Raw genomic sequence first — 144179 nt, forward strand, 5'->3', positions numbered from 1 at the left:
GCTAGATGAACGAACGTCTCTCCACATGCTCAGTTTTGAGAGATAAGTGTGTGTGAAAGCCGTCCTTCAACTAGCTTGTTGGGAACACAAATTTTCTTTTCAGTTGCAATCTCCACTCCATACATATATATATGGGTAGGTACTAGCTCCAACACGGTTTTACAGTGAAAACTGCAGGAACTTCAAACCGGCACTAGGGAACAGACTGAGAAACCAGAGTAAAAGTTTCTCCTGCAATCCGTTCCCTTTGTGCTAGATGAACGAACGTCTTTCCACATGCTCAGTTCTGAGAGATAAGTGTGTGTGAAAGCCGTCCTTCAACTAGCTTGTTGGGAACACAAAGTTTCTTTTCAATTGCAAACACCACTCCATACATATATAAGGGAAGGTACTAGCTCCAACTCGGTTTTACAGTGAAAACTGCAGGAACTTCAAACTGGTACTAGGAAACAGACTGAGGAACCAGAGTAAAAGTTTCTCCTGCAACCCGTTCCCTTTGTGCTAGATGAACGAACGTCTCTCCTCATGCTCAGTTTTGAGAGATAAGTGAGTGAGAAAGCCGTCCTTCAACTAGCATGTTGGGAACACAAAGTTTCTTTTCAGTTGCAAACTCCACTCCGTACATATATATGGGAAGGTACAAGTTCCAACTCGATCTTACAGTGAAAACTGCAGGAACTTCAACCCGGCACTAGGAAACAGACTGAGAAACCGGAGTAAAAGTATCTCCTGCAACCCGTTCCCTTTGTGCTAGATGAACCAACGTCTCTCCACATGCTCAGTTTTGAGAGAAAATTGTGTGTGAAAACCGTCCATCAACTAGCTTGTTGGGTACACAAAGTTTCTTTAAGTTTCCATCTCCACTCCATACATATATATGGGAAGGTACTAGCTCCAACTCGGATTACAGTGAAAACTGCAAGAACTTGAAACAGGCACTAGGAAACAGACTGAGAAATAAGAGTAAGAGTTTCTCCTGCAATCCGTTCCCTTTGTGCTATATGAACGAAAGTCTTTCCACATGCTCAGTTCTGAGAGATAAGTGTGTGTGAAAGCCGTCCTACAACAAGCTTGTTCTGAACACAAAGTTTCTTTTCATTTGCAAACAACACTCCATACATATATAAGGGAAGGTACTAGCTCAAACTCGGTTTTACAGTGAAAACTGCAGGAACTTGAAACAGGCACTAGGAAACAGACTGAGAAACCAGAGAAAAAGTTTCTCCTGCAATCCGTTTAATTTGTGCTAGATGAACGAACGTCTTTCCACATGCTCATTTCTGAGAGATAAGTGTGTGTGAAAGCCATACTTCAACTAGCTTGTTGGGAACACAAAGTTTCTTTCCAGTTGCAAACACCACTCCATACATATATAAGGGAAGGTACTAGCTCCAACTCGGTTTTACAGTGAAAACTGCAGGAACTTCAAACTGGTACTAGGAAACAGACTGAGGAACCAGAGTAAAAGTTTATCCTGCAAACAGTTCCCTTTGTGCTAGATGAACGAACGTCTCTCCTCATGCTCAGTTTTGAGAGATAAGTGAGTGTGAAAGCCGTCCTTCAACTAGCATGTTGGGAAACAAAGATTCTTTTCAGTTGCAAACTCCACTCCATACATATATATGGGAAGGTACAAGCTCCAACACGGTCTTACAGTGAAAACTGCAGGAACTTCAAACCGGCACTAGGAAACAGACTGAGAAACCGGAGTAATAGTTTCTCCTGCAACCCGTTCCCTTTGTGCTAGATGAATGAACGTCTCTCCACATGCTCAGTTTTGAGAGATAAGTGTGTGTGAAAGCCGTCCTTCAACTAGCTTGTTGGGAACACAAATTTTCTTTTCAGTTGCAATCTCCACTCCATACATATATATATGGGTAGGTACTAGCTCCAAAACGGTTTTACAGTGAAAACTGCAGGAACTTCAAACCGGCACTAGGGAACAGACTGAGAAACCAGAGTAAAAGTTTCTCCTGCAATCCGTTCCCTTTTTGCTAGATGAACGAACGTCTTTCCACATGCTCAGTTCTGAGAGATAAGTGTGTGTGAAAGCCGTCCTTCAACTAGCTTGTTGGGAACACAAAGTTTCTTTTCAGTTGCAAACACCACTCCTTACATATATAAGGGAAGGTACTAGCTCCAACTCGGTTTTACAGTGAAAACTGCAGGAACTTCAAACTGGTACTAGGAAACAGACCGAGGAACCAGAGTAAAAGTTTATCCTGCAAACCGTTCCCTTTGTGCTAGATGAACGAACGTCTCTCCTCATGCTCAGTTTTGAGAGATAAGTGAGTGTGAAAGCCGTCCTTCAACTAGCATGTTGGGAACACAAAGATTCTTTTCAGTTGCAAACACCATTCCTTACATATATATGGGAAGGTACAAGCTCCAACTCGGTTTTACAGTGAAAACTGCAGGAACTTCAACCCGGCACTAGGAAACAGACTGAGAAACCGGAGTAAAAGTATCTCCTGGAACCCGTTCCATTTGTGTTAGATGAACGAACGTCTCTCCACATGCTCAGTTCTGAGAGATAAGTGTGTGTGAAATCCGTCCTTCAACTAGCTTGTTGGGAACACAAATTTTCTTTTCAGTTGCAAACTCCACTCCATACATATATATGGGTAGGTACTAGCTCCAACTCGGTTTTACAGTGAAAACTGCAGGAACTTCAAACCGGCACTAGGGAACAGACTGAGAAACCAGAGTAAAAGTTTCTCCTGCAATCCGTTCCCTTTGTGCTAGATGAACGAACGTCTTTCCACATGCTCAGTTCTGAGAGATAAGTGTGTGTGAAAGCCGTCCTTCAACTAGCTTGTTGGGAACACAAAGTTTCTTTTCAGTTGCAAACACCACTCCTTACATATATAAGGGAAGGTACTAGCTCCAACTCGGTTTTACAGTGAAAACTGCAGGAACTTCAAACTGGTACTAGGAAACAGACGGAGGAACCAGAGTAAAAGTTTATCCTGCAAACCGTTCCCTTTGTGCTAGATGAACGAAAGACTCTCCTCATGCTCAATTTTGAGAGATAACTGAGTGTGAAAGCCGTCCTTCAACTAGCATGTTTGGAACACAAAGTTTCTTTTCAGTTGCAAACTCCACTCCGTACATATATATGGGAAGGTACAAGCTCCAACTCGGTCTTACAGTGAAAACTGCAGAAACTTCAACCCGGCACTACGAAACAGACTGAGAAACCGGAGTAAAAGTATCTCCTGCAACCCGTTCCATTTGTACTAGATGAACGAACGTCTCTCCACATGCTCAGTTTTGAGAGATAATGTGTGTGAAAGCCGTTCTTCAACTAGCTTGTTGGGAACACAAAGTTTCTTTTCAGTTGCAAACTCCACTCCATACATATATAAGGGAAGGTACTAGATCCAACTCGGTTTTACAGTGAAAACTGCAGGAACTTCAAACTGGTACTAGGAAACAGACTGAGGAACCAGAGTAAAAGTTTCTCCTGCAAACAGTTCCCTTTGTGCTAGATGAACGAACGTCTCTCCTCATGCTCGGTTTTGAGAGATAAGTGAGTGTGAAAGCCATCCTTCAACTAGCATGTTGGGAAAACAAAGATTCTTTTCAGGTGCAAAATCCACTCCATACATATATATGGGAAGGTACAAGCTCCAACTCGGTCTTACAGTGAAAACTGCAGGAACTTCAAACCGGCACTAGGAAACAGACTGAGAAGCCGGAGTAAAAGTTTCTCCTGCAACCCGTTCCCTTTGTGCTAGATGAACGAACGTCTCTCCACATGCTCAGTTTTGAGAGATAATGTGTGTGAAAGCCGTCCTTCAACTAGCTTGTTGGGAACACAAAGTTTCTTTTCAGTTGCAAACTCCACTCCATACATATATATGGTAAGGTACTTGCTCCAACTCGGTTTTACAGTGAAAACTGCAGGAACTTCAAACCGGCACTAGGAAACACACTGAGAAACCAGAGTAAAATTTCTTCTGCAACCCGTTCCCTTTGTGCTAGATGAACCAACGTCTCTCCACATGCTCAGTTTTGAGAGATAAGTGTGTGTGAAAACCGTCCATCAACTAGCTTGTTGGGTACACAAAGTTTCTTTAAGTTTCCATCTCCACTCCATACATATATATGGGAAGGTACTAGCTCCAACTCGGATTACAGTGAAAACTGCAGGAACTTGAAACAGGCACTAGGAAACAGACTGAGAAATAAGAGTAAGAGTTTCTCCTGCAATCCGTTCCCTTTGTGCTATATGAACGAAAGTCTTTCCACATGCTCAGTTCTGAGAGATAAGTGTGTGTGAAAGCCGTCCTTCAACTAGCTTGTTCTGAACACAGTGTTTCTTTACATTTGCAAACAACACTCCATACATATATAAGGGAAGGTACTAGCTCAAACTCGGTTTTACAGTGAAAACTGCAGGAACTTGAAACAGGCACTAGGAAACAGACTGAGAAACCAGAGAAAAAGTTTCTCCTGCAATCCGTTTAATTTGTGCTAGATGAACGAACGTCTTTCCACATGCTCAGTTCTGAGAGATAAGTGTGTGTGAAAGCCATACTTCAACTAGCTTGTTGGGAACACAAAGTTTCTTTTCAGTTGCAAACACCACTCCATACATATATAAGGGAAGGTACTAGCTCCAACTCGGTTTTACAGTGAAAACTGCAGGAACTTCAAACTGGTACTAGGAAACAGACTGAGGAACCAGAGTAAAAGTTTATCCTGCAAACAGTTCCCTTTGTGCTAGATGAACGAACGTCTCTCCTCATGCTCAGTTTTGAGAGATAAGTGAGTGTGAAAGCCGTCCTTCAAATAGCATGTTGGGAAACAAAGATTCTTTTCAGTTGCAAACTCCACTCCATACATATATATGGGAAGGTACAAGCTCCAACACGGTCTTACAGTGAAAACTGCAGGAACTTCAAACCGGCACTAGGAAACAGACTGAGAAACCGGAGTAAAAGTTTCTCCTGCAACCCGTTCCCTTTGTGCTAGATGAACGAACGTCTCTCCACATGCTCAGTTTTGAGAGATAAGTGTGTGTGAAAGCCGTCCTTCAACTAGCTTGTTGGGAACACAAATTTTCTTTTCAGTTGCAATCTCCACTCCATACATATATATATGGGTAGGTACTAGCTCCAAAACGGTTTTACAGTGAAAACTGCATTAACTTCAAACCGGCACTAGGGAACAGACTGAGAAACCAGAGTAAAAGTTTCTCCTGCAATCCGTTCCCTTTTTGCTAGATGAACGAACGTATTTCCACATGCTCAGTTCTGAGAGATAAGTGTGTGTGAAAGCCGTCCTTCAACTAGCTTGTTGGGAACACAAAGTTTCTTTTCAGTTGCAAACACCACTCCTTACATATATAAGGGAAGGTACTAGCTCCAACTCGGTTTTACAGTGAAAACTGCAGGAACTTCAAACTGGTACTAGGAAACAGACGGAGGAACCAGAGTAAAAGTTTATCCTGCAAACCGTTCCCTTTGTGCTAGATGAACGAACGTCTCTCCTCATGCTCAGTTTTGAGAGATAAGTGAGTGTGAAAGCCGTCCTTCAACTAGCATGTTGGGAACACAAAGTTTCTTTTCAGTTGCAAACTCCACTCCGTACATATATATGGGAAGGTACAAGTCCCAACTCGGTCTTACAGTGAAAACTGCAGGAACTTCAACCCGGCACTAGGAAACAGACTGAGAAACCGGAGTAAATGTATCTCCTGCAACCCGTTCCATTTGTGCTAGATGAACGAACGTCTCTCCACATGCTCAGTTTTGAGAGATAATGTGTGTGAAAGCCGTCCTTCAACTAGCTTGTTGGGAACACAAAGTTTCTTTTCAGTTGCAAACTCCACTCCATATATATATACTGGAAGGTACTAGCTCCAACTCGGTTTTACAGTGAAAACTGCAGGAACTTGAAACAGGCACTAGGAAACAGACTGAGAAACCAGAGTAAAAGTTTCTCCTGCAATCCGTTCCATTTGTGCTAGATGAACGAACGTCTATCAACATGCTCAGTTCTGAGAGATAAGTGTGTGTGAAAGCCGTAATTCAACTAGCTTGTTGGGAACACAAAGTTTCTTTTCAGTTGCAAACACCACTCCATACATATATAAGGGAAGGTACTAGCTCCAACTCGGTTTGACAGTGAAAAATGCAGGAACTTCAAACTGGTACTAGGAAACAGACTGAGGAACCAGAGTAAAAGTTTATCCTGCAAACCGTTCCCTTTGTGCTAGATGAACGAACGTCTCTCCTCATGCTCAGTTTTGAGAGATAAGTGAGTGTGAAAGCCGTCCTTCAACTAGCATGTTGGGAACACAAATATTCTTTTCAGTTGCAAACACCTCTCCATAAATATATATGGGAATGTACTAGCTCCAACTCGGTTTTACAGTGAAAACTGCAGGAACTTCAAACTGGTACTAGGAAACAGACTGAGAAACCAGAGTAAAAGTTTCTCCTGCAACCCGTTCCTTTGTGCTAGATGAACGAACGTCTCTCCACATGCTCAGTTCTGAGAGATAAGTGTGTGTGAAAGCCTTCCTTCAACTAACTTGTTGGGAACACAAAGTTTCTTTTCAGTTGCAAACTCCACTCCATACATATATATCGGAAGGTACAAGCTTCAACTCGGTTTTACAGTGAAAACAGCAGAAACTTGAAACAGGCACTAGGAAACAGACTGAGAAACAAGAGTAAAAGTTCCCCTTCAATCCGTTCCCTTTGTGCTAGAAGAACGAACGTCTTTCCACATGCTCAGTTCTGAGAGATAAGTGTGTGTGAAAGCCGTCCTTCAACTAGCTTGTTGGGAACACAAAGATTCTTTTCAGATGCAAACACCACTCCTTACATATATAAGGGAAGGTAGTAGCTCCAACTCGGTTTTACAGTGAAAACTGCAGGAACTTCAAACTGGTACTAGGAAACAGACTGAGGAACCAGAGTAAAAGTTTCTCCTGCAACCCGTTCCCATTGTGCTAGATGAACGAAAGTCTCTCCTCATGCTCAGTTTTAAGAGATAAGTGAGTGTAAAGCCGTCCTTCAACTAGCATGTAGGGAACACAAAGTTTCTTTTCAGTTGCAAACTACACTCCGTACATATTTATGGGAAGGTACAAGCTCCAACTCGGTCTTACAGTGAAAACTGCAGGAAATTCAACCTGGCACTAGGAAACAGACTGAGAAACAAGAGTAAAAGTTTCCCTTCAATCCGTTCCCTTTGTGCTAGAAGAACGAACGTCTTTCCACATGCTCAGTTCTGAGAGATAAGTGTGTGTGAAAGCCGTCCTTCAACTAGCTTGTTGGGAACACAAAGATTCTTTTCAGATGCAAACACCACTCCATACATATATAAGGGAAGGTACTAGCTCCAACTCGGTTTTACAGTGAAAACTGCAGGAACTTCAAACTGGTACTAGGAAACAGACTGAGGAACCAGAGTAAAAGTTTATCCTGCAAACAGTTTCTTTTGTGTTAGATGAACGAACGTCTCTCCTCATGCTAAGTTTTGAGAGATAAGTGAGAGTGAATGCCGTCCTTCAACTAGCATGTTGGGAAAACAAAGATTCTTTTCAGTTGCAAACTCCACTCCAAACATATATATGGGAAGGTACAAGCTCCAACTCGGTCTTACAGTGAATACTACAGTAACATCAAACCGGCACTAGGAAACAGACTGAGAATCCAGAGTAAAAGTTTCTCTTGCAACCCGTTCCCTTTGTGCTAGATGAACGAAAGTCTCTCCACATGCTCAGTTTTGAGAGATAAGTGTGTGTGAAAGCCGTCCTTCAACTAGCTTGTTGGGAACACATAGTTTCTTTTCAGTTGCAAACTCCACTCCATACATATATATGGGTAGCTACTAGCTCCAACTCGGTTTTACAGTGAAAACTGCAGGAAATTCAAACCGGCACTAGGGAACACACTGAGAAACCAGAGTAAAAGTTTCTCCTGCAACCCGTACCCTTTGTGCTAGATGAACGAACGTCTCTCCACATGCTCAGTTCTGAGAGATAAGTGTGTGTGAAAGCCGTCCTTCAACTAGCTTGTTGGGAACACAAAGTTTCTTTTCAGTTGCAAACACCACTCCATACATATATAAGGGAAGATACTAGCTCCAACTCTGTAATACAGTGAAAACTGCAGGAACTTCAAACTGGTACTAGGAAACAGACAGAGGAACCAGAGTAAAAGTTTATCGTGCAAACCGTTCCCTTTGTGCTAGACGAACGAACGTCTCTCCTCATGCTCAGGTTTGAGAGATAAGTGAGTGTGAAAGCCGTCCTTCAAATAGCATGTTGGGAACACAAAGATTATTTTCAGTTGAAAACACCTCTCCTTACATATATATGGGAAGGTACTAACTCCAACTCGATTTTACAGTGAAAACTGCAGGAAATTCACACTGGTACTAGGAAACAGACTGAGGAACCAGAGTAAAAGTTTCTCCTGCAACCCGTTCCCTTTGTGCTAGATGAACGAACGTCTCTCCTCATGCTCAGTTTTGAGAGATAAGTTAGTGTGAAAGCCGTCCTTCAACTAGCATGTTGGGAACACAAAGATTCTTTTCAGTTGCAAACTCCACTCCATACATATATATGGGAAGGTACAAGCTCCAACTCGGTCTAACAGTGAAAACTGCAGGAACTTCAAACCGGCATTAGGAAACAGACTGATAAACCGGAGTAATAGTTTCTCCTGCAACCCGTTCCCTTTGTGCTAGATGAACGAACGTCTCTCCTCATGCTCAGTTTTGAGAGATAAGTGAGTGTGAAAGCCGTCCTTCAACTAGCATGTTGGGAAGACAAAGATTCTTTTCAGTTGCAAACACCACACCATACATATATATGGGAAGGTACTAGCTCCAACCCGGTTTTACAGTGAAAACTGCAGGAACTTCAAACTGGTACTAGGAAACAGACTGAGGAACCAGAGTAAAAGTTTCTCCTGCAACCCGTTCCCTTTGTGCTAGATGAACGAAAGTATCTCCTCATGCTCAGTTTTGAGAGATATGTGAGTGTGAAAACCGTCCTTCAACTAGCATGTTGGGAACACAAAGTTTCTTTTCAGTTGCAAACTCCACTCCGTACATATATATGGGAAGGTACAAGTTCCAACTCGGTCTTACAGTGAAAACTGCAGGAACTTCAACCCGGCACTAGGAAACAGACTGAGAAACCGGAGTAAAAGTATCTCCTGCAACCCGTTCCATTTGTGCTAGATGAACGAACGTCTCTCCACATGCTCAGTTTTGAGAGATAATGTGTGTGAAAGCCGTCCTTCAACTAGCTTGTTGGGAACACAAAGTTTCTTTTCAGTTGCAAACTCCACTCCATATATATATACGGGAAGGTAGTAGCTCCAACACGGTTTTAAAGTAAAAACTGCAGGAACTTGAAACAGGCACTAGGAAAGAGACTGAGAAACCAGAGTAAAAGTTTCTCCTGCAATCCGTTCCCTTTGTGCTAGATGAACGAACGTCTTTCCACATGCTCAGTTCTGAGAGATAAGTGTGTGTGAAAGCCGTCCTTCAACTATCTTGTTGTGAATACAAAGTTTCTTTTCAGTTGCAAACACCACTCCATACATATATAAGGGAAGGTCCTAGCTCCAACTCGGTTTTACAGTGAAAAGTGCAGGAACTTCAAACTGGTACTAGGAAACAGACTGAGGAACCAGAGTAAAAGTTTATCCTGCAAACCATTCCCTTTGTGCTAGATGAACGAACGTCTCTCCTCATGCTCAGTTTTGAGAGATAAGTGAGTGTGAAAGCCGTCCTTCAACTAGCATGTTGGGAACACAAAGATTCTTTTCAGTTGCAAACACCACTCCATACATATATATGGGAAGGTACTAGCTCCAAATCGGTTTTACAGTGAAAACTGCAGGAACTTCAAACTGGTACTAGGAAACAGACTGAGGAACCAGAGTAAAAGTTTCTCCTGCAACCCGTTCCCATTGTGCTAGATGAACGAAAGTCTCTCCTCATGCTCAGTTTTAAGAGATAAGTGAGTGTAAAGCCGTCCTTCAACTAGCATGTTGGGAACACAAAGTTTCTTTTCAGTTGAAAACTACACTCCGTACATATTTATGGGAAGGTACAAGCTCCAACTCGGTCTTACAGTGAAAACTGCAGGAACTTCAACATGGCACTAGGAAACAGACTGAGAAACAAGAGTAAAAGTTTCCCTACAATCCGTTCCCTTTGTGCTAGATGAACGAACGTCTTTCCACATGCTCAGTTCTGAGAGATAAGTGTGTGTGAAAGCCGTCCTTCAACTAGCTTGTTGGGAACACAAAGTTTCTTTTCAGTTGCAAACACCACTCCATACATATATAAGGGAAGGTACTAGCTCCAACTCGGTTTTACAGTGAAAACTGCAGGAACTTCAAACTGGTACTAGGAAACAGACTGAGGAACCAGAGTAAAAGTTTATCCTGCAAACAGTTCCCTTTGTGCTAGATGAACGAACGTCTCTCCTCATGCTAAATTTTGAGAGATAAGTGAGTGTGAATGCCGTCCTTCAACTAGCATGTTGGGAAAACAAAGATTCTTTTCAGTTGCAAACTCCACTCCATACATATATATGGGAAGGTACTAGCTCCAACTCGGTTTTACAGTGAAAACTGCAGGAACTTCAAACCGGCACTAGGAAACAGACTGAGAAACCACAGTAAAAGTTTCTCCTGCAAACCATTCCCTTTGTGCTAGATGAAAGAAAGTCTCTCCTCATGCTCAGTTTTGAGAGATAAGTGAGTGTGAAAGCCGTCCTTCAACTAGCATGTTGGGAACACAAAGATTCTTTTCAGTTGCAAACTCCACTCCATACATATATATGGGAAGGTACAAGCTCCAACTCGGTCTTACAGTGAAACCTGCAGGAACTTCAAACCGGCACTAGGAAACAGACTGAGAAACCAGAGTAAAAGTTTCTCCTGCAACCCGTTCCCTTTGTGCTAGATGAACGAACGTCTCTCCACATGCTCAGTTTTGAGAGATAAGTGTGTGTGAAAGCCGTACTTCAAATAACTTGTTGGGAACGCAAAGTTTCTTTTCAGTTGCAAACACCAATCCTTACATATATAAGGGAAGGTACTAGCTCCAACTCAGTTTTACAGTGAAAACTGCAGGAACTTCAAACTGGTACTAGGAAACAGACTGAGGAACCAGAGTAAAAGTTTCTCCTGCAACCCGTTCCCATTGTGCTAGATGAACGAAAGTCTCTCCTCATGCTCAGTTTTAAGAGATAAGTGAGTGTAAAGCCGTCCTTCAACTAGCATGTTGGGAACACAAAGTTTCTTTTCAGTTGAAAACTACACTCCGTACATATTTATGGGAAGGTACAAGCTCCAACTCGGTCTTACAGTGAAAACTGCAGGAACTTCAACATGGCACTAGGAAACAGACTGAGAAACAAGAGTAAAAGTTTCCCTACAATCCGTTCCCTTTGTGCTAGATGAACGAACGTCTTTCCACATGCTCAGTTCTGAGAGATAAGTGTGTGTGAAAGCCGTCCTTCAACTAGCTTGTTGGGAACACAAAGTTTATTTTCAGTTGCAAACACCACTCCATACATATATAAGGGAAGGTACTAGCTCCAACTCGGTTTTACAGTGAAAACTGCAGGAACTTCAAACTGGTACTAGGAAACAGACTGAGGAACCAGAGTAAAAGTTTATCCTGCAAACAGTTCCCTTTGTGCTAGATGAACGAACGTCTCTCCTCATGCTAAATTTTGAGAGATAAGTGAGTGTGAATGCCGTCCTTCAACTAGCATGTTGGGAAAACAAAGATTCTTTTCAGTTGCAAACTCCACTCCATACATATATATGGGAAGGTACTAGCTCCAACTCGGTTTTACAGTGAAAACTGCAGGAACTTCAAACCGGCACTAGGAAACAGACTGAGAAACCACAGTAAAAGTTTCTCCTGCAAACCATTCCCTTTGTGCTAGATGAAAGAAAGTCTCTCCTCATGCTCAGTTTTGAGAGATAAGTGAGTGTGAAAGCCGTCCTTCAACTAGCATGTTGGGAACACAAAGATTCTTTTCAGTTGCAAACTCCACTCCATACATATATATGGGAAGGTACAAGCTCCAACTCGGTCTTACAGTGAAACCTGCAGGAACTTCAAACAGGCACTAGGAAACAGACTGAGAAACCAGAGTAAAAGTTTCTCCTGCAACCCGTTCCCTTTGTGCTAGATGAACGAACGTCTCTCCACATGCTCAGTTTTGAGAGATAAGTGTGTGTGAAAGCCGTACTTCAAATAGCTTGTTGGGAACGCAAAGTTTCTTTTCAGTTGCAAACACCAATCCTTACATATATATGGGAAGGTACTAGCTCCAACTCAGTTTTACAGTGAAAACTGCAGGAACTTCAAACTGGTACTAGGAAACAGACTGAGGAACCAGAGTAAAAGTTTCTCCTGCAACCCGTTCCCTTTGTGCTAGATGAACGAACGTCTCTCCTCATGCTCAGTTTTGAGAGATAAGTGAGTGTGAAAGCCGTCCTTCAACTAGAATGTTGGGAACACAAAGATTCTTTTCAGTTGCAAACTCCACTCCATACATATATATGGGTAGGTACAAGCTCCAAATCGGTCTAACAGTGAAAACTGCAGGAACTTCAAACCGGCACTAGGAAACAGACTGAGAAACCAGAGTAAAAGTTTCTCCTGCAACCCGTTCCTTTTGTGCTATATGAACGAACGTCTCTCCACATGCTCAGTTTTGAGAGATATGTGTGTGTGAAAGCCGTCCTTCAACTAGCTTGTTGGGAACACAAAGTTTCTTTTCAGTTGCAAACTCCACTCCATACATATATATGGGAAGGTACAAGCTTCATCTCGGTTTACAGTGAAAACAGCAGGAATTTGAAACAGGCACTAGGAAACAGACTGAGAAACCAGAGTAAAAGTTTCTCCTGTAACCCGTTCCCTTTGTTCTAGATGAACGAACGTCTCTCCACATGCTCAGTTTTGAGAGATAATTGTGTGTGAAAGCCGTCCGTAAAATAGCTTGTTGGGAACGCAAAGTTTCTTTTCATTTGCAAACACCACTCCTTACATATATATCGGAAGGTACTAGCTCCAACTCGGTTTTACAGTGAAAACTGCAGGAACTTCAAACCGGCACTAGGAAACAGACTGAGAAACCAGAGTAAAAGTTTCTCCTGCAACCCGTTCCCTTTGTTCTAGATGAACGAACGTCTCTCCACATGCTCAGTTTTGAGAGATAAGTGTGTGTGAAAGCTGTCCGTCAAATAGCTTGTTGGGAACGCAAAGTTTCTTTTCATTTGCAAACACCACTCCTTACATATATATCGGAAGGTACTAGCTCCAACTCGGTTTTACAGTGAAAACTGCAGGAACTTCAAACTGGTACTAGGAAACAGACTGAGGAACCAGAGTAAAACTTTCTCCTGCAACCCGTTTCCTTTGTGCTAGATGAACGAACGTCTCTCCTCATGCTCAGTTTTGAGAGATAAGTGAGTGTGAAAGCCGTCCTTCAACTAGCATGTTGGGAACACAAAGATTCTTTTCAGTTGCAAACTCCACTCCATACATATATATGGGAAGGTACAAGCTCCAACTCGGTCTAACAGTGAAAACTGCAGGAACTTCAAACCGGCACTAGGAAACAGACTGAAAAACCGGAGTAATAGTTTCTCCTGCAACCCGTTCCCTTTGTGCTAGATGAACGAACGTCTCTCCACATGCTCAGTTTTGAGAGATAATGTGTGTGAAAACCGTCCTTTAACCAGCATGTTGGGAACACAAAGTTTCTTTTCAGTTGCAAACCCCACTCCATACATATATATGGGAAGGTACTAGCTCCAACTCCGTTTCACAGTGAAAACTGCAGGAAATTCAAACCGGCACTAGGAAACAGTCTGAGAAACCAGAGTAAAAGTTTCTCCTGCAATCCATTCCCTTTGTGCTAGATGAACGAACGTCTTTCCTCATGCTCAGTTTTGAGAGATAAGTGAGTGTGAAAGCCGTCCTTCAACTAGCATGTTGAGAACACAAAGATTCTTTTCAGTTGCAAACTCCACTCCATACATATATATGGGAAGGTACAAGCTCCAACTCGGTCTTAGAGTGAAAACTGCAGGAACTCCAAACCGGCACTAAGAAACAGACTGAGAAACCAGAGTAAAAGTTTCCCTTGCAACCCGTTTCCTTTGTGCTAGATGAACGAACGTCTCTCCACATGCTCACTTCTGAGAGATATGTGTGTGTGAAAGCCGTCCTTCAACTAGCTTGTTGGGAACACAAAGTTTCTTTTCAGTTGCAAACTCCAATCCATACATATATATGGGAAGGTACAAGCTTCATCTCGGTTTACAGTGAAAACAGTAGGAATTTGAAACAGGCACTAGGAAACAGACTGAGAAACCAGAGTAAAAGTTTCTCCTGCAATCCGTTCCCTTTGTGCTAGATGAACGAACGTCTCCCCACATGCTCAGTTCTGAGAGATAAGTGTGGGTGAAAGCCGTCCTTCAACCAGCTTGTTGGGAACACAAAGTTTCTTATCAGTTGTAAACTCCACTCCATACATATATACGGGAAGGTACTAGCTCCAACTCGGTTTTACAGTGAAAACTGCAGGAACTTCAAACCGGCACTAGGAAAAGACTGAGAAACCAGAGTAAAAGTTTCTCCTGTAACCCGTTCCCTTTGTGCTAGATGAACGAACGTCTCTCCACATGCTCCGTTTTGAGAGATAAGTGTGTGTGAAAGCCGTCCGTCAAATAGCTTGTTGGGAACGCAAAGTTTCTTTTCAGTTGCAAACACCACTCCTTACATATATATGGGAAGGTACTAGCTCCAACTCGGTTTTACAGTGAAAACTGCAGGAACTTCAAACCGGCACTAGGAAACAGACTGAGAATCCAGAGTAAAAGTTTCTCCTGCAAACCGTTCCCTTTGGACTAGATGAACGAAAGTCTCTCCTCATGCTCAGTTTTGAGAGATAAGTGAGTGTGAAAGCCGTCCTTCAACTAGCATGTTGGGAACACAAAGATTCTTTTCAGTTGAAAATTCCACTCCATACATATATATGGGAATGTACAAGCTCCAACTCGGTCTTACAGTGAAACATGCAGGAACTTAAAACCGGCACTAGGAAGCAGACTGAGAAACCAGAGTAAAATTTTCCCCTGCAACCCGTTCCCTTTGTGATAGATGAACGAACGTCTCTCCACATGCTCACTTCTGAGAGAAAAGTGTGTGTGAAAGCCGTCCTTCAACTAGCTTGTTGGGAACACATATTTTCTTTTCAGTTGCAAACTCCACTCCATACATATATATTGGTAGATAATATCTCCAACTCGGTTTTACAGTGAAAACTGCAGGAACTTCAAACCGGCACTAGGAAACAGACTGAGAAACCAGAGTAAAAGTTTCTCCTGCAACACGTTCCCTTTGGGCTAGATGAACGAAAGTCTCTCCTCATGCTCAGTTTTGAGAGATAAGTGAGTGTGAAAGCCGTCCTTCAACTAGCATGTTGGGAACACAAAGATTTTTTTCAGTTGCAAACTCCACTCCATACATATATATGGGAAGGTACAAGCTCCAAATCGGTCTTACAGTGAAACATGCAGGAACTTCAAACCGACACTAGGAAACAGACTGAGAAACCAGATTAAAAGTTTCCCCTGCAACCCGTTCCCTTTGTGCTAGATGAACGAACGTCTCTCCACATGCTCACTTCTGAGAGATAAGTGTGTGTGAAAGCCGTCCTTCAACTAGCTTGTTGGGAACACAAAGTTCCTTTTCAGTTGCAAACTCCACTCCATACATATATATGGAAATGTACAAGCTTCAACTCGGTTTACAGTGAAAACAGCAGGAATTTGAAACAGGCACTAGGAAACAGACTGAGAATCCAGAGTAAAAGTTTCCCCTGCAATCCGTTCCCTTTGTGCTGGATGAACGAACGTCTCCCACATGCTCAGTTCTGAGAGATAAGTGTATGTGAAAGCCGTCCTTCAAACAGCTTGTTGGGAACTCAAAGTTTCTTATCAGTTGTAAACTCCACTCCATACATATATACGGGAAGGTACAAGCTCCAACTAGATTTTACAGTGAAAACTGCAGGAACTTCAAACCGGCACTAGGAAACAGACTGAGAAACCAGAGTAAAAGTTTTTCCTGTAACCCGTTCCCTTTGTGCTAGATGAACGAACGTTTCTCCACATGCTCAGTTTTGAGAGATAAGTGTGTGTGAAAGCCGTCCTTCAACTAGCTTCTTGGGAAAACAAAGTTTCTTTTCAGTTTCCAACTCTACTCCATACATATATATGGGAAGGTACTAGCTCAAACTCGGTTTTACAGTGAAAACTGCAGGAACCTCAAACCGGCACTAGGAAACAGACTGAGAAACCAGAGTAAAAGTTTCTCCTGCAACCCGTTCCCTTTGGGCTAGATGAACGAAAGTTTCTCCTCATGCTCAGTTTTGAGAGATAAATGAGTGTGAAAGCCGTCCTTCAACTAGCATGTTGGGAACACAAAGATTCTTTTCAGTTGCAAATTCCACTCCATACATATATATGGGAAGGTACAAGCTCCAACTCGGTTTTACAGTGAAAACTGCAGGAACTTCAAACCGGCACTAGGAAACAGACTGAGAAACCAGAGTAAAAGTTTCTCCTGCAACCCGTTCCCTTTGGACTAGATGAACGAAAGTCTCTCCTCATGCTCAGTTTTGAGAGATAAGTGAGTGTGAAAGCCGTCCTTCAACTAGCATGTTGGGAACACAAAGATTCTTTTCAGTTGCAAATTCCACTCCATACATATATATGGGAATGTACAAGCTCCAACTCGGTCTTACAGTGAAACATGCAGGAACTTTAAACCGGCACTAGGAAGCAGACTGAGAAACCAGAGTAAAATTTTCCCCTGCAACCCGTTCCCTTTGTGATAGATGAACGAACGTCTCTCCACATGCTCACTTCTGAGAGAAAAGTGTGTGTGAAAGCCGTCCTTCAACTAGCTTGTTGGGAACACATATTTTCTTTTCAGTTGCAAACTCCACTCCATACATATATATTGGTAGATAATATCTCCAACTCGGTTTTACAGTGAAAACTGCAGGAACTTCAAACCGGCACTAGGAAACAGACTGAGAAACCAGAGTAAAAGTTTCTCCTGCAACACGTTCCCTTTGGGCTAGATGAACGAAAGTCTCTCCTCATGCTCAGTTTTGAGAGATAAGTGAGTGTGAAAGCCGTCCTTCAACTAGCATGTTGGGAACACAAAGATTCTTTTCAGTTGCAAACTCCACTCCATACATATATATGGGAAGGTACAAGCTCCAAATCGGTCTTACAGTGAAACATGCAGGAACTTCAAACCGACACTAGGAAACAGACTGAGAAACCAGATTAAAAGTTTCCCCTGCAACCCGTTCCCTTTGTGCTAGATGAACGAACGTCTCTCCACATGCTCACTTCTGAGAGAAAAGTGTGTGTGAAAGCCGTCCTTCAACTAGCTTGTTGGGAACACAAAGTTCCTTTTCAGTTGCAAACTCCACTCCATACATATATATGGAAAGGTACAAGCTTCAACTCGGTTTACAGTGAAAACAGCAGGAATTTGAAACAGGCACTAGGAAACAGACTGAGAAACCAGAGTAAAAGTTTCCCCTGCAATCCGTTCCCTTTGTGCTGGATGAACGAACGTCTCCCACATGCTCAGTTCTGAGAGATAAGTGTATGTGAAAGCCGTCCTTCAAACAGCTTGTTGGGAACACAAAGTTTCTTATCAGTTGTAAACTCCACTCCATACATATATACGGGAAGGTACAAGCTCCAACTAGATTTTACAGTGAAAACTGCAGGAACTTCAAACCGGCACTAGGAAACAGACTGAGAAACCAGAGTAAAAGTTTTTCCTGTAACCCGTTCCCTTTGTGCTAGATGAACGAACGTTTCTCCACATGCTCAGTTTTGAGAGATAAGTGTGTGTGAAAGCCGTCCTTCAACTAGCTTCTTGGGAAAACAAAGTTTCTTTTCAGTTTCCAACTCTACTCCATACATATATATGGGAAGGTACTAGCTCAAACTCGGTTTTACAGTGAAAACTGCAGGAACCTCAAACCGGCACTAGGAAACAGACTGAGAAACCAGAGTAAAAGTTTCTCCTGCAACCCGTTCCCTTTGGGCTAGATGAACGAATGTTTCTCCTCATGCTCAGTTTTGAGAGATAAGTGAGTGTGAAAGCCGTCCTTCAACTAGCATGTTGGGAACACAAAGATTCTTTTCAGTTGCAAATTCCACTCCATACATATATATGGGAAGGTACAAGCTCCAACTCGGTTTTACAGTGAAAACTGCAGGAACTTCAAACCGGCACTAGGAAACAGACTGAGAAACCAGAGTAAAAGTTTCTCCTGCAACCCGTTCCCTTTGGACTAGATGAACGAAAGTCTCTCCTCATGCTCAGTTTTGAGAGATAAGTGAGTGTGAAAGCCGTCCTTCAACTAGCATGTTGGGATCACAAAGATTATTTTCAGTTGCAAATTCCACTCCATACATATATATGGGAATGTACAAGCTCCAACTCGGTCTTACAGTGAAACATGCAGGAACTTTAAACCGGCACTAGGAAACAGACTGAGAAACCAGAGTAAAAGTTTCCCCTGCAACCCGTTCCCTTTGTGATAGATGAACGAACGTCTCTCCACATGCTCACTTCTGAGAGAAAAGTGTGTGTGAAAGCCGTCCTTCAACTAGCTTGTTGGGAACACAAAGTTTCTTTTCAGTTGCAAATTACACTCCATACATATATATGGAAAGGTACAAGCTTCAACTCGGTTTACAGTGAAAACAGCAGGAATTTGAAACAGGCACTATGAAACAGACTGAGAAACCAGAGTAAAAGTTTCTCCTGCAATCCGTTCCCTTTGTGCTAGATGAACGAACGTCTCACACATGCTCAGTTCTGAGAGACAAGTGTGTGTGAAAGCCGTCCTTCAACCAGCTTGTTGGGAACACAAAGTTTCTTATCAGTTGTAAACTCCACTCCATACATATATACGGGAAGGTACAAGCTCCAACTCGGTTTTACAGTGAAAACTGCAGGAACTTCAAACCGGCACTAGGAAACAGACTGAGAAACCAGAGTAAAAGTTTTTCCTGTAACCCGTTCCCTTTGTGCTAGATGAACGAACGTCTCTCCACATGCTCGCTTTTGAGAGATAAGTGTGTGTGAAAGCCGTCCTTCAACTAGCTTGTTGGGAAAACAAAGTTTCTTTTCAGTTTCCAACTCTACTCCATACATATATATGGGAAGGTACTAGCTCCAACTCGGTTTTACAGTGAAAACTGCAGGAACATCAAACCGGCACTAGGAAACAGACTGAGAATCCAGAGTAAAAGTTTCTCCTGCAACCCGTTCCCTTTGGGCTAGATGAACGAAAGTCTCTCCTCATGCTCAGTTTTGAGAGATAAGTGAGTGTGAAAGCCGTCCTTCAACTAGCATGTTGGGAACACAAAGATTCTTTTCAGTTGCAAACTCCACTCCATACATATATATGGGAAGGTACAAGCTCCAACTCGGTCTTACAGTGAAACATGCAGGAACATCAAACTGACACTAGGAAACAGACTGAGAAACCAGATTAAAAGTTTCCCCTGCAACCCGTTCCCTTTGTGCTAGATGAACGAACGTCTATCCACATGCTCACTTCTGAGAGATAAGTGTGTGTGAAAGCCGTCCGTCAAATAGCTTGCTGGGAACGCAAAGTTTCTTTTCAGTTGCAAACACCACTCCTTACATATATATGGGAAGGTACAAGCTCCAACTCGGTTTTACAGTGAAAACTGCAGGAACTTCAAACCGGCACTAGGAAACAGACTGAGAAACCAGAGTAAAAGTTTCTCCTGCAACCCGTTCCCTTTGGACTAGATGAACGAAAGTCTCTCCTCATGCTCTGTTTTGAGAGATAAGTGAGTGTGAAAGCCGTCCTTCAACTAGCATGTTGGGAACACAAAGATTATTTTCAGTTGCAAATTCCACTCCATACATATATATGGGAATGTACAAGCTCCAACTCGGTCTTACAGTGAAACATGCAGGAACTTCAAACCGGCACTAGGAAACAGACTGAGAAACCAGAGTAAAAGTTTCCCCTGCAACCCGTTCCCTTTGTGATAGATGAACGAACGTTTCTCCACATGCTCACTTCTGAGAGAAAAGTGTGTGTGAAAGCCGTCCTTCAACTAGCTTGTTGGGAACAGAAAGTTTCTTTTCAGTTGCAAATTACACTCCATACATATATATGGAAAGGTACAAGCTTCAACTCGGTTTACAGTGAAAACAGCAGGAATTTGAAACAGGCACTATGAAACAGACTGAGAAACCAGAGTAAAAGTTTCTACTGCAATCCGTTCCCTTTGTGCTAGATGAACGAACGTCTCACACATGCTCAGTTCTGAGAGACAAGTGTGTGTGAAAGCCGTCCTTCAACCAGCTTGTTGGGAACACAAAGTTTCTTATCAGTTGTAAACTCCACTCCATACATATATACGGGAAGGTATAAGCTCCAACTCGGTTTTACAGTGAAAACTGCAGGAACTTCAAACCGGCACTAGGAAACAGACTGAGAAACCAGAGTAAAAGTTTTTCCTGTAACCCGTTCCCTTTGTGCTAGATGAACGAACGTCTCTCCACATGCTCGCTTTTGAGAGATAAGTGTGTGTGAAAGCCGTCCTTCAACTAGCTTGTTGGGAAAACAAAGTTTCTTTTCAGTTTCCAACTCTACTCCATACATATATATGGGAAGGTACTAGCTCCAACTCGGTTTTACAGTGAAAACTGCAGGAACATCAAACCGGCACTAGGAAACAGACTGAGAATCCAGAGTAAAAGTTTCTCCTGCAACCCGTTCCCTTTGGGCTAGATGAACGAAAGTCTCTCCTCATGCTCAGTTTTGAGAGATAAGTGAGTGTGAAAGCCGTCCTTCAACTAGCATGTTGGGAACACAAAGATTCTTTTCAGTTGCAAACTCCACTCCATACATATATATGGGAAGGTACAAGCTCCAACTCGGTCTTACAGTGAAACATGCAGGAACATCAAACCGACACTAGGAAACAGACTGAGAAACCAGATTAAAAGTTTCCCCTGCAACCCGTTCCCTTTGTGCTAGATGAACGAACGTCTATCCACATGCTCACTTCTGAGAGATAAGTGTGTGTGAAAGCCGTCCGTCAAATAGCTTGTTGGGAACGCAAAGTTTCTTTTCAGTTGCAAACACCACTCCTTACATATATATGGGAAGGTACAAGCTCCAACTCGGTTTTACAGTGAAAACTGCAGGAACTTCAAACCGGCACTAGGAAACAGACTGAGAAACCAGAGTAAAAGTTTCTCCTGCAACCCGTTCCCTTTGGACTAGATGAACGAAAGTCTCTCCTCATGCTCTGTTTTGAGAGATAAGTGAGTGTGAAAGCCGTCCTTCAACTAGCATGTTGGGAACACAAAGATTCTTTTCAGTTGCAAATTCCACTCCATACATATATATGGGAATGTACAAGCTCCAACTCGGTCTTACAGTGAAACATGCAGGAACTTCAAACCGGCACTAGGAAACAGACTGAGAAACCAGAGTAAAAGTTTCCCCTGCAACCCGTTCCTTTTGTGATAGATGAACGAACGTCTCTCCACATGCTCACTTCTGAGAGAAAAGTGTGTGTGAAAGCCGTCCTTCAACTAGCTTGTTGGGAACACAAAGTTTCTTTTCAGTTGCAAACTCCACTCCATACATATATATTGGTAGGTAATATCTCCAACTCGGTTTTACAGTGAAAACTGCAGGAACTTCAAACCGGCACTAGGAAACAGACTGAGAAACCAGAGTAAAAGTTTCTCCTGCAACCCGTTCCCTTTGGGCTAGATGAACGAACGTCTCTCCACATGCTCACTTCTGAGAGATAAGTGTGTGTGAAAGCCGTCCTTCAACTAGCTTGTTGGGAACACAAAGTTTCTTTTCAGTTGCAATCTACACTCCATACATATATATGGAAAAGTACAAGCTTCAACTCGGTTTACAGTGAAAACAGCAGGAATTTGAAACAGGCACTATGAAACAGACTGAGAAACCAGAGTAAAAGTTTCTCCTGCAATCCGTTCCCTTTGTGCTAGATGAACGAACGTCTCCCACATGCTCAGTTCTGAGAGACAATTGTGTGTGAAAGCCGTCCTTCAAACAGCTTGTTGGGAACACAAAGTTTCTTATCAGTTGTAAACTCCACTCCATACATATATACGGGAAGGTACAAGCTCCAACTCGGTTTTACAGTGAAAACTGCAGGAACTTCAAACCGGCACTAGGAAACAGACTGAGAAACCAGAGTAAAAGTTTTTCCTGTAACCCGTTCCCTTTGTGCTAGATGAACGAACGTCTCTCCACATGCTCACTTTTGAGAGATAAGTGTGTGTGAAAGCCGTCCTTCAAATAGCTTGTTAGGAAAACAAAGTTTCTTTTCAGTTTCCAACTCTACTCCATACATATATATGGGAAGGTACTAGCTCCAACTCGGTTTTACAGTGAAAACTGCAGGAACCTCAAACCGGCACTAGGAAACAGACTGAGAAACCAGAGTAAAAGTTTCTCCTGCAACCCGTTCCCTTTGGGCTAGATGAACGAAAGTCTCTCCTCATACTCAGTTTTGAGAGATAAGTGAGTGTGAAAGCCGTCCTTCAACTAGCATGTTGGGAACTCAAAGATTCTTTTCAGTTGCAAACTCCACTCCATACATATATATGGGAAGGTACAAGCTCCAACTCGGTCTTACAGTGAAACATGCAGGAACTTCAAACCGACACTAGGAAACAGACTGAGAAACCAGATTAAAAGTTTCCCCTGCAACCCGTTCCCTTTGTACTAGATGAACGAACCTCTATCCACATGCTCACTTCTGAGAGATAAGTGTGTGTGAAAGCCGTCCTTCAACTAGCTTGTTGGGAACACAAAGTTTCTTTTCAGTTGCAAACTCCACTCCATACATATATATGGAAAGGTACAAGCTTCAACCCTGTTTACAGTGAAAACAGCTGGAATTTGAAACAGGCACTAGGAAACAGACTGAGAAACCAGAGTAAAAGTTTCTCCTGCAATCCGTTCCATTTGGGCTTGATGAACGAACGTCTCTCCACATGCTAAGTTCTGAGACATAAGTGTGTGTGAAAGCCGTCCTTCAACTAGCTTGTTGGGAACACAAAGTTTCTTTTCAGTTGCAAACTCCACTCCATACATATATATGGGAAGGTACATGCTCCAACTCGGTTTTACAGTGAAAACAGCAGGAACTTGTAACAGGCAATAGGAAACAGACTGAGAAACCGGAGTAAAAGTTTCTCCTGCAATCCGTTCCCTTAGTGCTAGATGAACGAACGTCTCTCCACATGCTCAGTTCTGAGAGATAAGTGTGTGTGAAAGCCGTCCTTCAACCAGCTTGTTGGGAAAACAAAGTTTCTTTTCATTTGCAAACTCCACTCCATACATATATATGGGAAGGTACTAGCTCCAACTCGGTTTTACAGTGAAAACTGCAGGAACTTCAAACCGGCACTAGGAAACAGACTGAGAAAACAGAGTAAAAGTTTCTCCTGCAACCCGTTCCCTTTGTGCTAGATGAACGAACGTCTCTCCACATGCTCAGTTCTGAGAGATAAGTGTGTGTGAAAGCCGTCCTTCAACAAGCTTGTTGGGAACACAAAGTTTCTTTTCAGTTGCAAACTCCACTGCATACATATATATGGGAAGGTACCAGCTCCAACTCTGTTTTATAGTGAAAATTGCAGGAACTTGAAACAGGCACTAGGAAACAGACTGAGAAACCAGAGTAAATGTTTCTCCTGCAATCCGTTCCCTTTGTGCTAGATGAACGAACGTCTGTCCACATGCTCAGTTCTGAGAGATAAGTGTGTGTGAAAGCCGTCCTTCAACCAGCTTGTTGGGAACACAAAGTTTCTTTTCAGTTGTAAACTCCACTCTTTACATATGTATGGGAAGGTACTAGCTCCAAATCCGTTTTACAGTGAAAACTGCAGGAACTTCAAACCGGCACTAGGAAACAAACTGAGAAACCAGAGTAAAAATTTCTCCTGCAACCCGTTCCCTTTGTGCTAGATGAACGAAAGTGTCTCCACATGCTCAGTTCTGAGAGATAAGTGAGTGTGAAAGCCGTCCTTCAACTAGCTTGTTGGGAACACAAAGTTTCTTTTCAGTTGCAAACTCGACTGCATACATATATATCGGAAGGTACTAGCTCCAACTCGGTTTTACAGTGAAAATTGCAGGAACTTCAAACCGGCACTAGGAAACAGACTGAGAAACCCGAGTAAAAGTTTCTCCTGCAACCCGTTCCCTTTGTGCTAGATGAACGAACGTCTCTCCACATGCTCAGTTCTGAGAGATAAGTGTGTGTGAAAGCCGTCCTTCAACCAGCTTGTTGGGAACACAAAGTTTCTTATCAGTTGTAAACTCCACTCCATACATATATACGGGAAGGTACAAGCTCCAACTCGGTTTTACAGTGAAAACTGCAGGAACTTCAAACCGGCACTAGGAAACAGACTGAGAAACCAGAGTAAAAGTTTTTCCTGTAACCCGTTCCCTTTGTGCTAGATGAACGAACGTCTCTCCACATGCTCGCTTTTGAGAGATAAGTGTGTGTGAAAGCCGTCCTTCAACTAGCTTGTTGGGAAAACAAAGTTTCTTTTCAGTTTCCAACTCTACTCCATACATATATATGGGAAGGTACAAGCTCCAACTCGGTTTTACAGTGAAAACTGCAGGAACATCAAACCGGCACTAGGAAACAGACTGAGAATCCAGAGTAAAAGTTTCTCCTGCAACCCGTTCCCTTTGGGCTAGATGAACGAAAGTCTCTCCTCATGCTCAGTTTTGAGAGATAAGTGAGTGTGAAAGCCGTCCTTCAACTAGCATGTTGGGAACACAAAGATTCTTTTCAGTTGCAAACTCCACTCCATACATATATATGGGAAGGTACAAGCTCCAACTCGGTCTTACAGTGAAACATGCAGGAACATCAAACCGACACTAGGAAACAGACTGAGAAACCAGATTAAAAGTTTCCCCTGCAACCCGTTCCCTTTGTGCTAGATGAACGAACGTCTCACACATGCTCAGTTCTGAGAGACAAGTGTGTGTGAAAGCCGTCCTTCAACCAGCTTGTTGGGAACACAAAGTTTCTTATCAGTTGTAAACTCCACTCCATACATATATACGGGAAGGTACAAGCTCCAACTCGGTTTTACAGTGAAAACTGCAGGAACTTCAAACCGGCACTAGGAAACAGACTGAGAAACCAGAGTAAAAGTTTTTCCTGTAACCCGTTCCCTTTGTGCTAGATGAACGAACGTCTCTCCACATGCTCGCTTTTGAGAGATAAGTGTGTGTGAAAGCCGTCCTTCAACTAGCTTGTTGGGAAAACAAAGTTTCTTTTCAGTTTCCAACTCTACTCCATACATATATATGGGAAGGTACAAGCTCCAACACGGTTTTACAGTGAAAACTGCAGGAACATCAAACCGGCACTAGGAAACAGACTGAGAATCCAGAGTAAAAGTTTCTCCTGCAACCCGTTCCCTTTGGGCTAGATGAACGAAAGTCTCTCCTCATGCTCAGTTTTGAGAGATAAGTGAGTGTGAAAGCCGTCCTTCAACTAGCATGTTGGGAACACAAAGATTCTTTTCAGTTGCAAACTCCACTCCATACATATATATGGGAAGGTACAAGCTCCAACTCGGTCTTACAGTGAAACATGCAGGAACATCAAACCGACACTAGGAAACAGACTGAGAAACCAGATTAAAAGTTTCCCCTGCAACCCGTTCCCTTTGTGCTAGATGAACGAACGTCTCACACATGCTCAGTTCTGAGAGACAAGTGTGTGTGAAAGCCGTCCTTCAACCAGCTTGTTGGGAACACAAAGTTTCTTATCAGTTGTAAACTCCACTCCATACATATATACGGGAAGGTACAAGCTCCAACTCGGTTTTACAGTGAAAACTGCAGGAACTTCAAACCGGCACTAGGAAACAGACTGAGAAACCAGAGTAAAAGTTTTTCCTGTAACCCGTTCCCTTTGTGCTAAATGAACGAACGTCTCTCCACATGCTCGCTTTTGAGAGATAAGTGTGTGTGAAAGCCGTCCTTCAACTAGCTTGTTGGGAAAACAAAGTTTCTTTTCAGTTTCCAACTCTACTCCATACATATATATGGGAAGGTACTAGCTCCAACTCGGTTTTACAGTGAAAACTGCAGGAACATCAAACCGGCACTAGGAAACAGACTGAGAATCCAGAGTAAAAGTTTCTCCTGCAACCCGTTCCCTTTGGGCTAGATGAACGAAAGTCTCTCCTCATGCTCAGTTTTGAGAGATAAGTGAGTGTGAAAGCCGTCCTTCAACTAGCATGTTGGGAACACAAAGATTCTTTTCAGTTGCAAACTCCACTCCATACATATATATGGGAAGGTACAAGCTCCAACTCGGTCTTACAGTGAAACATGCAGGAACATCAAACCGACACTAGGAAACAGACTGAGAAACCAGATTAAAAGTTTCCCCTGCAACCCGTTCCCTTTGTGCTAGATGAACGAACGTCTATCCACATGCTCACTTCTGAGAGATAAGTGTGTGTGAAAGCCGTCCGTCAAATAGCTTGTTGGGAACGCAAAGTTTCTTTTCAGTTGCAAACACCACTCCTTACATATATATGGGAAGGTACAAGCTCCAACTCGGTTTTACAGTGAAAACTGCAGGAACTTCAAACCGGCACTAGGAAACAGACTGAGAAACCAGAGTAAAAGTTTCCCCTGCAACCCGTTCCCTTTGGACTAGATGAACGAAAGTCTCTCCTCATGCTCTGTTTTGAGAGATAAGTGAGTGTGAAAGCCGTCCTTCAACTAGCATGTTGGGAACACAAAGATTCTTTTCAGTTGCAAATTCCACTCCATACATATATATGGGAATGTACAAGCTCCAACTCGGTCTTACAGTGAAACATGCAGGAACTTCAAACCGGCACTAGGAAACAGACTGAGAAACCAGAGTAAAAGTTTCCCCTGCAACCCGTTCCTTTTGTGATAGATGAACGAACGTCTCTCCACATGCTCACTTCTGAGAGAAAAGTGTGTGTGAAAGCCGTCCTTCAACTAGCTTGTTGGGAACACAAAGTTTCTTTTCAGTTGCAAACTCCACTCCATACATATATATTGGTAGGTAATATCTCCAACTCGGTTTTACAGTGAAAACTGCAGGAACTTCAAACCGGCACTAGGAAACAGACTGAGAAACCAGAGTAAAAGTTTCTCCTGCAACCCGTTCCCTTTGGGCTAGATGAACGAACGTCTCTCCACATGCTCACTTCTGAGAGATAAGTGTGTGTGAAAGCCGTCCTTCAACTAGCTTGTTGGGAACACAAAGTTTCTTTTCAGTTGCAATCTACACTCCATACATATATATGGAAAGGTACAAGCTTCAACTCGGTTTACAGTGAAAACAGCAGGAATTTGAAACAGGCACTATGAAACAGACTGAGAAACCAGAGTAAAAGTTTCTCCTGCAATCCGTTCCCTTTGTGCTAGATGAACGAACGTCTCCCACATGCTCAGTTCTGAGAGACAATTGTGTGTGAAAGCCGTCCTTCAAACAGCTTGTTGGGAACACAAAGTTTCTTATCAGTTGTAAACTCCACTCCATACATATATACGGGAAGGTACAAGCTCCAACTCGGTTTTACAGTGAAAACTGCAGGAACTTCAAACCGGCACTAGGAAACAGACTGAGAAACCAGAGTAAAAGTTTTTCCTGTAACCCGTTCCCTTTGTGCTAGATGAACGAACGTCTCTCCACATGCTCACTTTTGAGAGATAAGTGTGTGTGAAAGCCGTCCTTCAAATAGCTTGTTAGGAAAACAAAGTTTCTTTTCAGTTTCCAACTCTACTCCATACATATATATGGGAAGGTACTAGCTCCAACTCGGTTTTACAGTGAAAACTGCAGGAACCTCAAACCGGCACTAGGAAACAGACTGAGAAACCAGAGTAAAAGTTTCTCCTGCAACCCGTTCCCTTTGGGCTAGATGAACGAAAGTCTCTCCTCATGCTCAGTTTTGAGAGATAAGTGAGTGTGAAAGCCGTCCTTCAACTAGCATGTTGGGAACACAAAGATTCTTTTCAGTTGCAAACTCCACTCCATACATATATATGGGAAGGTACAAGCTCCAACTCGGTCTTACAGTGAAACATGCAGGAACTTCAAACCGACACTAGGAAACAGACTGAGAAACCAGATTAAAAGTTTCCCCTGCAACCCGTTCCCTTTGTACTAGATGAACGAACGTCTATCCACATGCTCACTTCTGAGAGATAAGTGTGTGTGAAAGCCGTCCTTCAACTAGCTTGTTGGGAACACAAAGTTTCTTTTCAGTTGCAAACTCCACTCCATACATATATATGGAAAGGTACAAGCTTCAACCCTGTTTACAGTGAAAACAGCTGGAATTTAAAACAGGCACTAGGAAACAGACTGAGAAACCAGAGTAAAAGTTTCTCCTGCAATCCGTTCCATTTGGGCTTGATGAACGAACGTCTCTCCACATGCTAAGTTCTGAGACATAAGTGTGTGTGAAAGCCGTCCTTCAACTAGCTTGTTGGGAACACAAAGTTTCTTTTCAGTTGCAAACTCCACTCCATACATATATATGGGAAGGTACATGCTCCAACTCGGTTTTACAGTGAAAACAGCAGGAACTTGTAACAGGCAATAGGAAACAGACTGAGAAACCGGAGTAAAAGTTTCTCCTGCAATCCGTTCCCTTAGTGCTAGATGAACGAACGTCTCTCCACATGCTCAGTTCTGAGAGATAAGTGTGTGTGAAAGCCGTCCTTCAACCAGCTTGTTGGGAACACAAAGTTTCTTTTCATTTGCAAACTCCACTCCATACATATATATGGGAAGGTACTAGCTCCAACTCGGTTTTACAGTGAAAACTGCAGGAACTTCAAACCGGCACTAGGAAACAGACTGAGAAAACAGAGTAAAAGTTTCTCCTGCAACCCGTTCCCTTTGTGCTAGATGAACGAACGTCTGTCCACATGCTCAGTTCTGAGAGATAAGTGAGTGTGAAAGCCGTCCTTCAACCAGCTTGTTGGGAACACAAAGTTTCTTTTCAGTTGTAAACTCCACTCTTTACATATGTATGGGAAGGTACTAGCTCCAAATCCGTTTTACAGTGAAAACTGCAGGAACTTCAAACCGGCACTAGGAAACAAACTGAGAAACCAGAGTAAAAGTTTCTCCTGCAACCCGTTCCGTTTGTGCTAGATGAACGAAAGTGTCTCCACATGCTCAGTTCTGAGAGATAAGTGAGTGTGAAAGCCGTCCTTCAACTAGCTTGTTGGGAACACAAAGTTTCTTTTCAGTTGCAAACTCCACTGCATACATATATATCGGAAGGTACTAGCTCCAACTCGGTTTTACAGTGAAAATTGCAGGAACTTGAAACAGGCACTAGGAAACAGACTGAGAAACCCGAGTAAAAGTTTCTCTTGCAATCCGTTCCCTTTGTGCTAGATGAACGAACGTCTCACACATGCTCAGTTCTGAGAGACAAGTGTGTGTGAAAGCCGTCCTTCAACCAGCTTGTTGGGAACACAAAGTTTCTTATCAGTTGTAAACTCCACTCCATACATATATACGGGAAGGTACAAGCTCCAACTCGGTTTTACAGTGAAAACTGCAGGAACTTCAAACCGGCACTAGGAAACAGACTGAGAAACCAGAGTAAAAGTTTTTCCTGTAACCCGTTCCCTTTGTGCTAGATGAACGAACGTCTCTCCACATGCTCGCTTTTGAGAGATAAGTGTGTGTGAAAGCCGTCCTTCAACTAGCTTGTTGGGAAAACAAAGTTTCTTTTCAGTTTCCAACTCTACTCCATACATATATATGGGAAGGTACTAGCTCCAACTCGGTTTTACAGTGAAAACTGCAGGAACATCAAACCGGCACTAGGAAACAGACTGAGAATCCAGAGTAAAAGTTTCTCCTGCAACCCGTTCCCTTTGGGCTAGATGAACGAAAGTCTCTCCTCATGCTCAGTTTTGAGAGATAAGTGAGTGTGAAAGCCGTCCTTCAACTAGCATGTTGGGAACACAAAGATTCTTTTCAGTTGCAAACTCCACTCCATACATATATATGGGAAGGTACAAGCTCCAACTCGGTCTTACAGTGAAACATGCAGGAACATCAAACCGACACTAGGAAACAGACTGAGAAACCAGATTAAAAGTTTCCCCTGCACCCGTTCCCTTTGTGCTAGATGAACGAACGTCTATCCACATGCTCACTTCTGAGAGATAAGTGTGTGTGAAAGCCGTCCGTCAAATAGCTTGTTGGGAACGCAAAGTTTCTTTTCAGTTGCAAACACCACTCCTTAAATATATATATGGGAAGGTACAAGCTCCAACTCGGTTTTACAGTGAAAACTGCAGGAACTTCAAACCGGCACTAGGAAACAGACTGAGAAACCAGAGTAAAAGTTTCTCCTGCAACCCGTTCCCTTTGGACTAGATGAACGAAAGTCTCTCCTCATGCTCTGTTTTGAGAGATAAGTGAGTGTGAAAGCCGTCCTTCAACTAGCATGTTGGGAACACAAAGATTCTTTTCAGTTGCAAATTCCACTCCATACATATATATGGGAATGTACAAGCTCCAACTCGGTCTTACAGTGAAACATGCAGGAACTTCAAACCGGCACTAGGAAACAGACTGAGAAACCAGAGTAAAAGTTTCCCCTGCAACCCGTTCCTTTTGTGATAGATGAACGAACGTCTCTCCACATGCTCACTTCTGAGAGAAAAGTGTGTGTGAAAGCCGTCCTTCAACTAGCTTGTTGGGAACACAAAGTTTCTTTTCAGTTGCAAACTCCACTCCATACATATATATTGGTAGGTAATATCTCCAACTCGGTTTTACAGTGAAAACTGCAGGAACTTCAAACCGGCACTAGGAAACAGACTGAGAAACCAGAGTAAAAGTTTCTCCTGCAACCCGTTCCCTTTGGGCTAGATGAACGAACGTCTCTCCACATGCTCACTTCTGAGAGATAAGTGTGTGTGAAAGCCGTCCTTCAACTAGCTTGTTGGGAACACAAAGTTTCTTTTCAGTTGCAATCTACACTCCATACATATATATGGAAAGGTACAAGCTTCAACTCGGTTTACAGTGAAAACAGCAGGAATTTGAAACAGGCACTATGAAACAGACTGAGAAACCAGAGTAAAAGTTTCTCCTGCAATCCGTTCCCTTTGTGCTAGATGAACGAACGTCTCCCACATGCTCAGTTCTGAGAGACAATTGTGTGTGAAAGCCGTCCTTCAACCAGCTTGTTGGGAACACAAAGTTTCTTATCAGTTGTAAACTCCACTCCATACATATCTACGGGAAGGTACAAGCTCCAACTCGGTTTTACAGTGAAAACTGCAGGAACTTCAAACCGGCACTAGGAAACAGACTGAGAAACCAGAGTAAAAGTTTTTCCTGTAACCCGTTCCCTTTGTGCTAGATGAACGAACGTCTCTCCACATGCTCACTTTTGAGAGATAAGTGTGTGTGAAAGCCGTCCTTCAAATAGCTTGTTAGGAAAACAAAGTTTCTTTTCAGTTTCCAACTCTACTCCATACATATATATGGGAAGGTACTAGCTCAAACTCGGTTTTACAGTGAAAACTGCAGGAACCTCAAACCGGCACTAGGAAACAGACTGAGAAACCAGAGTAAAAGTTTCTCCTGCAACCCGTTCCCTTTGGGCTAGATGAACGAAAGTCTCTCCTCATACTCAGTTTTGAGAGATAAGTGAGTGTGAAAACCGTCCTTCAACTAGCATGTTGGGAACACAAAGATTCTTTTCAGTTGCAAACTCCACTCCATACATATATATGGGAAGGTACAAGCTCCAACTCGGTCTTACAGTGAAACATGCAGGAACTTCAAACCGACACTAGGAAACAGACTGAGAAACCAGATTAAAAGTTTCCCCTGCAACCCGTTCCCTTTGTACTAGATGAACGAACGTCTATCCACATGCTCACTTCTGAGAGATAAGTGTGTGTGAAAGCCGTCCTTCAACTAGCTTGTTGGGAACACAAAGTTTCTTTTCAGTTGCAAACTCCACTCCATACATATATATGGAAAGGTACAAGCTTCAACCCTGTTTACAGTGAAAACAGCTGGAATTTGAAACAGGCACTAGGAAACAGACTGAGAAACCAGAGTAAAAGTTTCTCCTGCAATCCGTTCCATTTGGGCTTGATGAACGAACGTCTCTCCACATGCTAAGTTCTGAGACATAAGTGTGTGTGAAAGCCGTCCTTCAACTAGCTTGTTGGGAACACAAAGTTTCTTTTCAGTTGCAAACTCCACTCCATACATATATATGGGAAGGTACATGCTCCAACTCGGTTTTACAGTGAAAACAGCAGGAACTTGTAACAGGCAATAGGAAACAGACTGAGAAACCGGAGTAAAAGTTTCTCCTGCAATCCGTTCCCTTTGTGCTAGATGAACGAACGTCTCTCCACATGCTCAGTTCTGAGAGATAAGTGTGTGTGAAAGCCGTCCTTCAACCAGCTTGTTGGGAACACAAAGTTTCTTTTCATTTGCAAACTCCACTCCATAAATATATATGGGAAGGTACTAGCTCCAACTCGGTTTTACAGTGAATACAGCAGGAACTTCAAACCGGCACTAGGAAACAGACTGAGAAAACAGAGTAAAAGTTTCTCCTGCAACCCGTTCCCTTTGTGCTAGATGAACGAACGTCTCTCCACATGCTCAGTTCTGAGAGATAAGTGTGTGTGAAAGCCGTCCTTCAACAAGCTTGTTGGGAACACAAAGTTTCTTTTCAGTTGCAAACTCCACTGCATACATATATATGGGAAGATACCAGCTCCAACTCGGTTTTATAGTGAAAATTGCAGGAACTTGAAACAGGCACTAGGAAACAGACTGAGAAACCAGAGTAAAAGTTTCTCCTGCAATCCGTTCCCTTTGTGCTAGATGAACGAACGTCTGTCCACATGCTCAGTTCTGAGAGATAAGTGTGTGTGAAAGCCGTCCTTCAACCAGCTTGTTGGGAACACAAAGTTTCTTTTCAGTTGTAAACTCCACTCTTTACATATGTATGGGAAGGTACTAGCTCCAAATCCGTTTTACAGTGAAAACTGCAGGAACTTCAAACCGGCACTAGGAAACAAACTGAGAAACCAGAGTAAAAGTTTCCCCTGCAACCCTTTCCCTTTGTGCTAGATGAACGAAAGTGTCTCCACATGCTCAGTTCTGAGAGATAAGTGAGTGTGAAAGCCGTACTTCAACTAGCTTGTTGGGAACACAAAGTTTCTTTTCAGTTGCAAACTCCACTGCATACATATATATAGGAAGGTACTAGCTCCAACTCGGTTTTACAGTGAAAATTGCAGGAACTTGAAACAGGCACTAGGAAACAGACTGAGAAACCCGAGTAAAAGTTTCTCCTGCAATCCGTTCCCTTAGTGCTAGATGAACGAACGTCTCTCCACATGCTCAGTTCTGAGAGATAAGTGTGTGTGAAAGCCGTCCTTCATCCAGCTTGTTGGGAACACAAAGTTTCTTTTCAGTTGTAAACTCCACTCCTTACATATATATGGGAAGGTACTAGCTCCAACTCGGTTTTACAGTGAAAACTGCAGGAACTTCTAACCGGCACTAGGAAACAGACTGAGAAACTAGAGTAAAAGTTTCCCTGCAACCCGTTCCCTTTGTGCTAGATGAACGAAAGTCTCTCAACATGCTCAGTTTTGATAGATAAGTGTGTGAGAAAGCCGTCCTTCAACTAGCTTGTTGGCAACACAAAGTTTCTTTTCAGTTTCCAACTCCACTCCATACATATATATGGGAAGGTACTATCTCCAACTCGGTTTTAGAGTGAAAACTGCAGGAACTTGAAACAGGCACTAGGAAACAGACTGAGAAACCAGAGTAAAAGTTTCTCCTGCAATCCGTTCCCTTTGTGCTAGATGAACGAACGTCTCTCCACATGCTCAGGTTTGAGAGATAAGTGTGTGTGAAAGCCGTCCTTCAACCAGCTTGTTGGGAACACAAAGTTTCTTTTCAGTTGTAAACTCCACTCCATACATATATATGGGAAGGTACTAGCTCCAACTCGGTTTTACAGTGAAAACTGCAGGAACTTCAAACCGGCACTAAGAAACAGACTGAGAAACCAGTGTAAAAGTTTCTCCTGCAACCCTTTCCCTTTGTGCTACATGAACGAACGTCTCTCAACATGCTCAGTTTAGAGAGATAACTGTGTGAGAAAGCCGTCCTTCAACTAGCTTGTTGGCAACACAAAGTTTCTTTTCAGTATACAACTCCACTCCATACATATATATGGGAAGGTACTAGCTCCAACTCGGTTTTACAGTGTAAACTGCAGGAACTTGAAACAGACACTAGGAAACAGACTGAGAAACCAGAGTAAAAGTTTCTCCTGCAATCCGTTCCCTTTGTGCTAGATGAACGAACGTCTCTCCACATGCTCAGTTTTGAGAGATAAGTGTGTGTGAAAGCCGTCCTTCAACCAGCTTGTTGGGAACACAAAGTTTCTTTTCAGTTGTAAACTCCACTCCATACATATATATGGGAAGGTACTAGCTCCAACTCTGTTTTACAGTGAAAACTGCAGGAACTTCAAACCGGCACTCAGAAACAGACTGAGAAACCAGAGTAAAAGTTTCTCCTGCAACCCGTTCCATTTGTGCTAGATGAACGAACGTCTCTCCACATGCTCAGTTCTGACAGATAAGTGTGTGTGAAAGCCGTCCTTCAACTAGCTTGTTGGGAACACAAAGTTTCTTTTCACTTTCCAACTCCACTCCATACATATATATGGGAAGGTACTAGCTCCAACTCTGTTTTACAGTGAAAACTTCAGGAACTTGAAAAAGGCACTAGGAAACAGACTGAGAAACCAGAGTAAAAGTTTCTCCTGCAATCCGTTCCCTTAGTGCTAGATGAAAGAACGTCTCCCACATGCTCAGTTCTGAGAGATAAGTGTGTGTGATAGCCGTCCTTCAACCAGCTTGTTGGGAACACAAAGTTTCTTGTCAGTTGTAAACTCCACTCCATACATATATACGGGATGGTACAAGCTCCAACTAGGTTTTACAGTGAAAACTGCAGGAACTTCAAACCGGCACTAGGAAACAGACTGAGAAACCAGAGTAAAAGTTTCTCCTGTAACCCGTTACCTTTGTGCTAGATGAACGAACATCTCTCCACATGCTCAGTTTTGAGAGATAAGTGTGTGTGAAAGCCGTCCTTCAACCAGCTTGTTGGGAAAACAAAGTTTCTTTTCAGTTTCCAACTCTATTCCATACATATATATGGGAAGGTACTAGCTCCAACTCAGTTTTACAGTGAAAACTGCAGGAACCTCAAACCGGCACTAGGAAACAGACTGAGAAACCAGAGTAAAAGTTTCTCCTGCAACCCGTTCCCTTTGGACTAGATGAGCGAAAGTCTCTCCTCATGCTCAGTTTTGAGAGATAAGTGAGTGTGAAAGCCGTCCTTCAACTAGCATGTTGGGAACACAAAGATTCTTTTCAGTTGCAAATTCCACTCCATACATATATATGGGAATGTACAAGCTCCAACTCGGTCTTACAGTGAAACATGCAGGAACTTCAAACCGACACTAGGAAACAGACTGAGAAACCAGAGTAAAAGTTTCCCCTTCAACCTGTTCCCTTGGTGATAGATGAACGAACGTCTCTCCACATGCTCACTTCTGAGAGAAAAGTGTGTGTGAAAGCCGTCCTTCAACTAGCTTGTTGGGAACACAAAGTTTCTTTTCAGTTGCAAACTTCACTCCATACATATATATTGGTAGGTAATATCTCCAACTCGGTTTTACAGTGAAAACTGCAGGAACTTCAAACCGGCACTAGGAAACAGACTGAGAAACCAGAGTAAAAGTTTCTCCTGCAACCCGTTCCCTTTGGGCTAGATGAACGAAAGTCTCTCCTCATGCTCAGTTTTGAGAGATAAGTGAGTGTGAAAGCCGTCCTTCAACTAGCATGTTGGGAACACAAAGATTCTTTTCAGTTGCAAACTCCACTCCATACATATATATGGGAAGGTACTAGCTCCAACTCGGTTTTACATTGAAAACTGAAGGAACCTCAAACCGGCACTAGGAAACAGACTGAGAAACCAGAGTAAAAGTTTCTCCTGCAACCCGTTCCCTTTGGACTAGATGAACGAAAGTCTCTCCTCATGCTCAGTTTTGAGAGATAAGTGAGTGTGAAAGCCGTCCTTCAACTAGCATGTTGGGAAAACAAAGATTCTTTTCAGTTGCAAACACCACTCCATACATATATATGGGAAGGTACTAGCTCCAACTCTGTTTTACAGTGAAAACTGCAGGAACTTCAAACCGGCACTAGGAAACAGACTGAGAAACCAGAGTAAAATTTTCTCCTGCAACCCGTTCCATTTGTGGTAGATGAACGAACGTCTCTCCACATGCTCAGTTCTGACAGATAAGTGTGTGTGAAAGCCGTCCTTCAACTAGCTTCTTGGGAACACAAAGTTTCTTTTCACTTTCCAACTCCACTCCATACATATATATGGGAATGTACTAGCTCCAACTCTGTTTTACAGTGAAAACTTCAGGAACTTGAAAAAGGCACTAGGAAACAGACTGAGAAACCAGAGTAAAAGTTTCTCCTGCAACCCGTTCCCTTTGGGCTAGATGAACGAAAGTCTCTCCTCATGCTCAGTTTTGAGAGATAAGTGAGTGTGAAAGCCGTCCTTCAACTAGCATGTTGGGAACACAAAGATTCTTTTCATTTGCAAACTGCTCTCCATATATATATATGGGAAGGTACAAGCTCCAACTCGGTTTTACAGTGAAAACTGCAGGAACTTCAAACCGGCACTAGGAAACAGACTGAGAAACCAGAGTAAAAGTTTCTCCTGCAACCCGTTCCCTTTGGGCTAGATGAACGAAAGTCTCCCCTCATGCTCAGTTTTGAGAGATAAGTGAGTGTGAAAGCCGTCCTTCAACTAGCATGTTGGGAACACAAAGATTCTTTTCAGTTGCAAACTCCACTCCATACATATATATGGGAAGGTACAAGCTCCAACTCGGTCTTACAGTGAAACATGCTGGAACTTCAAACCGACACTAGGAAACAGACTGAGATACCAGAGTAAAAGTTTCCCCTGCAACCCGTTCCCTTTGTGCTAGATGAACGAACGTCTCTCCACATGCTCACTTCTGAGAGATAAGTGTGTGTGAAAACCGTCCTTCAACTAGCTTGTTGGGAACACAAAGTTTCTTTTCAGTTGCAAACTCCACTCCATATATATATATGGGAAGGCACAAGCTTCAACTCGATTTACAGTGAAAATAGCAGGAATTTGAAACAGGCACTAGGAAACAGACTGAGAAACCAGAGTATAAGTTTCTCCTGCAATCCGTTCCCTTTGTGCTAGATGAATGAACGTCTCCCACATGCTCAGTTCTGAGAGATAAGTGTGTGTGAAAGCCGTCCTTCAACCAGCTTGTTGGGAACACAAAGTTTCTTATCAGTTGTAAACTCCACTCCATACATATATACGGGAAGGTACAAGCTCCAACTAGGTTTACAGTGAAAACTGCAGGAATTTCAAACCGGCACTAGGAAACAGACTGAGAAACCAGAGTAAAAGTTTCTCCTGTAACACGTTCCCTTTGTGCTAGATGAACGAACATCTCTCCACATGCTCAGTTTTGAGAGATAAGTGTGTGTGAAAGCCGTCCTTCAACTAGCTTGTTGGGAAAACAAAGTTTCTTTTCAGTTTCCAAATCTACTCCATACATATATATGGAAAGGTACTAGCTCCAACTCAGTTTTACAGTGAAAACTGCAGGAACCTCAAACCGGCACTAGGAAACATACTGAGAAACCAGAGTAAAAGTTTCTCCTGCAACCCGTTCCCTTTGGACTACATGAACGAAAGTCTCTCCTCATGCTCAGTTTTGAGAGATAAGTGAGTGTGAAAGCCGTCCTTCAACTAGCATGTTGGGAACACAAAGATTCTTTTCAGTTGCAAATTCCACTCCATACATATATATGGGAATGTACAAGCTCCAACACGGTCTTACAGTGAAACATGCAGGAACTTCAAACCGGCACTAGGAAACAGACTGAGAAACCAGAGTAAAAGTTTCCCCTGCAACCCGTTCCCTTTGTGATAGATGAACGAACGTCTCTCCACATGCTCACTTCTGAGAGAAAAGTGTGTGTGAAAGTCGTCCTTCAACTAGCTTGTTGGGAACACAAAGTTTCTTTTCAGGTGCAAACTCCACTCCATACATGTATATTGGTAGGTAATATCTCCAACTCGGTTTTACAGTGAAAACTGCAGGAACTTCAAACCGGCACTAGGAAACATACTGAGAAACCAGAGTAAAAGTTCCTCCTGCAACCCGTTCCCTTTGGGCTAGATGAACGAAAGTCTCTCCTCATGCTCAGTTTTGAGAGATAAATGAGTGTGAAAGCCGTCCTTCAACTAGCATGTTGGGAACACAAAGATTCTTTTCAGTTGCAAAATCCACTCCATACATATATATGGGAAGGTACAAGCTCCAACTCGGTGTTACAGTGAAAACTGCAGGAACTTCAAACCGGCACTAGGAAACAGACTGAGAAACTAGAGTAAAAGTTTTTCCTGTAACCCGTTCCCTTTGTGCTAGATGAAAGAACGTCTCTCCACATGCTCAGTTTTGAGAGATAAGTGTGTGTGAAAGCCGTCCATCAACTAGCTTGTTGGGAAAACAAAGTTTCTTTTCAGTTTCCAACTCTAATCCATATATATATATGGGAAGGTACTAGCTCCAAGTCGGTTTTACAGTGAAAACTGCAGGAACCTCAAACCGGCACTAGGAAACAGACTGAGAAACCAGAGTAAAAGTTTCTCCTGCAACCCGTTCCCTTTGTGTTAGATGAACGAAAGTCTCTCCTCATGCTCAGTTTTTAGAGATAAGTGAGTGTGAAAGCCGTCCTTCAACTAGCATGTTGGGAACACAAAGATTCTTTTCAGTTGCAAACTCCACTCCATACATATATATGGGAAGGTACAAGCTCCAACTCGGACTTACAGTGAAACATGCAGGAACTTCAAACCGACACTAGGAAACAGACTGAAAAACCAGATTAAAAGTTTCCCCTGCAACCCGTTCCCTTTGTGCTAGATGAACGAACGTCTCTCCACATGCTCACTTCTGAGAGATAAGTGTGTGTGAAAGCCGTCCTTCAACTAGCTTGTTGGGAACACAAAGTTTCTTTTCATTTGCAAACTCCACTCCATACATATATATGGAAAGGTACAAGCTTCAACTCGGTTTACAGTGAAAACAGCAGGAATTTGAAACAGGCACTAGGAAGCAGACTGAGAAACCAGAGTAAAAGTTTCTCCTGCAATCCGTTCCCTTTGGGCTAGATGAACGAACGTCTCTCCACATGCTAAGTTCTGAGACATAAGTGTGTGTGAAAGCCGTCCTTCAACTAGCTTGTTGGGTACACAAAGTTTCTTTTCATTTGCAAACTCCCCTCCATACATATATATGGGAAGGTACAAGCTCCAACTCGGTTTTACAGTGAAAATAGCAGGAACTTGTAACAGGCACTAGGAAACAGACTGAGAACCCGGAGTAAAAGTTTCTCCTGCAATCCGTTCCCTTAGTGCCAGATGAACGAACGTCTCTCCACATGCTCAGTTCTGAGAGATAAGTGTGTGTGAAAGCCGTCCTTCAACCAGCTTGTTGGGAACACAAAGTTTCTTTTCAGTAGCAAACTCCACTCCATACATATATATGGGAAGGTACTAGCTCCAACTCGGTTTTACAGTGAAAACTGCAGGAACTTCAAACCGGCACTAGGAAACAGACTGAGAAACCAGAGTAAATGTTTCTCCTGCAACCCGTTCCCTTTGTGCTAGATGAACGAACGTCTCTCCACATGCTTAGTTCTGAGAGATAAGTGTGTGTGAAAGCCGTCCTTCAACAAGCTTGTTGGGAACACAAAGTTTCTTTTCAGTTGCAAACTCCACTGCATACATATATATGGGAAGGTACTAGCTCCAACTCGGTTTTATAGTGAAAATTGCAGGAACTTGAAACAGGCACTAGGAAACAGACTGAGAAACCAGAGTAAAAGTTTCTCCTGCAATCCGTTCCCTTTGTGCTAGATGAACGAACGTCTCTCCACATGCTCAGTTCTGACAGATAAATGTGTGTGAAAGCCGTCCTTCAACCAGCTTGTTGGGAACACAAAGTTTCTTTTCAGTTGTAAACTCCACTCCTTACATATATATGGGAAGGTACTAGCTCCAAATCGGTTTTACAGTGAAAACTGCAGGAACTTCAAACCGGCACTAGGAAACAGACTGAGAAACCAGAGTAAAAGTTGCTCCTGCAACCCGTTCCCTTTGTGCTAGATGAACGAACGTGTCTCCACATGCTCAGTTCTGAGAGATAAGTGAGTGTGAAAGCCGTCCTTCAACTAGCTTGTTGGGAACACAAAGTTTCTTTTCAGTTGCAAACTCCACTGCATTCATGTATATCGGAAGGTACTAGCTCCAACTCGGTTTTACAGTGAAAATTGCAGGAACTTGAAACAGGCACTAGGAAACAGACTGAGAAACCAGAGTAAAAGTTTCTCCTGCAATCCGTTCCCTTAGTGCTAGATGAACGAACGTCTCTCCACATGCTCAGTTCTGAGAGATAAGTGTGTGTGAAAGCCGTCCTTCAACCAGCTTGTTGGGAACACAAAGTTTCTTTTCAGTTGTAAACTCCACTCCATACATATATATGGGAAGGTACTAGCTCCAACACGGTTTTACAGTGAAAACTGCAGGAACTTCAAACCGGCACTAGGAAACAGACTGAGAAACCAGAGTAAAAGTTTCTCCTGCAAACCTTTCCCTTTGTGCTAGATGAACAAACGTCTCTCAACATGCTCAGTTTTGAGAGATAATTGTGTGAGAAAGCCGTCATTCAACTAGATTGTTGGCAACACAAAGTTTCTTTTCAGTATCCAACTCCACTCCATACATATATATGGGAAGGTACTAGCTCCAACTCGGTTTTACAGTGTAAACTGCAGAAACTTGAAACAGACACTAGGAAACAGACTGAGAAACCAGAGTAAAAGTTTCTCCTGCAATCCGTTCCCTTAGTGCTAGATGAACGAACGTCTCTCCACATGCTCAGTTCTGAGAGATAAGTGTGTGTGAAAGCCGTCCTTCAACCAGCTTGTTGGGAACACAAAGTTTCTTTTCAGTTGCAAACTCCACTCCATACATATATATGGGAAGGTACAAGCTCCAACTCGGTTTTACAGTGAAAATAGCAGGAACTTGTAACAGGCACTAGGAAACAGACTGAGAACCCGGAGTAAAAGTTTCTCCTGCAATCCGTTCCCTTAGTGCCAGATGAACGAACGTCTCTCCACATGCTCAGTTCTGAGAGATAAGTGTGTGTGAAAGCCGTCCTTCAACCAGCTTGTTGGGAACACAAAGTTTCTTTTCAGTAGCAAACTCCACTCCATACATATATATGGGAAGGTACTAGCTCCAACTCGGTTTTACAGTGAAAACTGCAGGAACTTCAAACCGGCACTAGGAAACAGACTGAGAAACCAGAGTAAAAGTTTCTCCTGCAACCCGTTCCCTTTGTGCTAGATGAACGAACGTCTCTCCACATGCTTAGTTCTGAGAGATAAGTGTGTGTGAAAGCCGTCCTTCAACAAGCTTGTTGGGAACACAAAGTTTCTTTTCAGTTGCAAACTCCACTGCATACATATATATGGGAAGGTACTAGCTCCAACTCGGTTTTATAGTGAAAATTGCAGGAACTTGAAACAGGCACTAGGAAACAGACTGAGAAACCAGAGTAAAAGTTTCTCCTGCAATCCGTTCCCTTTGTGCTAGATGAACGAACGTCTCTCCACATGCTCAGTTCTGACAGATAAATGTGTGTGAAAGCCGTCCTTCAACCAGCTTGTTGGGAACACAAAGTTTCTTTTCAGTTGTAAACTCCACTCCTTACATATATATGGGAAGGTACTAGCTCCAAATCGGTTTTACAGTGAAAACTGCAGGAACTTCAAACCGGCACTAGGAAACAGACTGAGAAACCAGAGTAAAAGTTGCTCCTGCAACCCGTTCCCTTTGTGCTAGATGAACGAACGTGTCTCCACATGCTCAGTTCTGAGAGATAAGTGAGTGTGAAAGCCGTCCTTCAACTAGCTTGTTGGGAACACAAAGTTTCTTTTCAGTTGCAAACTCCACTGCATTCATGTATATCGGAAGGTACTAGCTCCAACTCGGTTTTACAGTGAAAATTGCAGGAACTTGAAACAGGCACTAGGAAACAGACTGAGAAACCAGAGTAAAAGTTTCTCCTGCAATCCGTTCCCTTAGTGCTAGATGAACGAACGTCTCTCCACATGCTCAGTTCTGAGAGATAAGTGTGTGTGAAAGCCGTCCTTCAACCAGCTTGTTGGGAACACAAAGTTTCTTTTCAGTTGTAAACTCCACTCCATACATATATATGGGAAGGTACTAGCTCCAACACGGTTTTACAGTGAAAACTGCAGGAACTTCAAACCGGCACTAGGAAACAGACTGAGAAACCAGAGTAAAAGTTTCTCCTGCAAACCTTTCCCTTTGTGCTAGATGAACAAACGTCTCTCAACATGCTCAGTTTTGAGAGATAATTGTGTGAGAAAGCCGTCATTCAACTAGATTGTTGGCAACACAAAGTTTCTTTTCAGTATCCAACTCCACTCCATACATATATATGGGAAGGTACTAGCTCCAACTCGGTTTTACAGTGTAAACTGCAGAAACTTGAAACAGACACTAGGAAACAGACTGAGAAACCAGAGTAAAAGTTTCTCCTGCAATCCGTTCCCTTTGTGCTAGATGAACGAACGTCTCTCCACATGCTCAGTTTTGAGAGATAAGTGTGTGTGAAAGCCGTCTTTCAACCAGCTTGTTGGGAACACAAAGTTTCTTTTCTGTTGTAAACTCCACTCCATACATATATATGGGAAGGTACTAGCTCCAACTCTGTTTTAAAGTGAAAACTGCAGGAACTTCAAACCGGCACTAAGAAGCAGACTGAGAAACCAGAGTAAAAGTTTCTCCTGCAACCCGTTCCATTTGTGCTAGATGAAAGAACGTTTCTCCACATGCTCAGTTCTGACAGATAAGTGTGTGTGAAAGCCGTCCTTCAACTAGCTTGTTGGGAACACAAAGTTTCTTTTCACTTTCCAACTCCACTCCATACATATATATGGGAAGGTACTAGCTCCAACTCTGTTTTACAGTGAAAACTTCAGGAACTTGAAACAGGCACTAGGAAACAGACTGAGAAACCAGAGTAAAAGTTTCTCCTGCAATCCGTTCCCTTAGTGCTAGATGAACGAACGTCTCTCCACATGCTCAGTTCTGAGAGATAAGTGTGTGTGAAAGCCGTCCTTCAACCAGCTTGTTGGGAACACAAAGTTTCTTTTCAGTTGCAAACTCCACTCCATACATATATATGGGAAGGTACAAGCTCCAACTCGGTTTTAGAGTGAAATCTGCAGGAACTTCAAACCGGCACTAGGAAACAGACTGAGAAACCAGAGTAAAAGTTTCTCCTGCAACCCGTTCCCTTTGGACTAGATGAACGAAAGTCTCTCCTCATGCTCAGTTTTGAGATATAAGTGAGTGTGAAAGCCGTCCTTCAACTAGCATGTTGGGAAAACAAAGATTCTTTTCAGTTGCAAATTCCACTCCATACATATATATGGGAAGGTACAAGCTCCAACTCGGTCTTACAGTGAAACATGCAGGAACTTCAAACCGGCACTAGGAATCAGACTGAGAAACCAGAGTAAAAGTTTCCCCTGCAACCCGTTCCCTTTGTGCTAGATGAACGAACTTCTCTCCACATGCTCACTTCTGAGAGATAAGTGTGTGTGAAAGCCGTCCTTCAACTAGCTTGTTGGGAACACAAAGTTTCTTTTCAGTTGTAAACACCACTCCATACATATATATGGGAAGGTACTAGCTCCAACTCTGTTTTACAGTGAAAACTGCAGGAACTTCAAACCGGCACTAGGAAACAGACTGAGAAACCAGAGTAAAAGTTTCTCCTGCAACCCGCTCCATTTGTGGTAGATGAACGAACGTCTCTCCACATGCTCAGTTCTGACAGATAAGTGTGTGTTAAAGCCGTCCTTCAACTAGCTTGTTGGGAACACAAAGTTTCTTTTCACTTTCCAACTCCATTCCATACATATATATGGGAAGGTACTAGCTCCAACTCTGTTTTACAGTGAAAACTTCAGGAACTTGAAAAAGGCACTAGGAAACAGACTGAGAAACCAGAGTAAAAGTTTCTCCTGCAATCCGTTCCCTTAGTGCTAGATGAACGAACGTCTCTCCACATGCTCAGTTCTGACAGATAAGTGTGTGTGAAAGCCGTCCTTCAACCAGCTTGTTGGGAACACAAAGTTTCTTTTCAGTTGCAAACTCCACTCCATACATATATATGGGAAGGTACTAGCTCCAACTCGGTTTTAGAGTGAAATCTGCAGGAACTTCAAACCGGCACTAGGAAACAGACTGAGAAACCAGAGTAAAAGTTTCTCCTGCAACCCGTTCCCTTTGGGCTAGATGAACGAAAGTCTCTCCTCATGCTCAGTTTTGAGAGATAAGTGAGTGTGAAAGCCGTCCTTCAAATAGCATGTTGGGAACACAAAGATTCTTTTCATTTGCAAACTCCTCTCCATACATATATATGGGCAGGTACAAGCTCCAACTCGGTTTTACAGTGAAAACTGCAGGTATTTCAAACCGGCACTAGGAAACAGACTGAGAAACCAGAGTAAAAGTTTCTCCTGCAACCCGTTCCCTTTGGGCTAGATGAACGAAAGTCTCTCCTCATGCTCAGTTTTGAGAGATAAGTGAGTGTGAAAGCCGTCCTTCATCTAGCATGTTGGGAACACAAGGATTCTTTTCAGTTGCAAACTCCACTCCATACATATATATGGGAAGGTACAAGCTCCAACTCGGTCTTACAGTGAAACATGCAGGAACTTCAAACCGACACTAGGAAACAGACTGAGAAACCAGAGTAAAAGTTTCCCTGCAACCCGTTCCCTTTGTGCTAGATGAACGAACGTCTCACCACATGCTCACTTCTGAGAGATAAGTGTGTGTGAAAGCCGTACTTCACCTAGATTGTTGGGAAAACAAAGTTTCTTTTCAGTTGCAAACTCCACTCCATACATATATATGGGAAGGTACAAGCTTCAACTCGGTTTACAGTGAAAATAGCAGGAATTTGAAACAGGCACTAGGAAACAGACTGAGAAACCAGAGTAAAGGTTTCTCCTGCAATCCGTTCCCTTTGTGCTAGATGAACGAACGTCTCCCAAATGCTCAGTTCTGAGAGATAAGTGTGTGTGAAAGCCGTCCTTCAACCAGCTTGTTGGGAACACAAAGTTTCTTATCAGTTGTAAAGTCCACTACATACATATATACGGGAAGGTACAAGCTCCAACTCGGTTTTACAGTGAAAACTGCAGGAACTTCAAACCGCCACTAGGAAACAGACTGGGAAACCAGAGAAAAAGTTTCTCCTGTAACCCGTTCCCTTTGTGCTAGATGAACGAACATCTCTCCACATGCTCAGTTTTGAGAGATAAGTGTGTGTGAAAGCCGTCCTTCAACTAGCTTGTTGGGAAAACAAAGTTTCTTTTCAGTTTCCAACACTACTCCATACATATATATGGGAAGGTACTAGCTCCAACTCGGTTTTACAGTGAAAACTGCAGGAACCTCAAACCGGCACTAGGAAACAGACTGAGAAACCAGAGTAAAAGTTTCCCCTGCAAACCAGTTCCCTTTGTGCTAGATGAACGAACGTCTCTCCACATGCTAAGTTCTGAGACATAAGTGTGTGTGAAAGCCGTACTTCAACTAGCTTGTTGGGAACACAAAGTTTCTTTTCAGTTGCAAACTCCACTCCATACATATATATGGGAAGGTACAAGCTCCAACTCGGTTTTACAGTGAATACAGCAGGAACTTGTAACAGGCACTAGGAAACAGACTGAGAAACCAGAGTAAAAGTTTCTCCTGCAATCCGTTCCCTTAGTGCTTGATGAACGAACGTCTCTCCACATGCTCAGTTCTGAGAGATAAGTGTGTGTGAAAGCCGTCCTTCAACCAGCTTGTTGGGAACACAAAGTTTCTTTTCAGTTGCAAACTCCACTCCATACATATATATGGGAAGGTACTAGCTCCAACTCGGTTTTAGAGTGAAAACTGCAGGAACTTCAAACCGGCACTAGGAAACAGACTGAGAAACCAGAGTAAAAGTTTCTCCTGCAACCCGTTCCCTTTGTGCTAGATGAACGAACGTGTCTCCACATGCTCAGTTCTGAGAGATAAGTGAGTGTGAAAGCCGTCCATCAACTAGCTTGTTGGGAACACAAATTTTCTTTTCAGTTGCAAACTCCACTGCATACATATATATCGGAAGGTACTAGCTCCAACTCGGTTTTACAGTGAAAATTGCAGGAAGTTGAAACAGGCACTAGGAAACAGACTGAGAAACCAGAGTAAAAGTTTCTCCTGCAATCCGTTCCCTTTGTGCTAGATGAACGAACGTCTCTCCACATGCTCAGTTCTGAGAGATAAGTGTGTGTGAAAGCCATCCTTCATCCAGCTTGTTGGGAACACAAAGTTTCTTTTCAGTTGTAAACTCCACTCCTTACATATATTTGGGAAGGTAATAGCTCCAACACGGTTTTACAGTGAAAACTGCAGGAACTTCATACCGGCATTAGGAAACAGACTGAGAAACCAGAGTAAAAGTTTCCCCTGCAACCCGTTCAATTTGTGCTAAATGAACGAACGTCTCTCAACATGCTCAGTTTTGATAGATATGTGTGTGAAAAAGCCGTCCTTCAACTAGCTTGTTGGGAACACAAAGTTTCTTTTCAGTTGCAAACTCCACTCCATACATATATATGGGAAGGTAGTAGCTCCAACACGGTTTTACAGTGTAAACTGCAGGAACTTGAAACAGGCACTAGGAAACAGACTGAGAAACCAGAGTAAAAGTTACTCCTGCAATCCGTTCCCTTTGTGCTAGATAAACGAACGTCTCTCCACATGCTCAGTTTTGAGAGATAAGTGTGTGAGAAAGCCGTCCTTCAACTAGCTTGTTGGCAACACAAAGTTTCTTTTCAGTTTCCAACTCCACTCCATACATATATATGGGAAGGTACTAGCTCCAACTCGGTTTTACAGTGTAAACTGCAGGAACTTGAAACAGGCACTAGGAAACAGACTGAGATCCAGAGTAAAAGTTTCTCCTGCAATCCGTTCCCTTTGTGCTAGATGAACGAACGTCTCTCCACATGCTCAGTTTTGAGAGATTAGTGTGTGTGAAAGCCGTCCTTCAACCAGCTTGTTGGGAACACAAAGTTTCTTTTCAGTTGTAAACTCCACTCCATACATATATATGGGAAGGTACTAGCTCCAAATCTGTTTTACAGTGAAAACTGCAGGAACTTCCAACCGGCACTAGGAAACAGACTGAGAAACCAGAGTAAAAGTTTCTCCTGCAACCCGTTCCATTTGTGCTAGATGAACGATCGTCTCTCCACATGCTCAGTTCTGACAGATAAGTGTGTGTGAAAGCCGTCCTTCAACTAGCTTGTTGGGAACACACAGTTTCTTTTCACTTTCCAACTCCACTCCATACATATATATGGGAAGGTACTAGCTCCAACTCTGTTTTACAGTGAAAACTTCAGGAACTTGAAACAGGCACTAGGAAACAGACTGAGAAACCAGAGTAAAAGTTTCTCCTGCAATCCGTTCCCTTAGTGCTAGATGAACGAACGTCTCTCCACATGCTCAGTTCTGAGAGATAATTGTGTGTGAAAGCCGTCCTTCAACCAGCTTGTTGGGAACACAAAGTTTCTTTTCGGTTGCAAACTCCACTCCATACATATATACGGGAAGGTACTAGCTCCAACTCGGTTTTACAGTGAAAACTGCAGGAACATCAAACCGGCACTAGGAAACAGACTGAGAAACCAGAGTAAAAGTTTCTCCTGCAACCCGTTCAATTTGTGCTAGATGAACGAACGTCTCTCAACATGCTCAGTTTTGATAGATATGTGTGTGAGAAAGCCGTCCTTCAACTAGCTTGTTGGGAACACAAAGTTTCTTTTCAGTTGCAAACTCCACTCCATACATATATATGGGAAGGTAGAAGCTCCAACTCGGTTTACAGTGTAAACTGCAGGAACTTGAAACAGGCACTAGGAAACAGACTGAGAAACCAGAGTAAAAGTTTCTCCTGCAATCCGTTCCCTTTGTGCTAGATAAACGAACGTCTCTCCACATGCTCAGTTTTGAGAGATAAGTGTGTGAGAAAGCCGTCCTTCAACTAGCTTGTTGGCAACACAAAGTTTCTTTTCAGTTTCCAACTCCACTCCATACATATATATGGGAAGGTACTAGCTCCAACTCGGTTTTACAGTGTAAACTGCAGGAACTTGAAACAGGCACTAGGAAACAGACTGAGAAACCAGAGTAAAAGTTTCCCCTGCAAACCAGTTCCATTTGTGCTAGATGAATGAACGTCTCTCCTCATGCTCAGTTTTGAGAGATAAGTGAGTGTGAAAGCCGTCCTTCAACTAGCATGTTGGGAACACAAAGATTCTTTTCAGTTGCAAACTCCACTCCATACATATATATGGGAAGGTACAAGCTCCAACTCGGTTTTACAGTGAAAACTGCAGGAACTTCAAACCGGCACTAGGAAACAGACTGAGAATCCACAGTAAAAATTTCTCCTGCAACCCGTTCCCTTTTTGCTAGATGAACGAATATCTCACCACATGATCAGTTTTGAGAGATAAGTGTGTGTGAAAACCGTCCTTCAACTAGCTTGTTGGGAAAACAAAGTTTCTTTTCAGTTTCCAACTCTACTCCATACATATATATGGGAAGGTACTAGCTCCAACTCGGTTTTACAGTGAAAACTGCAGGAACTTCAAACCGGCACTAGGAAACAGACTGAGAAACCAGAGTAAAAGTTTCTCCTGCAATCCGTTCCCTTAGTGCTAGATGAACGAACGTCTCTCCACATGCTCAGTTCTGACAGATAAGTGTGTGTGAAAGCCGTACTTCAACTAGCTTGTTGGGAACACAAAGTTTCTTTTCACTTTCCAACTCCACTCCATACATATATATGGGAAGGTACTAGCTCCAACTCTGTTTTACAGTGAAAACTTCAGGAACTTGAAACAGGTACTAGGAAACAGACTGAGAAACCAGAGTAAAAGTTTCTCCTGCAATCCGTTCCCTTAGTGCTAGATGAACGAACGTCTCTCCACATGCTCAGTTCTGAGAGATAAGTGTGTGTGAAAGCCGTCCTTCAACCAGCTTGTTGGGAACACAAAGTTTCTTTTCAGTTGCAAACTCCACTGCATACATATATATGGGAAGGTACAAGCTCCAACTCGGTTTTATAGTGAAAACTGCAGGAACTTCAAACCGGCACTAGGAAACAGACTGAGAAACCAGAGTAAAAGTTTCTCCTGCAACCCGTTCCCTTTGTGCTAGATGAACGAACGTGTCTCCACATGCTCAGTTCTGAGAGATAAGTGTGTGTGAAAGCCGTCCTTCATCCAGCTTGTTGGGAACACAAAGTTTCTTTTCAGTTGTAAAATCCACTCCTTACATATATATGGGAAGGTACAAGCTCCAACACGGTTTTACAGTGAAAACTGCAGGAACTTCAAACCGGCACTAGGAAACAGACTGAGAAACCAGAGTAAAAGTTTCTCCTGCAACCCGTTCACTTTGTGCTAGATGAACGAACGTCTCTCAACATGCTCAGTTTTGATAGATATGTGTGTGAGAAAGCCGTCCTTCAACAAGCTTGTTGGCAACACAAAGTTTCTTTTCAGTTTCCAACTCCACTCCATACATATATATGGGAAGGTACTAGCTCCAACTCGGTTTTACAGTGAAAACTGCAGGAACTTGAAACAGGCACTAGGAAACAGACTGAGAAACCAGAGTAAAAGTTTCTCCTGCAATCCGTTCCCTTTGTGCTAGATGAACGAACGTCTCTCCACATGCTCAGTTCTGAGAGATAAGAGTGTGTGAAAGCCGTCCTTCAACCAGCTTGTTGGGAACACAAAGTTTCCTTTCAGTTGTAAACTCCACTCCTTACATTTATATGGGAAGGTACTAGCTCCAACTCGGTTTTACAGTGAAAACTGCAGGAACTTCAAACCGGCACTAGGAAACAGACTGAGAAACCAGTGTAAAAGTTTCTCCTGCAACACTTTCCCTTTGTGCTAGATGAACGAACGTCTCTCAACATGCTCAGTTTTGAGAGATAAGTGTGTGAGAAAGCCGTCCTTCAACTAGCTTGTTGGCAACACAAAGTTTCTTTTCAGTTTCCAACTCCACTCCATACATATATATGGGAAGGTACTAGCTCCAACTCTGTTCTACAGTGTAAACTGCAGGAACTTGAAACAGGCACTAGGAAACAGACTGAGAAACCAGAGTAAAAGTTTCTCCTGCAACCCGTTCCCTTTGTGCTAGATGAACGAACGTCTCTCAACATGCTAAGTTTTGAGAGGTAAGTGTGTGAGAAAGCCGTCCTTCAACTAGGTTGTTGGCAACACAAAGTTACTTTTCAGTTTCAAACTCTACTCCATACATATATATGGGAAGGTACTAGCTCCAACTCGGTTTTACAGTGAAAACTGCAGGAAATTCAAACCGGCACTAGGAAACAGACTGAGAAACCAGAGTAAAAGTTTCTCCTGCAATCCGTTCCCTTTGTGCTAGATGAACGAACGTCTCTCCACATGCTCAGTTCTGAGAGATAAGAGTGTGTGAAAGCCGTCCTTCAACCAGCTTGTTGGGAACACAAAGTTTCCTTTCAGTTGTAAACTCCACTCCTTACATATATATGGGAAGGTACTAGCTCCAACTCGGTTTTACAGTGAAAACTGCAGGAACTTCAAACCGGCACTAGGAAACAGACTGAGAAACCAGTGTAAAAGTTTCTCCTGCAACACTTTCCCTTTGTGCTAGATGAACGAACGTCTCTCAACATGCTCAGTTTTGAGAGATAAGTGTGTGAGAAAGCCGTCCTTCAACTAGCTTGTTGGCAACACAAAGTTTCTTTTCAGTTTCCAACTCCACTCCATACATATATATGGGAAGGTACTAGCTCCAACTCTGTTCTACAGTGTAAACTGCAGGAACTTGAAACAGGCACTAGGAAACAGACTGAGAAACCAGAGTAAAAGTTTCTCCTGCAACCCGTTCCCTTTGTGCTAGATGAACGAACGTCTCTCCACATGCTCAGTTTTGAGAGATAATTGTGTGTGAAAGCCGCCCTTCAACTAGCTTGTTGGGAACACAAAGTTTCTTTTCAGTTGTAAACTCCACTCCATACATATATATGGGAAGGTAGTAGCTCCAACTCGATTTTACAGTGAAAACTCCAGGAACTTGAAACAGGCACTAGGAAACAGACTTAGAAACCAGAGTAAAAGTTTCTCCTGCAATCCGTTCCATTTGTGCTAGATGAACGAACGTCTCTCCACATGCTCAGTTCTGAGAGATAAGTGTGTGTGAAAGCCGTCCTTCAACTAGCTTGTTGGGAACACAAAGTTTCTTTTCAGTTCCAAACTCCACTGCATACATATATATGGGAAGGTACTAGCTCCAACGCGGTTTTACAGTGAAAATTGCAGGAAGTTGAAACAGGCACTAGGAAACAGACTGAGAAACCAGAGTAAAAGTTTCTCCTGCAATCCGTTCAATTTGTGCTAGATGAACGAACGTCTCTCCACATGCTCAGTTCTGAGAGATAAGTGTGTGTTAAAGCCGTCCTTCAACCAGCTTGTTGGGAACACAAAGTTTCTTTTCAGTTGTAGACTCCACTCCATACATATATATGGGAAGGTACTAGCTCCAACTCGGTTTTACAGTGAAAACTGCAGGAACTTCAAACCGGCACTAGGAAACAGACTGAGAAACCAGAGTAAAAGTTTCTCCTGCAATCCGTTCACTTTGTGCTAGATGAACGAACGTCTCTCCACATGCTCAGTTCTGAGACATAAGTGTGTGTGAAAGCCGTCCTTCAACCAGCTTGTTGGGAACACAAAGTTTCTTTTCAGTTTCAAACTCCACTCCATACATATATATGGGAAGGTACTAGCTCCAACTCGGTTTTACAGTGAAAACTGCAGGAACTTCAAACCGGCACTAGGAAACAGACTGAGAAACCAGAGTAAAAGTTTCTCCTGCAACCCGTTCACTTTGTGCTAGATGAACGAACGTCTCTCAACATGCTCAGTTTTGAGAGATAAGTGTGTGAGAAAGCCGTCCTTCAACAAGCTTGTTGGCAACACAAAGTTTCTTTTCAGTTTCCAACTCCACTCCATACATATATATGGGAAGGTACTAGCTCCAACTCTGGTTTAAAGGGAAAACTGCAGGAACTTGAAACAGGCACTAGGAAACAGACTGAGAAACCAGAGTAAAAGTTTCAACTGCAAACCGTTCCCTTTGTGCTAGATGAACGAACGTCTCTCCACATGCTCAGTTCTGAGAGATAAGTGTGTGTGAAAGCCGTCCTTCAACTAGCTTGTTGGGAACACAAAGTTTCTTTTCATTTTCCAACTCCACTCCATAAATATATATGGGAAGGTACTAGCTCCAACTCGGTTTTACAGTGTAAACTGCAGGAACTTGAAACAGGCACTAGGAAAGACTGAGAAACCAGAGTAAAAGTTTCTCCTGCAATCCGTTCCTTTTGTGCTAGATGAACGAACGTCTCTCCACATGCTCAGTTCTGAGAGATAAGAGTGTGTGAAAGCCGTCCTTCAACCAGCTTGTTGGGAACACAAAGTTTCTTTTCAGTTTCCAACTCCACTCCATACATATATATGGGAAGGTACTAGCTCCAACTCGGTTCTACAGTGTAAACTGCAGGAACTTGAAACAGGCACTAGGAAACAGACTGAGAAACCAGAGTAAAAGTTTCTCCTGCAACCCGTTCCCTTTGTGCTAGATGAACGAACGTCTCTCAACATGCTAAGTTTTGAGAGGTTATTGTGTGAGAAAGCCGTCCTTCAACTAGCTTGTTGGCAACACAAAGTTTCTTTTCAGTTTCAAACTCCACTCCATACATATCTATGGGAAGGTACTAGCTCCAACTCGGTTTTACAGTGAAAACTGCAGGAACTTCAAACCGGCACTAGGAAACAGACTGAGAAACCAGAGTAAAAGTTTCTCCTGCAATCCGTTCCCTTTGTGCTAGATGAACGAACGTCTCTCCACATGCTCTGTTCTGAGAGATAAGTGTGTGTGAAAGCCGTCCTTCAACCAGCTTGTTGGGAACACAAAGTTTCTTTTCAGTTTCCAACTCCACTCCATACATATATATGGGAAGGTACTAGCTCCAACTCGGTTTTACAGTAAAAACTGCAGGAACTTCAAACCGGCACTAGGAAACAGACTGAAAAACCAGAGTAAAAGTTTCTCCTGCAACCCGTTCCCTTTGTGCTAGATGAACGAACGTCTCTCTACATGCTCAGTTCTGAGAGATAAGAGTGTGTGAAAGCCGTCCTTCAACCAGCTTGTTGGGAACACAAAGTTTCTTTTCAGTTGTAAACTCCACTCCATACATATATATGGGAAGGTACTATCTCCAACTCGGTTTTACAGTGAAAACTGCAGGAACTTCAAACCGGCACTAGGAAACAGACTGAGAAACCATTGTAAAAGTTTCTCCTGCAACACTTTCCCTTTGTCCTAGATGAACGAACGTCTCTCAAAATACTCAGTTTTGAGAGATAAGTGTGTGAGAAAGCCGTCCTTCAACTAGCTTGTTGGCAACACAAAGTTTCTTTTCAGTTTCCAACTCCACTCCATACATATATATGGGAAGGTACTAGCTCCAACTCGGTTCTACAGTGTAAACTGCAGGAACTTGAAACAGGCACTAGGAAACAGACTGAGAAACCAGAGTAAAAGTTTCTCCTGCAACCCGTTCCCTTTGTGCTAGATGAACGAACGTCTCTCTACATGCTAAGTTTTGAGAGGTAAGTGTGTGAGAAAGCCGTCCTTCAACTAGCTTGTTGGCAACACAAAGTTTCTTTTCAGTTTCCAACTCCACTCCATACATATATATGGGAAGGTACTAGCTCCAACTCTGGTTTACAGGGAATACTGCAGGAACTTGAAACAGGCACTAGGAAACAGACTGAGAAACCAGAGTAAAAGTTTCACCTGCAAACCGTTCCCTTTGTGCTAGATGAACGAACGTCTCTCCACATGCTCAGTTCTGAGAGATAAGTGTGTGTGAAAGCCGTCCTTCAACTAGCTTGTTGGGAACACAAAGTTTCTTTTCATTTTCCAACTCCACTCCATACATATACATGGGAAGGTACTAGCTCCAACTCGGTTTTACAGTGTAAACTGCAGGAACTTGAAACAGGCACTAGGAAAGACTGAGAAACCAGAGTAAAAGTTTCTCCTGCAATCCGTTCCTTTTGTGCTAGATGAACGAAAGTCTCTCCACATGCTCAGTTCTGAGAGATAAGAGTGTGTGAAAGCCGTCCTTCAACCAGCTTGTTGGGAACACAAAGTTTCTTTTCAGTTGTAAACTCCACTCCATACATATATATGGGAAGGTACTAGCTCCAACTCGGTTTTACAGTGAAAACTTCAGGAACCTCAAACCGGCACTAGGAAACAGACTGAGAAACCAGTGTAAAAGTTCTCCTCCAACACTTTCCCTTTGTGCTAGATGAACGAACGTCTCTCAACATGCTCAGTTTTGAGAGATAAGTGTGTGAGAATGCCGTCCTTCAACTAGCTTGTTGGCAACACAAAGTTTCTTTTCAGTTTCCAACTCCACTCCATACATATATATGGGAAGTTACTAGCTCCAACTCGGTTCTACAGTGTAAACTGCAGGAACTTGAAACAGGCACTAGGAAACAGACTGAGAAACCAGAGTAAAAGTTTCTCCTGCATCCCGTTCCCTTTGTGCTAGATGAACGAACGTCTCTCAACATGCTAAGTTTTGAGAGGTTATTGTGTGAGAAAGCCGTCCTTCAACTAGCTTGTTGGCAACACAAAGTTTCTTTTCAGTTTCAAACTCCACTCCATACATATCTATGGGAAGGTACTAGCTCCAACTCGGTTTTACAGTGAAAACTGCAGGAACTTCAAACCGGCACTAGGAAACAGACTGAGAAACCAGAGTAAAAGTTTCTCCTGCAATCCGTTCCCTTTGTGCTAGATGAACGAACGTCTCTCCACATGCTCTGTTCTGAGAGATAAGTGTGTGTGAAAGCCGTCCTTCAACCAGCTTGTTGGGAACACAAAGTTTCTTTTCAGTTTCCAACTCCACTCCATACATATATATGGGAAGGTACTAGCTCCAACTCGGTTTTACAGTAAAAACTGCAGGAACTTCAAACCGGCACTAGGAAACAGACTGAGAAACCAGAGTAAAAGTTTCTCCTGCAACCCGTTCCCTTTGTGCTAGATGAACGAACGTCTCTCTACATGCTCAGTTCTGAGAGATAAGAGTGTGTGAAAGCCGTCCTTCAACCAGCTTGTTGGGAACACAAAGTTTCTTTTCAGTTGTAAACTCCACTCCATACATATATATGGGAAGGTACTATCTCCAACTCGGTTTTACAGTGAAAACTGCAGGAACTTCAAACCGGCACTAGGAAACAGACTGAGAAACCAGTGTAAAAGTTTCTCCTGCAACACTTTCCCTTTGTGCTAGATGAACGAACGTCTCTCCACATGCTCAGTTTTGAGAGATAAGTGTGTGAGAAAGCCGTCCTTCAACTAGCTTGTTGGCAACACAAAGTTTCTTTTCAGTTTCCAACTCCACTCCATACATATATATGGGAAGGTACTAGCTCCAACTCGGTTCTACAGTGTAAACTGCAGGAACTTGAAACAGGCACTAGGAAACAGACTGAGAAACCAGAGTAAAAGTTTCTCCTGCAACCCGTTCCCTTTGTGCTAGATGAACGAACGTCTCTCTACATGCTAAGTTTTGAGAGGTAAGTGTGTGAGAAAGCCGTCCTTCAACTAGCTTGTTGGCAACACAAAGTTTCTTTTCAGTTTCAAACTCCAATCCGTACATATATATGGGAAGGTACTAGCTCCAACTCGGTTTTACAGTGAAAACTGCAGGAAATTCAAACCGGCACTAGGAAACACACTGAGAAACCAGAGTAAACGTTTCTCCTGCTATCCGTTCCCTTTGTGCTAGATGAACGAACGTCTCTCCACATGCTCAGTTCTGAGAGATAAGTGTGTGTGAAAGCCGTACTTCAACCAGCTTGTTGGGAACTCAAAGTTTCTTTTCAGTAGTAAACTTCACTCCATACATATATATGGGAAGGTACTAGCTCCAACTCGGTTTTACAGTGAAAACTGCAGGAACTTCAAACCGGCACTAGGATACAGACAGAGAAACCAGAGTAAAAGTTTCTCCTGCAACCAGTTCCCTTTGTGCTAGATGAACGAACGTCTCTCCACATGCTCAGTTCTGAGAGATAAGTGTGTGTGAAAGCCGTCTTTCAACTAGCTTGTTGGGAACACAAAGATTCTTTTCAGTTGCAAACTCCACTCCATACATATATATGGGAAGGTACAAGCTCCAACTCGGTCTTACAGTGAAACATGCAGGAACTTCAAACCGACACAAGGAAACGGACTGAGAAACCAGATTAAAAATTTCCCCTGCAACCCGTTCCTTTGTGCTAGATGAACGAACGTCTCTCCACATGCTCACTTCTGAGAGATAAGTGTGTGTGAAAGCCGTCCTTCAACTAGCTTGTTGGGAACACAAAGTTTCTTTTCAGTTGCAAACTCCACTCCATACATATATATGGAAAGGTACAAGCTTCAACTCGGTTTTACAGTGAAAACAGCAGGAATTTGAAACAGGCACTAGGAAACAGACTGAGAAACCAGAGTAAAAGTTTCTCCTGCAATCCGTTCCCTTTGGGCTAGATGAACGAACGTCTCTCCACATGCTAAGTTCTGAGACATAACTGTGTGTGAAAGCCGTCCTTCAACTAGCTTGTTGGGTACACAAAGTTTCTTTTCAGTTGCAAACTCCAAACCATACATATATATGGGAAGGTACAAGCTCCAACTCGGGTTTACAGTGAAAACAGCAGGAACTTGTAACAGGCACTAGGAAACAGACTGAGAACCCGGAGTAAAAGTTTCTCCTGCAACCCGTTCCCTTTGTGCTAGATGAACGAACGTCTCTCAACATGCTCAGTTTTGATAGATAAATGTGTGAGAAAGCCGTCCTTCAACTAGCTTGTTGGCAACACAAAGTTTCTTTTCAGTTTCCAACTCCACTCCATACATATATATGGGAAGGTACTATCTCCAACTCGGTTTTACAGTGAAAACTGCAGGAACTTGAAATAGGCACTAGGAAACAGACTGAGAAACCAGAGTAAAAGTTTCTCCTGCAATCCGTTCCCTTTGTGCTAGATGAACGAACGTCTCTCCACATGCTCAGTTCTGAGAGATAAGTGTGTGTGAAAGCCGTCCTTCAACCAGCTTGTTGGGAACACAAAGATTCTTTTCAGTTGTAAACTCCACTCCATACATATATATGGGAAGGTACTAGCTCCAACTCGGTTTTACAGTGAAAACTGCAGGAACTTCAAACCTGCACTAGGAAACAGACTGAGAATCCAGAGTAAAAGTTTCTCCTGCAACACTTTCCCTTTGTGCTAGATGAACGAACGTCTCTCAACATGCTCAGTTTTGAGAGATAAGTGTGTGAGAAAGCCGTCATTCAACTAGATTGTTGGCAACACAAAGTTTCTTTTCAGTATCCAACTCCACTCCATACATATATATGGGAAGGTACTAGCTCCAACTCTGTTTTACACTGAAAACTTCAGGAACTTGAAAAAGGCACTAGGAAACAGACTGAGAAACCAGAGTAAAAGTTTCTCCTGCAATCCGTTCCCTTAGTGCTAGATGAAAGAACGTCTCCCACATGCTCAGTTCTGAGAGATAAGTGTGTGTGATAGCCGTCCTTCAATCAGCTTGTTGGTAACACAAAGTTTCTTGTCAGTTGTAAACTCCACTCCATACATATATACGGGATGGTACAAGCTCCAACTAGGTTTTACAGTGAAAACTGCAGGAACTTCATACCGGCACTAGGAAACAGACTGAGAAACCACAGTAAAAGTTTCTCCTGTAACCCGTTACCTTTGGGCTAGATGAACGAACATCTCTCCACATGCTCAGTTTTGAGAGATAAGTGTGTGTGAAAGCCGTCCTTCAACTAGCTTGTTGGGAAAACAAAGTTTCTTTTCAGTTTCCAACTCTACTCCATACATATATATGGGAAGGTACTAGCTCCAACTCAGTTTTACAGTGAAAACTGCAGGAACCTCAAACCGGCACTAGGAAACAGACTGAGAAACCAGAGTAAAAGTTTCTCCTGCAACCCGTTCCCTTTGGACTAGATGAACGAAAGTCTCTCCTCATGCTCAGTTTTGAGAGATAAGTGAGTGTGAAAGCCGTCCTTCAACTAGCATGTTGGGAACACAAAGATTCTTTTCAGTTGCAAATTCCACTCCATACATATATATGGGAATGTACAAGCTCCAACTCGGTCTTACAGTGAAACATGCAGGAACTTCAAACCGACACTAGGAAACAGACTGAGTAACCAGAGTAAAAGTTTCCCCTGCAACCTGTTCCCTTGGTGATAGATGAACGAACGTCTCTCCACATGCTCACTTCTGAGAGAAAAGTGTGTGTGAAAGCCGTCCTTCAACTAGCTTGTTGGGAACACAAAGTTTCTTTTCAGTTGCAAACTCCACTCCATACATATATATTGGTAGGTAATATCTCCAACTCGGTTTTAAAGTGAAAACTGCAGGAACTTCAAACCGGCACTAGGAAACAGACTGAGAAACCAGAGTAAAAGTTTCTCCTGCAACCCGTTCCCTTTGGGCTAGATGAACGAAAGTCTCTCCTCATGCTCAGTTTTGAGAGATAAGTGAGTGTGAAAGCCGTCCTTCAACTAGCATGTTGGGAACACAAAGATTCTTTTCAGTTGCAAACTCCACTCCATACATATATATGGGAATTACAAGCTCCAACTCGGTATTACAGAGAAAACTGCAGGAACTTCAAACCGGCACTAGGAAACAGACTGAGAAACCAGAGTAAAAGTTTCTCCTGCAATCCGATCCATTTGTGCTAGTTGAACGAACGTCTCCCACATGCTCAGTTCTGAGAGATAAGTGTGTGTGAAAGCCGTCCTTCAACCAGCTTGTTGGGAACACAAAGTTTCTTATCAGTTGTAAACTCCACTCCATACATATATACGGGAAGGTACAAGCTCCAACTCGGTTTTACAATGAAAACTGCAGGAACTTCAAACCGGCACTAGGAAACAGACTGAGAAACCAGAGTAAAAGATTTCCTGTAACCTTTTCCCTTTGTGCTAGATGAACGAACGTCTCTCCACATGCTCAGTTTTGAGAGATAAGTGTGTGTGAAAGCCGTCCATCAACTAGCTTGTTGGGAAAACAAAGTTTCTTTTCAGTTTCCAACTCTACTCCATACATATATATGGGAAGGTACTAGCTCCAACTCGGTTTTACAGTGAAAACTGAAGGAACCTCAAACCGGCACTAGGAAACAGACTGAGAAACCAGAGTAAAAGTTTCTCCTGCAACCCGTTCCCTTTGGACTAGATGAACGAAAGTCTCTCCTCATGCTCAGTTTTGAGAGATAAGTGAGTGTGAAAGCCGTCCTTCAACTAGCATGTTGGGAAAACAAAGATTCTTTTCAGTTGCAAACACCACTCCATACATATATATGGGAAGGTACTAGCACCAACTCTGTTTTACAGTGAAAACTGCAGGAACTTCAAACCGGCACTAGGAAACAGACTGAGAAACCAGAGTAAAAGTTTCTCCTGCAACCCGTTCCATTTGTGGTAGATGAACGAACGTCTCTCCACATGCTCAGTTCTGACAGATAAGTGTGTGTGAAAGCGGTCCTTCAACTAGCTTCTTGGGAACACAAAGTTTCTTTTCACTTTCCAACTCCACTCCATACATATATATGGGAAGGTACAAGCTCCAACTCTGTTTTACAGTGAAAACTTCAGGAACTTGAAAAAGGCACTAGGAAACAGACTGAGAAACCAGAGTAAAAGTTTCTCCTGCAACCCGTTCCCTTTGGGCTAGATGAAAGAAAGTCTCTCCTCATGCTCAGTTTTGAGAGATAAGTGAGTGTGAAAGCCGTCCTTCAACTAGCATGTTGTGAACACAAAGATTCTTTTCAGTTGCAAACTCCACTCCATACATATATATGGGAAGGTACAAGCTCCAACTCGGTCTTACAGTGAAACATGCTGGAACTTCAAACCGACACTAGGAAACAGACTGAGAAACCAGAGTAAAAGTTTCCCCTGCAACCCGTTCCCTTTGTGCTAGATGAACGAACGTCTCTCCACATGCTCACTTCTGAGAGATAAGTGTGTGTGAAAACCGTCCTTCAACTAGCTTGTTGGGAACACAAAGTTTCTTTTCAGTTGCAAACTCCACTCCATATATATATATGGGAAGGCACAAGCTTCAACTCGATTTACAGTGAAAATAGCAGGAATTTGAAACAGGCACTAGGAAACAGACTGAGAAACCAGAGTAAAAGTTTCTCCTGCAATCCGTTCCCTTTGTGCTAGATGAATGAACGTCTCCCACATGCTCAGTTCTGAGAGATAAGTGTGTGTGAAAGCCGTCCTTCAACCAGCTTGTTGGGAACACAAAGTTTCTTATCAGTTGTAAACTCCTCTCCATACATATATACGGGAAGGTACAAGCTCCAACTAGGTTTTACAGTGAAAACTGCAGGAACTTCAAACCGGCACTAGGAAACAGACTGAGAAACCAGAGTAAAAGTTTCTCCTTTAACCCGTTCCCTTTGTGCTAGATGAACGAACATCTCTCCACATGCTCAGTTTTGAGAGATAAGTGTGTGTGAAAGCCGTCCTTCAACTAGCTTGTTGGGAAAACAAAGTTTCTTTTCAGTTTCCAAATCTACTCCATACATATATATGGAAAGGTACTAGCTCCAACTCAGTTTTACAGTGAAAACTGCAGGAACCTCAAACCGGCACTAGGAAACATACTGAGAAACCAGAGTAAAAGTTTCTCCTGCAACCCGTTCCCTTTGGACTAGATGAACGAAAGTCTCTCCTCATGCTCAGTTTTGAGAGATAAGTGAGTGTGAAAGCCGTCCTTCAACTAGCATGTTGGGAACACAAAGATTCTTTTCAGTTGCAAATTCCACTCCATACATATATATGGGAATGTACAAGCTCCAACACGGTCTTACAGTGAAACATGCAGGAACTTCAAACCGGCACTAGGAAACAGACTGAGAAACCAGAGTAAAAGTTTCCCCTGCAACCCGTTCCCTTTGTGATAGATGAACGAACGTCTCTCCACATGCTCACTTCTGAGAGAAAAGTGTGTGTGAAAGCCGTCCTTCAACTAGCTTGTTGGGAACACAAAGTTTCTTTTCAGGTGCAAACTCCACTCCATACATGTATATTGGTAGGTAATATCTCCAACTCGGTTTTACAGTGAAAACTGCAGGAACTTCAAACCGGCACTAGGAAACAGACTGAGAAACCAGAGTAAAAGTTCCTCCTGCAAACCGTTCCCTTTGGGCTAGATGAACGAAAGTCTCTCCTCATGCTCAGTTTTGAGAGATAAATGAGTGTGAAAGCCGTCCTTCAACTAGCATGTTGGGAACACAAAGATTCTTTTCAGTTGCAAACTCCACTCCATACATATATATGGGAAGGTACAAGCTCCAACTCGGTGTTACAGTGAAAACTGCAGGAACTTCAAACCGGCACTAGGAAACAGACTGAGAAACTAGAGTAAAAGTTTTTCCTGTAACCCGTTCCCTTTGTGCTAGATGAAAGAACGTCTCTCCACATGCTCAGTTTTGAGAGATAAGTGTGTGTGAAAGCCGTCCATCAACTAGCTTGTTGGGAAAACAAAGTTTCTTTTCAGTTTCCAACACTAATCCATATATATATATGGGAAGGTACTAGCTCCAAGTCGGTTTTACAGTGAAAACTGCAGGAACCTCAAACCGGCACTAGGAAACAGACTGAGAAACCAGAGTAAAAGTTTCTCCTGCAACCCGTTCCCTTTGTGCTAGATGAACGAAAGTCTCTCCTCATGCTCAGTTTTGAGAGATAAGTGAGTGTGAAAGCCGTCCTTCAACTAGCATGTTGGGAACACAAAGATTCTTTTCAGTTGCAAACTCCACTCCATACATATATATGGGAAGGTACAAGCTCCAACTCGGACTTACAGTGAAACATGCAGGAACTTCAAACCGACACTAGGAAACAGACTGAAAAACCAGATTAAAAGTTTCCCCTGCAACCCGTTCCCTTTGTGCTAGATGAACGAACGTCTCTCCACATGCTCACTTCTGAGAGATAAGTGTGTGTGAAAGCCGTCCTTCAACTAGCTTGTTGGGAACACAAAGTTTCTTTTCATTTGCAAACTCCACTCCATACATATATATGGAAAGGTACAAGCTTCAACTCGGTTTACAGTGAAAACAGCAGGAATTTGAAACAGGCACTAGGAAGCAGACTGAGAAACCAGAGTAAAAGTTTCTCCTGCAATCCGTTCCCTTTGGGCTAGATGAACGAACGTCTCTCCACATGCTAAGTTCTGAGACATAAGTGTGTGTGAAAGCCGTCCTTCAACTAGCTTGTTGGGTACACAAAGTTTCTTTTCATTTGCAAACTCCACTCCATACATATATATGGGAAGGTACAAGCTCCAACTCGGTTTTACAGTGAAAATAGCAGGAACCTGTAACAGGCACTAGGAAACAGACTGAGAAACCGGAGTAAAAGTTTCTCCTGCAATCCGTTCCCTTATTGCCAGATGAACGAACGTCTCTCCACATGCTCAGTTCTGAGAGATAAGTGTGTTTGAAAGCCGTCCTTCAACCAGCTTGTTGGGAACACAAAGTTTCTTTTCAGTAGCAAACTCCACTCCATACATATATATGGGAAGGTACTAGCTCCAACTCGGTTTTACAGTGAAAACTGCAGGAACTTCAAACCGGCACTAGGAAACAGACTGAGAAACCAGAGTAAAAGTTTCTCCTGCAACCCGTTCCCTTTGTGCTAGATGAACGAACGTCTCTCCACATGCTTATTTCTGAGAGATAAGTGTGTGTGAAAGCCGTCCTTCAACAAGCTTGTTGGGAACACAAAGTTTCTTTTCAGTTGCAAACTCCACTGCATACATATATATGGGAAGGTACTAGCTCCAACTCGGTTTTATAGTGAAAATTGCAGGAACTTGAAACAGGCACTAGGAAACAGACTGAGAAACCAGAGTAAAAGTTTCTCCTGCAATCCGTTCCCTTTGTGCTAGATGAACGAACGTCTCTCCACATGCTCAGTTCTGACAGATAAGTGTGTGTGAAAGCCGTCCTTCAACCAGCTTGTTGGGAACACAAAGTTTCTTTTCAGTTGTAAACTCCACTCCTTACATATATATGGGAAGGTACTAGCTCCAAATCGGTCTTACAGTGAAAACTGCAGGAACTTCAAACCGGCACTAGGAAACAGACTGAGAAACCAGAGTAAAAGTTGCTCCTGCAACCCGTTCCCTTTGTGCTAGATGAACGAACGTGTCTCCACATGCTCAGTTCTGAGAGATAAGTGAGTGTGAAAGCCGTCCTTCAACTAGCTTGTTGGGAACACAAAGTTTCTTTTCAGTTGCAAACTCCACTGCATTCATGTATATCGGAAGGTACTAGCTCCAACTCGGTTTTACAGTGAAAATTGCAGGAACTTGAAACAGGCACTAGGAAACAGACTGAGAAACCAGAGTAAAAGTTTCTCCTGCAATCCGTTCCCTTAGTGCTAGATGAACGAACGTCTCTCCACATGCTCAGTTCTGAGAGATAAGTGTGTGTGAAAGCCGTCCTTCAACTAGCTTGTTGGGAACACAAAGTTTCTTTTCAGTGGTAAACTCCACTCCATACATATATATGGGAAGGTACTAGCTCCAACTCGGTTTTACAGTGAAAACTGCAGGAACTTCAAACCGGCACTAGGAAACAGACTGAGAAACCAGAGTAAAAGTTTCTCCTGCAAATCTTTCCCTTTGTGCTAGATGAACAAACGTCTCTCAACATGCTCAGTTTTGAGAGATAAGTGTGTGAGAAAGCCGTCATTCAACTAGATTGTTGGCAACACAAAGTTTCTTTTCAGTATCCAACTCCACTCCATACATATATATGGGAAGGTACTAGCTCCAACTCGGTTTTACAGTGTAAACTGCAGAAACTTGAAACAGACACTAGGAAACAGACTGAGAAACCAGAGTAAAAGTTTCTCCTGCAATCCGTTCCCTTTGTGCTAGATGAACGAACGTCTCTCCACATGCTCAGTTTTGAGAGATAAGTGTGTGTGAAAGCCGTCTTTCAACAAGCTTGTTGGGAACACAAAGTTTCTTTTCTGTTGTAAACTCCACTCCATACATATATATGGGAAGGTACTAGCTCCAACTCTGTTTTACAGTGAAAACTGCAGGAACTTCAAACCGGCACTAGGAAGCAGACTGAGAAACCAGAGTAAAAGTTTCTCCTGCAACCCGTTCCATTTGTGCTAGATGAACGAACGTCTCTCCACATGCTCAGTTCTGACAGATAAGTGTGTGTGAAAGCCGTCCTTCAACTAGCTTGTTGGGAACACAAAGTTTCTTTTCACTTTCCAACTCCACTCCATACATATATATGGGAAGGTACTAGCTCCAACTCTGTTTTACAGTGAAAACTTCAGGAACTTGAAACAGGCACTAGGAAACAGACTGAGAAACCAGAGTAAAAGTTTCTCCTGCAATCCGTTCCCTTAGTGCTAGATGAACGAACGTCTCTCCACATGCTCAGTTCTGACAGATAAGTGTGTGTGAAAGCCGTCCTTCAACCAGCTTGTTGGGAACACAAAGTTTCTTTTCAGTTGCAAACTCCACTCCATACATATATATGGGAAGGTACTAGCTCCAACTCGGTTTTAGAGTGAAATCTGCAGGAACTTCAAACCGGCACTAGGAAACAGACTGAGAAACCAGAGTAAAAGTTTCTCCTGCAACCCGTTCCCTTTGGGCTAGATGAACGAAAGTCTCTCCTCATGCTCAGTTTTGAGAGATAAGTGAGTGTGAAAGCCATCCTTCAAATAGCATGTTGGGAACACAAAGATTCTTTTCATTTGCAAACTCCTCTCCATATATATATGGGCAGGTACAAGCTCCAACTCGGTTTTACAGTGAAAACTGCAGGTATTTCAAACCGGCACTAGGAAACAGACTGAGAAACCAGAGTAAAAGTTTCTCCTGCAACCCGTTCCCTTTGGGCTAGATGAACGAAAGTCTCTCCTCATGCTCAGTTTTGAGAGATAAGTGAGTGTGAAAGCCGTCCTTCATCTAGCATGTTGGGAACACAAGGATTCTTTTCAGTTGCAAACTCCACTCCATACATATATATGGGAAGGTACAAGCTCCAACTCGGTCTTACAGTGAAACATGCAGGAACTTCAAACCGACACTAGGAAACAGACAGAGAAACCAGAGTAAAAGTTTCCCTGCAACCCGTTCCCTTTGTGCTAGATGAACGAACGTCTCACCACATGCTCACTTCTGAGAGATAAGTGTGTGTGAAATCCGTACTTCACCTAGATTGTTGGGAAAACAAAGTTTCTTTTCAGTTGCAAACTCCACTCCATATATATATATGGGAAGGTGCAAGCTTCAACTCGGTTTACAGTGAAAATAGCAGGAATTTGAAACAGGCACTAGGAAACAGACTGAGAAACCAGAGTAAAGGTTTCTCCTGCAATCCGTTCCCTTTGTGCTAGATGAACGAACGTCTCCCAAATGCTCAGTTCTGAGAGATAAGTGTGTGTGAAAGCCGTCCTTCAACCAGCTTGTTGGGAACACAAAGTTTCTTATCAGTTGTAAACTCCACTCCATACATATATACGGGAAGGTACAATCTCCAACTCGGTTTTACAGTGAAAACTGCAGGAACTTCAAACCGCCACTAGGAAACAGACTGGGAAACCAGAGAAAAAGTTTCTCCTGTAACCCGTTCCCTTTGTGCTAGATGAACGAACATCTCTCCACATGCTCAGTTTTGAGAGATAAGTGTGTGTGAAAGCCGTCCTTCAACTAGCTTGTTGGGAAAACAAAGTTTCTTTTCAGTTTCCAACACTACTCCATACATATATATGGGAAGGTACTAGCTCCAACTCGGTTTTACAGTGAAAACTGCAGGAACCTCAAACCGGCACTAGGAAACAGACTGAGAAACCAGAGTAAAAGTTTCCCCTGCAAACCAGTTCCCTTTGTGCTAGATGAACGAACGTCTCTCCACATGCTAAGTTCTGAGACATAAGTGTGTGTGAAAGCCGTACTTCAACTAGCTTGTTGGGAACACAAAGTTTCTTTTCAGTTGCAAACTCCACTCCATACATATATATGGGAAGGTACAAGCTCCAACTCGGTTTTACAGTGAAAACAGCAGGAACTTGTAACAGGCACTAGGAAACAGACTGAGAAACCAGAGTAAAAGTTTCTCCTGCAATCCGTTCCCTTAGTGCTACATGAACGAACGTCTCTCCACATGCTCAGTTCTGAGAGATAAGTGTGTGTGAAAGCCGTCCTTCAACCAGCTTGTTGGGAACACAAAGTTTCTTTTCAGTTGCAAACTCCACTCCATACATATATATGGGAAGGTACTAGCTCCAACTCGGTTTTAGAGTGAAAACTGCAGGAACTTCAAACCGGCACTAGGAAACAGACTGAGAAACCAGAGTAAAAGTTTCTCCTGCAACCCGTTCCCTTTGTGCTAGATGAACGAACGTGTCTCCACATGCTCAGTTCTGAGAGATAAGTGAGTGTGAAAGCCGTCCATCAACTAGCTTGTTGGGAACACAAATTTTCTTTTCAGTTGCAAACTCCACTGCATACATATATATCGGAAGGTACTAGCTCCAACTCGGTTTTACAGTGAAAATTGCAGGAACTTGAAACAGGCACTAGGAAACAGACTGAGAAAACAGAGTAAAAGTTTCTCCTGCAATCCGTTCCCTTTGTGCTAGATGAACGAACGTCTCTCCACATGCTCAGTTCTGAGAGATAAGTGTGTGTGAAAGCCATCCTTCATCCAGCTTGTTGGGAACACAAAGTTTCTTTTCAGTTGTAAACTCCACTCCTTACATATATTTGGGAAGGTACTAGCTCCAACACGATTTTACAGTGAAAACTGCAGGAACTTCATACCGGCATTAGGAAACAGACTGAGAAACCAGAGTAAAAGTTTCTCCTGCAACCCGTTCAATTTGTGCTAGATGAACGAACGTCTCTCAACATGCTCAGTTTTGATAGATATGTGTGTGAGAAAGCCGCCCTTCAACTAGCTTGTTGGGAACACAAAGTTTCTTTTCAGTTGCAAACTCAACTCCATACATATATATGGGAAGGTAGTAGCTCCAACACGGTTTTACAGTGTAAACTGCAGGAACTTGAAACAGGCACTAGGAAACAGACTGAGAAACCAGAGCAAAAGTTACTCCTGCAATCCGTTCCCTTTGTGCTAGATAAACGAACGTCTCTCCACATGCTCAGTTTTGAGAGATAAGTGTGTGAGAAAGCCGTCCTTCAACTAGCTTGTTGGCAACACAAAGTTTCTTTTCAGTTTCCAACTCCACTCCATACATATATATGGGAAGGTACTAGCTCCAACTCGGTTTTACAGTGTAAACTGCAGGAACTTGAAACAGGCACTAGGAAACAGACTGAGAAACCAGAGAAAAAGTTTCTCCTGCAATCCGTTCCCTTTGTGCTAGATGAACGAACGTCTCTACACATGCTCAGTTTTGAGAGATTAGTGTGTTTGAAAGCCGTCCTTCAACCAGCTTGTTGGGAACACAAAGTTTCTTTTCAGTTGTAAACTCCACTCCATACATATATATGGGAAGGTACTAGCTCCAACTCGGTTTTACAGTGAAAACTGCAGGAACTTCCAACCGGCACTAGGAAACAGACTGAGAATCCAGAGTAAAAGTTTCTCCTGCAACCCGTTCCATTTGTGCTAGATGAACGAACGTCTCTCCACATGCTCAGTTCTGACAGATAAGTGTGTGTGAAAGCCGTCCTTCAACTAGCTTGTTGGGAACACACAGTTTCTTTTCACTTTCCAACTCCACTCCATACATATATATGGGAAGGTACTAGCTCCAACTCTGATTTACAGTGAAAACTTCAGGAACTTGAAACAGGCACTAGGAAACAGACTGAGAAACCAGAGTAAAAGTTTCTCCTGCAATCCGTTCCCTTAGTGCTAGATGAACGAACGTCTCTCCACATGCTCAGTTCTGAGAGATAAGTGTGTGTGAAAGCCGTCCTTCAACCAGCTTGTTGAGAACACAAAGTTTCTTTTCAGTTGCAAACTCCACTCCATACATATATACGGGAAGGTACTAGCTCCAACTCGGTTTTACAGTGAAAACTGCAGGAACTTCAAACCGGCACTAGGAAACAGACTGAGAAACCAGAGTAAAAGTTTCTCCTGCAACCCGTTCCATTTGTGCTAGATGAACGAACGTCTCTCAACATGCTCAGTTTTGATAGATATGTGTGTGAGAAAGCCGTCCTTCAACTAGCTTGTTGGGAACACAAAGTTTCTTTTCAGTTGCAAACTCCACTCCATACATATATATGGGAAGGTAGAAGCTCCAACTCGGTTTATAGTGTAAACTGCAGGAACTTGAAACAGGCACTAGGAAACAGACTGAGAAACCAGAGTAAAAGTTTCTCCTGCAATCCGTTCACTTTGTGCTAGATAAACGAACGTCTCTCCACATGCTCAGTTTTGAGAGATAAGTGTGTGAGAAAGCCGTCCTTCAACTAGCTTGTTGGCAACACAAAGTTTCTTTTCAGTTTCCAACTCCACTCCATACATATATATGGGAAGGTACTAGCTCCAACTCGGTTTTACAGTGTAAACTGCAGGAACTTGAAACAGGCACTAGGAAACAGACTGAGAAACCAGAGTAAAAGTTTCCCCTGCAAACCAGTTCCCTTTGTGCTAGATGAATGAACGTCTCTCCTCATGCTCAGTTTTGAGAGATAAGTGAGTGTGAAAGCCGTCCTTCAACTAGCATGTTGGGAACACAAAGATTCTTTTCAGTTGCAAACTCCACTCCATACATATATATGGGAAGGTACAAGTTCCAACTCGGTTTTACAGTGAAAACTGCAGGAACTTCAAACCGGCACTAGGAAACAGACTGAGAAACCAGAGTAAAAGTTTCTCCTGCAACCCGTTCCCTTTGTGCTAGATGAACGAACGTGTCTCCACATGCTCAGTTCTGAGAGATAAGTGAGTGTGAAAGCCGTCCATCAACTAGCTTGTTGGGAACACAAATTTTCTTTTCAGTTGCAAACTCCACTGCATACATATATATCGGAAGGTACTAGCTCCAACTCGGTTTTACAGTGAAAATTGCAGGAACTTGAAACAGGCACTAGGAAACAGACTGAGAAAACAGAGTAAAAGTTTCTCCTGCAATCCGTTCCCTTTGTGCTAGATGAACGAACGTCTCTCCACATGCTCAGTTCTGAGAGATAAGTGTGTGTGAAAGCCATCCTTCATCCAGCTTGTTGGGAACACAAAGTTTCTTTTCAGTTGTAAACTCCACTCCTTACATATATTTGGGAAGGTACTAGCTCCAACACGATTTTACAGTGAAAACTGCAGGAACTTCATACCGGCATTAGGAAACAGACTGAGAAACCAGAGTAAAAGTTTCTCCTGCAACCCGTTCAATTTGTGCTAGATGAACGAACGTCTCTCAACATGCTCAGTTTTGATAGATATGTGTGTGAGAAAGCCGCCCTTCAACTAGCTTGTTGGGAACACAAAGTTTCTTTTCAGTTGCAAACTCAACTCCATACATATATATGGGAAGGTAGTAGCTCCAACACGGTTTTACAGTGTAAACTGCAGGAACTTGAAACAGGCACTAGGAAACAGACTGAGAAACCAGAGCAAAAGTTACTCCTGCAATCCGTTCCCTTTGTGCTAGATAAACGAACGTCTCTCCACATGCTCAGTTTTGAGAGATAAGTGTGTGAGAAAGCCGTCCTTCAACTAGCTTGTTGGCAACACAAAGTTTCTTTTCAGTTTCCAACTCCACTCCATACATATATATGGGAAGGTACTAGCTCCAACTCGGTTTTACAGTGTAAACTGCAGGAACTTGAAACAGGCACTAGGAAACAGACTGAGAAACCAGAGAAAAAGTTTCTCCTGCAATCCGTTCCCTTTGTGCTAGATGAACGAACGTCTCTACACATGCTCAGTTTTGAGAGATTAGTGTGTTTGAAAGCCGTCCTTCAACCAGCTTGTTGGGAACACAAAGTTTCTTTTCAGTTGTAAACTCCACTCCATACATATATATGGGAAGGTACTAGCTCCAACTCGGTTTTACAGTGAAAACTGCAGGAACTTCCAACCGGCACTAGGAAACAGACTGAGAATCCAGAGTAAAAGTTTCTCCTGCAACCCGTTCCATTTGTGCTAGATGAACGAACGTCTCTCCACATGCTCAGTTCTGACAGATAAGTGTGTGTGAAAGCCGTCCTTCAACTAGCTTGTTGGGAACACACAGTTTCTTTTCACTTTCCAACTCCACTCCATACATATATATGGGAAGGTACTAGCTCCAACTCTGATTTACAGTGAAAACTTCAGGAACTTGAAACAGGCACTAGGAAACAGACTGAGAAACCAGAGTAAAAGTTTCTCCTGCAATCCGTTCCCTTAGTGCTAGATGAACGAACGTCTCTCCACATGCTCAGTTCTGAGAGATAAGTGTGTGTGAAAGCCGTCCTTCAACCAGCTTGTTGAGAACACAAAGTTTCTTTTCAGTTGCAAACTCCACTCCATACATATATACGGGAAGGTACTAGCTCCAACTCGGTTTTACAGTGAAAACTGCAGGAACTTCAAACCGGCACTAGGAAACAGACTGAGAAACCAGAGTAAAAGTTTCTCCTGCAACCCGTTCAATTTGTGCTAGATGAACGAACGTCTCTCAACATGCTCAGTTTTGATAGATATGTGTGTGAGAAAGCCGTCCTTCAACTAGCTTGTTGGGAACACAAAGTTTCTTTTCAGTTGCAAACTCCACTCCATACATATATATGGGAAGGTAGAAGCTCCAACTCGGTTTATAGTGTAAACTGCAGGAACTTGAAACAGGCACTAGGAAACAGACTGAGAAACCAGAGTAAAAGTTTCTCCTGCAATCCGTTCACTTTGTGCTAGATAAACGAACGTCTCTCCACATGCTCAGTTTTGAGAGATAAGTGTGTGAGAAAGCCGTCCTTCAACTAGCTTGTTGGCAACACAAAGTTTCTTTTCAGTTTCCAACTCCACTCCATACATATATATGGGAAGGTACTAGCTCCAACTCGGTTTTACAGTGTAAACTGCAGGAACTTGAAACAGGCACTAGGAAACAGACTGAGAAACCAGAGTAAAAGTTTCCCCTGCAAACCAGTTCCCTTTGTGCTAGATGAATGAACGTCTCTCCTCATGCTCAGTTTTGAGAGATAAGTGAGTGTGAAAGCCGTCCTTCAACTAGCATGTTGGGAACACAAAGATTCTTTTCAGTTGCAAACTCCACTCCATACATATATATGGGAAGGTACAAGCTCCAACTCGGTTTTACAGTGAAAACTGCAGGAACTTCAAACCGGCACTAGGAAACAGACTGAGAAACCACAGTAAAAATTTCTCCTGCAACCCGTTCCCTTTTTGCTAGATGAACGAACATCTCACCACATGATCAGTTTTGAGAGATAAGTGTGTGTGAAAACCGTCCTTCAACTAGCTTGTTGGGAAAACAAAGTTTCTTTTCAGTTTCCAACTCTACTCCATACATATATATGGGAAGGTACTAGCTCCAACTCGGTTTTACAGTGAAAACTGCAGGAACTTCAAACCGGCACTAGGAAACAGACTGAGAAACCAGAGTAATAGTTTCTCCTGCAATCCGTTCCCTTAGTGATAGATGAACGAACGTCTCTCCACATGCTCAGTTCTGACAGATAAGTGTGTGTGAAAGCCGTACTTCAACTAGCTTGTTGGGAACACAAAGTTTCTTTTCACTTTCCAACTGCACTCCATACATATATATGGGAAGGTACTAGCTCCAACTCTGTTTTACAGTGAAAACTTCAGGAACTTGAAACAGGCACTAGGAAACAGACTGAGAAACCAGAGTAAAAGTTTCTCCTGCAATCCGTTCCCTTAGTGCTAGATGAACGAACGTCTCTCCACATGCTCAGTTCTGAGAGATAAGTGTGTGTGAAAGCCGTCCTTCAACCAGCTTGTTGGGAACACAAAGTTTCTTTTCAGTTGCAAACTCCACTCCATACATATATACGGGAAGGTACTAGCTGCAACTCGGTTTTACAGTGAAAACTGCAGGAAATTCAAACCGGCACTAGGAAACAGACTGAGATACCAGAGTAAAAGTTTCTCCTGTAACCCGTTCCCCTTGTGCTAGATGAACGAACATCTCTCCACATGCTCAGTTTTGAGAGATAAGTGTGTGTGAAAGCCGTCCTTCAACTAGCTTGTTGGGAAAACAAAGTTTCTTTTCAGTTTCCAACTCTACTCCATACATATATATGGGAAGGTACTAGCTCCAACTCGGTTTTACAGTGAAAACTGCAGGAACCTCAAACCGGCACTAGGAAACAGACTGAGAAACCAGAGTAAAAGTTTCCCCTGCAAACCAGTTCCCTTTGTGCTAGATGAACGAACGTCTCTCCTCATGCTCAGTTTTGAGAGATAAGTGAGTGTGAAAGCCGTCCTTCAACTAGCATGTTGGGAACACAAAGATTCTTTTCAGTTGCAAACTCCACTCCATACATATATATGGGAAGGTACAAGCTCCAACTCGGTTTTACAGTGAAAACTGCAGGAACTTCAAACCGGCACTAGGAAACAGACAGAGAAACCAGAGGAAAAATTTCTCCTGCAACCCGTTCCCTTTTTGCTAGATGAACGAACATCTCACCACATGATCAGTTTTGAGAGATAAGTGTGTGTGAAAGCCGTCCTTCAACTAGCTTGTTGGGAAAACAAAGTTTCTTTTCAGTTTCCAACTCTACTCCATACATATATATGGGAAGGTACTAGCTCCAACTCGGTTTTACAGTGAAAACTGCAGGAACTTCAAACCGGCACTAGGAAACAGACTGAGAAACCAGAGTAAAATTTCTCCTGCAATCCGTTCCCTTAGTGCTAGATGAACGAACGTCTCTCCACATGCTCAGTTCTGAGAGATAAGTGTGTGTGAAAGCCGTCCTTCAACCAGCTTGTTGGGAACACAAAGTTTCTTTTCAGTTGCAAACTCCACTGCATACATATATATGGGAAGGTACAAGCTCCAACTCGGTTTTATAGTGAAAACTGCAGGAACTTCAAACCGGCACTAGGAAACAGACTGAGAAACCAGAGTAAAAGTTTCTCCTGCAACCCGTTCCCTTTGTGCTAGATGAACGAACGTGTCTCCACATGCTCAGTTCTGAGAGATAAGTGTGTGTGAAAGCCGTCCTTCATCCAGCTTGTTGGGAACACAAAGTTTCTTTTCAGTTGTAAAATCCACTCCTTACATATATATGGGAAGGTACAAGCTCCAACACGGTTTTACAGTGAAAACTGCAGGAACTTCATACCGGCACTAGGAAACAGACTGAGAAACCAGAGTAAAAGTTTCCCCTGCAACCCGTTCATTTTGTGCTAGATGAACGAACGTCTCTCAACATGCTCAGTTTTGATAGATATGTGTGTGAGAAAGCCGTCCTTCAACAAGCTTGTTGGCAACACAAAGTTTCTTTTCAGTTGCAAACTCCACTGCATACATATATATGGGAAGGTACAAGCTCCAACTCGGTTTTATAGTGAAAACTGCAGGAACTTCAAACCGGCACTAGGAAACAGACTGAGAAACCAGAGTAAAAGTTTCTCCTGCAACCCGTTCCCTTTGTGCTAGATGAACGAACGTGTCTCCACATGCTCAGTTCTGAGAGATAAGTGTGTGTGAAAGCCGTCCTTCATCCAGCTTGTTGGGAACACAAAGTTTCTTTTCAGTTGTAAAATCCACTCCTTACATATATATGGGAAGGTACAAGCTCCAACACGGTTTTACAGTGAAAACTGCAGGAACTTCAAATCGGCACTAGGAAACAGACTGAGAAACCAGAGTAAAAGTTTCTCCTGCAACACGTTCACTTTGTGCTAGATAAACGAACGTCTCTCAACATGCTCAGTTTTGATAGATATGTGTGTGAGAAAGCCGTCCTTCAACAAGCTTGTTGGCAACACAAAGTTTCTTTTCAGTTTCCAACTCCACTCCATACATATATATGGGAAGGTACTAGCTCCAACTCGGTTTTACAGTGAAAACTGCAGGAACTTGAAACAGGCACTAGGAAACAGACTGAGAAACCAGAGTAAAAGTTTCTCCTGCAATCCGTTCCCATTGTGCTAGATGAACGAACGTCTCTCCACATGCTCAGTTCTGAGAGATAAGAGTGTGTGAAAGCCGTCCTTCAAAAAGCTTGTTGGGAACACAAATTTTCCTTTCAGTTGTAAACTCCACTCCTTACATATATATGGGAAGGTACTAGCTCCAACTCGGTTTTACAGTGAAAACTGCAGGAACTTCAAACCGGCACTAGGAAACAGACTGAGAAACCAGTGTAAAAGTTTCTCCTGCAACACTTTCCCTTTGTGCTAGATGAACGAACGTCTCTCAACATGCTCAGTTTTGAGAGATAAGTGTGTGAGAAAGCCGTCCTTCAACTAGCTTGTTGGCAACACAAAGTTTCTTTTCAGTTTCCAACTCCACTCCATACATATATATGGGAAGGTACTAGCTCCAACTCTGTTCTACAGTGTAAACTGCAGGAACTTGAAACAGGCACTAGGAAACAGACTGAGAAACCAGAGTAAAAGTTTCTCCTGCAACCCGTTCCCTTTGTGCTAGATGAACGAACGTCTCTCAACATGCTAAGTTTTGAGAGGTAAGTGTGTGAGAAAGCCGTACTTCAACTAGGTTGTTGGCAACACAAAGTTACTTTTCAGTTTCAAACTCCACTCCATACATATATATGGGAAGGTACTAGCTCCAACTCGGTTTTACAGTGAAAACTGCAGGAAATTCAAACCGGCACTAGGAAACAGACTGAGAAACCAGAGTAAAAGTTTCTCCTGCTATCCGTTCCCTTTGTGCTAGATGAAAGAACGTCTCTCCACATGCTCAGTTTTGAGAGATAATTGTGTGTGAAAGCCGCCCTTCAACAAGCTTGTTGGGAACACAAAGTTTCTTTTCAGTTGCAAACTCCACTCCTTTAATATATATGGGAAGGTACTAGCTCCAAATCGGTTTTACAGTGAAAACTGCAGGAACTTCAAACCGGCACTAGGAAACATACTGAGAAACCAGAGTAAAAGTTTCTCCTGCAAACCGTTCCCTTTGTGCTAGATGAACGAACGTCTCTCCACATGCTCAGTTCTGAGAGATAATTGTGTGTGAAAGCCGTCCTTCAACTAGCTTGTTGGGAACACAAAGTTTCTTTTCAGTTTCCAACTCCACTCCATACATATATATGGGAAGGTAGTAGCTCCAACTCGATTTTACAGTGAAAACTCCAGGAACTTGAAACAGGCACTAGGAAACAGACTGAGAAACCAGAGTAAAAGTTTCTCCTGCAATCCGTTCCCTTTGTGCTAGATGAACGAACGTCTCTCCACATGCTCAGTTCTGAGAGATAATTGTGTGTGAAAGCCGTCCTTCAACTAGCTTGTTGGCAACACAAAGTTTCTTTTCAGTTTCCAACTCCACTCCATACATATATATGGGAAGGTACTAGCTCCAACTCTGTTCTACAGTGTAAACTGCAGGAACTTGAAACAGGCACTAGGAAACAGACTGAGAAACCAGAGTAAAAGTTTCTCCTGCAACCCGTTCCCTTTGTGCTAGATGAACGAACGTCTCTCAACATGCTAAGTTTTGAGAGGTAAGTGTGTGAGAAAGCCGTACTTCAACTAGGTTGTTGGCAACACAAAGTTACTTTTCAGTTTCAAACTCCACTCCATACATATATATGGGAAGGTACTAGCTCCAACTCGGTTTTACAGTGAAAACTGCAGGAAATTCAAACCGGCACTAGGAAACAGACTGAGAAACCAGAGTAAAAGTTTCTCCTGCTATCCGTTCCCTTTGTGCTAGATGAAAGAACGTCTCTCCACATGCTCAGTTTTGAGAGATAATTGTGTGTGAAAGCCGCCCTTCAACAAGCTTGTTGGGAACACAAAGTTTCTTTTCAGTTGCAAACTCCACTCCTTTAATATATATGGGAAGGTACTAGCTCCAAATCGGTTTTACAGTGAAAACTGCAGGAACTTCAAACCGGCACTAGGAAACATACTGAGAAACCAGAGTAAAAGTTTCTCCTGCAAACCGTTCCCTTTGTGCTAGATGAACGAACGTCTCTCCACATGCTCAGTTCTGAGAGATAATTGTGTGTGAAAGCCGTCCTTCAACTAGCTTGTTGGGAACACAAAGTTTCTTTTCAGTTTCCAACTCCACTCCATACATATATATGGGAAGGTAGTAGCTCCAACTCGATTTTACAGTGAAAACTCCAGGAACTTGAAACAGGCACTAGGAAACAGACTTAGAAACCAGAGTAAAAGTTTCTCCTGCAATCCGTTCCATTTGTGCTAGATGAACGAACGTCTCTCCACATGCTCAGTTCTGAGAGATAAGTGTGTGTGAAAGCCGTCCTTCAACTAGCTTGTTGGGAACACAAAGTTTCTTTTCAGTTGCAAACTCCACTGCATACATATATATGGGAAGGTACTAGCTCCAACGCGGTTTTACAGTGAAAATTGCAGGAAGTTGAAACCGGCACTAGGAAACAGTCTGAGAAACCAGAGTAAAAGTTTCTCCTGCAATCCGTTCAATTTGTGCTAGATGAACGAACGTCTCTCCACATGCTCAGTTCTGAGAGATAAGTGTGTGTGAAAGCCGTCCTTCAACCAGCTTGTTGGGAACACAAAGTTTCTTTTCAGTTGTAGACTCCACTCCATACATATATATGGGAAGGTACTAGCTCCAACTCGGTTTTACAGTGAAAACTGCAGGAACTTCAAACCGGCACTAGGAAACAGACTGAGAAACCAGAGTAAAAGTTTCTCCTGCAATCCGTTCCCTTTGTGCTAGATGAACGAACGTCTCTCCACATGCTCAGTTCTGAGACATAAGTGTGTGTGAAAGCCGTCCTTCAACCAGCTTGTTGGGAACACAAAGTTTCTTTTCAGTTTCAAACTCCACTCCATACATATATATGGGAAGGTACTAGCTCCAACTCGGTTTTACAGTGAAAACTGCAGGAACTTCAAACCGGCACTAGGAAACAGACTGAGAAACCAGAGTAAAAGTTTCTCCTGCAACCCGTTCCCTTTGTGCTAGATGAACGAACGTCTCTCAACATGCTCAGTTTTGAGAGATAAGTGTGTGAGTAAGCCGTCCTTCAACTAGCTTGTTGGCAACACAAAGTTTCTTTTCAGTTTCCAACTCCACTCCATACATATATATGGGAAGGTACTAGCTCCAACTCTGGTTTACAGGGAAAACTGCAGGAACTTGAAACAGGCACTAGGAAACAGACTGAGAAACCAGAGTAAAAGTTTCACCTGCAAACCGTTCCCTTTGTGCTAGATGAACGAACGTCTCTCCACATGCTCAGTTCTGAGAGATAAGTGTGTGTGAAAGCCGTCCTTCAACTAGCTTGTTGGGAACACAAAGTTTCTTTTCATTTTCCAACTCCACTCCATACATATATACGGGAAGGTACTAGCTCCAACTCGGTTTTACAGTGTAAACTGCAGGAACTTGAAACAGGCACTAGGAAAGACTGAGAAACCAGAGTAAAAGTTTCTCCTGCAATCCGTTCCTTTTGTGCTAGATGAACGAACGTCTCTCCACATGCTCAGTTCTGAGAGATAAGAGTGTGTGAAAGCCGTCCTTCAACCAGCTTGTTGGGAACACAAAGTTTCTTTTCAGTTGTAAACTCCACTCCATACATATATATGGGAAGGTACTAGCTCCAACTCGGTTTTACAGTGAAAACTTCAGGAACCTCAAACCGGCACTAGGAAACAGACTGAGAAACCAGTGTAAAAGTTCTCCTGCAACACTTTCCCTTTGTGCTAGATGAACGAACGTCTCTCAACATGCTCAGTTTTGAGAGATAAGTGTGTGAGAATGCCGTCCTTCAACTATCTTGTTGGCAACACAAAGTTTCTTTTCAGTTTCCAACTCCACTCCATACATATATATGGGAAGGTACTAGCTCCAACTCGGTTCTACAGTGTAAACTGCAGGAACTTGAAACAGGCACTAGGAAACAGACTGAGAAACCAGAGTAAAAGTTTCTCCTGCAACCCGTTCCCTTTGTGCTAGATGAACGAACGTCTCTCAACATGCTAAGTTTTGAGAGGTTATTGTGTGAGAAAGCCGTCCTTCAACTAGCTTGTTGGCAACACAAAGTTTCTTTTCAGTTTCAAACTCCACTCCATACATATCTATGGGAAGGTACTAGCTCCAACTCGGTTTTACAGTGAAAACTGCAGGAACTTCAAACCGGCACTAGGAAACAGACTGAGAAACCAGAGTAAAAGTTTCTCCTGCAATCCGTTCCCTTTGTGCTAGATGAACGAACGTCTCTCCACATGCTCTGTTCTGAGAGATAAGTGTGTGTGAAAGCCGTCCTTCAACCAGCTTGTTGGGAACACAAAGTTTCTTTCCAGTTTCCAACTCCACTCCATACATATATATGGGAAGGTACTAGCTCCAACTCGGTTTTACAGTAAAAACTGCAGGAACTTCAAACCGGCACTAGGAAACAGACTGAAAAACCAGAGTAAAAGTTTCTCCTGCAACCCGTTCCCTTTGTGCTAGATGAACGAACGTCTCTCTACATGCTCAGTTCTGAGAGATAAGAGTGTGTGAAAGCCGTCCTTCAACCAGCTTGTTGGGAACACAAAGTTTCTTTTCAGTTGTAAACTCCACTCCATACATATATATGGGAAGGTACTATCTCCAACTCGGTTTTACAGTGAAAACTGCAGGAACTTCAAACCGGCACTAGGAAACAGACTGAGAAACCAGTGTAAAAGTTTCTCCTGCAACACTTTCCCTTTGTGCTAGATGAACGAACGTCTCTCAACATGCTCAGTTTTGAGAGATAAGTGTGTGAGAAAGCCGTCCTTCAACTAGCTTGTTGGCAACACAAAGTTTCTTTTCAGTTTCCAACTCCACTCCATACATATATATGGGAAGGTACTAGCTCCAACTCGGTTGTTCAGTGTACACTGCAGGAACTTGAAACAGGCACTAGGAAACAGACTGAGAAACCAGAGTAAAAGTTTCTCCTGCAACCCGTTCCCTTTGTGCTAGATGAACGAACGTCTCTCTACATGCTAAGTTTTGAGAGGTAAGTGTGTGAGAAAGCCGTCCTTCAACTAGCTTGTTGGCAACACAAAGTTTCTTTTCAGTTTCAAACACCAATCCGTACATATATATGGGAAGGTACTAGCTCCAACTCGGTTTTACAGTGAAAACTGCAGGAAATTCAAACCGGCACTAGGAAACAGACTGAGAAACCAGAGTAAACGTTTCTCCTGCTATCCGTTCCCTTTTTGCTAGATGAACGAACGTCTCTCCACATGCTCAGTTCTGAGAGATAAGTGTGTGTGAAAGCCGTACTTCAACCAGCTTGTTGGGAACTCAAAGTTTCTTTTCAGTAGTAAACTTCACTCCATACATATATATGGGAAGGTACTAGCTCCAACTCGGTTTTACAGTGAAAACTGCAGGAACTTCAAACCGGCACTAGGAAACAGACTGAGAAACCAGAGTAAAAGTTTCTCCTGCAACCCGTTCCATTTGTGCTAGATGAACGAACGTCTCTCCACATGCTCAGTTCTGACAGATAAGTGTGTGTGAAAGCCGTCCTTCAACTAGCTTGTTGGGAACACAAAGTTTCTTTTCACTTTCCAACTCCATTCCATACATATATATGGGAAGGTACTAGCTCCAACTCTGTTTTACAGTGAAAACTTCAGGAACTTGAAAAAGGCACTAGGAAACAGATTGAGAAACCAGAGTAAAAGTTTCTCCTGCAATCCGTTCCCTTAGTGCTAGATGAACGAACGTCTCTCCACATGCTCAGTTCTGACAGAAAAGTGTGTGTGAAAGCCGTCCTTCAACTAGCATGTTGGGAAAACAAAGATACTTTTCAGTTGCAAATTCCACTCCATACATATATATGGGGAGGTTCTAGCTCCAACTCTGTTTTACAGTGAAAACTGCAGGTACTTCAAACCGGCACTAGGAAATAGACTGAGAAACCAGAGTAAAAGTTTCTCCTGTAAAATGTTCCCTTTGGGCTAGATGAACGAAAGTCTCTCCTCATGCTCAGTTTTGAGAGATAAGTGAGTGTGAAAGCCGTCCTTCAACTAGCATGTTGGGAACACAAAGATTCTTTTCAGTTGCAAACTCTACTCCATACATATATATGGGAAGGTACTAGCTCCAACTCGGTTTTACAGTGAAACATGCAGGAACTTCAAACCGACTCTAGGAAACAGACTGAGATACCAGAGTAAAAGTTTCCCCTGCAACCCGTTCCCTTTGTGCTAGATGAACGAACGTCTCACCACGTGCTCACTTCTGAGAGATAAGTGTGTGTGAAAGCCGTACTTCACCTAGATTGTTGGGAACACAAAGTTTCTTTTCAGTTGCAAACTCCACTCCATACATATATATGGGAAGGTACAAGCTTCAACTCGGTTTACAGTGAAAATAGCAGGAATTTGAAACAGGCACTAGGAAACAGACTGAGAAACCAGAGTAAAAGTTTCTCCTGCAATCCGTTCCCTTTGTGCTAGATGAACGAACGTCTCCCACATGCTCAGTTCTGAGAGATAAGTGTGTGTGAAAGCCGTCCTTCAACCAGCTTGTTGGGAACACAAAGTTTCTTATCAGTTGTAAACTCCACTCCATACATATATACGGGAAGGTACAAGATCCAACTAGGTTTTACAGTGAAAACTGCAGGAACTTCAAACCGCCACTAGGAAACAGACTGAGAAACCAGAGTAAAAGTTTCTACTGTAACCCGTTCCCTTTGTGCTAGATGAACGAACATCTCTCCACATGCTCAGTTTTGAGAGATAAGTGTGTGTGAAAGCCGTCCTTCAACTAGCTTGTTGGGAAAACAAAGTTTCTTTTCAGTTTCCAACACTACTCCATACATATATATGGGAAGGTACTAGCTCCAACTCGGTTTTACAGTGAAAACTGCAGGAACCTCAAACCGGCACTAGGAAACAGACTGAGAAACCAGAGTAAAAGTTTCTCCTGCAATCCGTTCCCTTTGTGCTAGATGAACGAACGTCTCTCCACATGCTCTGTTCTGAGAGATAAGTGTGTGTGAAAGCCGTCCTTCAACCAGCTTGTTGGGAACACAAAGTTTCTTTCCAGTTTCCAACTCCACTCCATACATATATATGGGAAGGTACTAGCTCCAACTCGGTTTTACAGTAAAAACTGCAGGAACTTCAAACCGGCACTAGGAAACAGACTGAAAAACCAGAGTAAAAGTTTCTCCTGCAACCCGTTCCCTTTGTGCTAGATGAACGAACGTCTCTCTACATGCTCAGTTCTGAGAGATAAGAGTGTGTGAAAGCCGTCCTTCAACCAGCTTGTTGGGAACACAAAGTTTCTTTTCAGTTGTAAACTCCACTCCATACATATATATGGGAAGGTACTATCTCCAACTCGGTTTTACAGTGAAAACTGCAGGAACTTCAAACCGGCACTAGGAAACAGACTGAGAAACCAGTGTAAAAGTTTCTCCTGCAACACTTTCCCTTTGTGCTAGATGAACGAACGTCTCTCAACATGCTCAGTTTTGAGAGATAAGTGTGTGAGAAAGCCGTCCTTCAACTAGCTTGTTGGCAACACAAAGTTTCTTTTCAGTTTCCAACTCCACTCCATACATATATATGGGAAGGTACTAGCTCCAACTCGGTTGTTCAGTGTACACTGCAGGAACTTGAAACAGGCACTAGGAAACAGACTGAGAAACCAGAGTAAAAGTTTCTCCTGCAACCCGTTCCCTTTGTGCTAGATGAACGAACGTCTCTCTACATGCTAAGTTTTGAGAGGTAAGTGTGTGAGAAAGCCGTCCTTCAACTAGCTTGTTGGCAACACAAAGTTTCTTTTCAGTTTCAAACACCAATCCGTACATATATATGGGAAGGTACTAGCTCCAACTCGGTTTTACAGTGAAAACTGCAGGAAATTCAAACCGGCACTAGGAAACAGACTGAGAAACCAGAGTAAACGTTTCTCCTGCTATCCGTTCCCTTTTTGCTAGATGAACGAACGTCTCTCCACATGCTCAGTTCTGAGAGATAAGTGTGTGTGAAAGCCGTACTTCAACCAGCTTGTTGGGAACTCAAAGTTTCTTTTCAGTAGTAAACTTCACTCCATACATATATATGGGAAGGTACTAGCTCCAACTCGGTTTTACAGTGAAAACTGCAGGAACTTCAAACCGGCACTAGGAAACAGACTGAGAAACCAGAGTAAAAGTTTCTCCTGCAACCCGTTCCATTTGTGCTAGATGAACGAACGTCTCTCCACATGCTCAGTTCTGACAGATACGTGTGTGTGAAAGCCGTCCTTCAACTAGCTTGTTGGGAACACAAAGTTTCTTTTCACTTTCCAACTCCATTCCATACATATATATGGGAAGGTACTAGCTCCAACTCTGTTTTACAGTGAAAACTTCAGGAACTTGAAAAAGGCACTAGGAAACAGATTGAGAAACCAGAGTAAAAGTTTCTCCTGCAATCCGTTCCCTTAGTGCTAGATGAACGAACGTCTCTCCACATGCTCAGTTCTGACAGAAAAGTGTGTGTGAAAGCCGTCCTTCAACTAGCATGTTGGGAAAACAAAGATACTTTTCAGTTGCAAATTCCACTCCATACATATATATGGGGAGGTTCTAGCTCCAACTCTGTTTTACAGTGAAAACTGCAGGTACTTCAAACCGGCACTAGGAAATAGACTGAGAAACCAGAGTAAAAGTTTCTCCTGTAAAATGTTCCCTTTGGGCTAGATGAACGAAAGTCTCTCCTCATGCTCAGTTTTGAGAGATAAGTGAGTGTGAAAGCCGTCCTTCAACTAGCATGTTGGGAACACAAAGATTCTTTTCAGTTGCAAACTCTACTCCATACATATATATGGGAAGGTACTAGCTCCAACTCGGTTTTACAGTGAAACATGCAGGAACTTCAAACCGACTCTAGGAAACAGACTGAGATACCAGAGTAAAAGTTTCCCCTGCAACCCGTTCCCTTTGTGCTAGATGAACGAACGTCTCACCACGTGCTCACTTCTGAGAGATAAGTGTGTGTGAAAGCCGTACTTCACCTAGATTGTTGGGAACACAAAGTTTCTTTTCAGTTGCAAACTCCACTCCATACATATATATGGGAAGGTACAAGCTTCAACTCGGTTTACAGTGAAAATAGCAGGAATTTGAAACAGGCACTAGGAAACAGACTGAGAAACCAGAGTAAAAGTTTCTCCTGCAATTCGTTCCCTTTGTGCTAGATGAACGAACGTCTCCCACATGCTCAGTTCTGAGAGATAAGTGTGTGTGAAAGCCGTCCTTCAACCAGCTTGTTGGGAACACAAAGTTTCTTATCAGTTGTAAACTCCACTCCATACATATATACGGGAAGGTACAAGATCCAACTAGGTTTTACAGTGAAAACTGCAGGAACTTCAAAACGCCACTAGGAAACAGACTGAGAAACCAGAGTAAAAGTTTCTACTGTAACCCGTTCCCTTTGTGCTAGATGAACGAACATCTCTCCACATGCTCAGTTTTGAGAGATAAGTGTGTGTGAAAGCCGTCCTTCAACTAGCTTGTTGGGAAAACAAAGTTTCTTTTCAGTTTCCAACACTACTCCATACATATATATGGGAAGGTACTAGCTCCAACTCGGTTTTACAGTGAAAACTGCAGGAACCTCAAACCGGCACTAGGAAACAGACTGAGAAACCAGAGTAAAAGTTTCCCCTGCAAACCAGTTCCCTTTGTGCTAGATGAACGAACGTCTCTCCACATGCTAAGTTCTGAGACATAAGTGTGTGTGAAAGCCGTACTTCAACTAGCTTGTTGGGAACACAAAGTTTCTTTTCAGTTGCAAACTCCACTCCATACATATATATGGGAAGGTACTAGCTCCAACTCGGTTTTAGAGTGAAAACTGCAGGAACTCAAACCGGCACTAGGAAACAGACTGAGAAAACAGAGTAAAAGTTTCTCCTGCAACCCGTTCCCTTTGTGCGAGATGAACGAACGTGTCTCCACATGCTCAGTTCTGAGAGATAAGTGAGTGTGAAAGCCGTCCATCAACTAGCTTGTTGGGAACACAAATTTTCTTTTCAGTTGTAAACTCCACTGCATACATATATATCGGAAGGTACTAGCTCCAAATCGGTTTTACAGTGAAAATTGCAGGAACTTGAAACAGGCACTAGGAAACAGACTGAGAAACCAGAGTAAAAGTTTCTCCTGCAATCCGTTCCCTTTGTGCTAGATGAACGAACGTCTCTCCACATGCTCAGTTTTGAGAGATAAGTGTGTGAGAAAGCCGTCCTTCAACTAGCTTGTTGGCAACACAAAGTTTCTTTTCAGTTTCCAACTCCACTCCATACATATATATGGGAAGGTACTAGCTCCAACTCGGTTTTACAGTGTAAACTGCAGGAACTTGAAACAGGCACTAGGAAACAGACTGAGAAACCAGAGTAAAAGTTTCTCCTGCAATCCGTTCCCTTTGTGCTAGATGAACGATCGTCTCTCCACATGCTCAGTTTTGAGAGATAAGTGTGTGTGAAAGCCGTCCTTCAACCAGCTTGTTGGGAACACAAAGTTTCTTTTCAGTTGTACACTCCACTCCATACATATATATGGGAAGGTACTAGCTCCAACTCTGTTTTACAGTGAAAACTGCAGGAACTTCCAAACGGCACTAGGAAACAGACTGAGAAACCAGAGTAAAAGTTTCTCCTGCAACCCGTTCCATTTGTGCTAGATGAACGAACGTCTCTCCACATGCTCAGTTCTGACAGATAAGTGTGTGTGAAAGCCGTCCTTCAACTAGCTTGTTGGGAACACAAAGTTTCTTTTCACTTTCCAACTCCACTCCATACATATATAAAGGAAGGTACTAGCTCCAAATCGGTTTTACAGTGAAAACTTCAGGAACTTGAAACAGGCACTAGGAAACAGACTGAGAAACCAGAGTAAAAGTTTCTCCTGCAATCCGTTCCCTTAGTGCTAGATGAACGAACGTCTCTCCACATGCTCAGTTCTGAGAGATAAGTGTGTGTGAAAGCCGTCCTTCAACCAGCTTGTTGGGAACACAAAGTTTCTTTTCAGTTGCAAACTCCACTCCATACATATATACGGGAAGGTACTAGCTCCAACTCGGTTTTACAGTGAAAACTGCAGGAACTTCAAACCGGCACTAGGAAACAGACTGAGAAACCAGAGTAAAAGTTTCTCCTGCAACCCGTACAATTTGTGCTAGATGAACGAACGTCTCTCAACATGCTCAGTTTTGATAGATATGTGTGTGAGAAAGCCGTCCTTCAACTATCTTGTTGGGAACACAAAGTTTCTTTTCAGTTGCAAACTCCACTCCATACATATATATGGGAAGGTACTAGCTCCAACTCGGTTTTAGAGTGAAAACTGCAGGAACTTGAAACAGGCACTAGGAAACAGACTGAGAAACCAGAGTAAAAGTTTCTCTTGCAATCCGTTCCCTTTCTGCTAGATAAACGAACGTCTCTCCACATGCTCAGTTTTGAGAGATAAGTGTGTGAGAAAGCCGTCCTTCAACTAGCTTGTTGGCAACACAAAGTTTCTTTTCAGTTTCCACCTCCACTCCATACATTTATATGGGAAGGTACTAGCTCCAACTCGGTTTTACAGTGTAAACTGCAGGAACTTGAAACAGGCACTAGGAAACAGACTGAGAAACCAGAGTAAAAGTTTCTCCTGCAATCCGTTCCCTTTGTGCTAGATGAACGAACGTCTCTCCACATGCTCAGTTTTGAGAGATAAGTGTGTGTGAAAGCCGTCCTTCAACCAGCTTGTTGGGAACACAAAGTTTCTTTTCTGTTGTAAACTCCACTCCATACATATATATGGGAAGGTACTATCTCCAACTCGGTTTTACAGTGAAAACTGCAGGAACTTGAAACAGGCACTAGGAAACAGACTGAGAAACCAGAGTAAAAGTTTCTCCTGCAACCCGTTCCATTTGTGCTAGATGAAAGAACGTCTCTCCACATGCTCAGTTCTGACAGATATGTGTGTGTGAAAGCCGTCCTTCAACTAGCTTGTTGGGAACACAAAGTTTCTTTTCACTTTCCAACTCCACTCCATACATATATATAGGAAGGTACTAGCTCCAAATCGGTTTTACAGTGAAAACTTCAGGAACTTGAAACAGGCACTAGGAAACAGACTGAGAAACCAGAGTAAAAGTTTCTCCTGCAATCCGTTCCCTTAGTGCTAGATGAACGAACGTCTCTCCACATGCTCAGTTCTGAGAGATAAGTGTGTGTGAAAGCCGTCCTTCAACCAGCTTGTTGGGAACACAAAGTTTCTTTTCAGTTGCAAACTCCACTCCATACATATATACGGGAAGGTACTAGCTCCAACTCGGTTTTACAGTGAAAACTGCAGGAACTTCAAACCGGCACTAGGAATCAGACTGAGAAACCAGAGTAAAAGTTTCTCCAGCAACCCGTACAATTTGTGCTAGATGAACGAACGTCTCTCAACATGCTCAGTTTTGATAGATATGTGTGTGAGAAAGCCGTCCTTCAACTATCTTGTTGGGAACACAAAGTTTCTTTTCAGTTGCAAACTCCACTCCATACATATATATGGGAAGGTAGTAGCTCCAACTCGGTTTTACAGTGTAAACTGCAGGAACTTGAAACAGGCACTAGGAAACAGACTGAGAAACCAGAGTAAAAGTTTCTCTTGCAATCCGTTCCCTTTCTGCTAGATAAACGAACGTCTCTCCACATGCTCAGTTTTGAGAGATAAGTGTGTGAGAAAGCCGTCCTTCAACTAGCTTGTTGGCAACACAAAGTTTCTTTTCAGTTTCCACCTCCACTCCATACATATATATGGGAAGGTACTAGCTCCAACTCGGTTTTACAGTGTAAACTGCAGGAACTTGAAACAGGCACTAGGAAACAGACTGAGAAACCAGAGTAAAAGTTTCTCCTGCAATCCGTTCCCTTTGTGCTAGATGAACGAACGTCTCTCCACATGCTCAGTTTTGAGAGATAAGTGTGTGTGAAAGCCGTCCTTCAACCAGCTTGTTGGGAACACAAAGTTTCTTTTCAGTTGTAAACTCCACTCCATACATATATATGGGAAGGTACTATCTCCAACTCGGTTTTACAGTGAAAACTGCAGGACCTTGAAACAGGCACTAGGAAACAGACTGAGAAACCAGAGTAAAAGTTTCTCCTGCAATCCGTTCCCTTTGTGCTAGATGAACGAACGTCTCTCCACATGCTCAGTTTTGAGAGATAAGTGTGTGTGAAAGCCGTCCTTCAACCAGCTTGTTGGGAACACAAAGTTTCTTTTCAATTGTAAACTCCACTCCATACATATATATGGGAAGGTACTATCTCCAACTCGGTTTTACAGTGAAAACTGCAGGAAATTGAAACAGGCACTAGGAAACAGACTCAGAAACCAGAGTAAAAGTTTCTCCTGCAATCCGTTCCCTTTGTGCTAGATGAACGAACGTCTCTCCACATGCTCAGTTCTGAGAGATAAGTGTGTGTGAAAGCCGTCCTTCAACCAGCTTGTTGGGAACACAAAGTTTCTTTTCAGTTGTAAACTCCACTCCATACATATATATGGGAAGGTACTAGCTCCAACTCGGTTTTACAGTGAAAACTGCAGGAACTTCAAACCGGCACTAGGAAACAGACTGAGAATCCAGAGTAAAAGTTTCTCCTGCAACCCGTTCCCTTTGGACTAGATGAACGAAAGTCTCTCCTCATGCTCAGTTTTGAGAGATAAGTGAGTGTGAAAGCCGTCCTTCAACTAGCATGTTGGGAAAACAAAGATTCTTTTCAGTTGCAAATTACACTCCATACATATATATGGGAAGGTAGAAGCTCCAACTCGGTCTTACAGTGAAACATGCAGGAACTTCAAACCGGCACTAGGAATCAGACTGAGAAACCAGAGTAAAAGTTTCCCCTGCAACCCGTTCCCTTTGTGCTAGATGAACGAACTTCTCTCCACATGCTCTCTTCTGAGAGATAAGTGTGTGTGAAAGCCGCCCTTCAACCAGCTTGTTGGGAACACAAAGTTTCTTTTCAGTTGTAAACACCACTCCATACATATATATGGGAAGGTACTAGCTCCAACTCTGTTTTACAGTGAAAACTGCAGGAACTTCAAACCGGCACTAGGAAACAGACTGAGAAACCAGAGTAAAAGTTTCTCCTGCAACCCGTTCCATTTGTGCTAGATGAACGAACGTCTCTCCACATGCTCAGTTCTGACAGATAAGTGTGTGTGAAAGCCGTCCTTCAACTAGCTTGTTGGGAACACAAAGTTTCTTTTCACTTTCCAACTCCATTCCATACATATATATGGGAAGGTACTAGCTCCAACTCTGTTTTACAGTGAAAACTTCAGGAACTTGAAAAAGGCACTAGGAAACAGATTGAGAAACCAGAGTAAAAGTTTCTCCTGCAATCCGTTCCCTTAGTGCTAGATGAACGAACGTCTCTCCACATGCTCAGTTCTGAGAGATAAGTGTGTGTGAAAGCCGTCCTTCAACCAGCTTGTTGGGAACACAAAGATTCTTTTCAGTTGCAAACTCCACTCCATACATATATATGGGAAGGTACTAGCTCCAACTCGGTTTTAGAGTGAAATCTGCAGGAACTTCAAACCGGCACTAGGAAACAGACTGAGAAACCAGAGTAAAAGTTTCTCCTGCAACCCGTTCCCTTTGGACTAGATGAACGAAAGTCTCTCCTCATGCTCAGTTTTGAGAGATAAGTGAGTGTGAAAGCCGTCCTTCAACTAGCATGTTGGGAAAACAAAGATTCTTTTCAGTTGCAAATTCCACTCCATACATATATATGGGAAGGTACAAGCTCCAACTCGGTCTTACAGTGAAACATGCAGGAACTTCAAACCGACACTAGGAAACAGACTGAGATACCAGAGTAAAAGTTTCCCCTGCAACCCGTTCCCTTTGTGCTAGATGAACGAACCTCTCACCACGTGCTCACTTCTGAGAGATAAGTGTGTGTGAAAGCCGTACTTCACCTAGATTGTTGGGAACACAAAGTTTCTTTTCAGTTGCAAACTCCACTCCATACATATATATGGGAAGGTACAAGCTTCAACTCGGTTTACAGTGAAAATAGCAGGAATTTGAAACAGGCACTAGGAAACAGACTGAGAAACCAGAGTAAAAGTTTCTCCTGCAATCCGTTCCCTTTGTGCTAGATGAACGAACGTCTCCCACATGCTCAGTTCTGAGAGATAAGTGTGTGTGAAAGCCGTCCTTCAACCAGCTTGTTGGGAACACAAAGTTTCTTATCAGTTGTAAACTCCACTCCATACATATATACGGGAAGGTACAAGATCCAACTAGGTTTTACAGTGAAAACTGCAGGAACTTCAAACCGCCACTAGGAAACAGACTGAGGAACCAGAGTAAAAGTTTCTACTGTAACCCGTTCCCTTTGTGCTAGATGAACGAACATCTCTCCACATGCTCAGTTTTGAGAGATAAGTGTGTGTGAAAGCCGTCCTTCAACTAGCTTGTTGGGAAAACAAAGTTTCTTTTCAGTTTCCAACACTACTCCATACATATATATGGGAAGGTACTAGCTCCAACTCGGTTTTACAGTGAAAACTGCAGGAACCTCAAACCGGCACTAGGAAACAGACTGAGAAACCAGAGTAAAAGTTTCCCCTGCAAACCAGTTCCCTTTGTGCTAGATGAACGAACGTCTCTCCACATGCTAAGTTCTGAGACATAAGTGTGTGTGAAAGCCGTACTTCAACTAGCTTGTTGGGAACACAAAGTTTCTTTTCAGTTGCAAACTCCACTCCATACATATATATGGGAAGGTACTAGCTCCAACTCGGTTTTAGAGTGAAAACTGCAGGAACTCAAACCGGCACTAGGAAACAGACTGAGAAAACAGAGTAAAAGTTTCTCCTGCAACCCGTTCCCTTTGTGCTAGATGAACGAACGTGTCTCCACATGCTCAGTTCTGAGAGATAAGTGAGTGTGAAAGCCGTCCATCTACTAGCTTGTTGGGAACACAAATTTTCTTTTCAGTTGTAAACTCCACTGCATACATATATATCGGAAGGTACTAGCTCCAAATCGGTTTTACAGTGAAAATTGCAGGAACTTGAAACAGGCACTAGGAAACAGACTGAGAAACCAGAGTAAAAGTTTCTCCTGCAATCCGTTCCCTTTGTGCTAGATGAACGAACGTCTCTCCACATGCTCAGTTCTGAGAGATAAGTGTGTGTGAAAGCCATCCTTCATCCAGCTTGTTGGGAACACAAAGTTTCTTTTCAGTTGTAAACTCCACTCCTTACATATATATGGGAAGGTACTAGCTCCAACACGGTTTTACAGTGAAAACTGCAGGAACTTCATACAGGCACTAGGAAACAGACTGAGAAACCAGAGTAAAAGTTTCTCCTGCAACCCGTTCAATTTGTGCTAGATGAACGAACGTCTCTCAACATGCTCAGTTTTGATAGATATGTGTGTGAGAAAGCCGTCCTTCAACTAGCTTGTTGGGAACACAAAGTTTCTTTTCAGTTGCAAACTCCACTCCATACATATATATGGGAAGGTAGTAGCTCCAACACGGTTTTACAGTGTAAACTGCAGGAACTTGAAACAGGCACTAGGAAACAGACTGAGAAACCAGAGTAAAAGTTTCTCCTGCAATCCGTTCCCTTTGTGCTAGATGAACGAACGTCTCTCCACATGCTCAGATTTGAGAGATAAGTGTGTGAGAAAGCCGTCCTTCAACTAGCTTGTTGGCAACACAAAGTTTCTTTTCAGTTTCCAACTCCACTCCATACATATATATGGGAAGGTACTAGCTCCAACTCGGTTTTACAGTGTAAACTGCAGGAACTTGAAACAGGCACTAGGAAACAGACTGAGAAACCAGAGTAAAAGTTTCTCCTGCAATCCGTTCCCTTTGTGCTAGATGAACGAACGTCTCTCCACATGCTCAGTTTTGAGAGATAAGTGTGTGTGAAAGCCGTCCTTCAACCAGCTTGTTGGGAACACAAAGTTTCTTTTCAGTTGTACACTCCACTCCATACATATATATGGGAAGGTACTAGCTCCAACTCTGTTTTACAGTGAAAACTGCAGGAACTTCCAACCGGCACTAGGAAACAGACTGAGAAACCAGAGTAAAAGTTTCTCCTGCAACCCGTTCCATTTGTGCTAGATGAACGAACGTCTCTCCACATGCTCAGTTCTGACAGATAAGTGTGTGTGAAAGCCGTCCTTCAACTAGCTTGTTGGGAACACAAAGTTTCTTTTAACTTTCCAACTCCACTCCATACATATATATAGGAAGGTACTAGCTCCAACTCTGTTTTACAGTGAAAACTTCAGGAACTTGAAACAGGCACTAGGAAACAGACTGAGAAACCAGAGTAAAAGTTTCTCCTGCAATCCGTTCCCTTAGTGCTAGATGAACGAACGTCTCTCCACATGCTCAGTTCTGAGAGATAAGTGTGTGTGAAAGCCGTCCTTCAACCAGCTTGTTGGGAACACAAAGTTTCTTTTCAGTTGCAAACTCCACTCCATACATATATACGGGTAGGTACTAGCTCCAACTCGGTTTTACAGTGAAAACTGCAGGAACTTCAAACCGGCACTGGGAAACAGACTGAGAAACCAGAGTAAAAGTTTCTCCTGCAATCCGTTCCATTTGTGCTAGATGAACGAACGTCTCTCAACATGCTCAGTTTTGATAGATATGTGTGTGAGAAAGCCGTCCTTCAACTATCTTGTTGGGAACACAAAGTTTCTTTTCAGTTGCAAACTCCACTCCATACATATATATGGGAAGGTAGTAGCTCCAACTCGGTTTTACAGTGTAAACTGCAGGAACTTGAAACAGGCACTAGGAAACAGACTGAGAAACCAGAGTAAAAGTTTCTCTTGCAATCCGTTCCCTTTCTGCTAGATAAACGAACGTCTCTCCACATGCTCAGTTTTGAGAGATAAGTGTGTGAGAAAGCCGTCCTTCAACTAGCTTGTTGGCAACACAAAGTTTCTTTTCAGTTTCCACCTCCACTCCATACATATATATGGGAAGGTACTAGCTCCAACTCGGTTTTACAGTGTAAACTGCAGGAACTTGAAACAGGCACTAGGAAACAGACTGAGAAACCAGAGTAAAAGTTTCTCCTGCAATCCGTTCCCTTTGTGCTAGATGAACGAACGTCTCTCCACATGCTCAGTTTTGAGAGATAAGTGTGTGTGAAAGCCGTCCTTCAACCAGCTTGTTGGGAACACAAATTTTCTTTTCAGTTGTAAACTCCACTCCATACATATATATGGGAAGGTACTAGCTCCAACCCTGTTTTACAGTGAAAACTGCAGGAACTTCCAACCGGCAATAGGAAACAGACTGAGAAACCAGAGTATAAGTTTCCCCTGCAAATCAGTTCCCTTTGTGCTAGATGAACGAACGTCTCTCCTCATGCTCAGTTTTGAGAGATAAGTGAGTGTGAAAGCCGTCCTTCAACTAGCTTGTTGGGAACACAAAGTTTCTTTTCACTTTCCTACTCCACTCCATACATATATATGGGAAGGTACTAGCTCCAACTCTGTTTTACAGTGAAAACTTCAGGAACTTGAAACAGGCACTAGGAAACAGACTGAGAAACCAGAGTAAAAGTTTCTCCTGCAATCCGTTCCCTTAGTGCTAGATGAACGAACGTCTCTCCACATGCTCAGTTCTGAGTGATAAGTGTGTGTGAAAGCCGTCCTTCAACCAGCTTGTTGGGAACACAAAGTTTCTTTTCAGTTGCAAACTCCACTCCATACATATATACGGGAAGGTACTAGCTCCAACTCGGTTTTACAGTGGAAACTGCAGGAACTTCAAACCGGCACTAGGAAACAGACGGAGAAACCAGAGTAAAAGTTTCTCCTGTAACCCGTTCCCTTTGTGCTAGATGAACGAACATCTCTCCACATGCTCAGTTTTGAGAGATAAGTGTGTGTGAAAGCCGTCCTTCAAATAGCTTGTTGGGAAAACAAAGTTTCTTTTCAGTTTCCAACTCTACTCCATACATATATATGGGAAGGTACTAGCTCCAACTCGGTTTTACAGTGAAAACTGCAAGAACCTCAAACCGGCACTAGGAAACAGACTGAGAAACCAGAGTAAAAGTTTCCCCTGCAAACCAGTTCCCTTTGTGCTAGATGAACGAACGTCTCTCCTCATGCTCAGTTTTGAGAGATAAGTGAGTGTGAAAGCCATCCTTCAACTAGCATGTTGGGAACAAAAAGATTCTTTTCAGTTGCAAACTCCACTCCATACATATATATGGGAAGGTACAAGCTCCAACTCGGTTTTACAGTGAAAACTGCAGGAACTTCAAACCGGCACTAGGAAACAGACTGAGAAACCAGAGTAAAAATTTCTCCTGCAACCCGTTCCATTTTTGCTAGATGAACGAACATCTCACCACATGATCAGTTTTGAGAGATAAGTGTGTGTGAAAGCCGTCCTTCAACTAGCTTGTTGGGAAAACAAAGTTTCTTTTCAGTTTCCAACTCTACTCCATACATATATATGGGAAGGTACTAGCTCCAACTCGGTTTTACAGTGAAAACTGCAGGAACTTCAAACCGGCACTAGGAAAAGACTGAGAAACCAGAGTATAAGTTTCTCCTGCAATCCGTTCCCTTAGTGCTAGATGAAAGAACGTCTCTCCACATGCTCAGTTCTGAGAGATAAGTGTGTGTGAAAGCCGTACTTCAACCAGCTTGTTGGGAACACAAAGTTTCTTTTCAGTTGCAAACTCCACTGCATACATATATATGAGAAGGTACTAGCTCCAACTCTGTTTTACAGTGAAAACTTCAGGAACTTGAAACAGGCACTAGGAAACAGACTGAGAAACCAGAGTAAAAGTTTCTCCTGCAATCCGTTCCCTTAGTGCTAGATGAACGAACGTCTGTCCACATGCTCAGTTCTGAGAGATAAGTGTGTGTGAAAGCCGTCCTTCAACCAGCTTGTTGGGAACACAAAGTTTCTTCTCAGTTGCAAACTCCACTCCATACATATATACGGGAAGGTACTAGCTCCAAATCGGTTTTACAGTGAAAACTGCAGGAACTTCAAACCGGCACTAGGAAACAGACGGAGAAACCAGAGTAAAAGTTTCTCCTGTAACCCGTTCCCTTTGTGCTAGATGAACGAACATCTCTCCACATGCTCAGTTTTGAGAGATAAGTGTGTGTGAATGCCGTCCTTCAAATAGCTTGTTGGGAAAACAAAGTTTCTTTTCAGTTTCCAACTCTACTCCTTACATATATATGGGAAGGTACTAGCTCCAACTCGGTTTTACAGTGAAAATTGCAGGAACCTCAAACCGGCACTAGGAAACAGACTGAGAAACCAGAGTAAAAGTTTCTCCTGCAATCCATTCCCTTAGTGCTAGATGAAAGAACGTCTCTCCACATGCTCAGTTCTGAGAGATAAGTGTGTGTGAAAGCCGTCCTTCAACCAGCTTGTTGGGAACACAAAGTTTCTTTTTAGTTGCAAACTCCACTGCATACATATATATGAGAAGGTACTAGCTCCAACTCTGTTTTACAGTGAAAACTTCAGGAACTTGAAACAGGCACTAGGAAACAGACTGAGAAACCAGAGTAAAAGTTTCTCCTGCAATCCGTTCCCTTAGTGCTAGATGAACGAACGTCTGTCCACATGCTCAGTTCTGAGAGATAAGTGTGTGTGAAAGCCGTCCTTCAACCAGCTTGTTGGGAACACAAAGTTTCTTTTCAGTTGCAAACTCCACTCCATACATATATACGGGAAGGTACTAGGTCCAACTCGGTTTTACAGTGAAAACTGCAGGAACGTCAAACCGGCACTAGGAAACAGACGGAGAAACCAGAGTAAAAGTTTCTCCTGTAACCCGTTCCCTTTGTGCTAGATGAACGAACATCTCTCCACATGCTCAGTTTTGAGAGATAAGTGTGTGTGAATGCCGTCCTTCAAATAGCTTGTTGGGAAAACAAAGTTTCTTTTCAGTTTCCAACTCTACTCCTTACATATATATGGGAAGGTACTAGCTCCAACTCGGTTTTACAGTGAAAACTGCAGGAACCTCAAACCGGCACTAGGAAACAGACTGAGAAACCAGAGTAAAAGTTTCCCCTGCAAACCAGTTCCCTTTGTGCTAGATGAACGAACGTCTCTCCTCATGCTCAGTTTTGAGAGATAAGTGAGTGTGAAAGCCGTCCTTCAACTAGCATGTTGGGAACACAAAGATTCTTTTCAGTTGCAAACTCCACTCCATACATATATATGGGAAGGTACAAGCTCCAACTCGGTTTTACAGTGAAAACTGCAGGAACTTCAAACAGGCACTAGGAAACAGACTGAGAAACCAGAGTAAAAATTTCTCCTGCAACCCGTTACCTTTGCTAGATGAACGAACATCTCACCACATGATCAGTTTTGAGAGATAAGTGTGTGTGAAAGCCGTCCTTCAACTAGCTTGTTGGGAAAACAAAGTTTCTTTTCAGTTTCCAACTCTACTCCATACATATATATGGGAAGGTACTAGCTCCAACTCGGTTTTACAGTGAAAACTGCAGGAACTTCAAACCGGCACTAGGAAACAGACTGAGAAACCAGAGTAAAAGTTTCTCCTGCAATCCGTTCCCTTAGTGCTAGATGAACGAACGTCTCTCCACATGCTCAGTTCTGAGAGATAAGTGTGTGTGAAAGCCGTCCTTCAAACAGCTTGTTGGGAACACAAAGTTTCTTTTCAGTTGCAAACTCCACTGCATACATATATATGGGAAGGTACTAGCTCCAAGTCGGTTTTATAGTGAAAATTGCAGGAACTTGAAACAGGCACTAGGAAACAGACTGAGAAACCAGAGTAAAAGTTTCTCCTGCAATCCGTTCCCTTTGTGCTAGATGAACGAACGTCTGTCCACATGCTCAGTTCTGAGAGATAAGTGTGTGTGAAAGCCGCCTTCAACCTGCTTGTTGGGAACACAAAGTTTCTTTTCAGTTGTAAACTCCACTCCATACATATATATGGGAAGGTACTAGCTCCAAATCGGTTTTACAGTGAAAACTGCAGGAACTTCAAACCGGCACTAGGAAACAGACTGAGAAACCAGAGTAAAAGTTTCTCCTGCAACCCGTTCCATTTGTGCTATATGAACGAACGTGTCTCCACATGCTCAGTTCTGAGAGATAAGTGAGTGTGAAAGCCGTCCTTCAACTAGCTTGTTGGGAACACAAAGATTCTTTTCAGTTGCAAACTCCACTGCATACATATATATCGGAAGGTACTAGCTCCAACTCGGTTTTACAGTGAAAATTGCAGGAACTTGAAACAGGCACTAGGAAACAGACTGAGAAACCAGAGTAAAAGTTTCTCCTGCAATCCGTTCCCTTTGTGCTAGATGAACGAACGTCTCTCCACATCCTCATTTCTGAGAGATAAGTGTGTGTGAAAGCCGTCCTTCATCCAGCTTGTTGGGAACACAAAGTTTCTTTTCAGTTGTAAATTCCACTCCTTACATATATATGGGAAGGTACTAGCTCCAACACGGTTTTACAGTGAAAACTGCAGGAACTTCAAACCGGCACTAGGAAACAGACTGAGAAACCAGAGAAAAGTTTCTCCTGCAACCCGTTCACTTTGTGCTAGATGAACGAACGTCTCTCAACATGCTCAGTTTTGATAGATATGTGTGTGAGAAAGCCGTCCTTCAACAAGCTTGTTGGCAACACAAAGTTTCTTTTCAGTTTCCAACTCCACTCCATACATATATATGGGAAGGTACTAGCTCCAACTCGGTTTAACAGTGAAAACTGCAGGAACTTGAAACAGGCACTAGGAAACAGACTGAGAAACCAGAGTAAAAGTTTCCCCTGCAAACCAGTTCCCTTTGTGCTAGATGAACGAACGTCTCTCCTCATGCTCAGTTTTGAGAGATAAGTGAGTGTGAAAGCCGTCCTTCAACTAGCATGTTGGGAACACAAAGATTCTTTTCAGTTGCAAACTCCACTCCATACATATATATGGGAAGGTACAAGCTCCAACTCGGTTTTACAGTGAAAACTGCAGGAACTTCAAACAGGCACTAGGAAACAGACTGAGAAACCAGAGTAAAAATTTCTCCTGCAACCCGTTACCTTTGCTAGATGAACGAACATCTCACCACATGATCAGTTTTGAGAGATAAGTGTGTGTGAAAGCCGTCCTTCAACTAGCTTGTTGGGAAAACAAAGTTTCTTTTCAGTTTCCAACTCTACTCCATACATATATATGGGAAGGTACTAGCTCCAACTCGGTTTTACAGTGAAAACTGCAGGAACTTCAAACCGGCACTAGGAAACAGACTGAGAAACCAGAGTAAAAGTTTCTCCTGCAATCCGTTCCCTTAGTGCTAGATGAACGAACGTCTCTCCACATGCTCAGTTCTGAGAGATAAGTGTGTGTGAAAGCCGTCCTTCAAACAGCTTGTTGGGAACACAAAGTTTCTTTTCAGTTGCAAACTCCACTGCATACATATATATGGGAAGGTACTAGCTCCAAGTCGGTTTTATAGTGAAAATTGCAGGAACTTGAAACAGGCACTAGGAAACAGACTGAGAAACCAGAGTAAAAGTTTCTCCTGCAATCCGTTCCCTTTGTGCTAGATGAACGAACGTCTGTCCACATGCTCAGTTCTGAGAGATAAGTGTGTGTGAAAGCCGCCTTCAACCTGCTTGTTGGGAACACAAAATTTCTTTTCAGTTGTAAACTCCACTCCATACATATATATGGGAAGGTACTAGCTCCAAATCGGTTTTACAGTGAAAACTGCAGGAACTTCAAACCGGCACTAGGAAACAGACTGAGAAACCAGAGTAAAAGTTTCTCCTGCAACCCGTTCCATTTGTGCTATATGAACGAACGTGTCTCCACATGCTCAGTTCTGAGAGATAAGTGAGTGTGAAAGCCGTCCTTCAACTAGCTTGTTGGGAACACAAAGATTCTTTTCAGTTGCAAACTCCACTGCATACATATATATCGGAAGGTACTAGCTCCAACTCGGTTTTACAGTGAAAATTGCAGGAACTTGAAACAGGCACTAGGAAACAGACTGAGAAACCAGAGTAAAAGTTTCTCCTGCAATCCGTTCCCTTTGTGCTAGATGAACGAACGTCTCTCCACATCCTCATTTCTGAGAGATAAGTGTGTGTGAAAGCCGTCCTTCATCCAGCTTGTTGGGAACACAAAGTTTCTTTTCAGTTGTAAATTCCACTCCTTACATATATATGGGAAGGTACTAGCTCCAACACGGTTTTACAGTGAAAACTGCAGGAACTTCAAACCGGCACTAGGAAACAGACTGAGAAACCAGAGAAAAGTTTCTCCTGCAACCCGTTCACTTTGTGCTAGATGAACGAACGTCTCTCAACATGCTCAGTTTTGATAGATATGTGTGTGAGAAAGCCGTCCTTCAACAAGCTTGTTGGCAACACAAAGTTTCTTTTCAGTTTCCAACTCCACTCCATACATATATATGGGAAGGTACTAGCTCCAACTCGGTTTAACAGTGAAAACTGCAGGAACTTGAAACAGGCACTAGGAAACAGACTGAGAAACCAGAGTAAAAGTTTCTCCTGCAATCCGTTCCCTTTGTGCTAGATGAACGAACGTCTCTCCACATGCTCAGTTCTGAGAGATAAGAGTGTGTGAAAGCCGTCCTTCAACCAGCTTGTTGGGAACACAAAGTTTCTTTTCAGTTGTAAACTCCACTCCATACATATATATGTTAAGGTACTAGCTCCAACTCGGTTTTACAGTGAAAACTGCAGGAACTTCAAACCGGCACTAGGAAACAGACTGAGAAACCAGTGTAAAAGTTTCTCCTGCAACACTTTCCCTTTGTGCTAGATGAACGAACGTCTCTCAACATGCTCAGTTTTGAGAGATAAGTGTGTGAGAAAGCCGTCCTTCAACTAGCTTGTTGGCAACACAAAGTTTCTTTTCAGTTTCCAACTCCACTCCATACATATATATGGGAAGGTACTAGCTCCAACTCGGTTCTACAGTGTAAACTGCAGGAACTTGAAACAGGCACTAGGAAACAGACTGAGAAACCAGAGTAAAAGTTTCTCCTGCAATCCGTTCCCTTTGTGCTAGATGAACGAACGTCTCTCCACATCCTCATTTCTGAGAGATAAGTGTGTGTGAAAGCCGTCCTTCATCCAGCTTGTTGGGAACACAAAGTTTCTTTTCAGTTGTAAATTCCACTCCTTACATATATATGGGAAGGTACTAGCTCCAACACGGTTTTACAGTGAAAACTGCAGGAACTTCAAACCGGCACTAGGAAACAGACTGAGAAACCAGAGAAAAGTTTCTCCTGCAACCCGTTCACTTTGTGCTAGATGAACGAACGTCTCTCAACATGCTCAGTTTTGATAGATATGTGTGTGAGAAAGCCGTCCTTCAACAGGCTTGTTGGCAACACAAAGTTTCTTTTCAGTTTCCAACTCCACTCCATACATATATATGGGAAGGTACTAGCTCCAACTCGGTTTTACAGTGAAAACTGCAGGAACTTGAAACAGGCACTAGGAAACAGACTGAGAAACCAGAGTAAAAGTTTCTCCTGCAATCCGTTCCCTTTGTGCTAGATGAACGAACGTCTCTCCACATGCTCAGTTCTGAGAGATAAGAGTGTGTGAAAGCCGTCCTTCAACCAGCTTGTTGGGAACACAAAGTTTCTTTTCAGTTGTAAACTCCACTCCATATATATATATGTTAAGGTACTAGCTCCAACTCGGTTTTACAGTGAAAACTGCAGGAACTTCAAACCGGCACTAGGAAACAGACTGAGAAACCAGTGTAAAAGTTTCTCCTGCAACACTTTCCCTTTGTGCTAGATGAACGAACGTCTCTCAACATGCTCAGTTTTGAGAGATAAGTGTGTGAGAAAGCCGTCCTTCAACTAGCTTGTTGGCAACACAAAGTTTTTTTTCAGTTTCCAACTCCACTCCATACATATATACGGGAAGGTACTAGGTCCAACTCGGTTTTACAGTGAAAACTGCAGGAACTTCAAACCGGCACTAGGAAACAGACGGAGAAACCAGAGTAAAAGTTTCTCCTGTAACCCGTTCCCTTTGTGCTAGATGAACGAACATCTCTCCACATGCTCAGTTTTGAGAGATAAGTGTGTGTGAATGCCGTCCTTCAAATAGCTTGTTGGGAAAACAAAGTTTCTTTTCAGTTTCCAACTCTACTCCTTACATATATATGGGAAGGTACTAGCTCCAACTCGGTTTTACAGTGAAAACTGCAGGAACCTCAAACCGGCACTAGGAAACAGACTGAGAAACCAGAGTAAAAGTTTCCCCTGCAAACCAGTTCCCTTTGTGCTAGATGAACGAACGTCTCTCCTCATGCTCAGTTTTGAGAGATAAGTGAGTGTGAAAGCCGTCCTTCAACTAGCATGTTGGGAACACAAAGATTCTTTTCAGTTGCAAACTCCACTCCATACATATATATGGGAAGGTACAAGCTCCAACTCGGTTTTACAGTGAAAACTGCAGGAACTTCAAACAGGCACTAGGAAACAGACTGAGAAACCAGAGTAAAAATTTCTCCTGCAACCCGTTACCTTTGCTAGATGAACGAACATCTCACCACATGATCAGTTTTGAGAGATAAGTGTGTGTGAAAGCCGTCCTTCAACTAGCTTGTTGGGAAAACAAAGTTTCTTTTCAGTTTCCAACTCTACTCCATACATATATATGGGAAGGTACTAGCTCCAACTCGGTTTTACAGTGAAAACTGCAGGAACTTCAAACCGGCACTAGGAAACAGACTGAGAAACCAGAGTAAAAGTTTCTCCTGCAATCCGTTCCCTTAGTGCTAGATGAACGAACGTCTCTCCACATGCTCAGTTCTGAGAGATAAGTGTGTGTGAAAGCCGTCCTTCAAACAGCTTGTTGGGAACACAAAGTTTCTTTTCAGTTGCAAACTCCACTGCATACATATATATGGGAAGGTACTAGCTCCAAGTCGGTTTTATAGTGAAAATTGCAGGAACTTGAAACAGGCACTAGGAAACAGACTGAGAAACCAGAGTAAAAGTTTCTCCTGCAATCCGTTCCCTTTGTGCTAGATGAACGAACGTCTGTCCACATGCTCAGTTCTGAGAGATAAGTGTGTGTGAAAGCCGCCTTCAACCTGCTTGTTGGGAACACAAAGTTTCTTTTCAGTTGTAAACTCCACTCCATACATATATATGGGAAGGTACTAGCTCCAAATCGGTTTTACAGTGAAAACTGCAGGAACTTCAAACCGGCACTAGGAAACAGACTGAGAAACCAGAGTAAAAGTTTCTCCTGCAACCCGTTCCATTTGTGCTATATGAACGAACGTGTCTCCACATGCTCAGTTCTGAGAGATAAGTGAGTGTGAAAGCCGTCCTTCAACTAGCTTGTTGGGAACACAAAGATTCTTTTCAGTTGCAAACTCCACTGCATACATATATATCGGAAGGTACTAGCTCCAACTCGGTTTTACAGTGAAAATTGCAGGAACTTGAAACAGGCACTAGGAAACAGACTGAGAAACCAGAGTAAAAGTTTCTCCTGCAATCCGTTCCCTTTGTGCTAGATGAACGAACGTCTCTCCACATCCTCATTTCTGAGAGATAAGTGTGTGTGAAAGCCGTCCTTCATCCAGCTTGTTGGGAACACAAAGTTTCTTTTCAGTTGTAAATTCCACTCCTTACATATATATGGGAAGGTACTAGCTCCAACACGGTTTTACAGTGAAAACTGCAGGAACTTCAAACCGGCACTAGGAAACAGACTGAGAAACCAGAGAAAAGTTTCTCCTGCAACCCGTTCACTTTGTGCTAGATGAACGAACGTCTCTCAACATGCTCAGTTTTGATAGATATGTGTGTGAGAAAGCCGTCCTTCAACAAGCTTGTTGGCAACACAAAGTTTCTTTTCAGTTTCCAACTCCACTCCATACATATATATGGGAAGGTACTAGCTCCAACTCGGTTTAACAGTGAAAACTGCAGGAACTTGAAACAGGCACTAGGAAACAGACTGAGAAACCAGAGTAAAAGTTTCCCCTGCAAACCAGTTCCCTTTGTGCTAGATGAACGAACGTCTCTCCTCATGCTCAGTTTTGAGAGATAAGTGAGTGTGAAAGCCGTCCTTCAACTAGCATGTTGGGAACACAAAGATTCTTTTCAGTTGCAAACTCCACTCCATACATATATATGGGAAGGTACATGCTCCAACTCGGTTTTACAGTGAAAACTGCAGGAACTTCAAACAGGCACTAGGAAACAGACTGAGAAACCAGAGTAAAAATTTCTCCTGCAACCCGTTACCTTTGCTAGATGAACGAACATCTCACCACATGATCAGTTTTGAGAGATAAGTGTGTGTGAAAGCCGTCCTTCAACTAGCTTGTTGGGAAAACAAAGTTTCTTTTCAGTTTCCAACTCTACTCCATACATATATATGGGAAGGTACTAGCTCCAACTCGGTTTTACAGTGAAAACTGCAGGAACTTCAAACCGGCACTAGGAAACAGACTGAGAAACCAGAGTAAAAGTTTCTCCTGCAATCCGTTCCCTTAGTGCTAGATGAACGAACGTCTCTCCACATGCTCAGTTCTGAGAGATAAGTGTGTGTGAAAGCCGTCCTTCAAACAGCTTGTTGGGAACACAAAGTTTCTTTTCAGTTGCAAACTCCACTGCATACATATATATGGGAAGGTACTAGCTCCAAGTCGGTTTTATAGTGAAAATTGCAGGAACTTGAAACAGGCACTAGGAAACAGACTGAGAAACCAGAGTAAAAGTTTCTCCTGCAATCCGTTCCCTTTGTGCTAGATGAACGAACGTCTGTCCACATGCTCAGTTCTGAGAGATAAGTGTGTGTGAAAGCCGCCTTCAACCTGCTTGTTGGGAACACAAAGTTTCTTTTCAGTTGTAAACTCCACTCCATACATATATATGGGAAGGTACTAGCTCCAAATCGGTTTTACAGTGAAAACTGCAGGAACTTCAAACCGGCACTAGGAAACAGACTGAGAAACCAGAGTAAAAGTTTCTCCTGCAACCCGTTCCATTTGTGCTATATGAACGAACGTGTCTCCACATGCTCAGTTCTGAGAGATAAGTGAGTGTGAAAGCCGTCCTTCAACTAGCTTGTTGGGAACACAAAGATTCTTTTCAGTTGCAAACTCCACTGCATACATATATATCGGAAGGTACTAGCTCCAACTCGGTTTTACAGTGAAAATTGCAGGAACTTGAAACAGGCACTAGGAAACAGACTGAGAATCCAGAGTAAAAGTTTCTCCTGCAATCCGTTCCCTTTGTGCTAGATGAACGAACGTCTCTCCACATCCTCATTTCTGAGAGATAAGTGTGTGTGAAAGCCGTCCTTCATCCAGCTTGTTGGGAACACAAAGTTTCTTTTCAGTTGTAAATTCCACTCCTTACATATATATGGGAAGGTACTAGCTCCAACACGGTTTTACAGTGAAAACTGCAGGAACTTCAAACCGGCACTAGGAAACAGACTGAGAAACCAGAGAAAAGTTTCTCCTGCAACCCGTTCACTTTGTGCTAGATGAACGAACGTCTCTCAACATGCTCAGTTTTGATAGATATGTGTGTGAGAAAGCCGTCCTTCAACAAGCTTGTTGGCAACACAAAGTTTCTTTTCAGTTTCCAACTCCACTCCATACATATATATGGGAAGGTACAAGCTCCAACTCGGTTTAACAGTGAAAACTGCAGGAACTTGAAACAGGCACTAGGAAACAGACTGAGAAACCAGAGTAAAAGTTTCTCCTGCAATCCGTTCCCTTTGTGCTAGATGAACGAACGTCTCTCCACATGCTCAGTTCTGAGAGATAAGAGTGTGTGAAAGCCGTCCTTCAACCAGCTTGTTGGGAACACAAAGTTTCTTTTCAGTTGTAAACTCCACTCCATACATATATATGCTAAGGTACTAGCTCCAACTCGGTTTTACAGTGAAAACTGCAGGAACTTCAAACCGGCACTAGGAAACAGACTGAGAAACCAGTGTAAAAGTTTCTCCTGCAACACTTTCCCTTTGTGCTAGATGAACGAACGTCTCTCAACATGCTCAGTTTTGAGAGATAAGTGTGTGAGAAAGCCGTCCTTCAACTAGCTTGTTGGCAACACAAAGTTTCTTTTCAGTTTCCAACTCCACTCCATACATATATATGGGAAGGTACTAGCTCCAACTCGGTTCTACAGTGTAAACTGCAGGAACTTGAAACAGGCACTAGGAAACAGACTGAGAAACCAGAGTAAAAGTTTCTCCTGCAATCCGTTCCCTTTGTGCTAGATGAACGAACGTCTCTCCACATCCTCATTTCTGAGAGATAAGTGTGTGTGAAAGCCGTCCTTCATCCAGCTTGTTGGGAACACAAAGTTTGTTTTCAGTTGTAAATTCCACTCCTTACATATATATGGGAAGGTACTAGCTCCAACACGGTTTTACAGTGAAAACTGCAGGAACTTCAAACCGGCACTAGGAAACAGACTGAGAAACCAGAGAAAAGTTTCTCCTGCAACCCGTTCACTTTGTGCTAGATGAACGAACTTCTCTCAACATGCTCAGTTTTGATAGATATGTGTGTGAGAAAGCCGTCCTTCAACAGGCTTGTTGGCAACACAAAGTTTCTTTTCAGTTTCCAACTCCACTCCATACATATATATGGGAAGGTACTAGCTCCAACTCGGTTTTACAGTGAAAACTGCAGGAACTTGAAACAGGCACTAGGAAACAGACTGAGAAACCAGAGTAAAAGTTTCTCCTGCAATCCGTTCCCTTTGTGCTAGATGAACGAACGTCTCTCCACATGCTCAGTTCTGAGAGATAAGAGTGTGTGAAAGCCGTCCTTCAACCAGCTTGTTGGGAACACAAAGTTTCTTTTCAGTTGTAAACTCCACTCCATATATATATATGTTAAGGTACTAGCTCCAACTCGGTTTTACAGTGAAAACTGCAGGAACTTCAAACCGGCACTAGGAAACAGACTGAGAAACCAGTGTAAAAGTTTCTCCTGCAACACTTTCCCTTTGTGCTAGATGAACGAACGTCTCTCAACATGCTCAGTTTTGAGAGATAAGTGTGTGAGAAAGCCGTCCTTCAACTAGCTTGTTGGCAACACAAAGTTTTTTTTCAGTTTCAAACTCCACTCCATACATATATACGGGAAGGTACTAGCTCCAACTCGGTTTTACAGTGAAAACTGCAGGAACTTCAAACCGGCACTAGGAAACAGACGGAGAAACCAGAGTAAAAGTTTCTCCTGTAACCCGTTCCCTTTGTGCTAGATGAACGAACATCTCTCCACATGCTCAGTTTTGAGAGATAAGTGTGTGTGAATGCCGTCCTTCAAATAGCTTGTTGGGAAAACAAAGTTTCTTTTCAGTTTCCAACTCTACTCCTTACATATATATGGGAAGGTACTAGCTCCAACTCGGTTTTACAGTGAAAACTGCAGGAACCTCAAACCGGCACTAGGAAACAGACTGAGAAACCAGAGTAAAAGTTTCCCCTGCAAACCAGTTCCCTTTGTGCTAGATGAACGAACGTCTCTCCTCATGCTCAGTTTTGAGAGATAAGTGAGTGTGAAAGCCGTCCTTCAACTAGCATGTTGGGAACACAAAGATTCTTTTCAGTTGCAAACTCCACTCCATACATATATATGGGAAGGTACAAGCTCCAACTCGGTTTTACAGTGAAAACTGCAGGAACTTCAAACAGGCACTAGGAAACAGACTGAGAAACCAGAGTAAAAATTTCTCCTGCAACCCGTTACCTTTGCTAGATGAACGAACATCTCACCACATGATCAGTTTTGAGAGATAAGTGTGTGTGAAAGCCGTCCTTCAACTAGCTTGTTGGGAAAACAAAGTTTCTTTTCAGTTTCCAACTCTACTCCATACATATATATGGGAAGGTACTAGCTCCAACTCGGTTTTACAGTGAAAACTGCAGGAACTTCAAACCGGCACTAGGAAACAGACTGAGAAACCAGAGTAAAAGTTTCTCCTGCAATCCGTTCCCTTAGTGCTAGATGAACGAACGTCTCTCCACATGCTCAGTTCTGAGAGATAAGTGTGTGTGAAAGCCGTCCTTCAAACAGCTTGTTGGGAACACAAAGTTTCTTTTCAGTTGCAAACTCCACTGCATACATATATATGGGAAGGTACTAGCTCCAAGTCGGTTTTATAGTGAAAATTGCAGGAACTTGAAACAGGCACTAGGAAACAGACTGAGAAACCAGAGTAAAAGTTTCTCCTGCAATCCGTTCCCTTTGTGCTAGATGAACGAACGTCTGTCCACATGCTCAGTTCTGAGAGATAAGTGTGTGTGAAAGCCGTCCTTCAACCTGCTTGTTGGGAACACAAAGTTTCTTTTCAGTTGTAAACTCCACTCCATACATATATATGGGAAGGTACTAGCTCCAAATCGGTTTTACAGTGAAAACTGCAGGAACTTCAAACCGGCACTAGGAAACAGACTGAGAAACCAGAGTAAAAGTTTCTCCTGCAACCCGTTCCCTTTGTGCTAGATGAACGAACGTGTCTCCACATGCTCAGTTCTGAGAGATAATTGAGTGTGAAAGCCGTCCTTCAACTAGCTTGTTGGGAACACAAAGATTCTTTTCAGTTGCAAACTCCACTGCATACATATATATCGGAAGGTACTAGCTCCAACTCGGTTTTACAGTGAAAATTGCAGGAACTTGAAACAGGCACTAGGAAACAGACTGAGAAACCAGAGTAAAAGTTTCTCCTGCAATCCGTTCCCTTTGTGCTAGATGAACGAACGTCTCTCCACATCCTCATTTCTGAGAGATAAGTGTGTGTGAAAGCCGTCCTTCATCCAGCTTGTTGGGAACACAAAGTTTCTTTTCAGTTGTAAATTCCACTCCTTACATATATATGGGAAGGTACTAGCTCCAACACTGTTTTACAGTGAAAACTGCAGGAACTTCAAACCGGCACTAGGAAACAGACTGAGAAACCAGAGAAAAGTTTCTCCTGCAACCCGTTCACTTTGGGCTAGATGAACGAACGTCTCTCAACATGCTCAGTTTTGATAGATATGTGTGTGAGAAAGCCGTCCTTCAACAAGCTTGTTGGCAACACAAAGTTTCTTTTCAGTTTCCAACTCCACTCCATACATATATATGGGAAGGTACTAGCTCCAACTCGGTTTAACAGTGAAAACTGCAGGAACTTGAAACAGGCACTAGGAAACAGACTGAGAAACCAGAGTAAAAGTTTCTCCTGCAATCCGTTCCCTTTGTGCTAGATGAACGAACGTCTCTCCACATGCTGAGTTCTGAGAGATAAGAGTGTGTGAAAGCCGTCCTTCAACCATCTTGTTGGGAACACAAAGTTTCTTTTCAGTTGTAAACTCCACTCCATACATATATATGTTAAGGTACTAGCTCCAACTCGGTTTTACAGTGAAAACTGCAGGAACTTCAAACCGGCACTAGGAAACAGACTGAGAAACCAGTGTAAAAGTTTCTCCTGCAACACTTTCCCTTTGTGCTAGATGAACGAACGTCTCTCAACATGCTCAGTTTTGAGAGATAAGTGTGTGAGAAAGCCGTCCTTCAACTAGCTTGTTGGCAACACAAAGTTTCTTTTCAGTTTCCAACTCCACTCCATACATATATATGGGAAGGTACTAGCTCCAACTCGGTTCTACAGTGTAAACTGCAGGAACTTGAAACAGGCACTAGGAAACAGACTGAGAAACCAGAGTAAAAGTTTCTCCTGCAATCCGTTCCCTTTGTGCTAGATGAACGAACGTCTCTCCACATCCTCATTTCTGAGAGATAAGTGTGTGTGAAAGCCGTCCTTCATCCAGCTTGTTGGGAACACAAAGTTTGTTTTCAGTTGTAAATTCCACTCCTTACATATATATGGGAAGGTACTAGCTCCAACACGGTTTTACAGTGAAAACTGCAGGAACTTCAAACCGGCACTAGGAAACAGACTGAGAAACCAGAGAAAAGTTTCTCCTGCAACCCGTTCACTTTGTGCTAGATGAACGAACGTCTCTCAACATGCTCAGTTTTGATAGATATGTGTGTGAGAAAGCCGTCCTTCAACAAGCTTGTTGGCAACACAAAGTTTCTTTTCAGTTTCCAACTCCACTCCATACATATATATGGGAAGGTACTAGCTCCAACTCGGTTTTACAGTGAAAACTGCAGGAACTTGAAACAGGCACTAGGAAACAGACTGAGAAACCAGAGTAAAAGTTTCTCCTGCAATCCGTTCCCTTTGTGCTAGATGAACGAACGTCTCTCCACATGCTCAGTTCTGAGAGATAAGAGTGTGTGAAAGCCGTCCTTCAACCAGCTTGTTGGGAACACAAAGTTTCTTTTCAGTTGTAAACTCCACTCCATATATATATATATGTTAAGGTACTAGCTCCAACTCGGTTTTACAGTGAAAACTGCAGGAACTTCAAACCGGCACTAGGAAACAGACTGAGAAACCAGTGTAAAAGTTTCTCCTGCAACACTTTCCCTTTGTGCTAGATGAACGAACGTCTCTCAACATGCTCAGTTTTGAGAGATAAGTGTGTGAGAAAGCCGTCCTTCAACTAGCTTGTTGGCAACACAAAGTTTCTTTTCAGTTTCCAACTCCACTCCATACATATATATGGGAAGGTACTAGCTCCAACTCGGTTCTACAGTGTAAACTGCAGGAACTTGAAACAGGCACTAGGAAACAGACTGAGAAACCAGAGTAAAAGTTTCTCCTGCAACCCGTTCCCTTTGTGCTAGATGAACGAACGTCTCTCAACATGCTAAATTTTGAGAGGTAAGTGTGTGAGAAAGCCGTCCTTCAACTAGCTTGTTGGCAACACAAAATTTCTTTTCAGTTTCCAACTCCACTCCATACATATATATGGGAAGGTACTAGCTCCAACTCGGTTTTACAGTGAAAACTGCATGAAATTCAAACCGGCACTAGGAAACAGACTGAGAAACCAGAGTAAAAGTTTCTCCTGCTATCCGTTCCCTTTGTGCTAGATGAACGAACGTCTCTCCACATGCTCAGTTCTGAGAGATAAGTGTGTGTGAAAGCCGTCCTTCAACCAGCTTTTTGGGAACACAAAGATTCTTTTCAGTAGTAAACTTCACTCCATACATATATATGGGAAGGTACTAGCTCCAACTCGGTTTTACAGTGAAAACTGCAGGAACTTCAAACCGGCACTAGGAAACAGACCGAGAGACCAGAGTAAAAGTTTCTCCTGCAACCAGTTCCCTTTGTGCTAGATGAACGAACGTCTCTCCACATGCTCAGTTCTGAGAGATAAGTGTGTTTGAAAGCCGTCTTTCAACTAGCTTGTTGGGTACACAAAGTTTCTTTTCAGTTTCCAACTCCACTCCATACATATGTATGGGAATGTACTAGCTCCAAGTCGGTTTTACAGTGAAAACTGCACGAACTTCAAACCGGCACTAGGAAACAGACTGAGAAACCAGAGTAAAAGTTTCTCCTGCAATCCGTTCAATTTGTGCTAGATGAACGAACGTCTCTCCACATGCTCAGTTTTGAGAGATAATTGTGTGTGAAAGCCGTCCTTCAACTAGCTTGTTGGGAACACAAAGTTTCTTTTCAGTTGCAAACTCCACTCCTTTAATATATATGGGAAGTTACTAGCTCCAAATCGGTTTTACAGTGAAAACTGCAGGAACTTCAAACCGGCACTAGGAAACATACTGAGAAACCAGAGTAAAAGTTTCTCCTGCAACCCGTTCCCTTTGTGCTAGATGAACGAACGTCTCTCCACATGCTCAGTTCTGAGAGATAATTGTGTGTGAAAGCCGTCCTTCAACTAGCTTGTTGGGAACACAAAGTTTCTTTTCAGTTTCCAACTCCACTCCATACATATATATGGGAAGGTAGAAGCTCCAACTCGATTTTACAGTGAAAATTCCAGGAACTTGAAACAGGCACTAGGAAACAGACTGAGAAACCAGAGTAAAAGTTTCTCCTGCAATCCGTTCCATTTGTGCTAGATGAACGAACGTCTCTCCACATGCTCAGTTCTGAGAGATAAGTGTGTGTGAAAGCCGTCCTTCAACCAGCTTGTTGGGAACACAAAGTTTCTTTTCAGTTGTAGACTCCACTCCATACATATATATGGGAAGGTACTAACTCCAACTCGGTTTTACAGTGAAAACTGCAGGAACTTCAAACCGGCACTAGGAAACAGACTGAGAAACCAGAGTAAAAGTTTCTCCTGCAATCCGTTCCCTTTGTGCTAGATGAACGAAAGTCTCTCCACATGCTCAGTTCTGAGAGATAATTGTGTGTGAAAGCCGTCCTTCAACCAGCTTGTTGGGAACACAAAGTTTCTTTTCAGTTTCAAACTCCATTCCATACATATATATGGGAAGGTACTAGCTCCAACTCGGTTTTACAGTGAAAACTGCAGGAACTTCAAACCGGCACTAGGAAACAGACTGAGAAACCAGAGTAAAAGTTTCTCCTGCAACCCGTTCCCTTTGTGCTAGATGAACGAACGTCTCTCAACATGCTCAGTTTTGAGAGATAAGTGTGTGAGAAAGCCGTCCTTCAACTAGCTTGTTGGCAACACAAAGTTTCTTTTCAGTTTCCAACTCCACTCCATACATATATATGGGAAGGTACTAGCTCCAACTCGGGTTTACATGGAAAACTGCAGGAACTTGAAACAGGCACTAGGAAACAGACTGAGAAACCAGAGTAAAAGTTTCTCCTGCAACCCGTTCCCTTTGTGCTAGATGAACGAACGTCTATCCACATGCTCAGTTCTGAGAGATAAGTGTGTGTGAAAGCCGTCCTTCAACTAGCTTGTTGGGAACACAAAGTTTCTTTTCAGTTGCAAACTCCACTGCATACATATATATGGGAAGGTAGTAGCTCCAACACGGTTTTACAGTGAAAATTGCAGGAAGTTGAAACAGGCACTAGGAAACAGACTGAGAAACCAGAGTAAAAGTTTCTCCTGCAATCCGTTCAATTTGTGCTAGATGAACGAACGTCTCTCCACATGCTCAGTTCTGAGAGTTAAGTGTGTGTGAAAGCCGTCCTTCAACCAGCTTGTTGGGAACACAAAGTTTCTTTTCAGTTGTAGACTCCACTCCATACATATATATGGGAAGGTACTAGCTCCAACTCGGTTTTACAGTGAAAACTGCAGGAACTTCAAACCGGCACTAGGAAACAGACTGAGAAACCAGAGTAAAAGTTTCTCCTGCAATCCGTTCCCTTTGTGCTAGATGAACGAAAGTCTCTCCACATGCTCAGTTCTGAGAGATAATTGTGTGTGAAAGCCGTCCTTCAACTAGCTTGTTGGGAACACAAAGTTTCTTTTCAGTTTCAAACTCCATTCCATACATATATATGGGAAGGTACTAGCTCCAACTCTGTTTTACAGTGAAAACTGCAGGAACTTCAAACCGGCACTAGGAAACAGACTGAGAAACCAGAGTAAAAGTTTCTCCTGCAACCCGTTCCCTTTGTGTTAGATGAACGAACGTCTCTCAACATGCTCAGTTTTGAGAGATAAGTGTGTGAGAAAGCCGTCCTTCAACTAGCTTGTTGGCAACACAAAGTTTCTTTTCAGTTTCCAACTCCACTCCATACATATATATGGGAAGGTACTAGCTCCAACTCGGGTTTACATGGAAAACTGCAGGAACTTGAAACAGGCACTAGGAAACAGACTGAGAAACCAGAGTAAAAGTTTCACCTGCAACCCGTTCCCTTTGTGCCAGATGAACGAACGTCTCTCCACATGCTCAGTTCTGAGAGATAAGTGTGTGTGAAAGCCGTCCTTCAACTAGCTTGTTGGTAACACAAAGTTTCTTTTCATTTTCCAACTCCACTACATACATATATATAGGAAGGTACTAGCTCCAACTCGGTTTTACAGTGTAAACTGCAGGAACTTGAAAAAGGCACTAGGAAAGACTGAGAAACCAGAGTAAAAGTTTCTCCTGCAACCCGTTCCTTTTGTGCTAGATGAACGAACGTCTCTCCACATGCTCAGTTCTGAGAGATAAGAGTGTGTGAAAGCCATCCTTCAACCATCTTGTTGGGAACACAAAGTTTCTTTTCAGTTGTAAACTCCACTCCATACATATATATGGGAAGGTACTAGCTCCAACTCGGTTTTACAGTGAAAACTTCAGGAACCTCAAACCGGCACTAGGAAACAGACTGAGAAACCAGTGTAAAAGTTTCTCCTGCAACACTTTCCCTTTGTGCTAGATGAACGAACGTCTCTCAACATGCTCAGTTTTGAGAGATAAGTGTGTGAGAAAGCCGTCCTTCAACTAGCTTGTTGGCAACACAAAGTTTCTTTTCAGTTTCCAACTCCACTCCATACATATACACGGGAAGGTACTAGCTCCAACTCGGTTCCACAGTGTAAACTGCAGGAACTTGAAACAGGCACTAGGAAACAGACTGAGAAACCAGAGTAAAAGTTTCTCCTGCAACCCGTTCCCTTTGTGCTAGATGAACGAACGTCTCTCAACATGCTAAGTTTTGAGAGGTAAGTGTGTGAGAAAGCCGTCCTTCAACTAGCTTGTTGGCAACACAAAGTTTCTTTTCAGTTTCAAACTCCACTCCATACATATATATGGGAAGGTACTAGCTCCAACTCGGTTTTACAGTGAAAACTGCAGGAAATTCAAACCGGCACTAGGAAACAGACTGAGAAACCAGAGTAAAAGTTTCTCCTGCTATCCGTTCCCTTTGTGCTAGATGAACGAACGTCTCTCCACATGCTCAGTTCTGAGAGATAAGTGTGTGTGAAAGCCGTCCTTCAACCAGCTTGTTGGGAACTCAAAGTTTCTTTTCAGTAGTAAACTTCACTCCATACATATATATGGGAAGGTACTAGCTCCAACTCGGTTTTACAGTGAAAACTGCAGGAACTTCAAACCGGCACTAGGAAACAGACTGAGAAACCAGAGTAAAAGTTTCTCCTGCAAAGAGTTCCCTTTGTGCTAGATGAACGAACGTCTCTCCACATGCTCAGTTCTGAGAGATAAGTGTGTGTGAAAGCCGTCTTTCAACTAGCTTGTTGGGAACACAAAGTTTCTTTTCAGTTTCCAACTCCACTCCATACATATGTATGGGAATGTACTAGCTCCAAGTCGGTTTTACAGTGAAAACTGCAGGAACTTCAAACCGGCACTAGGAAACAGACTGAGAAACCAGAGTAAAAGTTTCTCTTGCAACCCGTTCCCTTTGTGCTAGATGAATGAACGTCTCTCCACATGCTCAGTTTTGAGAGATAATTGTGTGTGAAAGCCGTCCTTCAACTAGCTTGTTGGGAACACAAAGATTCTTTTCAGTTGCAAACTCCACTCCTTTAATATATATGGGAAGGTACTAGCTCCAAATCGGTTTTACAGTGAAAACTGCAGGAACTTCAAACCGGCACTAGGAAACATACTGATAAATCAGAGTAAAAGTTTCTCCTGCAACCCGTTCCCTTTGTGCTAGATGAACGAACGTCTCTCCACATGCTCAGTTCTGAGAGATAATTGTGTGTGAAAGCCGTCCTTCAACTAGCTTGTTGGGAACACAAAGTTTCTTTCCATTTTCCAACTCCACTCCATACATATATATGGGAAGGTACTAGCTCCAACTCGGTTTTACAGTGTAAACTGCAGGAACTTGAAACAGGCACTAGGAAACAGACTGAGAAACCAGAGTAAAAGTTTCTCCTGCAATCCGTTCCTTTTGTGCTAGATGAACGAACGTCTCTCCACATGCTCAGTTCTGAGAGATAAGAGTGTGTGAAAGCCGTCCTTCAACCAGCTTGTTGGGAACACAAAGTTTCTTTTCAGTTGTAAACTCCACTCCATACATATATATGGGAAGGTACTAGCTCCAACTCGGTTTTACAGTGAAAACTTCAGGAACCTCAAACCGGCACTAGGAAACAGACTGAGAAACCAGTGTAAAAGTTTCTCCTTCAACACTTTCCCTTTGTGTTAGATGAACGAACGTCTCTCAACATGCTCAGTATTGAGAGATAAGTGTGTGAGAATGCCGTCCTTCAACTAGCTTGTTGGCAACACAAAGTTTCTTTTCAGTTTCCAACTCCACTCCATACATATATATGGGAAGGTACTAGCTTCAAATCGGTTCTACAGTGTAAACTGCAGGAAATTGAAACAGGCACTAGGAAACAGACTGAGAAACCAGAGTAAAATTTTCTCCTGCAACCCGTTCCCTTTGTGCTAGATGAAAGAACGTCTCTCAACATGCTAAATTTTGAGAGGTTAGTGTGTGAGAAAGCCGTCCTTCAACTAGCTTGTTGGCAACACAAAGTTTCTTTTCAGTTTCAAACTCCACTCCATACATATATATGGGAAGGTACTAGCTCCAACTCGGTTTTACAGTGAAAACTGCAGGAACTTCAAACCGGCACTAGGAAACAGACTGAGAAACCAGAGTAAAAGTTTCTCCTGCAATCCGTTCCCTTTGTGCTAGATGAACGAACGTCTCTCCACATGCTCTGTTCTGAGAGATAATTGTGTGTGAAAGCCGTTCTTCAACCAGCTTGTTGGGAACACAAAGTTTCTTTTCAGTTTCAAACTCCACTCCATACATATATATGGGAAGGTACTAGCTCCAACTCGGTTTTACAGTGAAAACTGCAGGAACTTCAAACCGGCACTAGGAAACAGACTGAGAAACCAGAGTAAAAGTTTCTCCTGCAACCCGTTCCCTTTGTGATAGATAAACGAACGTCTCTCTACATGCTCAGTTTTGAGAGATAAGTGTGTGAGAATGCCTTCCTTCAACTAGCTTGTTATCAACACAAAGTTTCTTTTCAGTTTCCAACTCCACTCCATTCATATATATGGGAAGGTTCTAGCTCCAACTCGGTTCTACAGTGTAAACTGCAGGAACTTGAAACAGGCACTAGGAAACAGAGTGAGAAACCAGAGTAAAAGTTTCTCCTGCAACCCGTTACCTTTGTGCTAGATGAACGAAAGTCTCTCAACATGCTAAGTTTTGAGAGGTAAGTGTGTGAGAAAGTCGTCCTTCAACTAGCTTGTTGGCAACACAAAGTTTCTTTTCAGTTTCAAACTCCACTCCATACATATATATGGGAAGGTACTAGCTCCAACTCGGTTTTACAGTGAAAACTGCAGGAACTTCAAACCGCCACTAGGAAACAGACTGAGAAACCAGAGTAAAAGTTTCTCCTGCTATCCGTTCCATTTGTGCTAGATGAACGAACGTCTCTCCACATGCTCAGTTCTGAGAGATAAGTGTGTGTGAAAGCCGTCCTTCAACCAGCTTGTTAGGAACACAAACTTTCTTTTCAGTAGTAAACTTCACTCCATACATATATATGGGAAGGTACTAGCTCCAACTCGGTTTTACAGTGAAAACTGCAGGAACTTCAAACCGGCACTAGGAAACAGACTGAGAAAGCAGAGAAAAAGTGTCTCCTGCAACCCGTTCCCTTGGTGCTAGATGAACGAACGTCTCTCCACATGCTCAGATCTGTGAGATAAGTGTGTGTGAAAGCCGTCTTTCAACTAGCTTGTTGGGAACACAAAGTTTCTTTTCAGTTTCCAACTCCACTCCATACAAATGTATGGGAATGTAGTAGCTCCAAGTCGGTTTTACAGTGAAAACTGCAGGAACATCAAACCGGCACTAGGAAACAGACTGAGAAACCAGAGTAAAAGTTTCTCCTGCAACCCGTTCCCTTTGTGCTAGATGAACGAACGTCTCTCCACATGCTAGGTTTTGAGAGATAATTGTGTGTGAAAGCCGTCCTTAAACTAGCTTGTTGGGAACACAAAGTTTCTTTTCATTTGCAAACCCCACTCCTTTAATATATATGGGAAGGTACTAGCTCCAACTCGGTTTTACAGTGAAAACTGCAGGAACTTCAAACCGGCACTAGGAAACATACTGAGAAACCAGAGTAAAAGTTTCTCCTGCATCCCGTTCCCTTTGTGCTAGATGAACGAACGTCTCTCCACATGCTCAGTTCTGAGAGATAATTGTGTGTGAATGCCGTCCTTCAACTAGCTTGTTGGGAACACAAAGTTTCTTTTCAGTTTCCAACTCCACTCCATACATATATATGGGAAGGTACTAGCTCCAACACGGTTTTACATTTAAAACTGCAGGAAATTTAAACCGGCACTAGGAAACAGACTGAGAAACCAGAGTAAAAGTTTCTCCTGCAACCCGTTCCATTTGTGCTAGATGAACGAACGTCTCTCCACATGCTCAGTTCTGAGAGATATGTGTGTGTGAAAGCCGTACTTCAACTAGCTTGTTGGGAACACAAAGTTTCTTTTCAGTTGCAAACTCCACTCCATACATATATATGGGGAGGGACTAGCTCCAACTCGGTTTTACAGTGAAAACTGCAGGAACTTCAAACCGGCACTAGGAAACAGACTGAGAAACCAGAGTAAAAGTTTATCCTGCAACCCGTTCCCTTTGTGCTAGATGAACGAACGTCTATCCACATGCTCAGTTCTGAGAGATAAGTGTGTGTGAAAGCCGTCCTTCAACTAGCTTGTTGGGAACACAAAGTTTCTTTTCAGTTGCAAACTCCACTGCATACATATATATGGGAAGGTACTAGCTCAAACTCGGTTTTACAGTGAAAATTGCAGGAAGTTGAAACAGGCACTAGGAAACAGACTGAGAAACCAGAGTAAAAGTTTCTCCTGCAATCCGATCCCTTTGTGCTAGATGAACGATCGTCTCTCCACATGCTCAGTTCTGAGAGATAAGTGTGTGTGAAAGCCGTCCTTCAACCAGCTTGTTGGGAACACAAAGTTTCTTTTCAGTTGTAGACTCCACTCCATACATATATATGGGTAGGTACTAGCTCCAACTCGGTTTTACAGTGAAAACTGCAGGAACTTCAAACCGGCACTAGGAAACAGACTGAGAAACCAGAGTAAAAGTTTCTCCTGCAATCCGTTCCCTTTGTGCTAGATGAACGAACGTCTCTCCACATGCTCAGTTCTGAGAGATAAGTGTGTGTGAAAGCCGTCCTTCAACCAGCTTGTTGGGAACACAAAGATTCTTTTCAGTTTCAAACTCCACTCCATACATATATATGGGAAGGTACTAGCTCCAACTCGGTTTTACAGTGAAAACTGCAGGAACTTCAAACCGGCACTAGGAAACAGACTGAGAAACCAGAGTAAAAGTTTCTCCTGCAACCCGTTCCCTTTGTGATAGATAAACGAACGTCTCTCTACATGCTCAGTTTTGAGAGATAAGTGTGTGAGAATGCCTTCCTTCAACTAGCTTGTTATCAACACAAAGTTTCTTTTCAGTTTCCAACTCCACTCCATTCATATATATGGGAAGGTTCTAGCTCCAACTCGGTTCTACAGTGTAAACTGCAGGAACTTGAAACAGGCACTAGGAAACAGAGTGAGAAACCAGAGTAAAAGTTTCCCCTGCAACCCGTTACCTTTGTGCTAGATGAACGAAAGTCTCTCAACATGCTAAGTTTTGAGAGGTAAGTGTGTGAGAAAGTCGTCCTTCAACTAGCTTGTTGGCAACACAAAGTTTCTTTTCAGTTTCAAACTCCACTCCATACATATATATGGGAAGGTACTAGCTCCAACTCGGTTTTACAGTGAAAACTGCAGGAACTTCAAACCGCCACTAGGAAACAGACTGAGAAACCAGAGTAAAAGTTTCTCCTGCAATCCTTTCCATTTGTGCTAGATAAATGAACGTTTCTCCACATGCTCAGTTCTGAGAGATAAGTGTGTGTGAAAGCCGTCCTTCAACTAGCTTGTTGGGAACACAAAGTTTCTTTTCAGTTGCAAACTCCACTCCATTATTATATATGGGAAGGTACTAGCTCCAACTCGGTTTTACAGTGAAAACTGCAGGAACTTCAAACCGGCACTAGGAAACAGACTGAGAAACCAGAGTAAAAGTTTCTCCTGCAATCCGTTCCATTTGTGCTAGATGAATGAACGTCTCTCCACATGCTCAGTTCTGAGAGATAAGTGTGTGTGAAAGCCGTCCTTCAACTAGCTTGTTGGGAACACAAAGTTTCTTTTCAGTTGCAAACTCCACTCTATTAATATATATGGGAAGGTACTAGCTCCAACACGGTTTTACAGTGAAAACTGCAGGAACTTCAAACCGGCACTAGGAAACAGACTGAGAAACCAGAGTAAAAGTTTCTCCTGCAATCCGTTCCATTTGTGCTAGATGAATGAACGTCTCTCCACATGCTCAGTTCTGAGAGATAAGTGTGTGTGAAAGCCGTACTTCAACTAGCTTGTTGGGAACACAAAGTTTCTTTTCAGTTGCAAACTCCACTCCATTAATATATATGGGAAGGTACTAGCTCCAACTCGGTTTTACAGTGAAAACTGCAGGAACTTCAAACCGGCACTTGGAAACAGACTGAGAAACCAGAGTAAAAGTTTCTCCTGCAACCCGTTCCATTTGTGCTAGATTAACGAACGTCTCTCCACATGCTCAGTTCTGAGAGATAAGTGTGTGTGAAAGCCGTCCTTCAACCAGCTTGTTGGGAACACAAAGTTTCTTTTCAGTTGTAAACTCCACTCCATAAATATATATGGGAAGGTACTAGCTCCAACTCGGTTTTACAGTGAAAACTGCAGGAAATTCAAACCGGCACTAGGAAACAGACTGAGAAACCAGAGAAAAAGTTTCTCCTGCAATCCGTTCCCTTTGTGCTAGATTAACGAACGTCTCTCCACATGCTCAGTTCTGAGAGATAAGTGTGTGTGAAAGCCGTCCTTCAACTAGCTTGTTGGGAACACAAAGTTTCTTTTCACTTTCCAACTCCACTCCATAATTATATATGGGAAGGTACTATCTCCAACTCTGTTTTACAGTGAAAACTTCAGGAACTTGAAACAGGCCCTAGGAAACAGACTGAGAAACCACAGTAAAAGTTTCTCCTGCAATCCGTTCTCTTAGTGCTAGATGAAAGAACGTCTCTCCACATGCTCAGTTCTGAGAGATAAGTGTGTGTGAAAGCCGTCCTTCAACCAGCTTGTTGGGAACACAAAGATTCTTTTCAGTTGCAAACTCCACTCCATACATATATATGGGAAGGTACTAGCTCCAACTCGGTTTTAGAGTGAAAACTGCAGGAACTTCAAACCGGCACTAGGAAACAGACTGAGAAACCAGAGTAAAAGTTTCTCCTGCAACCCGTTCCCTTTGTGCTAGATGAACGAACGTCTCTCCACATGCTCAGTTCTGAGAGATAAGTGTGTGTGAAAGCCGTCCTTCAACTAGCTTGTTGGGAACACAAAGTTTCTTTTCAGTTGCAAACTCCACTCTATTAATATATATGGGAAGGTACTAGCTCCAACTCGGTTTTACAGTGAAAACTGCAGGAACTTCAAACCGGCACTAGGAAACAGACTGAGAAACCAGAGTAAATGTTTCTCCTGCAAACCGTTCCCTTTGTGCTAGATGAACGAACGTCTCTCCACATGCTCAGTTCTGAGAGATAAGTGTGTGTGAAAGCCGTCCTTCAACTAGCTTGTTGGGAACACAAAGTTTCTTTTCAGTTTCCAACCCCACTCCATACATATATATGGGAAGGTACAAGCTCCAACTCGGTTTTACAGTGAAAACTCCAGGAACTTGAAACAGGCACTAGGAAACAGACTGAGAAACCAGAGTAAAAGTTTCTCCTGCAATCCGTTCCCTTTGTGCTAGAAGAACGAACGTCTCTCCACATGCTCAGTTCTGAGAGATAAGTGTGTGTGAAAGCCGTCCTTCAACCACCTTGTTGGGAACACAAAGTTTCTTTTCAGTTGCAAACTCCACTCCATACATATATATGGGAAGGAACTAGCTCCAACTCGGTTTAAGAGTGAAAACTGCAGGAACTTCAAACCGGCACTAGGAAACAGACTGAGAAACCACAGTAAAAGTTTCTCCTGCAACCCGATCCCTTTGTGCTAGATGAACGAACGTCTCTCCACATGCTCAGTTCTGAGAGATAAGTGTGTGTGAAAGCCGTCCTTCAACTAGCTTGTTGGGACCACAAAGCTTCTTTTCAGTTGCAAACATCACTGCATACATTTATATGGGAAGGTACTAGCTCCAACTCGGTTTTACAGTGAAAACTGCAGGAACTTGAAACAGGCACTAGGAAACAGACTGAGAAACAAGAGTAAAAGTTTCTCCTGCAATCCGTTCCCTTTGTGCTAGATGAACGAACGTCTCTCCACATGCTCAGTTCTGAGAGATAAGTGTGTGTGAAAGCCGTCCTTCAACCAGCTTGTTGGGAACACAAAGTTTCTTTTCAGTTGCAAACTCCACTGCATACATATATATGGGAAGGTACTAGCTCCAACTCGGTTTTACAGTGAAAACTGCAGGAACTTCAAACCGGCACTAGGAAACAGACTGAGAAACCAGAGTAAAAGTTTCTCCTGCAACCCGTTCCCTTTGTACTAGATGAACGAATGTCTCTCCACATGCTCAGTTCTGAGAGATAAGTGTGTGTAAAAGCCGTCCTTCAACTAGCTTGTTGTCAACACAAAGTTTCTTTCCATTTTCCAACTCCACTCCATACATATATATGGGAAGGTACTAGCTCCAACTCGGTTTTACAGTGAAAACTCCAGGAACTTGAAACAGGCACTAGGAAACAGACTGAGAAACCAGAGTAAAAGTTTCTCCTGCAATCCGTTCCATTTGTGCTAGATGAATGAACGTCTCTCCACATGCTCAGTTCTGAGAGATAAGTGTGTGTGAAAGCCGTCCTTCAACTAGCTTGATGGGAACACAAAGTTTCTTTTCAGTTTTAAACTCCACTCCATACATATATATGGGAAGGTACTAGCTCCAACTCGGTTTTACAGTGAAAACTGCAGGAACTTCAAACCGGCACTAGGAAACAGACTGAGAAACCAGAGTAAAAGTTTCTCCTGCAAACAGTTCCCTTTGTGCTAGATGAACGAACGTCTCTCCACATGCTCAGTTCTGAGAGATAAGTGTGTGTGAAAGCCGTCCTTCAACTAGCTTGTTGGGAACACAAAGTTTCTTTTCAGTTGCAAACTCCACTGCATACATATATATGGGAAGGTACTAGCTCCAACTCGGTTTTACATTGAAAACTGCAGGAACTTGAAACAGGCACTAGGAAACAGACTGAGAAACCAGAGTAAAAGTTTCTCCTGCAATCCTTTCCATTTGTGCTAGATAAATGAACGTCTCTCCACATGCTCAGTTCTGAGAGATAAGTGTGTGTGAAAGCCGTCCTTCAACTAGCTTGTTGGGAACACAAAGTTTCTTTTCAGTTGCAAACTCCACTCCATTATTATATATGGGAAGGTACTAGCTCCAACTCGGTTTTACAGTGAAAACTGCAGGAACTTCAAACCGGCACTAGGAAACAGACTGAGAAACCAGAGTAAAAGTTTCTCCTGCAATCCGTTCCATTTGTGCTAGATGAATGAACGTCTCTCCACATGCTCAGTTCTGAGAGATAAGTGTGTGTGAAAGCCGTCCTTCAACTAGCTTGTTGGGATCACAAAGTTTCTTTTCAGTTGCAAACTCCACTCTATTAATATATATGGGAAGGTACTAGCTCCAACTCGGTTTTACAGTGAAAACTGCAGGAACTTCAAACCGGCACTAGGAAACAGACTGAGAAACCAGAGTAAAAGTTTCTCCTGCAATCCGTTCCATTTGTGCTAGATGAATGAACGTCTCTCCACATGCTCAGTTCTGAGAGATAAGTGTGTGTGAAAGCAGTCCTTCAACTAGCTTGTTGGGAACACAAAGTTTCTTTTCAGTTGCAAACTCCACTCCATTAATATATATGGGAAGGTACTAGCTCCAACTCGGTTTTACAGTGAAAACTGCAGGAACTTCAAACCGGCACTTGGAAACAGACTGAGAAACCAGAGTAATAGTTTCTCCTGCAACCCGTTCCCTTTGTGCTAGATGAACGAACGTCTCTCCACATGCTCAGTTCTGAGAGATAAGTGTGTGTGAAAGCCGTCCTTCAACCAGCTTGTTGGGAACACAAAGTTTCTTTTCAGTTGCAAACTCCACTCCATACATATATATGGGAAGGTACTATCTCCAACTCGGTTTTAGAGTGAAAACTGCAGGAACTTCAAACCGGCACTAGGAAACAGACTGAGAAACCAGAGTAAAAGTTTCTCCTGCAACCTGTTCCCTTTGTGCTAGATGAACGAAAGTCTCTCCACATGCTCAGTTCTGAGAGATAAGTGTGTGTGAAAGCCGTCCTTCAACTAGCTTGTTGGGAACACAAAGTTTCTTTTCAGTTGCAAACATCACTACATACATATATATAGGAAGGTACTAGCTCCAACTCGGTTTTACAGTGAAAACTGCAGGAACTTGAAACAGGCACTAGGAAACAGTCTGAGAAACAAGAGTAAAAGTTTCTCCTGCAATCCGTTACCTTTGTGCTAGATGAACGAACGTCTCTCCACATGCTCAGTTCTGAGAGATAAGTGTGTGTGAAAGCCGTCCTTCAACCAGCTTGTTGGGAACACAAAGTTTCTTTTCAGTTGAAAACTCCACTCCATAAATATATATGGGAAGGTACTAGCTCCAACTCGGTTTTACAGTGAAAACTGCAGGAAATTCAAACCGGCACTAGGAAACAGACTGAGAAACCAGAGTAAAAGTTTCTCCTGCAACCTGTTCCCTTTGTGCTAGATGAACGAAAGTCTCTCCACATGCTCAGTTCTGAGAGATAAGTGTGTGTGAAAGCCGTCCTTCAACTAGCTTGTTGGGAACACAAAGTTTCTTTTCAGTTGCAAACATCACTACATACATATATATAGGAAGGTACTAGCTCCAACTCGGTTTTACAGTGAAAACTGCAGGAACTTGAAACAGGCACTAGGAAACAGACTGAGAAACAAGAGTAAAAGTTTCTCCTGCAATCCGTTACCTTTGTGCTAGATGAACGAACGTCTCTCCACATGCTCAGTTCTGAGAGATAAGTGTGTGTGAAAGCCGTCCTTCAACTAGCTTGTTGGGAACACATAGTTTCTTTTCACTTTCCAACTCCACTCCATAATTATATATGGGAAGGTACTATCTCCAACTCTGTTTTACAGTGAAAACTTCAGGAACTTGAAACAGGCCCTAGGAAACAGACTGAGAAACCACAGTAAAAGTTTCTCCTGCAATCCGTTCCCTTAGTGCTAGATGAAAGAACGTCTCTCCACATGCTCAGTTCTGAGAGATAAGTGTGTGTGAAAGCCGTCCTTCAACCAGCTTGTTGGGAACACAAAGTTTCTTTTCAGTTGCAAACACCACTCCATACATATATATGGGAAGGTACTAGCTCCAACTCGGTTTTAGAGTGAAAACTGCAGGAACTTCAAACCGGCACTAGGAAACAGACTGAGAAACCAGAGTAAAAGTTTCTCCTGCAACCCGTTCCCTTTGTGCTAGATGAACGAACGTCTCTCCACATGCTCAGTTCTGAGAGATAAGTGTGTGTGAAAGCCGTCCTTCAACTAGCTTGTTGGGAACACAAAGTTTCTTTTCAGTTGCAAACTCCACTCTATTAATATATATGGGAAGGTACTAGCTCCAACTCGGTTTTACAGTGAAAACTGCAGGAACTTCAAACCGGCACTAGGAAACAGACTGAGAAACCAGAGTAAATGTTTCTCCTGCAAACCGTTCCCTTTGTGCTAGATGAACGAACGTCTCTCCACATGCTCAGTTCTGAGAGATAAGTGTGTGTGAAAGCCGTCCTTCAACTAGCTTGTTGGGAACACAAAGTTTCTTTTCAGTTTCCAACCCCACTCCATACATATATATGGGAAGGTACTAGCTCCAACTCGGTTTTACAGTGAAAACTCCAGGAACTTGAAACAGGCACTAGGAAACAGACTGAGAAACCAGAGTAAAAGTTTCTCCTGCAACCCGTTCCCTTTGTGCTAGAAGAACGAACGTCTCTCCACATGCTCAGTTCTGAGAGATAAGTGGGTGTGAAAGCCGTCCTTCAACCACCTTGTTGGGAACACAAAGTTTCTTTTCAGTTGCAAACTCCACTCCATACATATATATGGGAAGGAACTAGCTCCAACTCGGTTTTACAGTGAAAACTGCAGGAACTTCAAACCGGCACTAGGAAACAGACTGAGAAACCACAGTAAAAGTTTCTCCTGCAACCCGTTCCCTTTGTGCTAGATGAACGAACGTCTCTCCACATGCTCAGTTCTGAGAGATAAGTGTGTGTGAAAGCCGTCCTTCAACTAGCTTGTTGGGAACACAAAGTTTCTTTTCAGTTGCAAACATCACTGCATACATTTATATGGGAAGGTACTAGCTCCAACTCGGTTTTACAGTGAAAACTGCAGGAACTTGAAACAGGCACTAGGAAACAGACTGAGAAACAAGAGTAAAAGTTTCTCCTGCAATCCGTTCCCTTTGTGCTAGATGAACGAACGTCTCTCCACATGCTCAGTTCTGAGAGATAAGTGTGTGTGAAAGCCGTCCTTCAACCAGCTTGTTGGGAACACAAAGTTTCTTTTCAGTTGTAAACTCCACTCCATAAATATATAAGGGAAGGTACAAGCTCCAACTCGGTTTTACAGTGAAAACTGCAGGAACTTCAAACCGGCACTAGGAAACAGACTGAGAAACCAGAGTAAAAGTTTCTCCTGCAATCCGTTCCCTTTGTGCTAGATGAACGAACGTCTCTCCACATGCCTAGTTCTGAGAGATAAGTGTGTGTGAAAGCCGTCCTTCAACTAGCTTGTTGGGAACACAAAGTTTCTTTTCACTTTCCAACACCACTCCATAAATATATATGGGAAGGTACTAGCTCCAACTCTGTTTTACAGTGAAAACTTCAGGAACTTGAAACAGGCACTAGGAAACAGACTGAGAAACCACAGTAAAAGTTTCTCCTGCAATCCGTTCCCTTAGTGCTAGATGAACGAACGTCTCTCCACATGCTCAGTTCTGAGAGATAAGTGTGTGTGAAAGCCGTCCTTCAACCAGCTTGTTGGGAACACAAAGTTTCTTTTCAGTTGCAAACTCCACTCCATACATATATATGGGAAGGTACTAGCTCCAACTCGGTATTACAGTGAAAACTGCAGGAACTTCAAACCGGCACTAGGAAACAGACTGAGAAACCAGAGTAAAAGTTTCTCCTGGAACCCGTTCCCTTTGTGCTAGATGAACGAACGTCTCTCCACATGCTCAGTTCTGAGAGATAAGTGTGCGTGAAAGCCGTCCTTCAACTAGCTTGTTGGGAACACAAAGTTTCTTTTCAGTTGCAAACATCACTGCATACATATATATGGGAAGGTACTAGCTCCAACTCGGTTTTACAGTGAAAACTGCAGGAACTTGAAACAGGCACTAGGAGACAGACTGAGAAACAAGAGTAAAAGCTTCTCCTGCAATCCGTTCCCTTTGTGCTAGATGAACGAACGTCTCTCCACATGCTCAGTTCTGAGAGATAAGTGTGTGTGAAAGCCGTCCTTCAACCAGCTTGTTGGGAACACAAAGCTTCTTTTCAGTTGTAAACTCCACTCCATACATATATATGGGAAGGTACTAGCTCCAACTCGGTTTTACAGTGAAAACTGCAGGAACTTCAAACCGGCACTAGGAAACAGACTGAGAAACCAGAGTAAAATTTTCTCCTGCAATCCGTTCCCTTTGTGCTAGATGAACGAACGTCTCTCCACATGCTCAGTTGTGAGAGATAAGTGTGTGTGAAAGCCGTCCTTCAACTAGCTTGTTGGGAAAACAAAGTTACTTTTCAGTTTCCAACTCCACTCCATACATATGTATGGGAATGTACTAGCTCCAAGTCGGTTTTACAGTGAAAACTGCAGGAACTTCAAACCGGCTCTAGGAAACAGACTGAGAAACCAGAGTAAAAGTTTCTCCTGCAACCCGTTCCCATTGTGCTAGATGTACGAACGTCTCTCAACATGCTCAGTTTTGAGAGATAAGTGTGTGAGTAAGCCGTCCTTCAACTAGGTTGTTGGCAACACAAAGTTTCTTTTCATTTTCCAACTCCACTCCATACATATATATGGGAAGGTACTAGCTCCAACTCGGTTTTACAGTGAAAACTGAAGGAACTTCAAACCGGCACTAGGAAACAGACTGAGAAACCAGAGTAAAAGTTTCTCCTGCAACCCGTTCCCTTTGTGCTAGATGAACGAACGTCTCTCAACATGCTCAGTTCTGAGAGATAAGTGAGTGTGAAAGCCGTCCTTCAACTAGCTTGTTGGCAACACAAAGTTTCTTTTCAGTTGCAAACTCCACTCCATACATATATATGGGAAGGTACTAGCTCAAACTCGGTTTTACAGTGAAAACTGCAGGAACTTCAAACCGGCACTAGGAAACAGACTGAGAAACCAGAGTAAAAGTTTCTCCTGCAACCCTTTCCCTTTGTGCTAGATGAATGAACGTCTCTCCACATGCTCAGTTCTGAGAGATAAGTGTGTGTGAAAGCCGTCCTTCAACTAGCTTGTTGGGAACACAAAGTTTCTTTTCAGTTGCAAACTCCATTCCATACTTATATATGGGAAGGTACTAGCTCCAACTCGGTTTTACAGTGAAAACTGCAGGAACTTCAAACCGGCACTAGGAAACAGACTGAGAAACCAGAGTAAAAGTTTCTCCTGCAACCCGTTCCCTTTGTGCTAGATGAACGAACGTCTCTCCACATGCTCAGTTCTGAGAGATAAGTGAGTGTGAAAGCCGTCCTTCAACTAGCTTGTTGGCAACACAAAGTTTCTTTTCAGTTTCCAACTCCACTCCATACATATATATGGGAAGGTACTAGCTCCTACTCGGTTTAACAGTGAAAACTCCAGGAACTTGAAACAGGCACTAGGAAACAGACTGAGAAACCAGAGTAAAAGTTTCTCCTGCAATCTGTTCCATTTGTGCTAGATAAATGTACGTCTCTCCACATGCTCAGTTCTGAGAGATAAGTGTGTGTGAAAGCCGTCCTTCAACTAGCTTGTTGGGAACACAAAGTTTCTTTTCAGTTTCCAACTCCACTCCATACATATATATGGGAATGTACTAGCTCCAACTCGGTTTTACAGTGAAAACTGCAGGAACTTCAAACCGGCACTAGGAAACAGACTGAGAAACCAGAGTAAAAGTTTCTCCTGCAACCCGTTCCCTTTGTGCTAGATGAACGAACGTCTCTCCACATGCTCAGTTCTGAGATATAAGTGTGTGTGAAAGCCGTCCTTCAACTAGCTTGTTGGGAAAACAAAGTTACTTTTCAGTTGCAAACTCCACTGCATACATATATATGGGAAGGTACTAGCTCCAACTCGGTTTTACAGTGAAAACTGCAGGAACTTGAAACAGGCACTAGGAAACAGACTGAGAAAAAAGAGTAAAAATTTCTCCTGCAATCCGTTCCCTTTCTGCTAGATGAACGAACGTCTCTCCACATGCTCAGTTCTGAGAGATAAGTGTGTGTGAAAGCCGTCCTTCAACTAGCTTGTTGGGAACACAAAGTTTCTTTTCAGTTGCAAACTCCACTGCATACATATATATGGGAAGGTACTAGCTCCAACTCGGTTTTACAGTGAAAACTGCAGGAACTTGAAACAAGCACTAGGAAACAGACTGAGAAACAAGAGTAAAAGTTTCTCCTGCAATCCGTTCCCTTTGTGCTAGATGAACGAACGTCTCTCCACATGCTCAGTTCTGAGAGATAAGTGTGTGTGAAAGCCGTCCTTCAACTAGCTTGTTGGGAACACAAAGTTTCTTTTCATTTGCAAACTCCACTCCATACATATATATGGGAAGGTACTAGCTCCAACTCGGTTTTACAGTGAAAACTGCAGGAACTTCAAACCGGCACTAGGAAACAGACTGAGAAACCAGAGTAAAAGTTTCTCCTGCAACCCGTTCCCTTTGTGCTAGATGAACGAACGTCTCTCAACATGCTCAGTTCTGAGAGATAAGTGAGTGTGAAAGCCGTCCTTCAACTAGCTTGTTGGCAACACAAAGTTTCTTTTCAGTTGCAAACTCCACTCCATACATATATATGGGAAGGTACTAGCTCAAACTCGGTTTTACAGTGAAAACTGCAGGAACTTCAAACCGGCACTAGGAAACAGACTGAGAAACCAGAGTAAAAGTTTCTCCTGCAACCCTTTCCCTTTGTGCTAGATGAATGAACGTCTCTCCACATGCTCAGTTCTGAGAGATAAGTGTGTGTGAAAGCAGTCCTTCAACTAGCTTGTTGGGAACACAAAGTTTCTTTTCAGTTGCAAACTCCATTCCATACTTATATATGGGAAGGTACTAGCTCCAACTCGGTTTTACAGTGAAAACTGCAGGAACTTCAAACCGGCACTAGGAAACAGACTGAGAAACCAGAGTAAAAGTTTCTCCTGCAACCCGTTCCCTTTGTGCTAGATGAACGAACGTCTCTCCACATGCTCAGTTCTGAGAGATAAGTGAGTGTGAAAGCCGTCCTTCAACTAGCTTGTTGGCAACACAAAGTTTCTTTTCAGTTTCCAACTCCACTCCATACATATATATGGGAAGGTACTAGCTCCTACTCGGTTTTACAGTGAAAACTCCAGGAACTTGAAACAGGCACTAGGAAACAGACTAAGAAACCAGAGTAAAAGTTTCTCCTGCAATCTGTTCCATTTGTGCTAGATAAATGTACGTCTCTCCACATGCTCAGTTCTGAGAGATAAGTGTGTGTGAAAGCCGTCCTTCAACTAGCTTGTTGGGAACACAAAGTTTCTTTTCAGTTTCCAACTCCACTCCATACATATATATGGGAATGTACTAGCTCCAACTCGGTTTTACAGTGAAAACTGCAGGAACTTCAAACCGGCACTAGGAAACAGACTGAGAAACCAGAGTAAAAGTTTCTCCTGCAACCCGTTCCCTTTGTGCTAGATGAACGAACGTCTCTCCACATGCTCAGTTCTGAGATATAAGTGTGTGTGAAAGCCGTCCTTCAACTAGCTTGTTGGGAAAACAAAGTTACTTTTCAGTTGCAAACTCCACTGCATACATATATATGGGAAGGTACTAGCTCCAACTCGGTTTTACAGTGAAAACTGCAGGAACTTGAAACAGGCACTAGGAAACAGACTGAGAAAAAAGAGTAAAAATTTCTCCTGCAATCCGTTCCCTTTCTGCTAGATGAACGAACGTCTCTCCACATGCTCAGTTCTGAGAGATAAGTGTGTGTGAAAGCCGTCCTTCAACTAGCTTGTTGGGAACACAAAGTTTCTTTTCAGTTGCAAACTCCACTGCATACATATATATGGGAAGGTACTAGCTCCAACTCGGTTTTACAGTGAAAACTGCAGGAACTTGAAACAAGCACTAGGAAACAGACTGAGAAACAAGAGTAAAAGTTTCTCCTGCAATCCGTTCCCTTTGTGCTAGATGAACGAACGTCTCTCCACATGTTCAGTTCTGAGAGATAAGTGTGTGTGAAAGCCGTCCTTCAACTAGCTTGTTGGGAACACAAAGTTTCTTTTCAGTTTTAAACTCCACTCCATACATATATGTGGGAAGGTACTAGCTCCAACTCGGTTTTACAGTGAAAACTGCAGGAACTTCAAACCGGCACTAGGAAACAGACTGAGAAACCAGACTAAAAGTTTCTCCTGCAACCCGTTCCCTTTGTGCTAGATGAACGAACGTCTCTCCACATGCTCAGTTCTGAGAGATAAGTGTGTGTGAAAGCCGTCCTTCAACTAGCTTGTTGGGAACACAAAGTTTCTTTTCATTTTCCAACTCCACTCCATACATATATATGGGAAGGTACTAGCTCCAACTCGGTTTTACAGTGAAAACTGCAGGAACTTCAAACCGGCACTAGGAAACAGACTGAGAAACCAGAGTAAAAGTTTCTCCTGCAAACCGTTCCCTTTGTGCTAGATGAACGAACGTCTCTCCACATGCTCAGTTCTGAGAGATAAGTGTGTGTGAAAGCCGTCCTTCAACTAGCTTGTTGGGAACACAAAGTTTCTTTTCAGTTGCAAACTCCACTGCATACATATATATGGGAAGGTACTAGCTCCAACTCGGTTTTACATTGAAAACTGCAGGAACTTGAAACAGGCACTAGGAAACAGACTGAGAAACCAGAGTAAAAGTTTCTCCTGCAATCATTTCCATTTGTGCTAGATAAATGAACGTCTCTCCACATGTTCAGTTCTGAGAGATAAGTGTGTGTGAAAGCCGTCCTTCAACTAGCTTGTTGGGAACACAAAGTTTCTTTCAGTTGCAAACTCCACTCCATTATTATATATGGGAAGGTACTAGCTCCAACTCGGTTTTACAGTGAAAACTGCAGGAACTTCAAACCGGCACTAGGAAACAGACTGAGAAACCAGAGTAAAAGTTTCTCCTGCAATCCGTTCCATTTGTGCTAGATGAATGAACGTCTCTCCACATGCTCAGTTCTGAGAGATAAGTGTGTGTGAAAGCCGTCCTTCAACTAGCTTGTTGGGAACACAAAGTTTCTTTTCAGGTGCAAACTCCACTCCATTAATATATATGGGAAGGTACTAGCTCCAACTCGGTTTTACAGTGAAAACTGCAGGAACTTCAAACCGGCACTAGGAAACAGACTGAGAAACCAGAGTAAAAGTTTCTCCTGCAATCCGTTCCATTTTTGCTAGATGAATGAACGTCTCTCCACATGCTCAGTTCTGAGAGATAAGTGTGTGTGAAAGCCGTCCTTCAACTAGCTTGTTGGGAACACAAAGTTTCTTTTCATTTTCCAACTCCACTCCATACATATATATGGGAAGGTACTAGCTCCAACTCGGTTTTACAGTGAAAACTGCAGGAACTTCAAACCGGCACTAGGAAACAGACTGAGAAACCAGAGTAAAAGTTTCTCCTGCAACCCGTTCCCTTTGTGCTAGATGAACGAACGTCTCTCCACATGATCAGTTCTGAGAGATAAGTGTGTGTGAAAGCCGTCCTTCAACTAGCTTGTTGGGAACACAAAGTTTCTTTTCAGTTGCAAACTCCACTGCATACATATATATGGGAAGGTACTAGCTCCAACTCGGTTTTACAGTGAAAACTGCAGGAATTTGAAACAGGAACTAGGAAACAGACTGAGAAACAAGAGTAAAAATTTCTCCTGCAATCCGTTCCCTTTGTGCTAGATGAACGAACGTCTCTCCACATGCTCAGTATTGAGAGATAAGTGTGTGTGAAAGCCGTCCATCAACTAGCTTGTTGGGAACACAAAGTTTCTTTTCTGTTGCAAACTCCACTCCATACATATATATGGGAAGGTACTAGCTCCAACTCGGTTTTACAGTGAAAACTGCAGGAACTTCAAACCGGCACTAGGAAACAGACTGAGAAACCAGAGTAAAATTTTCTCCTGCAATCCGTTCCCTTTGTGCTAGATGAACGAACGTCTCCGCACATGCTCAGTTCTGAGAAATAAGTGAGTGTGAAAGCCGTCCTTCAACTAGCTTGTTGGCAACACATAGTTTCTTTTCAGTTGCAAACTCCACTCCATACATATATATGGGAAGGTACTAGCTCTAACTCGGTTTTACAGTGAAAACTGCAGGAACTTCAAACCGGCACTAGCAAACAGACTGAGAAACCAGAGTAAAAGTTTCTCCTGCAACCCGTTCCCTTTGTGCTAGATGAACGAACGTCTCTCCACATGCTCAGTTCTGAGAGATAAGTGTGTGTGAAAGCCGTCCTTCAACTAGCTTGTTGGGAACACAAAGTTTCTTTTCTTTTTCCAACTCCACTCCATACATATATATGGGAAGGTACTAGCTCCAACTCGGTTTTACAGTGAAAACTCCAGGAACTTGCAACAGGCACTAGGAAACAGACTGAGAAACCAGAGTAAAAGTTTCTCCTGCAATCCGTTCCATTTGTGCTAGATGAATGAACGTCTCTCCACATGCTCAGTTCGGAGAGATAAGTGTGTGTGAAAGCCGTCCTTCAACTAGCTTGCTCTTAACACAAAGTTTCTTTTCAGTTGTAAACTCCACTCCATACATATATATGGGAAGGTACTAGCTCCAACTCGGTTTTACAGTGAAAACTGCAGGAACTACAAACCGGCACTAGGAAACAGACTGAGAAACCAGAGTAAAAGTTTCTCCTGCAACCCGTTCCCTTTGTGCTAGATGAACGAACGTCTCTCCACATGCTCAGTTCTGAGAGATAAGTGTGTGTGAAAGCTGTCCTTCAACTAGCTTGTTGGGAACACAAATTTTCTTTTCAGTTTCCAACTCCACTCCATACATATATATGGGAAGGTACTAGCTCCAACTCGGTTTTACACTGAAAACTCCAGGAAATTGAAACAGGCACTAGGAAACAGACTGAGAAACCAGAGTAAAAGTTTCTCCTGCAAACAGTTCCATTTGTGCTAGATGAATGAACGTCTCTCCACATGCTCAGTTCTGAGAGATAAGTGTGTGTGAAAGCCGTCCTTCAACTAGCTTGTTGGGAACACAAAGTTTCTTTTCAGTTGTAAACTCCACTCCATACATATATATGGGAATGTAGTAGCTGCAACTCGGTTTTACAGTGAAAACTGCAGGAACTTCAAACCGGCACTAGGAAACAGACTGAGAAACCAGAGTAAAAGTTTCTCCTGCAACCCGTTCAATTTGTGCTAGATGAACGAACGTCTCTCCACATGCTCAGTTCTGAGAGATAAGTGTGTGTGAAAGCCGCCCTTCAACTAGCTTGTTGGGAACACAAAGTTTCTTTTCAGTTGTAAACTCCACTCCATACATATATATGGGAAGGTACTAGCTCCAACTCGGTTTTACAGTGAAAATTCCAGGAACTTGAAACAGGCACTAGGAAACAGACTGAGAAACCAGAGTAAAAGTTTCTCCTGCAATCCGTTCCATTTGTTCTAGATGAATGAACGTCTCTCCACATGCTCAGTTCTGAGAGATAAGTGTGTGTGAAAGCCGTCCTTCAACTAGCTTGTTGGGAACACAAAGTTTCTTTTCAGTTGTAAACTCCACTCCATACATATATATGGGAAGGTACTAGCTCCAACTCGGTTTTACAGTGAAAACTGCAGGAACTTGAAACCGGCACTAGGAAACAGACTGAGAAATAAGAGTAAAAGTTTCTCCTGCAACCCGTTCCCTTTGTGCTAGATGAACGAACGTCTCTCCACATGCTCAGTTCTGAGAGATAAGTGTGTGTGAAAGCTGTCCTTCCACTAGCTTGTTGGGAACACAAAGTTTCTTTTCAGTTTCCAACTCCACTCCATACATATATATGGGAAGGTACTAGCTCCAACTCGGTTTCACAGTGAAAACTGCAGGAACTTGAAACCGGCACTAGGAAACAGACTGAGAAATAAGAGTAAAAGTTTCTCCTGCAACCCGTTCCCATTGTGCTAGATGAACGAACGTCTCTCCACATGCTCAGTTCTGAGTGATAAGTGTGTGTGAAAACCGTCCTTCAACTAGCTTGTTGGGAACACAAAGTTTCTTTTCAGTTGTAAACTCCACTCCATACATATATATGGGAAGGTACTAGCTCCAACTCGGTTTTACAGTGAAATCTGCAGGAACTTCAAACCGGCACTAGGAAACAGATGAGAAACCAGAGTAAAAGTTTCTCCTGCAACCCGTTCCCTTTGTGCTAGATGAACGAACATCTCTCCACATGCTCAGTTCTGAGAGATAAGTGTGTGTGAAAGCCGTCCTTCAAATAGCTTGTTGGGAACACAAAGTTTCTTTTCAGTTGTAAACTCCACTGCATACATATATATGGGAAGGTACTAGCTCCAACTCGGTTTTACAGTGAAAACTGCAGGAACTTCAAACCGGCACTAGGAAACAGACTGAGAAACCAGAGTAAAAGTTTCTCCTGCAACCCGTTCCCTTTGTACTAGATGAACGAATGTCTCTCCACATGCTCAGTTCTGAGAGATAAGTGTGTGTAAAAGCCGTCCTTCAACTAGCTTGTTGTCAACACAAAGTTTCTTTTCAGTTTCCAACTCCACTCCATACATATATATGGGAAGGTACTAGCTCCAACTCGGTTTTACAGTGAAAACTCCAGGAACTTGAAACAGGCACTAGGAAACAGACTGAGAAACAAGAGTAAAAGTTTCTCCTGCAATCCGTTCCATTTGTGCTAGATGAATGAACGTCTCTCCACATGCTCAGTTCTGAGAGATAAGTGTGTGTGAAAGCCGTCCTTCAACTAGCTTGTTGGGAACACAAAGTTTCTTTCAGTTGCAAACTCCACTCCATTATTATATATGGGAAGGTACTAGCTCCAACTCGGTTTTACAGTGAAAACTGCAGGAACTTCAAACCGGCACTAGGAAACAGACTGAGAAACCAGAGTAAAAGTTTCTCCTGCAATCCGTTCCATTTGTGCTAGATGAATGAACGTCTCTCCACATGCTCAGTTCTGAGAGATAAGTGTGTGTGAAAGCCGTCCTTCAACTAGCTTGTTGGGAACACAAAGTTTCTTTTCAGGTGCAAACTCCACTCCATTAATATATATGGGAAGGTACTAGCTCCAACTCGGTTTTACAGTGAAAACTGCAGGAACTTCAAACCGGCACTAGGAAACAGACTGAGAAACCAGAGTAAAAGTTTCTCCTGCAATCCGTTCCATTTTTGCTAGATGAATGAACGTCTCTCCACATGCTCAGTTCTGAGAGATAAGTGTGTGTGAAAGCCGTCCTTCAACTAGCTTGTTGGGAACACAAAGTTTCTTTTCATTTTCCAACTCCACTCCATACATATATATGGGAAGGTACTAGCTCCAACTCGGTTTTACAGTGAAAACTGCAGGAACTTCAAACCGGCACTAGGAAACAGACTGAGAAACCAGAGTAAAAGTTTCTCCTGCAACCCGTTCCCTTTGTGCTAGATGAACGAACGTCTCTCCACATGATCAGTTCTGAGAGATAAGTGTGTGTGAAAGCCGTCCTTCAACTAGCTTGTTGGGAACACAAAGTTTCTTTTCAGTTGCAAACTCCACTGCATACATATATATGGGAAGGTACTAGCTCCAACTCGGTTTTACAGTGAAAACTGCAGGAATTTGAAACAGGAACTAGGAAACAGACTGAGAAACAAGAGTAAAAATTTCTCCTGCAATCCGTTCCCTTTGTGCTAGATGAACGAACGTCTCTCCACATGCTCAGTATTGAGAGATAAGTGTGTGTGAAAGCCGTCCATCAACTAGCTTGTTGGGAACACAAAGTTTCTTTTCTGTTGCAAACTCCACTCCATACATATATATGGGAAGGTACTAGCTCCAACTCGGTTTTACAGTGAAAACTGCAGGAACTTCAAACCGGCACTAGGAAACAGACTGAGAAACCAGAGTAAAATTTTCTCCTGCAATCCGTTCCCTTTGTGCTAGATGAACGAACGTCTCCGCACATGCTCAGTTCTGAGAAATAAGTGAGTGTGAAAGCCGTCCTTCAACTAGCTTGTTGGCAACACATAGTTTCTTTTCAGTTGCAAACTCCACTCCATACATATATATGGGAAGGTACTAGCTCTAACTCGGTTTTACAGTGAAAACTGCAGGAACTTCAAACCGGCACTAGCAAACAGACTGAGAAACCAGAGTAAAAGTTTCTCCTGCAACCCGTTCCCTTTGTGCTAGATGAACGAACGTCTCTCCACATGCTCAGTTCTGAGAGATAAGTGTGTGTGAAAGCCGTCCTTCAACTAGCTTGTTGGGAACACAAAGTTTCTTTTCTTTTTCCAACTCCACTCCATACATATATATGGGAAGGTACTAGCTCCAACTCGGTTTTACAGTGAAAACTCCAGGAACTTGCAACAGGCACTAGGAAACAGACTGAGAAACCAGAGTAAAAGTTTCTCCTGCAATCCGTTCCATTTGTGCTAGATGAATGAACGTCTCTCCACATGCTCAGTTCGGAGAGATAAGTGTGTGTGAAAGCCGTCCTTCAACTAGCTTGCTCTTAACACAAAGTTTCTTTTCAGTTGTAAACTCCACTCCATACATATATATGGGAAGGTACTAGCTCCAACTCGGTTTTACAGTGAAAACTGCAGGAACTACAAACCGGCACTAGGAAACAGACTGAGAAACCAGAGTAAAAGTTTCTCCTGCAACCCGTTCCCTTTGTGCTAGATGAACGAACGTCTCTCCACATGCTCAGTTCTGAGAGATAAGTGTGTGTGAAAGCTGTCCTTCAACTAGCTTGTTGGGAACACAAATTTTCTTTTCAGTTTCCAACTCCACTCCATACATATATATGGGAAGGTACTAGCTCCAACTCGGTTTTACACTGAAAACTCCAGGAAATTGAAACAGGCACTAGGAAACAGACTGAGAAACCAGAGTAAAAGTTTCTCCTGCAAACAGTTCCATTTGTGCTAGATGAATGAACGTCTCTCCACATGCTCAGTTCTGAGAGATAAGTGTGTGTGAAAGCCGTCCTTCAACTAGCTTGTTGGGAACACAAAGTTTCTTTTCAGTTGTAAACTCCACTCCATACATATATATGGGAATGTAGTAGCTGCAACTCGGTTTTACAGTGAAAACTGCAGGAACTTCAAACCGGCACTAGGAAACAGACTGAGAAACCAGAGTAAAAGTTTCTCCTGCAACCCGTTCAATTTGTGCTAGATGAACGAACGTCTCTCCACATGCTCAGTTCTGAGAGATAAGTGTGTGTGAAAGCCGCCCTTCAACTAGCTTGTTGGGAACACAAAGTTTCTTTTCAGTTGTAAACTCCACTCCATACATATATATGGGAAGGTACTAGCTCCAACTCGGTTTTACAGTGAAAATTCCAGGAACTTGAAACAGGCACTAGGAAACAGACTGAGAAACCAGAGTAAAAGTTTCTCCTGCAATCCGTTCCATTTGTTCTAGATGAATGAACGTCTCTCCACATGCTCAGTTCTGAGAGATAAGTGTGTGTGAAAGCCGTCCTTCAACTAGCTTGTTGGGAACACAAAGTTTCTTTTCAGTTGTAAACTCCACTCCATACATATATATGGGAAGGTACTAGCTCCAACTCGGTTTTACAGTGAAAACTGCAGGAACTTGAAACCGGCACTAGGAAACAGACTGAGAAATAAGAGTAAAAGTTTCTCCTGCAACCCGTTCCCTTTGTGCTAGATGAACGAACGTCTCTCCACATGCTCAGTTCTGAGAGATAAGTGTGTGTGAAAGCTGTCCTTCCACTAGCTTGTTGGGAACACAAAGTTTCTTTTCAGTTTCCAACTCCACTCCATACATATATATGGGAAGGTACTAGCTCCAACTCGGTTTCACAGTGAAAACTGCAGGAACTTGAAACCGGCACTAGGAAACAGACTGAGAAATAAGAGTAAAAGTTTCTCCTGCAACCCGTTCCCATTGTGCTAGATGAACGAACGTCTCTCCACATGCTCAGTTCTGAGAGATAAGTGTGTGTGAAAACCGTCCTTCAACTAGCTTGTTGGGAACACAAAGTTTCTTTTCAGTTGTAAACTCCACTCCATACATATATATGGGAAGGTACTAGCTCCAACTCGGTTTTACAGTGAAATCTGCAGGAACTTCAAACCGGCACTAGGAAACAGATGAGAAACCAGAGTAAAAGTTTCTCCTGCAACCCGTTCCCTTTGTGCTAGATGAACGAACATCTCTCCACATGCTCAGTTCTGAGAGATAAGTGTGTGTGAAAGCCGTCCTTCAAATAGCTTGTTGGGAACACAAAGTTTCTTTTCAGTTGTAAACTCCACTGCATACATATATATGGGAAGGTACTAGCTCCAACTCGGTTTTACAGTGAAAACTGCAGGAACTTCAAACCGGCACTAGGAAACAGACTGAGAAACCAGAGTAAAAGTTTCTCCTGCAACCCGTTCCCTTTGTACTAGATGAACGAATGTCTCTCCACATGCTCAGTTCTGAGAGATAAGTGTGTGTAAAAGCCGTCCTTCAACTAGCTTGTTGTCAACACAAAGTTTCTTTTCAGTTTCCAACTCCACTCCATACATATATATGGGAAGGTACTAGCTCCAACTCGGTTTTACAGTGAAAACTCCAGGAACTTGAAACAGGCACTAGGAAACAGACTGAGAAACAAGAGTAAAAGTTTCTCCTGCAATCCGTTCCATTTGTGCTAGATGAATGAACGTCTCTCCACATGCTCAGTTCTGAGAGATAAGTGTGTGTGAAAGCCGTCCTTCAACTAGCTTGTTGGGAACACAAAGTTTCTTTTCAGTTTTAAACTCCACTCCATACATATATGTGGGAAGGTACTAGCTCCAACTCGGTTTTACAGTGAAAACTGCAGGAACTTCAAACCGGCACTAGGAAACAGACTGAGAAACCAGAGTAAAAGTTTCTCCTGCAACCCGTTCCCTTTGTGCTAGATGAACGAACGTCTCTCCACATGCTCAGTTCTGAGAGATAAGTGTGTGTGAAAGCCGTCCTTCAAATAGCTTGTTGGGAACACAAAGTTTCTTTTCAGTTGTAAACTCCACTGCATACATATATATTTGAAGGTACTAGCTCCAACTCGGTTTTACATTGAAAACTGCAGGAACTTGAAACAGGCACTAGGAAACAGACTGAGAAACCAGAGTAAAAGTTTCTCCTGCAATCCTTTCCATTTGTGCTAGATAAATGAACGTCTCTCCACATGCTCAGTTCTGAGAGATAAGTGTGTGTGAAAGCCGTCCTTCAACTAGCTTGTTGGGAACACAAAGTTTCTTTTCAGTTGCAAACTCCACTCCATTAATATATATGGGAAGGTACTAGCTCCAACTCGGTTTTACAGTGAAAACTGCAGGAACTTCAAACCGGCACTAGGAAACAGACTGAGAAACCAGAGTAAAAGATTCTCCTGCAATCCGTTCCATTTGTGCTAGATGAATGAACGTCTCTCCACATGCTCAGTTCTGAGAGATAAGTGTGTGTGAAAGCCGTCCTTCAACTAGCTTGTTGGGAACACAAAGTTTCTTTTCAGTTGCAAACTCCACTGCATACAAATATATGGGAAGGTACTAGCTCCAACTCGGTTTTACAGTGAAAACTGCAGGAACTTGAAACAGGCACTAGGAAACAGACTGAGAAACAAGAGTAAAAATTTCTCCTGCAATCCGTTCCCTTTGTGCTAGATGAACGAACGTCTCTCCACATGCTCAGTTCTGAGAGATAAGTGTGTGTGAAAGCCGTCCTTCAAATAGCTTGTTGGGAACACAAAGTTTCTTTTCAGTTGCAAACCCCACTCCATACATATATATGGGAAGGTACTAGCTCCAACTCGGTTTTACAGTGAAAACTGCAGGAACTTCAAACCGGCACTAGGAAACAGACTGAGAAACCAGAGTAAAATTTTCTCCTGCAATCCGTTCCCTTTTTGCTAGATGAACGAACGTCTCCGCACATGCTCAGTTCTGAGAAATAAGTGAGTGTGAAAGCCGTCCTTCAACTAGCTTGTTGGCAACACATAGTTTCTTTTCAGTTGCAAACTCCACTCCATACATATATATGGGAAGATACTAGCTCCAACTCGGTTTTACAGTGAAAACTGCAGGAACTTCAAACCGGCACTAGGAAACAGACTGAGAAACCAGAGTAAAAGTTTCTCCTGCAACCCGTTCCCTTTGTGCTAGATGAACGAACTTCTCTCCACATGCTCAGTTCTGAGAGATAAGTGTGTGTGAAAGCCGTCCTTCAACTAGCTTGTTGGGAACACAAAGTTTCTTTTCAGTTTCCAACTCCACTCCATACATATATATGGGAAGGTACTAGCTCCAACTCGGTTTTACAGTGAAAACTCCAGGAACTTGAAACAGGCACTAGGAAACAGACTGAGAAACCAGAGTAAAAGTTTCTCCTGCAATCTGTTCCATTTGTGCTAGATAAATGAACGTCTCTCCACATGCTCAGTTCTGAGAGATAAGTGTGTGTGAAAGCCGTCCTTCAACTAGCTTGTTGGGAACACAAAGATTCTTTTCAGTTGCAAACTCCACTCCATTAATATATATGGGAAGGTACTAGCTCCAACTCGGTTTTACAGTGAAAACTGCAGGAACTTCAAACCGGCACTAGGAAACAGACTGAGAAACCAGAGTAAAAGTTTCTCCTGCAATCCGTTCCATTTGTGCTAGATGAATGAACGTCTCTCCACATGCTCAGTTCTGAGAGATAAGTGTGTGTGAAAGCCGTCCTTCAACTAGCTTGTTGGGAACACAAAGTTTCTTTTCAGTTGTAAACTCCACTCCATACATATATATGGGAAGGTACTAGCTCCAACTCGGCTTTACAGTGAAAACTGCAGGAACTTCAAACCGGCACTAGGAAACAGACTGAGAAACCAGAGTAAAAGTTTCTCCTGCAACCCGTTCCATTTGTGCTAGATGAACGAACGTCTCTCCACATGCTCAGTTCTGAGAGATAAGTGTGTGTGAAAGCCGTCCTTCAACTAGCTTGTTGGGAACACAAAGTTTCTTTTCAGTTGCAAACTCCACTGCATACATATATATGGGAAGGTACTAGCTCCAACTCGGTTTTACAGTGAAAACTGCAGGAACTTGAAACAAGCACTAGGAAACAGACTGAGAAACAAGAGTAAAAGTTTCTCCTGCAATCCGTTCCCTTTCTGCTAGATGAACGAACGTCTCTCCACATGCTCAGTTCTGAGAGATAAGTGTGTGTGAAAGCCGTCCTTCAACTAGCTTGTTGGGAACACAAAGTTTCTTTTCAGTTTTAAACTCCACTCCATACATATATATGGGAAGGTACTAGCTCCAACTCGGTTTTACAGTGAAAACTGCAGGAACTTCAAACCGGCACTAGGAAACAGACTGAGAAACCAGAGTAAAAGTTTCTCCTGCAACCCGTTCCCTTTGTGCTAGATGAACGAACGTCTCTCCACATGCTCAGTTCTGAGAGATAAGTGTGTGTGAAAGCCGTCCTTCAACTAGCTTGTTGGGAACACAAAGTTTCTTTTCAGTTGCAAACTCCACTGCATACATATATATTGGAAGGTACTAGCTCCAACTCGGTTTTACATTGAAAACTGCAGGAACTTGAAACAGGCACTAGGAAACAGACTGAGAAACCAGAGTAAAAGTTTCTCCTGCAATCCTTTCCATTTGTGCTAGATAAATGAACGTCTCTCCACATGCTCAGTTCTGAGAGATAAGTGTGTGTGAAAGCCGTCCTTCAACTAGCTTGTTGGGAACACAAAGTTTCTTTTCAGTTGCAAACTCCACTCCATACATATATATGGGAAGGTACTAGCTCCAACTCGGTTTTACAGTGAAAACTGCAGGAACTTCAAACCGGCACTAGGAAACAGACTGAGAAACCAGAGTAAAAGTTTCTCCTGCAATCCGTTTCATTTGTGCTAGATGAATGAACGTCTCTCCACATGCTCAGTTCTGAGAGATAACTGTGTGTGAAAGCCGTCCTTCAACTAGCTTGTTGGGAACACAAAGTTTCTTTTCAGTTGTAAACTCCACTCCATACATATATATGGGAAGGTACTAGCTCCAACTCGGTTTTACAGTGAAAACTGCAGGAACTTCAAACCGGCACTAGGAAACAGACTGAGAAACCAGAGTAAAAGTTTCTCCTGCAACCCATTCCATTTGTGCTAGATGAACGAAAGTCTCTCCACATGCTCAGTTCTGAGAGATAAGTGTGTGTGAAAGCCGTCCTTCAACTAGCTTGTTGGGAACACAAAGTTTCTTTTCAGTTGCAAACTCCACTGCATACATATATATGGGAAGGTACTAGCTCCAACTCGGTTTTACAGTGAAAACTGCAGGAACTTGAAACAAGCACTAGGAAACAGACTGAGAAACAAGAGTAAAAGTTTCTCCTGCAATCCGTTCCCTTTGTGCTAGATGAACGAACGTCTCTCCACATGCTCAGTTCTGAGAGATAAGTGTGTGTGAAAGCCGTCCTTCAACTAGCTTGTTGGGAACACAAAGTTTCTTTTCAGTTTTAAACTCCACTCCATACATATATGTGGGAAGGTACTAGCTCCAACTCGGTTTTACAGTGAAAACTGCAGGAACTTCAAACCGGCACTAGGAAAAAGACTGAGAAACCAGAGTAAAAGTTTCTCCTGCAAACCGTTCCCTTTGTGCTAGATGAACGAACGTCTCTCCACATGCTCAGTTGTGAGAGATAATTGTGTGTGAAAGCCGTCCTTCAAACAGCTTGTTGGGAACCCAAAGTTTCTTTTCAGTTTCCATCTCCACTCCATACATATATATGGGAAGGTACTAGCTCCAACTCTGTTTTACAGTGAAAACTGCAGGAACTTCAAACCGGCACTAGGAAACAGACTGAGAAACCAGAGTAAAAGTTTCTCCTGCAACCCGTTCCATTTTTGCTAGATGAACGAACGTCTCTCCACATGCTCAGTTCTGAGAGATAAGTGTGTGTGAAAGCCGTCCTTCAACTAGCTTGTTGGGAACACAAAGTTTCTTTTCAGTTTCCAACTCCACTCCATACATATATATGGGAAGGTACTAGCTCCAACTCGGTTTTACAGTGAAAACTGCAGGAACTTGAAACAGGCACTAGGAAACAGACTGAGAAACAAGAGTAAAAGATTCTCCTGCAATCCGTTCCCTTTGTGCTAGATGAACGAACGTCTCTCCACATGCTCAGTTCTGAGAGATAAGTGTGTGTGAAAGCCGTCCTTCAACCAGCTTGTTGGGAACACAAAGTTTCTTTTCAGTTGTAAACTCCACTCCATACATATATATGGGAAGGTACTAGCTCCAACTCGGTTTTACAGTGAAAACTCCAGGAACTTGAAACAGGCACTAGGAAACAGACTGAGAAACCAGAGTAAAAGTTTCTCCTGCAATCCGTTCCATTTGTTCTAGATGAACGAACGTCTCTCCACATGCTAAGTTCTGAGAGATAAGTGTGTGTGAAAGCCGTCCTTCAACTAGCTTGTTGGGAACACAAAGTTTCTTTTCAGTTTCCAACTCCACTCCATACATATATATGGGAAGGTACTAGCTCCAACTCGGTTTTACAGTGAAAACTCCAGGAACTTGAAACAGGCACTAGGAAACAGACTGAGAAACCAGAGTAAAAGTTTCTCCTGCAACCTGTTCCCTTTGTGCTAGATGAACGAACGTCTCTCCACATGCTCAGTTCTGAGAGATAAGTGTGTGTGAAAGCCGTCCTTCAACTAGCTTGTTGGGAACACAAAGTTTCTTT

This window comes from Camelus dromedarius, chromosome 35, assembly GCF_036321535.1.
Source record: "Camelus dromedarius isolate mCamDro1 chromosome 35, mCamDro1.pat, whole genome shotgun sequence".
Lineage (NCBI taxonomy): Eukaryota > Metazoa > Chordata > Mammalia > Artiodactyla > Camelidae > Camelus > Camelus dromedarius.